This window comes from Alexandromys fortis, unplaced genomic scaffold (genome assembly GCF_014885135.2).
Source record: "Alexandromys fortis isolate MF-2015 unplaced genomic scaffold, M_Fortis_MF-2015_v1.1 scaffold_13, whole genome shotgun sequence".
Classification (NCBI taxonomy): Eukaryota; Metazoa; Chordata; class Mammalia; order Rodentia; family Cricetidae; genus Alexandromys; species Alexandromys fortis.
Genome location: NW_026067908.1, coordinates 16,612,109 through 16,747,402, shown reverse-complemented (window position 1 = coordinate 16,747,402; position 135,294 = coordinate 16,612,109). Strand labels below are relative to the sequence as shown.

At 42.2% G+C, this 135,294-nt stretch overlaps 1 protein-coding gene across 2 annotated transcripts; it reads left to right on the top strand.

Moving 5' to 3' along the window:
• The first annotated feature begins 26,292 nt into the window (after positions 1–26,292).
• Positions 26,293–124,427, top strand: Tek (TEK receptor tyrosine kinase). Of its 2 annotated transcripts, none has more exons than XM_050136271.1 (23): positions 26,293–26,824; positions 62,369–62,680; positions 71,610–71,720; positions 72,116–72,268; positions 76,295–76,426; positions 76,853–76,993; positions 79,204–79,332; positions 80,770–80,921; positions 92,380–92,524; positions 92,840–93,001; positions 95,210–95,344; positions 99,875–100,162; positions 103,784–104,083; positions 105,949–106,100; positions 107,400–107,610; positions 109,406–109,516; positions 111,824–112,014; positions 112,558–112,671; positions 117,882–117,952; positions 118,750–118,790; positions 119,649–119,745; positions 122,609–122,708; positions 123,448–124,427. In XM_050136271.1, the coding sequence occupies exons 1-23, from the start codon at positions 26,773–26,775 to the stop codon at positions 123,520–123,522; spliced, it is 3,375 nt and encodes a 1,124-aa protein (XP_049992228.1). In that variant the 5' UTR covers positions 26,293–26,772; the 3' UTR covers positions 123,523–124,427. The 2 variants fall into 2 exon arrangements, with proteins under 2 accessions (XP_049992228.1, XP_049992226.1); XM_050136269.1 differs by having other exon boundaries at positions 105,949–106,103.
• The last annotated feature ends 10,867 nt before the right edge of the window (positions 124,428–135,294 follow it).

Below are 135,294 nucleotides of genomic sequence, written 5' to 3'. Positions count from 1 at the left end.
GGCCTCTTTTTTTTTTTTTTTTTTTTTTTGGTTTTTCGAGAAAGGGTTTCTCTGTGGCTTTGGAGCCTGTCCTGGAACTAGCTCTATAGACCAGGCTGGTCTCGAACTCACAGAGATCCGCCTGCCTCTGCCTCCCGAGTGCTGGGATTAAAGGCGTGCGCCACCATCGCCCGGCTCATTTTCCAAACTTTTAAATGACTGTTTCTTCTCTAAGAGGGACTCAGGAGGTAGCTCACATGACAAACTGTAAAATGTACGGTGTTGCTGCTTAGTCTGGGTGTAGATTCTAAGCATCGTCACAGTTTGCGATAATTGTCATTAATATTTTTATTGGGAAAATGGAAACATAACTGATTCAGAGAGTAGTGATTGATGTTTTGAAGTGCTTTAGTCAAATGTATTTTCATGCATACATATATCAGCTCATTCCAGCATATTTGTTCAGAGGCTGAGCCATCTGGTCCTCTAGGAAGAAATTCTTCCCTGATGACTTTACACAGCGGCACCACCATCCAGCAGAAGAATAACCTGAGCAAAGACAGGAGCCAAATGCACAGATGCAAACCTCTCAGGATGTATGCTTACAGAGCAGAAGGAAGCGTGAGATTAGTTTTCAAAATTTATTTAACTCATCCCACCTGAATATTTCAACATGTGGCTGACAGGAAATTACTGATGAAATAATTTGGGGGTGTTTTAGTCTAAGTTTTGGAGATGTTATGCATATAATACTTGAAGCATATTTAATCCAGATTTGGAATATTTAAATGATCAGTGGCCACATGGGAGTGACTAATACTGGAAGTCTGGCCGTAGAATTTAGTTTTTATTTGGACAGCAAGAGGATGAGCCACTGGAGGAAGCTGAACGCAGTTGTATTTAGAAGAGGAAGTCTGTCCTATAAGGAGGAAAACACTTTTCCTATGTGACATTGCATTCTAAAGAGGACATTTTGTGTTTCCTTTCGTTACTCTCCATATATGGACATATTTTATTGAGGAGAAACCTTAATTAGTCCAAGAACACACACACACGCCCCCCCACACACACACTGTGGTGTAAGAAACATATTATTCTGAATGAGACCTCTAAGAGGTTATGACAAATATTATCTAAATCAATAACTAAAAGTATTAGATGACTTATGATCATGTTTGCATTTAGCAACTCCAATATTAATCATCATAATCTGCCTGTATTATACTCATATTTCATAGAATTCCATTATCAATATTGTATTCATTTATCTGTGTATACAATCAATAAACTTTCTCAACATACTTATTTCATGACATAAATTTATTGAACAAAGCAGTAGGTTTCATGAAGACATTTTCAAACAGGTATATGATAGACTTTCTTCACATTACCCGTTTCCTGTTTGCCTACCTCCTTTTCCTCCTATCTCCCCCTCTACTTTCATGACATGCATAAACTTAACATAAATATGTAAATATAAGTGTAGATTCCACATATGAGAGAAAACACGCCACTTTTGTCTTCCTGAGTTTGGCTTATCTTGATTATCATGGTGGCCCCCAGTTTCATGCTTTTCCCTGTAATTAACATATTCCACCAAATAAAATTTCATTGTGCATATATGCCAGATTTTTACCTGCTGACAGGCTAATTCTGTAACTTGCATTTGTAAATAGCAAGGTGTTAGCTCTTGACAGTCACAACTGATGGAATGTCCTCTTGCAGTATATGACATGAGCTGGCACACACAGATAAACCGACGCTAGAGTTGGCTGCCTGGGGCTGTGGAACTGTGTGCAGCTCTCCCTGCCCCCTTCTCAGCCAAGTGCTAGCTCTCCAGGTCTTCCTCTGAACCTCCCAGATCTCTGGCACTCATCTCAGCAGAGGAAGGAGTGGGGATGAAGCTAAGTGTATTAAAACAATAGAGAGGGGAAGAAGACAGAGTAGGCAGAGTACCTTGTGACCTTAAAATAATGAGCTGGGTTTTCCTGTGTGTCTGGTGAGCTGTCTTTAAAGACAGTTCTAAAAAAGAGGCTTTAAAATGTTGAGAATAAAGGCAGTGTTCTTGGCCATGGTTGTGCGCCTGCCTTACCAGGTAGGCTACTTTGATGTACCACACACATTTGGATGTAGCTGCAAAAAAAAAAAAAAAAAAAAAAGAGTTCAGTATGCTTGGAAGTTAAGTCTGGGAATGAGGCCCATTCTTAACTTGAAAATCATAGCTTAAATTTTGACTCTTTAAAACAGTTGGTAAAAGACAAATATCAAGAGATATTGAGCATTTCTAGGCTAAGTCGGAAATTTCCAAATTTTGATTTGTGGTTAACCATACTTTATGCCTGTACTTAAAGAAACAACAATAACAACCAAAGGCAAAAAAAAAAAAATTACACCAAAGGAACAAAAGTATAAAGCTCAGTGCAAGGAACAGTCTTTAAAATCTGTGAGCAGAACAATGTTCCCAAAGCTGGCCACTGAAGGCTGCAAACATGTTACCCTTTTAAAATAAGATTGCTCAAAATTAGTGAAAGATCTTGAGATGGCCAGATTGTTTTGTAATATCCAGATAGATTGAATGAGTCACAGACATCCTGTGTTTTTCAACAAAGCAGGAACCTATTAACCATTACTTGGCATTAGAGAACCCCTCTATAACATAAGACAATATGCGGTTTTCTTTGTGTCTGGGGTGATTGGTAAGTTGTTCTACGTAACTGTTCTAAAGGGGTGTTTGGTGGAATGATACAGGAAGCTTTATATTCGCCATGGTTTTAGCCAAATGAAGAAGTGTTAGTAAGCTCGAACTTCAAGCAAGAAATGAGCCGAAGCCAGGAGTGGTGCCAATTACGAACTAAACTTCCGAGTTGTCCCCATCTGTTTCTTACTCTTTATGTCCAGTTTATGAGCAGCTTGAAAGTCTTATCTCCAAAACATCTTTGGAAACCATTTCCATCATGACACTCGGTGCAGCACAGCATGCTGCTGTGTTTTGAATGGTCTTTTAATGGACCTCTTCCTACCCACCATTGTTCCAGAGCTCTTACAGTAATACCTTACTGTCTTGGAAAATAGTCAAAGTTCGGTAAACACAAAGAACGTGACAACAAACACCAGTCTGCTTGTAACCTGGGGTTATGGCAAGTTGTGGCTATTTTGTCTTTATGGATATAAATGACAATGAAAATATGACCACAGAAAGGCATATTGGTGCATACTTGTAACTCAGCACTTGGGAGGCAAAGACAGGAGAATCAGAAGTTCCAGGCTAGTCTGGAACACATGGGGAGAGTATCTTTTAAAAAAAAAATGTAAAAAGCAGACATTACAGATAAGATAGGTTTCCCTCCCCAATCCCCAAGTCAGCAGTTAATAATTTCCTTAAATTTGGTGTTTGTTTCTCAAGTTTTTTTGCAATCATATGCATCATATTAACAAAATACAAAATTGTTTTATATCCTTGTTTCTCCTCCCCCACTGGATACTATTTCATGGAAAGCTAGCCTGTTGTTTTATGTTTCTGTTTGAAGTGGTGTTCTGTATCTCACCGTACAAATGATGCGCGGACAATTTCTTTGCACGGTCCTAGTAATTGGAATTTAAGTTGCTTCCTAGCTTCCCCATTCAAGTGCTCTGGCGCTTCCAATGCATTCATATACACCTTTTAGAACATGGCTGGAGATGGGCGAGCTCACAGAGAACATGGATTTTCAGTCAGTTTTCCCTAAAGAGTCCGTGATGAACTTGGCATTTTCATACTTTAATATTTAAAAAAAGTGTTGCTTTAACCTGGTTCTTGGATGACTGTTGAAGTCCACCACTGTCTTGTGTCAGGGTTGGACATTAATTCTCCTTCTGAAATCATCGGTTCCTCTATATGTTGCCTATTTTCTGCTACATTTCTTTTTGAGTTTTTTTAAATCACAGTTTTATATCCTGATCATATATGTTATTAGTTGTAAGTACCTTTTCTCAGGATGTTCCATTATTTTTGGATAAGGTAGTGGTTGTCATTTCATTTTCTTAATCAGAAAAGTATTTTTCATATTTATTGAGTTTTAAGGTTTTTTTTTCATACAATAATATATTTTGTTACTATTCTTTCTTTTCCTGTATCCTCTCCTAGGTTCTTACCAATTCCCTATCCATTCAACTCCTGTTCAGACTGGGTTTCTTTGTAGCTTTGGAGCCTGTCCATCCTGGAACTTGCTCTGTAGTCCAGGCTGGCCTTGAACTCACAGAGATCCACCCATCTCTGCCTCCCAAGTGCTGGGATTAAAGGCATGTGCCTTCATTGCCCAGCTTCAACTCTTGTTTCTAAAGGGGTGCCTTAAGAATGCAAACGGGGGACTGCAAAGACAGCTCAATGAGTAAAAGCACTTGCCAGAGCACCTGAGTTAGGATGCCAAGAATCTATGTAAAAACCAGATGCAGTACTGTAAACATCTGTGAGCCAGGCTTTCAGCTACAGCATGAGGGGAAGTGGAGACAGAAGAATTGGCCCAAAGCTCACAGGCCAGGAAGTCTGGAGTATGCAGTGGGCCAGAAGCAATAAGAGAAACCTTGTCTCAAAAATATGGAAAGAAAGAACCAAAAGTTGTCCTATTACCTATGCATACCACATGCTCACCATTGTATCTGCACACCTGCACACACACACATGCACACACATATACAGTAATAATAATTTAAATTTGAAATTTAAATAGTAACCATATCAAAATTCAATGTAACTGGTATATATTGGTATACAAATCTGGTATTGGCACACAAGTCTCACCATTCCTGTACTACTAAGCACATGGTAACAAACAAGAACAATTAGTTGATGGATAAGTGAATGGCCTTTATTTCAGTGCTGTAGATTAAACCCACGACCCCAGGGCATGTTAAACATGCACTCTACCAATGAACTACGCTACCATTCCAGTAACGATTATTTGTCTTAATAGCATAACATTTAGAAATAATCAGCTTAAATCCTAGGTTGACTTAATCAAAATTTGCATTTTAAGAGTGATCAAAACTAGATGAGCAAGAGTTCCCATAGACTCTTCCTGATGGAATGTCCCACTTTTCAGGTAAACCATACATCATAGGAGCCCCACAACTCTGCTTACGTTAGTAAGGAAGACCGTGGTGACACTGCAGTGCTCTTTTGGGTTCCAAAACAATGTGGACATAGAGCAGAAAGGTGAAGAGCTATAACTGGGTGTGATGTCCTTGCCTGGAAAGCCTAGTGTCAGGAAGATCACAGCAAAAGGACGAGCCAGCTATGTAGCAAGTTTAAGGCCAGCCTGGGTGAGCTACAAGAGACCTCATGTCAAAAAAAAAAAAAAAAAAGGAAAAAAGAAAAAAGAAAAGCCTAGATTCTGGGGGTCCGTAAAGTCTGTTGTTCGGCCCTGCACTGCTACCTGGGCGCTGTGTATCATGTTACCAACAGTCTTCACTGATTCTCAAGTTTCAGCAACTATAGAATAGGATAATGATATCTCCCTCAGTCTGAGCTGACATACTGAGGCCGTAACATAGTTTTCAATGAATGTTCCAGTTCACATTTTGAGATGAAGGTTATTATATAGCACCAGGTATTATATAATGGAAACATGTATATTTAATATTAATTTAAGATTTAAAAAATTTTCTATGTGCTGTGTGTCTGTGTGTGGGAATGTGCATGTGTTTGCCTGGTGACCTAAGAGGTGAGAAGAGGACATCAGATCCCTTAGAACTGGAGTCCCAGGCAGTCGTGAGGCACTTGCCATGGGGGCTGAGAGCTGGACTTGGGTCCTCCAGAAGAGCAGCAAGCACTCTCAACACTGAGCCATCTCCACAGCCCCCTAGATTTAAGTTTTGATTGACATTTAGGTTAGTATCATTACAGCAAGCAATACCTTTCCACACGAGAGCGGATGTCCTCAGATGATGTATTCCCTGCTGGGTTGGGGTGCTGCTGGTTACCCAGTCAGGGCTCTGCAGAGGCAGGTGCTGTTGTTGAGCTATAGCTCCAGCCCCACTTCCATCATTATTTCTGGCAAGTTTCAAGTATTATTGCCTAACCCTTTTATTTTAAAAAAAATTGTTAAATCCCCTTTAGCCCCATCCCCATGGCAATGCATGGAAAAAGCCCAGTATTTCTCCATCTGCTTTCCCCCTAAAGTCATTAAATTTTATGTAGGTATATTTTTATATGTACTTATATATAAACAAAGGCTTTTTAAACGTTATTAGTTAAAAAATAGCCCATATTTTCTCCCTGAAATTACTTGAGAGAAAGAACTAGTTCTTTGCATGAAACTTGAGTTTATCATTTTGTTTATTTTGTTTTTTATTTGTTTTTTTGTTTGTTTTTGGTTTTTCGAGACAGGGTTTCTCTGTGGCTTTGGAGCCTGTCCTGGAACTAGATCTGTAGACCAGGCTGGTCTTGAACTCACAGAGATCCACCGGTGGTGGCGCACACCTTTAATCCCAGCACTTGGGAGGCAGAGGCAGGCGGATCTCTGGGAGTTCAAGACCAGCCTGGTCTACAAGAGCTAGTTCCAGGACAGGCTCCAAAAGCACAGAGAAACCTGTCTTGAAAAACCAAAAAAAAAAAGAAAAGAAAAGAAAGGGTCTGTTTGTTTGTTTTTTGAGACAGGGTTTCTCTGTAGCTTTGGGGCCTGTCCTAGAACTAGCTCTTGTAGACCAGGGTGGCCTCTGACTCACAGAGATACAACTGCCTCCGCCTCCGGAGTGCTGGGATTAAAGGCATGCGCCACCACTGCCCAGCTTGAGTTTATCTTTTTAATGGCCACAGAATGTTCTGGGATTAGATAGGGCATTATCCAGTCATTGCTTCCCTGAGTACTGGGCATCATTTTCATTTCATTTTGGCACTGTAGATTATACTATAATACACACCCGTATATGTCCTTTTCTGCTGATGCATTTATTGCTGTGGGATAGATCCTTGGGAGTGGGTTGCCCGCTAGGAATACATTTGCATTTAATTTTAAATTTTTTTTCATTTTTAATTTAATAACTAGTTTTAATAGCAAGGTCGATCACTAGCAGCAAGCACTAGAGAGAATTCGTCTTCTGTAGAGAATGCTGCTCACACACGACCATTGCTTGCATGGCAGTGGTGACAATAAACGGTGGTAAGGAAGTTCCAAACAAAGGAGCACTCCACTGGGATACATCCTCCTTTTTATTACTGTAACTAGGAAGTGGAGTGAGGCAGGGGGATGGGGCAGGGGCAGGGGACTTGAGGAAGAAAGATTACAGAAATAGAAAAGTTCTCAAGTTCACTTTCATCCAGAGCTGACTTTCCCCTCCACAGCAGGCAGCACTGTCCTGAAACAGGATGTCAGAGCAGTTTGGTAAGAGTCACGTGGCACTGCGCACTTTTCCTTTCAGACTCCTGGGCTTCTTTCAGCTAAGCGTTTTGTAGGTGCAGCACACCAGCGCATCCCACCAAAGCATCTTCACCTTTTCTGCAGTGGTGAAGCAAGGAGGCAGAGCGCCAAGGATGATGCTGAGCCCTGATCCAAACCCATAGGATGCTTAGATGCTCCAGGGTTAACTGCTCAGTTTACACGGTTATAGTGCATCTTTGAAAGAAGCAAAATAAAATATTTTGATTTTTGAGTACATGGTTGTCACTCCAATACTAGGGAGGCTGAGATATGAAATCACAGGTCAAAGCTAACTTGGTCTACATAGAAGACTCTGTCTCAAAATAAATAAATAAAAGTACTAAGATGCCATAGGGTAGAATAAAAAAGTCTTCTAAAATATATTTATCAGACATTTGTGTCAAAAGGAACATTAACAGAGGCTAATTATATTTAAAATGTCTCCTAATTTGTATTAGGAGATATGAGTTTTCTATATAGTGTATAATATATAATAAAGATTAACCTAATCTGCGCATTTATTTTTATTTTCCAAATCTGATAGACAGCTTAGCACAGTGGTGCAGCTGAAGGTCCATTTGAAACCAGTCTGGTTGCTCAGTAGGACTGTCTTTAAAGAGGCAATTGTTAAAAATTGGCTAACAGGAAGTTGTTTAAGATGCCGTAAACAAAACTCTTAGAAATCTCTCTTTCATCCACTAGGGAAGCACCCTGATTAATCCATGGCACTAAACTAGGATTAAAAACACCACTAGGTGGATAGTGGCGCACGCCTTTAATCCCAGCACTCGGGAGGCAGAGGCAGGAGGATCTCTGGGAGTTCGAGGCCAGCCTGGTCTACAAGACGTAGATCCAGGACAGGCTCCAAAGCCACAGAGAAACCCTGTCTCGAAAAACCAAAACACAAAACAAAACAAAACTGTAAGATAAAATCTGAAACAAAGCACATACAGACTAACAAACAACTTAAGACTAGCTCAAACTGTTCTACAAATATGTTCTCTGAATAGAAAAAGAAGCTTTTATTAGGCTACTGTTTCAGGTGTTGGGGAAATTTAGGCAGCGAGAAGGGTACTTTAGTTTCCTTTTACCTTTATTTTCTTTTGCATCACAACTATTGTCCTGAGACAAGGGCATCTTTGAGAACATTTATTTATATGTACTTTAGAAAGGAATTTGATACCCTTTGAAAGAGCTAAACAGACTCTGTTTAGTTAGTTATTTTAAATAGCATCAATCCCATTTAGGTGAGCAGAGCATTTATAAGAAGGTAAAGAAACCCTTCCTCAAACCCTATCGAAAACAAAATGTTTTTTTTTTTTTTTTCCATTAGCACTAAGTTGGCTCTTGTCGTCAGTTTTCAGTTTGTTCACACCCTGGGCCTGGTTTTCCTCAGGCCCCCAGTGCACTGACGAGAAGAGGAGAAGGCAGGCACCAGCATCCTTTCCATCATGGGACCAAAAAGGGCCTGACTCTTCTTTTAAGTCCAAATCTTCAAAGAGAGTAATGGCTAGAAGAATTTAAGCTGTCAATCAAGGAAGACATGGAGGATACCTGGCTAACATAACATTGCTCCACAACTGGAAGAAGAAAGAAATCTTTAGAATTACTACTAATAAAATGCACATGTGGATAGCTTACGAGATCTGCTCAAGTTCCAAGTGGGTTCTCCATTACTGAGTTTTCTGGGAGGGTGCTCAGGAAACCCAAAGATTCTCTAGCACAAGATTCACAAATCCAACACAAACCAGGCTTGCTTCTCTACCTATGATACTTGTTCTGGCCAAGTAGAAGCTGGTAGCTGTGTGCTATTTGTACTTTGTACTTATGGAGAAACCGAAACAGAGAACCCGCTAAAGTAACTCTTTAACCAAGAACCTGTAATCACACTTCTACAGAGGAGCTTATCACTTGTAAGTGAATCCATCATTGTGCCGTGTGGTATCTGGAAATATTAATGGTCTTCTTGCTCTTGATTATGTTTCCATTTTTTTTACCATTTACACTAATAAAACTATAGAATTACTAGGCATAGATTGTAGAACCTGTGTACTTTAGGGAGAGAGAGAGAGAGAGAGAGAGAGAGAGAGAGAGAGAGAGAGAGAGAGAGAGAGAGAGAGAGAGAGAGAGAGATCAAGACCAGGGTATAATGGTTCACACCTGTAGCCCCAGCACTTGTGTGACTGGAGCAAACGGATTGCCATGAATACAAGGCTAGTCTACACTACACAGTTCCAACATAATGTGGGCTATAGTGTGAAACTTTATCTCAATGCACAAATACACAGACACAAATGTGCACACACGTATGCATGCACATGGCAGGAAAATGTTTTAAATTTCTTTCGTTTTCTGCCTAACCACGTCTTGCCTGCTCCCGTAGTCTCACCTCTTGCAGGCTTCATCCGTTTGTCCTGTATCCTCTCCACACCTCAAAGCCCTCAGCAGCTCTCAGAGTTTTGGTGGACAGTAAACAGTAGCTGATCTTTTTGTTATGAGTAGTGTTCAATCAATGGGGTGTTCCCTGCTTAGTAACTAATAAGAAGCCCTCTGTTTGGTATACACAACCTGTAGAGCTTAAATTATCCATTCTCTAACTTATTTTCAGTAAGTACTCATTGAAAATAGGCCACACTTTCTGTGATCTCAGATGTTATTTATGGAATGTTTCATTGTAAAACAGGAATGGAACTTGCTGTCTTTCGTGGTTGTGGGAGATTAGGATAACACGGCAGTCAGTGCCTGTCCTGGGTTCTGAGAAAAATCATTGCTTACTGTCTCTTTTATAAACAGGTTTCTGAAAACCAGGGGCGAATGAAATGCTTGACTTGTTCTAAAGAACTAGGGTTATCCTAGCATGAAGATTTCCTGGTGCCAATAAATGTCTCCTAACTATCAACTTTAGGTATTCATATCTAGGAAATATGAACCTTTTCTGTTCATTTATTTTAAGAGACTCCCATGGGCAGATGTTTGAAATGGACATGAGAGATTCTTCGATTCTTCTATTTCTCTCTACCACAGTAAGGCTTTTAGACATTTGTACTACAGTTAGATTCTTTATCATATTTGGTTCCATCCTCAGGCATTAATTTCTAAAATTTTGCATGCCGTACGATTTTATTATTTGTAAACTTCTTTGGCTTGGCGAATGTGTAATGCCATTTACCTATCATTTCGGTGCCAGGTAGAATTGCATTATTGCCTTGAAAGTCTGCTGTGTTCTGTTGGTGTAATACTTACTCCCCCCAAGCCCTGGCGACCACAGTTCTATTTACTGTCATTATAATAGTTTTTGTGTCATTATAGTCTTGTCCTTCCCAGAATGCTGTATACCAGAATCATCAGGCTAGTTTTTTTTTTCATATGCCCTTGTGTTTTTAAGAGTCATCTACATCTATGTTCAAATTGATGCTGCATCCTCTGGATCATTGACTAGTATTTCATTGGGTGGGTGCATTTGAATGCTTCTCTTGTTTGCTTTCTATTGCTGTAATAGAAACCATGACCAAAAACAAGGGAGGAAAGGGTTTATTTCAGCTTACAGGTTCAGAGTCCATCATTGAGGCAGACTAGGGCTCAAAGCAGGTGCTTGAAGCAAAATCAAAACAGCACGGACATCGGGGAGTGCTGCTCACGGGCTAGCTCACTTACAGCTGGCTTTCTTATACAGACCGTGCCCACCTGCCTAGGAGTGGGCCTGCCCACAGTGGGCTGGACCCTTCCACAGCAATTAGTAATTAAGAAAATTCTCTTGAGTACATACCTAGGAGTAGAATTTCTAGATTATACAATAATTCTGTGCCTAATCATAGATGTACCCATAAGCCAAAACAATGGCGGCAGTTTCTTCCCAGATGTGTTAAGTTGGTTAGCCATCATGGGCATTCAAGACATGTTTTGGTTTCATGCACAGGGTATCTTACAAACTTCTGATACTAATATTAGTCTTTTTGCATGTCTTTGTCTTCTGTTTGTGTACCATTTCCTTCAGGCAATTTCTCTGGCTGTTTTTGTAAGCATCTGTTCTTGCCTTAGTAGAAACATCTGTGCTGGCTGCCTGCTGAGGAGTGTGATACCTGAAGGCCCCGTTGCTCTGCTGACAGGGACACCCACTGCAGCAGGACATTCCCTTGGGCTTGCTCAGTCTCTTCAGAGATGGTCCCTATCCAGAGGGGAATATTGCCAACTGTCGTGCCCATAAGCCAGAAAGGTGGGAGGCCCCATTTTAAATTCAATTCCAAACTTCAGCCTGATCCTACTGCTCGGTCTGTATGGACCAGAAAACCCAGCTTTGACACCATCCAGAGAAGGCCCACCCTCTTGTGAAAGCCTCTCTGAAGTATCTCCCACCCACAAACGCATTGTTGGTGTGCAAGTCTTTGGACGTCTGCAGTGTTACCTTGCTACTTTGTTCAGGTGGACATTTTCCTCACCCAGCAATGACCCAGGTGCTCTGAGCAGTCTCTCCGACACATTCCTCCACCTTTGCCCTAGCTGACCTCTAACCTACTTTCTCTTTCTATGAATTTGGCTTGTCTGAACATTTTATATAAACAGAGTGATACAATGTGGCCTTTAGTGACGGAATTATTTTCCTTAGCCTCGTGTTTTCCAGATCCATCTCTGTTGCTGCACACGCCAGCATTTCATTTTTAACTACCAAATCAAGTCCATTGTATAAATACAGCATTTTGTTCTTATTTGTCAGTTGGTGGTTTGGAGAGTTTTGCCCTTTGGGGTTTATTATGACAATGCTTCTCTATCCCATGAGCATGTTTTCATATTCCTTAAGTACATACTTAGGAGTAGAATTTCCAGATTATACAATAGTTCTGTGCTTAATCATCGGGAGAAGAATCCGTGCTTTTCATAGGGTTTATTTATTTATGTCCCCAGAACAGCACTTGAGGGCTCCAGTTCACCACGCCTGTGCGACACGATTTAACTTTCACAACAGCCGTTCTCGCACGTGTGATATTTTGTTTTGTCTCACTAGTCTTAACAGACTCCCAGACACTTTTAGTCCCACCTTACCCTGTCTCTCCCCTTCACTCATTAGTTTATGATGCTTGAGGCTCTGAGGCCTTTTTCTGAGGCGTCTACTGCTTCTGGCTGGTCTCAGGGTCCCAGCATTTCTACCTACAAGCTAACTGGTCTGGGAGTTTTTAGCTTCCCAAATTTTGCAATTTCCTTTCTCCTCCATTTCCTTTGTCTTGCTTTCATGCCCATCAATTCTCTTTCATTTATTTTTAACGAATTTTAGGAGGGGAAGGTAGATAATACATAAAATCACAACACTATCCCTCAAGCAGAAGTTTGCTTTTGTTCATATTTACATTGTAACTAGATTTTTATTTTTATTTGTAAGGGGACAGAGGCAAAGTGAGTGTTTCCTGTTGCTGAAGGAGGTAATGGTGCAAAAGGCACACTGACTGCACCGTTGCTCTTGGAAACAAACGAAAACAGACTTGACTCCTTGTCGGTACGTCTTTACTCTTGGGATCCCTGACATCTTCTATGGATGTGGCTGTTGTTGCGTTCGTCATTTCAACTGACTGGTCACTGAGACTGGGTCTCTTGTGCTATACGGATGGCCGCTGACTTCATTGTAGATGCTTTAACAAAATAGTGCTACTCTGGTTTTACAGAACCCAGGCAGTGTGCTAAACACTGCGCTTGCACCGCCTTGCTTGGTGCTTTAACAGCCTTGTAAGTTCATTCCTATCAGAGTAACATTACCCAAGGAGGCCAAGCCCCTAGTATCTTGTGGAACATGCTAGGGCAAGGTGGGAATAGGTGTTTACGTCTACCTTTTCTGATCCTAGGCTTCTCTGTCTTACTCGAGTTCTACACTGTAGTTCCTGTAGACCTTGGTTTGTTCAGTTTGTAACCTGGCCAGTTAGGCTAAATCTGTCAGGGCAGTATGCTTACAAGTTATTTACGGATCTGTCACCAACATATCGAATTAAACATAAATAAAGGATTCAATACATTTTCCTATATGTGGATTTTCTGGGTTGTTTGTATTCTTCTTGTTTTGTTGAGATGGTCTTTTTATGGAGCCCAGGCTGGCTAGGAGACTCTGAACCTTCTTCTTGGCCTCTGAGTGCTGGGGTTAGAGGTGTGCACCACACCCCAAGCCTTGGCCTTCTGTTCTTTGACACGGGTTCAAGGCTACAGAATTTATTACTTAACCCTATTAGCACGAAGCTGGAAGGCAGAGTCATAGATGGTGATTCACGTAGGACTTTGACAGCAGAAAATGACAAGCACAGGATCGATACTCCCAGCTTGTGAAGAAGTGTTCTGCAAAACACAAGAGAAAAAAAAAAAGACCTCTTTACTTTAGGAAAAGTTATTTCTAATTTGGGTGTCTATGTTAGATTCCGCATTCCAACTGCCCTTTGTCTCAGCATTCAAGGGGAAGAGCTGATGGCCATCTTGGGAGCACTGTGTGCTTGAGGAGACTCCACACAGCCTAAGGGTTCCAGGTTCAGGTTTTTTTTTCCTTCTCCACATTCTGCCCCTGTCAAAGCGATAAACAGAGAGAGAGTTGTTAAGACAAAGGGAGAAGTTACCATAACTCCAGGAGGGCGGGATGTCTTGTGGGAAATTAGCCTGAATGTGCCAGGAAAAGAGAAGAGGCTATTGTACCCACAGTGCAGAGGGCAAAGGGTGGTGGCCCCAGATAAAACTGGAGAGCTTGGCACGATGGCCTCTGGAGGGTTCCGCAGGCCAGGCCAGCGGTTCAGAACAGATCTGGTGAGGAGCCCTTGAGTCGTGAAAGGCAGGAGACTTGTATGGTCTTACACTGAGTCCCCTACTCTTGTATCCCTCAGAAATCAAAAGGCAGAGACTTAGGGCTAAGTCTCTAGTAGTTTGGGGTGGTACTTGGTCCTCAGAGGAATGCTGCTTACTTATTCCTACTGTGAGGAGCCTGTGTTCTTCCAGCAATGTATTCTTGTGGTGATGAGCCATTTATCATTTGTGGACACACACACATGGATATTATAAATCCTGTGGCAAAGATGGACTATCTTCTGAGAGCTTCCCAGGACATGTAAGCCATCAGGATAGCAACACGGAACTGAACAAACTCCTGCAGATTCAGTGACTTTAGCTGAGATGCCTTCCTTTGCTTTTCCAAGTATCAGAATAAACTCCAGTCCAAAACAGCTTCAAGTCTCTGCATTTTGTGCAGCAGCATTAGACATAGTTACAGAAGAATCTGCAGGAGACAGAGTTAAATGGAGCAGAGTTGTTACTATTGGGAAGAGAGAGTCTAATAATGAAGGTCTGGGAGGCAAGTGTTCTGCCTCACAAGGTCAGGTGCCACAGCGGACCCTGACTCAACTTTGCCTGTGAGGGCTACAGGAAATCGTGTTCAGTGACGATGATGGTGACAGCTATCATTCTTAGGCACGGCATTGGTGCTTTACAACAACTGACATGGTCGCAAGCTCAGACCAGCTCTAGCCTCCTCGTGCTCGCCCACCACCTCGCTGTCATTAAAATCCGCATTTTCACCTTAGCACGTCCAATTCTCTCCGACTTTAATTTTTTTAAAAAAGATTTCTTTATTTTGTACATATGAGTATTTTGCCTGCATGCATGTTTGTGTACCATGTGCATGGCTTGTCCCACTGAGGCCAGGAAAAGCTGTCAGTCCTCTGGAACTGAAGTAGCAGCTGGTTGTGAGCCACCATGTGGGTTCTAGAGAGGAACCCAGGCCTTCTGAGAGAACAAGTGCTCTAAACCTCCGAGCCATCATCTCTCCAGCTCCAATGCTCTCCAGCTTCGATGCTGCTTTAGGCTCTTAGTTTGTGTATTTAGATGCAACATTTCAATATTCATCTATCAATGAGTTTTCTGGGCTTCAGTTTTTAAAAATTTAGCATGCTATTGCTCCCAAAGTGATCTCAGGATGAAACGCTGATCATGACACTTCCTGACTCAAAACATTTTATTTCCAGTTGTTAGAACTTTTGTGGGGATACAAGTGGACCCAAGTTTTGTTCTTGTTGTTTTTTTTTTTTGTTGTTGTTGTTGTTTGTTCGTTTGTTTTTTAATGAAAACTGTCTCTGGAAACACCTTTTCCAATATATTTCATCCTCTGTCAAACACCTACATTTTGTTCTGTGTGATATATTATTTCATACTTAGGTATTTTGACTTAATTTATGACCCATTACTCGGAAATGCTAGCCTTTCCTCTCTCTAATACCATGGTTCCCCTGGTAAGCAAATACCTCGGTCTCAAGCTCCAGATTCTCTCTATGTACCCTTTGCAAGGTGAAGGTCTGAATGAAGATGTAACCATGAAGAATAGAAAGTCTGCTGCGTTAAACAACAATAACAAAAAACACCCCTCATAATTAATATTTTTTAAAATGCTTCCAAATAAGGAACTCTGAAGACAACAATATTTAATAAGGATAAATGGATAACTTTAACAACATTAGTAACAAAAGCAAATTTCTAAATTTGAAAAAACTTAAGAAATGGCTTCCATACATAAAAAATTGTCAGAACTAAAAAGGTAACAGTCAATCTGTAGTTAGAGGTGGAACCCTTAACTTTTTCCTCGTAGAAACTGGAAACATAAACCCTGACGATGAAGTCAGTAAGGTCTAGAAGCAATCAAGCCAATCTGAAGATTCCAGAATATTCCAGCAACAATGGAGCACTCAGGGTTTACCAAGAGTGACCACATTGTGGGCCATAAAATAAACCTTAACACATTTAACACGGCTAAAGCATACAATTTATGTTCCCTAATCACACTAGCGCTGATTGGAAGTCATTTACAGAAGAGACTGGGAAATTCCTAGCATTTTGGAAACAAAACAATTTTCTAAATTCATGGCATAAAGAGAAAATTTGAATTAAATGCAAAATAAAATCTAACACTTCAAAATTTGTGGACAAAACTAAAGGAATTCTCCCTTTCTCTGTTAGTAATTTTTTAAGAATTAAAGCATAGTTACATTATTTCCCCATTTCCCTTTCATTTTGTACATGAACATACACACATTCAAATCTTGCTAAGTCTGTATAATGTTACTTATAAATATATGACTTTAGGACTGCTGACTTGGTACTGAATAACTAATTGTGGAGCTTTTCCCAGGGAAAAAATGTCTCTCACTCTCAGCATCCCTATAACTCTTTTAAAGAGTTACCTATAACTCTTTGTCTATGGGTTGGGACCCCATGAGATTCTCCTTCCATGTTAGGATGTCAACTGGTGCCATCCTTGTTCAGGTCTTCGTTAGGCCACCATCTTGACGTATAGCATTATACGATTATGTTAAAGAAATGCTGCCAATTACCATCATGTTTCTCCTTAAATAGACTGGAAAACAACAGATTAACTTCAAAACAAACAGAAGGACACAGGAAAACACAAACAACTAAAACGTGTTGAGCAAGTCACAAATCCTGGCAAGGATATGGAGGAAAAAGGACTCAGTATACTGTTGGTAGGAAGGTGTTTTAGTAGAGCCACTGGGGAAGCTTATATGGAGGTCCCTCAAAAAAATACAATTAAGACTTCCATATGATCCAGGAAGCCCATCTTGTGTATATACCTGCCTTAGTTTGCTTTCTATCGCTGTGATCAAACACCATGACCATAAACAACTTGGGAAGGAAAGGGTTTATTTCATCTTATAGCTTGTCGTCCATCACCCAGGGAAGTCAGAACAGAAACTCAAGGCAGGAACCTGGAGGCAGGAACTGGTGCAGAGACCATGGAGGATGCTGCTTACTGATGCTGCTCATGGCTTGCCCAGCCTGCTTTCTTAAACAACACAGGATCCTCTGACCAGGGGTGGCACCAACCACAATAAGCTGGGCCCTCCTACATAAATCACTAATCAATGAAATGCCCGCTCCCCAGGAATCCTCTAGAAGCATTTTCTTAATTAATGTTTTCTCTTCCCAGATGACTCCTCAAAACTAGCCAGCACAATACCCAAATGAATGAAATCAGCACAGAGAAGAGAGTCCTTAATACTCAGGTTTACTGCAGCAGTATTCACAATGACTAAGAAGGGAAATCACCCCAGGTGCCTATCAAAAGGGTAATCGAATGAAGAATTTATAATACATAGACACATATAAATAATAATAATAACAAATAATAAAACCTTGCCATGTGCAGCATGGGATTAATGATCATCATGGTAAGAAGAATAGCCAATCACAGACATGTTGAAAAATTCTAAAATCTGTGGCCGAACAATTTAAGTATGATTAGCATCATGTACTTGGATAGTAGCAAAACAATTGCCTCGCTTTTGGTCTTCAACAGTGAGGGTTGAATATGGTGCGGAGGGTAAGTCCATTTTTCTACTTTGAATCTACTTTTAGCTGTGTGGTTCACTAAAAAGAATGTTTCAGAAGCAATGGTGTACCAATGTTTAGCCTATGCTTCAAGGAAACTTTCTTATTTCCACTCATTCTCAGATTTCTGGCCCTGCCACATAAAAAGGCAGGCTGACGTGCTAGCAGACGAGAGGTCTGGGGCTTCGTCCTTCTCGATCTTTGTGTCTGAAACTGGGTTAGCTAAACAACTCACATTTTAGTGTGGACACAGGAGGCCGGCTGAGACAGAATGACCCAGGGCAACTGGAGTTCACAACAGAGAAATGAGACCCATCAGTAAAGACATGCACTCAAAAGAAGCACATGTCAGCTGGCTACAAGGTGGATGAACTGGGCAGATGTAGCTCAGTACTGGAGTGGTTTGGTATACCGTCAGTTACTGCTGCAGGAATGGCTCACGGATAAGGGGACATCTGAGCTCAAAGATGAGTAGAAGTTCACCTTTTCCTTTTGTTTATATTTATTTTAAAGCTTTTTTTTTTAAAAAAAGAAAATATCGGGATTTGCTCCATCCCCATTGTGAGTATTTTTATTATATTTTCTCTTCTTATCCTAAAGATTGACCCCCCAGGGATAGTACATGTTAGGCTAGAGCTCTGCCACCAAACTACATCCTCTGCTTGAGTTTTCCTTCGTCCATTCGTTTGTTCCTTCCTTCCATTTTTCTTTACTAGGAATTGAACCAAAGGCCACTATGAACACGGGAAGGGTTCTACCACCGAGCTATATCCCATCCCATGCCATGGCTACCTCTGCAAACACTGTTGCCTCCTCACCTCCTTCCTTCCTCCTTTCCCCTCCTTAGCAGTGTTTATTTTCAAGTAGGATCTCACTAAGCCTCCTCTGAGCTCACTCTGCAGCCCAGGTATGCTTTGAAGTTGTGATCCTCCAGAGTAGCTGGGACCACAGGCTTGCTCAATGAAGGCTGGCTAGCTTTTGACGCTTTCTTTCTCCTAATAGTTGAGGGTATTCAGGTCCCTCTTTGCTTTAACAACACAGGTTCATCAGAAATAAAGTACGTAGCTCGGGCCTTAAGGGACTTAAGTGTATCTGAGAAGATGCCACCTATGCCTAGAAAATATCAGGAGGATTAAAAAAAAAAAACCGACATGCTAACGGGTGATTTATGGCCCAAAGGGTACTGAAGCAAAGAGCTACGGAACCTCTTGTTGCCGGTACCACTCAAGGCATTTAATCACACAATGCTTGGTTTTGTTCTTTAACCTTCCTGTTATGATGCATTGCCAGTGCTTGTGTAATTACGGACTTCAAAAGCAGACGGCATCAGCTACTGCGTGTCTCTTTTTCTAAGGACTTATTGTCCACTTACCAGTTAGATGCTTACGACAAAGAAAGGAATTAGTAAAACAGAAAGAGAAAGGAAAGGAAAAACGGCCCCTGACAGGGTTTCAGGAAAGCGGTGGGGAGAGGGTTAGGTATTTTCCACAGCCATCCCCCAGAGTGGGTGTTGCCGCTTCAGCTGTGCTGGCCTGGCTGAAGGCCAGGGCTCGATTGTTGAGGGCCCTTCCTCTGCTGCTAAGTGTTAAGAACAGCAGGTTCACAGAAAGCTTCACGGACGCCTGGAAGAAGTCAGAGGGGATGACGTGAAGGCTCAGTGCCACTGAGCAGCAGAAAGCAGAATGCCTGGGCTTTGCTACGAGTCATGGACACCTGATCTGACCACTCAAGTCCTGTAGGCGAGGGTCACTTGTATTCAACCTGTTTTGCCATCGAGGCTTTTAAATACATCTACTACCAAGGCTCAGCAGCTGCAAGGACACTCTTTTGGCTTCTTTCATGTATTTTCTCATTGCTTTAGCACAATGGTTCCCAACCTTCCTAATGCTGAGACCCTTTAATACAGGTCCTCATGTTGTGGGGACCCCCCCAACCATCAAATTATTTCATTGCTGCTTCATGACTGTAATCTTGCTACTGTTATGAATTGATATGCCGGATATCTAATATGCGACCCCTGGGAAAGGATTGTTCAACCCCAAAGGGGTCACGGACCACAGGTTGAGAACCACTGCTTTAGGAGGTACTGGGCTTGTAGAACGCATGAAGAGTAGAGTATTTTGTTTTGTTACGCCACAAAACCAATCAGCAGGCACTTGAAGGTTTTAGTAAGTTTGCTATATTCGTGTGAATGTATAAACATGTCACCTTATTCTCACCAGTTCTTTCTTAATCAACACACCCTAACACCTTTGTCCCTCTGCGTTCATCCGCTCCACCTTGTAGTCTAACACTTGGGCACTTTAGCCTGTACTAGGGTAGGTATACATTTTGTTGTTACTCACACTGTTTCCTGGTTTTGATTATTATCAATAATGCTCCTAGAACATAAATTTTAGAGCACAGTTTTTATTTTTGCTTGTAAGTATCGTAAAACAGTTCAGAGGTGGTAGTGGTTGTGAGTAGAGCAGGAAGCCGTAAAGTGCGTTTATTCAATATGTATTTGATACAAATGATTATTTTTTCCACTCCAAAGATGTGGAGTCTGAAGTGGAGACACTTGAATGGGAGCAGCCATATCACACAGAGAGTATATAGATATGACAAATAAAGCCTGGTCTTGCCTGGCTTCAAAGCCCTTTTCTTGACGTGCGCAACACGTCAAGTATTGATTGATATGAGTAACAATGGCAGCACCTTAATTTTTGTCAGTTCACTAAATATTTCTATAAGACTTACTGTGGAGGGAGATATAAGTGTACAAGGTAGCGTCATGGGAATAGGAAAAATGTGAGGAGAAGGAGAATTAACAAAAACTAATTCGGTTTGAATATGTCATAATGAAACCTAAGTTACAAAAGGCCTACTAAATGTTCCTCACTGTTCTCTGTCTTGGAAATTTAGTGGCAAAGAAATTAGGTATGTTCCCAGTTTCAATTAGGGGACAGAGGAAGACATAAAAAAGATAGACATAAGTGTATGGTTAGTACCATGAAAGAGATGAAGAGGAATAGAGCAAACTATTGTGGAGATGGGGTGGTCTTCAAAGGCCCAGTAGACACTAAAGTTTAGAGTTGACAAACCTCTCTCTCCAAAAATATTTACACTATGGTTCCTAACAGTAGAAGCATTACAGTTAGGAAGTAGCACTGACGTTAACTTTATGGTTGGGGACCATCACACCATGAGGACCTGTATGAAAGGGTCGCAGCATTAGGGAGGTTAAGAACTGATGGTTTAGAGGCTGAGAGCTAGAGGACAGTGGCAAGGTGAGGGCAACCATTCCAGGGATGGAGCGGCTGAGGGCACAGTTGATGCCATCTCCACGGTGGATGAAGCGGTTGAGGGCACAGTTGATGCCCATCTGAACAGTGAATGGAGCAGCTGAGGGCACAGTTGATGCCATCTCCATGGCAAGGCTCCTCGGGGATGAAGATGCACGAATGATGACCACATCCACTTTCTAAAGATGGTTTCTGAGAATGTCTAAGCACCCTTCGTTATGCATTGGGAAAAGCTTGTCTAGTGAAGGAAATGGCCTCTCTCTCTTATTGGCTATCTCAGCAATCCAACCCCTTTAAAAACTTCCCAAGCTACTGCCCATCAGCTCCCCAGAACTATTGGTCTCAGAGCATATTGGGACACCCCCATTCTTGTCCTTTGATAATTTCTTTATATTCTGAGATCCAAGGAGCAGATATTCCAAGTGGAGAAGCTCAGAAAGTCTGTTCGCTATTAGCTTCATTAGCTTCATTGTTATACCTGTACATTATAACACATCCTAAAGATTCTGATTCCCCAGAGAAAATTTGCCCAGACCATTGTCCAGCTGCAAACTGGAAACCCAGGAGCACTTAGGAAACTAAGTCACTATTCCGGATGATAGTGGAAAGAAACAAATGGGATTACTATCTTTTTAATTTTAAAAGTTGTTTATTTAATTTTTATCACATTTTATTTATTATCATTTTTATAATCTTTTATTTATTTTAAATACCAACCATAGTTCTCCCTTCATCCCCTTCTCCCTTCCCTCCCACCTTCCCCCAACCCACCCCTATCCATTCCCTAGAAAGGGTAAGGCCTCCCATGGGGAATCAACAAAGCCTGGCACTTTCAGTTGAGGCAGAACCAAGACCCTTCCCCTTGCTTCAAGGCTGAACACGGCATCCCACCATAGGGAATGGGCTCTAAAATGCCAGCACATGCACCAAGGGTAGATTCTGGTGCCAGTGCCAGGGGTCCCACAAACAGTCCAGGCTACACAACTGTTGCCCACATGCAGAGGGCCTTATTGGGTCCCATGCAGACTCCCCAGCTGTTGGTCTAGAGTCAATGAGCTCCCATGAGTTCAGGTCATTATTAAAGAGTCTGGAAAATTAAAATAAGCCACATCACTCTTCTGGATAATGGAGAATTAAACTTTGGCATCTTACCTGGACTACAGAAGGAAGACTGAGGTGGAATCAATCTTTCTGGGTAATGGAAGAAGGAAGAATTGAATTAATATTTTGGGGGTAACATTACATCTTACTGGATAGCAGGGCAAAGAAAACCGAGCTGCTTTTCAGAGTAGCAGAGAAAGCCACCCAAGTTGATGCAGCAAGATCGTCCTTTCAACTTATGAGAAAGTCAACAGGGCAGGTGTGGTGGCACATGCCCATAATGCCAGCACTGAGGCTGAGGCAGATGATCATGAATCCCAGTCCAGCCTAGTCTGCTTAACAAGGCCCTTTCTCAAACAAAAATTAACCAAAAAAGAAAATAGCTACCCGGGGAGGCTGTGAGCAACAGAGACCACCTGAGTGGTCACTGAGCATAAGGAAAGCTTGTCTGCGAATGTAGGTGCTTGGAAATTGTCTCAAAGGCCTTCCATTACTGCCTCATGTGACTTGAGCCTGGTAGACTTCAGAAAGCCTCAGCCGCCACGTTCTTATACAGAGCACATTAGCCGGGTGTGGTAACTTGTGCCTATAATCCTGGCGCTTGACAGATTGAGGTAAGAGAATTGCAGTGAGCCTCAGCCCTGTTTGAGCTACGGTGTGAGACTGTCTCACCCCCTTCCCAGTTCTACCAGAAATCAAATGGACAAAGAAAAAACCCAGACCACAGGCTTTCACTGTGTCATTGGCACGAAGAACGGCCCAGATGAAAGAGTCTGGTCCCAGCCTGGGAGTGCCGAAAGTGGGACCATTGACTTAATAATTTCATACTTATAAGATGATAGATTGAAGACACAGGATGACTCGGAAATGTCTACAGCAGAGCTGGGATTAGAACCCAGTAAGTCGGATTCCGAGTCTATTTTATATGGCCCAAACAGAACTTTCTTAGGAATTCTAGAGAATGCCTTTTTTGGCAGAGCTCTTTGGACTTAACTAAGAACAGATTGGAAAGATGAAAAGAAACATACTTGGATCTAACAAAATTCAGTCACAGTGCCAGACAATTCTGCATAGTAATATGATTATTCCCATTTTTGAGGCAGGGCATCTTGTAGCGTAGGATGAATTCACCAAGTAGTCAAAGATGACCTTGAACTCAATCCATTCCAGAGTGTTTGTGTCACTGATTTCACCGCCGTTTTCCCAAATGTTTGATCTTAAAACACCTGTGGAGAACGGGCGTGGCTCACACCTCTGGCCTCAGCATTTGGGAAACCCCCAAGATGGGTGGTTGTGAGCTAGCTATAACATACAAGTTTCAAGTCAGTCAGGGCTGCAGGGCTCCATGAAGGAGATATTATTGCCATTTAAAGGGTGCTAAAAAGTGATAACAGCACTCAGATTCTTATGTCCCAGCTGGCTGTGGCCATGTCAGAGGAGGGGCAGGTGGCAATTGACTTCAGGAGATTGGCATGCCAGAATGAGAGGCACTGTTGAGTGAATCTCGAGTTGGCAAGGCCCCTGAGGGCTTCAGCTCCAGAATGCCTCTTGCTTCTGCTGTGTCTGTACTTGTTTGCTGCTGCCATTTTTCTCTGGTATCTGGCATGGTGTGAATGGGTGATGCATTTAATATAGTGTGATTATCTCATGTAAATATCCCATTCTACTGGACATTTTAACCTGTGGATTATTATGAAGATGATTTCCTCTTCCAGTGTTCTGTTTAACTGAAGCAATGATTTTATACAATAATAGTGTCTGCTTAAATAGGATTTTGATGATTGAGGGTTTTAAATAATTATAGTAAGGGACTGTGATAGAAGTTAGTTTAGTGGAAACTTAATATAGGTAAAAAGCAGGACATAGCATTGCCCCCACCCCTGATAAAGCAGGGACAGCAGAGGATAGAAAATAAAAACAAGGAAGTGCCGTGCAGCTAGGACTTCAGAGTTTTCCTTGAGGAGCTGTGTAGACTGTGGTTTAGGTTAATGATTAAAAAAAACAATTGAGCCCCAGAAGCTAAGCTTGCTCGGGTTATTTTAACCTTAATGTTGAGAGATGTGTACAGGGTTTCCGTGTGCTTCATAGCTGAAACAGAGCCTTAAATAATGACTTAAGGTTAGGTTAAGATGTTTCTGTTAATGACTTTGAGGTAGAAAATCTTGGGGAACAATTTAAATTTTAGAAAGACACAGTTTTAATAGTTGCACAAGGGACTCTGGGAGCAGGAACAATGGTAGCCTGGCTATTTCTGGCTGATGTACGTTTCTTGCTGGGATGGGTTGGTGATCAAGGGTGATGATTAATTCCTTGTACCCATTTCTGCCCTCGGTTTCCTGATATAAAAAACTGTTGATGAGTGGATATGCACCCTGAGGATTTAAAGTAGAGCTGACTGGTTGTTTTTCATATATAAAAGTTTAGATTTGTGACTCCTGTAAGAATTTTTATAAGATTACCTTTTAAGATAAATAATAAAATGATCGATCCTATCCTTGTAACTGCAAAATGCAGCCTGCCAGTAAAAGAACTGGCTGAGAAAAATACCTTGCTTGCTTACACTCTGTTAATCAATAACAACTTACTTGGACACGAATGTATGTGGGTTCTTGAAAATAATTTTTCACTTGTAATACATAAAATCTCTAATCACGTAAGGGAAATGGGAAATATGTTGCCTTTTTACACGTATTCTTTGTAATCACTAATCACTGACTTGAAAAATTGGATATAACCACATTATAATCTTTATATTGCTTGAAAGATTTTTCTGGAGAAGTAAAATACCAGGAGAGATGTAGAAGGATAGTTAGAAGGGAGATATCAAGAGAGGCACAGAAGGGAAACATCTGGAGAGAGGTAAGAAAAGAAATAAAGAGATGAGAGAAGATGATAGACCCTAAAGTTGTCTGCGTGTGTTTCCCCTTTTTCGCTGGCCCCAGAGAGTTAAGTTTTGCCCCATCTCTGTACCTACAGAGTTAAGTTTTACTCCCTCAAATAGAAAAGTTGAGTGATTAGTTTAGCCAGTGTCTGCCTCAGATGTGCCCAAGGACTGAACTCAGTCATCCACCCCTCAGGCTGGAAGCATTCCTGGTCCTCAGGAACAGCTAGCAAACTGTTACGGTTGAATCAGTGTTTGAGGGGACTCAGAGGTGCTTGAGGACAGAGCTGAGCAATCTCCCCCCTCAGGTCGGAAGCACTGTGGACACTAAAGATCATTTCTGAAATGATCACACCTAGGGCAGAAATCAGTCAAGACCAGCAGCATGGTCTCTTCCTGTGGCTCTTGGGAAAGGGAGGGGCGAGTCTTTCTTCGTGCAAAGTCGGGTGAAGTGGGATGCTTGCTTTATCCTACAGGGAGAGATTTTGACCCATAGACTCTGCTCCTACAGACATAATCACTTCTGTTTGCTCTTTATAACAAACCTTAATACCTTAATTTTTGTTTATATTTTCTATGTATGTATGTATGTATGTATGTATGTATGTATGTATGTATAAGGTCACATATGAGGTACACATTTCCAGGTCTCTGTCTTTCCATCATATGGGCTTTGGATTAAACTCAGGTATGACTTTACCTGCTGAGCTATCTTATCTACCTGATATTTTTTTTAAAGATCTGGACTAATCCAGGAGTGGGGTTTACAGTTGCAATCTCAACACTCAAAAAGCTGAGGAAGGAGCATCATGCGTTCAAGGCTAGTTTGGGCTATAGAGTTTGTTTCCGGCTTACCAAGGCTATAGAGTAAGTGCGTCTCTCAGTCTGCTTCTGAAATACTGTCTGCCAATAACCATGAAATTATTCACATTGCTAAAATCTTCCCATGCCAAGTTCTGCAATAAATTAGATCACCCTCAAATGAAATGCTAATAAAAATTAAAGCTGTAGCCAGTAGCATGCGTATATTTGGGCTCGGGGCCAACAAACAAGCCGTCCGGGTGTAAGAAAATAGGCTAATGGTTGTGGAATCTAGTCTCCCGTGGCTACACTGAGAGCTGACCTCAGCCCTGCTCGCTCAAATTGATTGCTTTCCAGGTTATGATTCCTCATCACAGGAAGCTTCTTTGCCCAATTCACACTCCGTGAGTTAAACTCAAACACAGAGCAAAGGCGGATCCCCGGGGCCCCTTCTGTCAGGGATCCCGAGTGCACCCCAGAGAACTGCTCAGTCCGAGAAGGGCTGGTCTTCATCGCATACCATACATAGGTGGAGGGCTTGTTATTCAATTCCTGGCCTATGAGAGGATACCCCTATTGTTCCTGAAAACGCTGACCAGGACCTCACTTGTAACAAAGACCCCTCTGCTCCACAATCCAGGCAAGGCAGGAGCCGAAGCAGGAAAGATAAGTGTTTGGATGAAGGGCAAGATGGATAGGGCTCGCAGTGCCCCCAGGCCTGCTGATACCAAGTGCCTTTAAGATACAGCCTTTCCCATCCTAATCTACAAAGGAAACAGGAAAAAGGAACTTAAAACTCCCTGCGCTCAGACAGAAATGAGACTGTTACCGCCTGCTTCTGTGCGATTCCTTCTTGCCTCCGACTTGTAAACAAGAGCAAGCAGACCATGCGAGTGGGAAGTCACAAAGTTGTGGGTTTTTGAAAGGCTCCCAGGGAACTCATGCTCATCTCTGGACGCTGGATGGGGAAATCTGGGGAAGTATGGACTCTTTAGCCGGCTTAGTTCTCTGTGGGGTCAGCTTGCTCCTTTCTGGTAAGTTTTGGCTCAATGTTTATTTATTTATTTACTTGTATGTCATATTTTAAAACACAGTGACTGCTCAGCTTTCTCTCTCACCAAACGTTCATTTGGGTGATGCTGACACTGCTTTTCTGTGACTCTCCAGTTTACACACGTAAAGGCTGAAGTTCGGATTCCCCGCTGGCGGCTTGAGTTGGGTTTCCTAGCCATCTCTTGTGGATGCTGCCTCCTGGGTTGCCATGGCCCCTTCCAGGACGGAGTAGCCACCTTATTTGAAGGGCTCTGCTTATTTAGGTGTCTTCTTTCTTGCCTCTCATTCTGGTGTGTTTCCTTATCGATAACAGCAAAAATAAGGTTGTAATTACTTCAAAGAAAGTCTTTTTGTGTGTGTGTGTGTGGCAACAAAATTCTTACCTATCAGAGTACAGATTGTCATTATTAAATAAAAACAAAAAGTGTTTTTATGTTAAAATTTCATATCTCTGTTCATTTCAATCCCACTAATTCCAATTCGAGGCTTTTCTTTCTTTTAGGTAGGAGTCAGGGAAATTAGGGCTACGCCACTGACTTTAGTCTTTTTGATGTTTCACATTGAATAAATCATAAAGAACAGTGCGATCTAACTAAAACTTAGCAGTTACCAAGGTCGCTGGATTCAGGACTTTACCAAATCCTGCAGTGGCCACAGGGAAGAGCTGGTAAGGATAAGCTTGGGTTTTGTGTGTGTATCACAGATGCTACATAGTAGGCAGCCTTGTAACTCACCCAGCATACACAAAGCATACTGGAGAAACATCAGGACCCAAATTGCGGACCACAGCTGCATTATTGCCATGGGTTCCTCCCTAGTGGTTTGAAAATAGTCTAATTATTATAATGAAAATGGAATTAGCACAGGAAATGAGTTTGGGAAATTTTACCAAACTTACTGGTGAGGATTTTATATAGCAATAGAATTGGATAGAAATGCTTGTGATGTTATTTTTGTATTCCTCTATATGCTTAAATGTTTTGTTATTAACCCAGGAAAGTAGCATAATGATGCACAATTTGCCTTACAGCTAGCTCTTCAGTTTTATTTCAACAACCAATGTATCAGAAATGTAATATTTTAAGAATAACACAAATTGCCAAAAGGAATGAGTATCTACGATGGTGTCAACTACTTATATAGTAATTTATAACTAGTATAAGCTACTCCATATCTATATTACTATTAATATTAATGTATAAGTAGGTTGATTTCTCCATTATTATGTCTTTTAAATAATTATCAAGAATGTCTGTTTTTGTCTTGCTTTCCAAGTGTCAGATTTATTGGTGACATAATCTGGGACTGATTTACACCGGAGATTATAATAGTACAAAGCCCAGGTACCAGCTTTTGCTCTGATGTAGTTTTAAGTTAAATAAAATGGTAGTGTGCGTACATGCACACACGTGCATGCACACGCACACATAAATACACCTGATTTTAACTTACTATTTCCCCTTAAGTGACTTTGTTATGGCATTTTGAATAAAGTTTAGAAAAATTGTCATATAATCAAACAGAAAAATTCTGTGACCAAAATAGTTGTCTCATTGCTGCTTGACTTTAGTTCCTTGAAAGGCATTTCTGGCGGGAAGGTGACAAGCAGGAGGAGGCCATGCTCTTGGTAGAAGGTAGAATACAGAAAGGTTAGTTTCTGGGGAAGGTCTGTACTGATTCCTAATTTTCATTCCGATTCTAAGCCTCCATGAACGTGACTGCTGAGGCTCGGTGACCACAGCAATAGCCACAGGCGTCCCTTATTCAAGCCAGTCTCTAAGAGTAGACCTCATTAATGTGGCAAGGGATGTGGGGCTAATATATCTGTGGTCTGCTTGGTGACCTCATATTCCTTTTTGGGGGGAACAAACATAATTGAAAAATAAAGATTCTATATTTGCTTGAATAAAGGTTGCTCTGCATGGCAAAGCAGCCTGCTAACACATAACCTCAAAGAGGGCTGTAGCTCAACAACTCAAGATTCTGGGGTTTGCTCCTTCTACTTGAGAATTATTGCCAAATTCAGCTTGCAAATTAGTTCTTATAACTTAGTAATATTGCCCACTTCTTAATTCACTATCTCATCAAACCTAGCTGCTTGCTCTAAAGAGCTAGATACGCTTAAAAAAAATTACCTTTCTGTTTGATCATAAATGTCTCACATGATTTACACTGGTGGGAAATCTGAAGTCTTTAGGTCACACATCTTAAGCTATCTTTCCTGTTCTGTCTGACATTTTAAACAACTGGGTTCGGAGATAGCAACGATGTTGTCTGGGGTGGCAGAGGAAATGCAGTAGCCAGGTCAGGAAAGTGGACCCAGGTGGCGCCTCCTCCTTTGGGCTTGGGATCAGGACACCTCTTGGAGTTGTTTTCCAAAGGAAGAGCTGGCCTTCTTCAGAGGTGTTCCTTTCCAGCACTTCCCTCAGTCCTGCCCTGAGGGACTTCCGGGAAGAGTCCAAATCTTCTAAGATGTCTGTCCAGCAGGAAAAGAGTTGTTCAATTCCCTCTCAAAAGACTAAGCTGTGTCCTCTAGACCAGTGGTTCTCAACCTTCCTGCTGCTGCCCCCTTTAACACAGTTCTTCACTTGTCATGACCCTCCGGCCATAAAATCATTTCTGTTGCTGCTTCATAGCTGCACCTTTGCTACTGTTATAAATTATAATATAAATATTTTTGAAGATAGAGGTTTGCTAATGGGGTTGCAACCCACAGCTTGGAGAACCACTGCCCTAGATAAGATGGTTCTGAATTCTTCTGAAAATATCAGTTTGTTGCTTGTGGTTCCAACCCTGTCAGAAGATGGGTGTTATCACATTGCCTTTGATTCCTCGTGGGTGGCTCTCTAGTCACCATATAGAATCAGGATTCAAGAAATTTCTTTAATCTGGAAGGGTTGGCCCAAAGCAGAAGATACTGTTTCAAAAATGGTTAAATTTGTTGTTTGAGTTAAAAACGCATTATGAATGTTCATTGTTGGAGAGAAGTGGTTAGTTTAAAATTCTTGAGAACCATAAGTAGGTTTTGATAAGACACAAAATTAATAGGAGCTCTGCTTATGTGAAATATGATGCCTAAATTAGGTGCAAATGAGAAATGATATTGGCTCAATGTGCTGCATACAGTGTACCCATTAAACACCAAAGACACAGAGAAACTTGGCAACCAATTGACAGGGAAGATGTCACAGTTTAAAATATAGATGAGGAATCACATGTTTGAGTTATATAACATCAAAGCTCAAATAGATCATGACAGCACACTAATCATTCGTCTTTTTGGATGAGAATATCCATTTCTCCGGGTTGCTATAGTTACAAATATGACTCTGCATGTCAAGTGCTTAGTAAGGCCTACCTCAATGAAACCTGTTTAACCAAAGGAGAAGTCTGCCACCAGCATCGCTGCGTGAAGCAACAGTGATGTCATCTCTTCCAGCATCTAGGTGAAGCTCTGATCACTTATAGACTTTTCCCATATGACCCCTCAAGGTTCCATCCAGTTATCCCTGCTTATGGAACATAGCAAGACCTCCTTCAAAATCTACACATGCTGGGGCTGTAGAGCTGGCTCAGTGGTTCCAGAGGACCCAGGTTTGATTCCCAGCAGCCACAGAGCAGCTCATAACTGTCTGTAACTCCAGGGGATCTGACACACACACACACACACACACACACATAAAATGAAGCTAAATTATTAAAAACAACAATAGCAACAAAAACTACCCATCCTTTTGTCTTGGCTCTTGCCTGTGGAATCTTAACCATTTAGAAAGAACAATTTAAAATTAAAATATTAGATTTTGTATGGGTTGCTTGGCTGTATGCATGTCTGTGTACTATGTGTGTACCTAGTGCCAGTGGGCACAGAAGAGGGCACTGGATCCCCTGGAGCTTATGGATGGTTGTGACCCAGTATTTGGGTGCTGGGACTCTAACCTGGGTCCTTAGGACTAGATGCTTTAACTGCTAACCATCTCTCCAACCCCACAGAAATAGCATTTTTAACCCCTTGACCCTGCAAACACTGCAACTTTCCCTAGGTAGTTCTTTCTTTTCATGTTTTTCTCCTAATCCCATACAGACCATAGATGTCTCTTTGAGATTGGGGCAAGTAGATTTAACTCAATTCGAATATTAAAACCTTTTACAACTGATGCCTATTATTAGTGCATTCATTTGGTTTTTAGTGATTTTTTTTTAAGTAAATAGAGTTTAACAGTTGAGGTAAGGAACACTTGGTACTCTATAGTAGACCTGAAAAAAAAAAAAAGGAATGTTGTAGACAGGGTTGAAGCCACATTCAAACACTATTTATAGTAGAGCAAGTTCATAAACAATGAAAATAATAGTTATTGTTATCTTAAAAGGTTAATTTTTATGTAAAAAGAAAATGTATTTCTTTGGGCATCAAAAATAAAGGATAAAAGCAAAAGGATGTTTAGCTAGACTTTTACTTAGTATTAGGTATTTTATAATTGTTGAATACTTCCTATAGCATATGCACAGGCTTTATTTGATAGACATTTAACACATTTTTGCAAGCCTTTTGATATCCACTATTTGTATGTCTTTGGTCTCAGTCAGTGGTGGTTTACTGAAGACTTACTTTGGGCCATGTCAGCACTGGAAACTAGGAATATAAACAAGGTTGGCCCATCCCCCCCTCTTTACCTCACAAAACTCATATTTTAGTGGGAAAATAGGCAATGAATTGTAAGATTTTGTGATAAATGATGTAATTGTAATTTATACAAAATTTATAAAAAAATATTTACAAAAGTGATAGAAGTATTTGTTAGATTTGGTGATACAAAATGAGACCACAACATCTAAATTCTCTATAAATATTTCCTTTATAGAGAATTTAAATAATTCTATATAAAATATAAATAATTTTATAGAGAATATAAATAATTCTCTATAAATATTGGTTTTTGCTTTGCTGGGGATCAAATTCAAGGTCTCTTGCATGTTAGGTAATCACTCTATTAGTGAGCTAATTCCACAGCTCTTAAACATAACTCTTTAGCAACACGTAGACACATGCATCTTTAATACCATCATTTTAGATGGTGGGAGACAGAAGGATTATGAGTTCAAAACAGAACTGGGTTGCATAAAACATTTAAGTCTAGCCTGAGCTACACAAAGAAACCCTGTTACAAAAAACAAAAGATTGGGTATGTAATTTAGTAGCAGAGTCCTTGCTTAGAGTTTACATAGTCCAGGGGTTGGTCTTCAGCATAATAAGTAGTTAAAATTATAATAAAAAGTAAGTAAACATTTAATTAAAACTCGTTAACCATTATAATGACTTCACTGACTGCTTATTTAAAAAAAAAAAAGAAAACGACACTGGGAAACTTGCAGGTTAGGGTATTTTTTTCTCTTTAAGAACTTTTAAATAGTTACAAATATTTTTTATGAGTTATACAGAGGTAAAGGTTTTGGAGACCAGTCTCCTCTTGTGTAACTTGGCTCTTGGACTGACTCGTAACTCTGTGTAGCCAGGCAGCTAACTTGAGATCCTCCTGTCTCTGCCTCCACGATGCTGAGATGGCAGGAGGAAGCTATAATGTCTGGTTCAAATTATTTTAAACTCAGAAGAAAAACAAAGACTTTCTATTAGCAGAAGCAACCCAAAAGGTGGTTGGCGGTATGAAACTGCGGGTCAGGCTGCAGGACGTGGAGTGCAGTTGGAATATAAAGTATTAAGATTGGAGTCAGGCTGGGAAGGGCTTTGGGGTCTACTTTAAATAGCTTGGATTTTGTTCTCTATATGTTATAATTTAGCAGAGTGCTAGTCCCCTTATAACACATCCGATTTAAGCTCTGGAAAATTCACTGTCATAGTTGTGTGGAAGACGGATTAAAATGGTGGAGACTGTAGGTTGGGTCCAATATGGCTTCTCAGCCTCGTAGGCAAGAAGGCTGCAGGGATGAACAGGAAGTTCGAAAGAGGCTTAGGAGAAGAAAATGTGGGGTTGGTGACTGGTTGCATAGGGGAGAAGGGAGCAGCATTCTGGTTTGCGTAGAGGTGGTGCCATTCGGTTTGCTGGGAAATACGGGAAGTATGGCAGAAGTAACTGGTGGAAGAAGGGCTAGGTAGAGCCAATGACGATTTTGTACATATTGACGATGAGATTGCATTTGAAGGAAAACATTGAGCAAAACTTGTTTTTTTGAGATCTGAAAGTCAAAAGAAGAGAATTAGGCAAAGGAGACACAGAAATCTTGATAGTGAAGGGTTATATAAAGAGCTAGCAGAGACGGTAGAAAGAGCAACGCCAGTCAGATCTCTTTCGTGAAATTGCGGGCCACAGGAGGAGTTGTCAGGGGGAGGACAGCCAAGATGCAGGTACCAGGGTGACAGCTTCCAGGCCTGCGGCATTAGCCTACAGATGAGTTACTTTACAGAGAGCCAGGCAGCTGCCCTGGCCGAACCAGATCTGGGAGGGGGTCAGGAGATCAGCTGGCTTTACTCCCAGCCTCCAGGAAAGGCAACTTCTAAAGCTGCCTCCCGTGTTTCTGGTATTTTAAACTGATAACCCAGTTCCCACCAGTCTGACCAGGCTCTTCCTTAGCTTACATCACAAATACATGACGAGTTTTAGATGGAGTCGTGCTTGCTTCCTTCCATCTCCAAGATTTTATTTATTTAGTTAGTTAGTTAGTTATTTATTTAGTTATTTATTTATTTAGTGTGTGTGTGTGTGTGTGTGTGTGTGTGTGTGAGAGAGAGAGAGAGAGAGAGAGAGAGAGAGAGAGAGAGAGAGAGAGAGAGAGAGCGCGAGCTCGCGGCGCACGCGGTCCTGCGTCACGGCGCACACAAGGAGGTCAGAGTTTGGGTCTCCCCTTCCACAACGTGAGTCTTAGAGACAGAACTCAGGTCTTGTGAGCTTGGTCTTGTGAGCAAGCACCTGGCTGCCTCCCCTGTTTCTTCAGGAGTCTGACCATGTTCCCTCCCCCAGGCTGTGGGAGCAAGGATGAGGATCAAGGTCTGCCAGATGGGCAGAGTCTTTATTCTCTGGTGCATCTGCTGATGATGGGGAGTGAGTGAGCTTCTGTGGTTCTGGTTCTAGGACTGACTTGGTGTGTAAGCGACAGAGAAAGAGACATCCAAGGATCAGTCACAGGAGTCCGTAGGGCTGAGGGAGCTTGTGGGCGGCTGCTGTTTGCTCCCCGCCTGTCACGGCTTGACCAGGGAGGCGTGCGTGGTGGCCACACCCATCTCAACAGATCTGTCAGCTTTCCCGCTTTTGTTAGAGGGTGATATCATGCTTCCTGGGGGGAGCTCTGGAAGACAATGAGCAGCCACTTTCCTCTAGATACAATAGGCGGAGTCAGGAAGGTAGTGTTGACATTGCTGGGGCCCAGGAGCTACTCGCTGCTCTGCGGCCATCAGATGGTGAACCAGCGTAACCTTGGCACGCAGGCCTGGCTCGCACAAGGCGTCTGGCTGCGGAGCCAAAGAGGACTCCGCCCTAGGGACAGGAGTGCTTTAGACATCTGGGAATCTGGGATGGGCTTTAAATTCAGATCTCTATGTCAAAAGCAATCCAAAACAAAACCAAACCAAAAAAAAAACCCAACCCAATCCAACCAAAACAAAACAATAGTCTTACCAGGAATAACAAAAGTGAGTAGTGTAGCGTGAACACCTATGTGCCAAGGTCTTTAAAGTAACTTTTAACATCTTGTCTAGTAGGTGTTGTTACTCGTTTTTTAGCCCAGAGGTAACCAAGGCTCACATGGTTAAATTATTTGCCAAAATCTAAACTGCGTGGCAGATATCAAATATTTGGAACTTCCTAACATCTGCATTCAAAAGATGTCCCTTCCCACTGTGACTCGTATGGGGGCTGTCAGTCACTGGACACAGAGTGTCCTTTCCATCCAAGGACAGCTGTTGGCTCACTCGGAAGATGCACAACACAATAGGAGTTTAGAATTTGCCTGGGACTTTACAAGGACTTTGAATGTAAGAAGTTCATTCTTTTTCTTCACCAAGATCAGAGTCTGTGGTCACTCAGGGAAGCTGGTGATCTGGATGAGAACTAACCTGTGAGCAGAACAGAACCATGACAGGCACTGATAGTATTCAATGCCTGGGTCCAGCACTGTGGGACCAGAGACCCATCCCTGTCCCTTGTGATAATGTGGGGTTTCGTTATTTGCTACGACTACCTTGACCTGGTTTCTGTCTTCTGAAAGTGAAGCATCCCTAATGACCACATACGTGCCTGGGAATGATGGGAAACAAAACTAAGCAGAGCAATCCTTACAACATGCCTCTGGGCTGATTTCTGACAGGTCGCTTCAGGCTGCATCCCGGACAAGGCTAATGGCATTGATTCATGTGGTCTGGGGAAAGTTTTCAAAGGAAAGCTACTTAGCAGGACTTGCTACAGTGTCAGCGTGTGCTAAGCATCCAAATGATCAGATACTCTTAACTGCTTCACGTCCAAAGCAGGACCTTCTTCTGACGCCCGTTGTTGGTCTGTTCTGAGCAGGCCTTCATTCCTCAGCTAATCTGTTGATGTATGTATGGGGATGACTCTCTGGCTTCTTTGTCTGCCTTAAGACCACTCTTCTATCAGAAAAAAAAAAGGAGAGAGGGGCTTAGAGCTCTGGGTTCTTGGGCATCTGCGAAAAGTCTGGATTGTCAGGTAGGGAAATTCCTTGTTGGTGACTCATCCAGCCAGCAGGATAGAGCCTCTACTTTCCCCAACTTCTTCTGTCCTCTGGCTCTTGGCTTAGCAAAGACTCTTAGGGATGGCTTCTCACCTGTAAGTGTCCGCCTCCTTTCACTTACCCTCAGCCCGTTTCTATCTAGTTGATAGCTGGTGAACTCAAACAGAATTTGTCACTATTTTTTTTCTGCTTGTGGGGTTTTGAACCTAGGACTTTATGTGTGTAGGTCCAGAGTGTGACCACTGAGCGCCACACCCTGACAGTCGGCCTCACTTGTGATGAAGCTTGTGGCTGCCTCTGCTCTGCTCATGTTTCCCCACTTCCTCCTCCTAGTTGCCCCATTTTCTCTGTCTCCCCTCCTCTTAGTTGCCCCCTTTTTCTCTGTCTCCCCTTCTCCGTTCTTGTGTCCCGCCGCCTGCATCTGAGAACACAGTGCTCTTCTTGGGTGAATCTCATCCTCCTCCTAGTTTTCTATCTGAACCTCCAACTTCAGAATCAAGGAGGACGAAGGGGGTTGTAGTAGGTTGTTTGAAATCCTTTTGGTGCCAGTTTTGCCCACGGCAGCAGCCTGTTGTGGCTCTCAGTCCCTCACATGATGGAGCTGTGCTCATTCCTGCTGGGTTCCTTTCAGTTTCTAAACCTTTACCTTCAAACCTTTGTTGTGCATTTGCATTTTGTTGGGTTTTTTTTTTTTTTTTTTTTTTTTTTTTTTTTTTGTCAGCTTGACAGGAGTTAAAGCTATCTGGGAAAAGGAGCCTCAGTTGGGAAAATGCCTGTTTCCAATTGGCCTACAGGCCAGTCTGTGGAGCCTTTTCTTGATAAATGATGATGTAAGAGGGCCCAGCCCACCGTGGGAAGTTCTGCCCCTGGGCAGGTGGTCTTGGGCGCTATAAGAAAACACTTGGAGCAAGCCAGCAAACAGTGTTTCTCCATGGCCTCTGCTTCAGTTCCTGCTGTGAGTTTCTGTCCTGATTTTCCTCAGTGATGGACTGAAGTGTAAATATGAAACAAACCCTCTCCTCCCCAAGTTGCTCTTGGTCATGGTGTTTATCACAGCACAGAAACCTGACTGAGACATGTACATACCATTTCCTCTGCTTGGACTAACCTCTTCGCCTGTCAGACATATCCAAAATTAGTGGTTGAGCTCACCTATTATTCCTAGAAATCTGTCTTAATCTTCATGCATAAGTTAGGGGCCTGCCTTAGATTGAGGCAAAAAAAAAAGGGGGGGGGGCCCAAGGGCAAAGGCAGTCACTTAGGATATAATCACCTGGTCTGAGAGTGAAGGGCCAGAATCGTACAGAAGGAACGGTCAGTTCAGCCATACAAGACTGGTGCTGTCAATTGACTGAGGGGTCTTAGGAAACAATACTCCCTCTGGCTCACATGGGAATGAAAAGGAGGGGCATGGTTCCACTGTGGTCTTCCTCCATCATCAGTTAAGGGTTTCACAGGAAAAATACAGCTGGTGAGCAGTGGGGGCAGTGTGTATGGGCCCTGGAGGAGCTACTTTGTGCCTGAACTTGCTCAAAGTTCAGAAGTGGCCGCTGACCGGGGAACCTTTCAATCTGGTGCCTAGGAACTTTCAGATATAGGATGCTTGCCTCTGTTATTATATTTGGAGCTTTGGCTTTATTTTTTGCCTATTATCTTTATTTGTTATTTAAATATTCTTAGCACTAGGCATATGTTTCACACAAGTACTGGCAGAGCCATGCTTACTAAGCAGGTTTGCTTTAGATTTAATGTTCTGAGCATTTGTTCCTCTGAATACAGTAGAATCGCTCACATTAAAGTTGAGTTTATGATTAGGAGAATGTTTTAATTAGAGTACCCATACGTCTATGTATAGGCGAGTGTTCAATGGGCTATGTTGTATGAATATTAGGTATTCATAAGCAAAAAAGATCAGTGTAGGTCCAGGAGCCCCTGCATCAAGGGGCGATATGGGCAGATGAGGAAACACAGGGTCTCACGTAAGAGGATGAGCCCAGAAGGGAGGAACTTTGATGAAAAACGGTGGAGGCATTAACAGGGGAGGAGTAGACCTAGAGAATCTGGCTATTAGGTGTCATTGTTGCAAAATGTTTTTAGTGACTGGACAGGGGTTGGGCTGTGAACTAAGAAAATATATCGGGTAAACATAGATTGCTTTCTGAGAGGTGTCTCCTGTCTGGCAGCTCCCCAATTCCATAGGCTTTTCTGTGAGCTTGATTAGAGGGTGGACTGATCATGAAAAGGATCCAGGGTCTTCTCTCTACCATCATCGACTCAGGATGATGGAAGGCTGTGAAGGAGTTTGAAGGAGGTAGGGAGGGGCTGCCGCATAACAGATACTGTCCACTGCCTCTGAAGCAAGGAATTCTTTTAGGTTTGTGAATGCATCATAATAGGGATGGGTGGCTTTTTGAGGTGTGTGTGTGTGTGTGTGTGTGTGTGTGTGTGTGTGTGTGACACTCTGTCATCTAGTACAATAGTCAAATTGGCATTTTCATGCATGTATATGTATACTATATGTGACTCATGTCCACTCTCATTAGCCTCTCTTGCCCTACCTCCAATGATCTTTTTAATTTTTTTGGTAATTAATCCTCTTACTTTCACGTACTTTGGCAGGGGGTTGTGGCTCTATGAGTTTAATTAGGTTGCTTACTGGACCCTGGGCAAGGATATTTTTACAGGAGCATGAACAACTTACCAGTGATTACATGATTGGAGAAGATATCTCTCCCTCCTCCAGCAACCATGAGCTGTCTATAGTTCTTCAGGGTAGGTAGAGCCTTGTGAGTCTTCCTTCAGGCAACAATTGACTGCTGAAAATCTAGAATCCTCAGAAATACTTTATTAGTTACTGCCTTTACAAAACAGGGAGACAGAAAGAGCAGTGGGGGAGGGGAGGGAAGGAAGGGGAGAGAGAGAGAGAGAGAGGGAGAGAGGGAGAGAGAGAGAGAGAGAGAGAGAGAGAGAGAGAGAGAGAGAGAGAGAGAGACTCCCAATGTGTCCATGCTAGCCCCAAACTTCTGAACTTGTCCACTTCCTGCCTAAGCCGCCTGACTCTACAGGTGTGTGCTGCTGCACCTGGCCAACCTTTTAAAAGCTAGAGATCAGGTGGCATTAATGTTCTTCATTGTAAGAAATGCTGTTTCAGTTCAGCCTGCTCATTTGATAGATGTCGATACAGATGCAGAGAGCTCAGCATTTTGCTTGAATCCCTTAGAGAGAGAGAGAGTTTAAATGTCTTCATTTGAGAGAGTGTGGAGGACATTGCTGTGGGGTAATGTTCTTGTACACGATGCCATTGTGTAATGCTCTTGTACACGGTAAAGATTTGTTATTTGTATTGGTTTAATAAAATGCTGATTGGCCAGTAGCCAGGTAGGAAGTCTAGGCAGGGTGACCATACTAAGAAGAGGAAAGGCAGAGACACAGTCGCAAGCCAGACACAAAGGAAGCAAGATGAAAATGTTTTACTGAGAAAAGATAGCAGGACACATGGCTAAACATAGACAAGAATTGTGGATTAATTGAAGTTTTAAGAGCTAGTTAGTAATAAGCCAACCAGTTTATAATTAATGTAGGCCTCTGTGTGTTTCTTTGGGACTGAGCGGCTGCCGGACTGGGCAGGACAGAAACTTTAGTATATATAGTACATAATCACTTAAAACAAGTCCTGTGCGGTTGTCTGGCTTGAAATCGTAGTGCTGCTTAATGGTTCCATTGGTTAGCACTGTGTAAGAGGCTACGTCCCAAACTCAGTGGCTAAACTGATTTAGGATTTGGCTCCTCACCTGTGTCGTGGGCTGCACGTGCTTGTACATCAAGGGGGTTCTGCTGCAATTGGCAGCAGCTGGGGCACCTCAGCTTCTTGCTGCTAGTGTGGGGTGTGGGGTGTTCAGATGGTTCAGCTCATACACCGCCTCTGTGGGCCAGCAGGTTAGGTTGGGTATTTATTTTCCTGATGGTATTGGAAACTCATGAGGGCTAAGTGGAAACTGGTGTGATTTCCTTTAAGAACTCAATTTCAGATGGCCTTGTTAATAGCCATGCCAAGCCTAAACTCAAGGACTAGGAAATATATTAGACCCTGCAAAGGCTAAACCAAGTACATGGATGTAAAGAGTGTGGAAGAGTTGGGGCCGAAAGTTCAACCTAAAGCACCTGCTGTTAGCTTTGAGTACAAGAAACTTCATCTGTAAAGCTTCCACTGTAACAGCATCCACATTAAGGTGTTATGTGGGGAAGAATAGGAGTCACTCCTTACAGATATCGCATAGAGCAGGGCTTGACCATAGAAGACATTAAGGAAATGTTAGTATTGTCACTAATTTATCCACCTAACATGACTATGCATGCACAGACTGGAACAGAAATGTTTGACTTCACCATTTGTCTGGATTCTCAGTCCTTTTCCATCAGCAGGAAAGACCCCAAGGAGAAGCGTTCTAAAGAACCCTCAGAGAATTAATTGTAATTTCATTTTCTCGGTCTTGGAAGTACCTCAGAGCCACAGACTCCACTTCCCGCCCCTGCTTGGGCTTGCTCTGTTCTGCCCGGCTTCCCAGCCCCCTCCATCCTGTGTCTGTCACAGCCTGTGTCAGCACCGCAAGGCACACAAACCACCTGCCAAGAGGTGTGGAACCGGAGCCAGAAACAGCCGCCAGCTGCAGAAGCTCTGCTCGTCCAGAGGCCTGGAGTAATCTAACAGGCCTGACACAGCCTGACCACAGAGTGACTCCGGACTAATTCCAGCATGAGTAACATGTGAGTCCTCCCAGCTGCTCTGGAAGCAAACAAAGGCAGGGCCGCTGCCAGCCTGGGGGAAGGATCCCCTCTGACTGCATCATTGTTTTCCCAGGGATGGCTCTCTCTAGGGAGAGCCAGCGACTTGGGCTAGCTTCCATTAGACATCTCCAAAGTCTCCATTAGCTTAAGTTCTGACAAAACTCAGAAGTGTATAACCTTCACTTAGCCCATTTTTCCCCCTTATGGAAGGTGATTAAGAACACAGGTAACTGGGCAGACGGATCTGGGCCAGAGCCCTATTCCATTACATATGACCTTGGACAGGTCATGTCGCCTGTGTGGAACAAGGATAGCAATGTCATCCACCCTAACAAGTTGTGATATGAAGCATGGCCAATGCCTAGCAAAGTGCAAATTAATAATAAATATTCAAAACTATTAGCTGTCATTACTTCCCATCTCTCTGCGCAACGAGGCTAAATTTTCCTCAAAGCCCCTCTCTTTAAGATTCTATATCCACTACTCTTCCCTTATCTGTGGTTTTCTTTTACACATTTCTTTTTGGTTATCTGTTCATGTCAGGCCAAAAATATTGCATAGGCGACTCTAGAAGTAATCACACGTTTTCAGTTGCTCACCATTGTGATTCAAAATCTCTTCCCGTTCAGCTGCTCTGCCTCGCAAAGGCCTTTGTCCTGTGTGTCCATGTGGTACACACTGTCTGCTCCCTGGTCACAGGAGCCGCTCTCTGGGATGCCAGACTAACCATTGCAGCGTCACAGTGCTTATATTCAAATAGCCAGCATTTTAAAACAGTGGTTGAAAGGTGATAAAACAGTCATGGCGTCAATGTGCATGCACTAAGGAGACTTATACTGCCACAGGCAAGGCAGTATAAGATGTGAACTTGTTAGGGAAAGAGAAAGTATATGCTGAGGTTGCCAAGGTTTATAGTGTGAGTCTGTGGAACTGTGAAGAAACAAGAGGTCGTGTTAACTTCACCGTTGTTTGTCATCTGACAAATGCTTAGCTCATAAAGGCATTAAATGAGTGTATTCATTAGGTGAGTGTTCATGGATAGCAAAAACAGCACGCATGGAGTTTGGTACGTCCTGTGATTTCAGGCTTGCTGTGTAACATGGGCCGTTCCGCCATGGATAAAGGAGATTGCTGTACACAGTATTCTATTCCATACCATTCCCTCTCAGCACACTTCATGGGACCCCAGCCCTTTCTATTCTTGAGCTATTTTCCCCCAAGACTGCTGTTCACTTGTTTACTTACTTAGTAAATGAGTGTAGCGTAGATGACAACTTATATCCTCTTCGTTCCACCATGTGGGCCAGAGTCTTTGCAGATATAATAATGACCAAAACATCCACCTTGCTATAGAAAGGGTTGCTTTGCAGTGTGAGTTGTCGCTAGGCATTCAGTGGGTGGATGTTCATGGTTGCTGTGTTCTGTGAGCCCTGGGCACAGGACTAGCATCCTGCAAAGCTCTGGTCACAGCATTTTCATTAGCAGATCAATAAATAATTTCAACTGTTTACATCAAATCATATTTTTTTTTAAAGTGGAGAAAACCTTATCTAACACATCCCAGTCTTTTTGTGCTAGGAAACTAGATAGTGCTTGGAGACTCTTTCAAAGGTGAAATTGTAAGCCAAAAGCACAAAACTGTAAAAAAAAAAATGTTCCTAAATAAATTTAAGAGAGTAGATTGTAGTGTGAGAGCAGAGCGGGAGAACACCTGCTCCACCCGAGCTGGTGAATTAAGAATCTGTGGTCTCTACCTGCCTGGGAAATACTGCAGCATGGGTTTTGAGAACAAAAGTTAACCTCAGGTAGTAGGCGCATTCATAGAAACAGCCCCTGTAACTAATCAGCACCCCTCCCCTTTGCACAGACTGCTCTGTAGAACGGGAGTCAGGAAGGCACCCTGCTTTACCCAGCTCCTTCTAGAAGTCTTAGCATGATCCTGTATTTCCGCAGAAGCACGGCTTTCTCTTGTCACACTGTTCTCCATGTTTGCTCTGAGAGGTTTATCCAAATGTCCATCCAGTGCAGGATCTTCTGTGTTTTGGCCTTAGTGCTCAAGAAGAGTGAGGTCCTGGCGGGGAGGGAACTGCCACTCCATATTCCTGCCTCAGCCTGTTGCTGTACACAGAATATTCTCTCATCTGGGAAGCATGGTTCTGAACTTCTGCAGCTTCTAAGCAGCCCATCCAGTCCCAAGCTACATGAGACATGCGAAAGCGATTAGATTCCCACTAAATGGATGATCTTGGGGAAAGAGCTGACTTGTAATCTTACCTTTTACAAAACTACCCTGTAATTTCAATCACTTTTTTTCTTATACGTGATACAATAATGTTTTATAATTTTTGTGCCATGTGTTCTAAAAACTGCTTCCTAAGAGTTGGGCCATGGCGGCACACACCTTTAATCCTAGCACTTGGGAGGCAGAGGCGGGAGGATCTTTGTGAGTTCAAGGCCAGCCTGGTCTGTAGAGAGTTCCAGGAGAGCCAGACTACACAAAGAAACCTACACAAAATACCAAAAGACAAATCATATCCCCAAAGATACTAGCTTTGAAACTTAACAAAATAATTATGTATTTTTATATGAAAGAATATGGTCTTTAGCAAGATAAATAACAGAGAAAATTCTGAAAAAAGAATAGTGTTTTGGGACTAGTTCTATTAGGTTTTAATGTGGGCTACAATACCTTTTCTATTTTAAAATTATTGTTTCTATGTGTATAGATGTTTTGGCTGCATGAATATCTGTGTACCATGTGTATGTGCCAGATTCCCTGGAATTACAGATGGTTGAGAGCTGATATATGGGCACTGAGAATTGAACCTGGGTCCTCTGGAAGAACAGCTAATACACTTTCAACTGAGCTCTCTCCCCAGTCTCTATAGGAGCCTTATGACCATGGAAGGCAGTGTCAAGAGTGTGGACACACAGATTATCAGGAAGGGCAAACCAGATCTGAATTTTTATGAAATTCTGATACAGTATAAAGGATATAGAATTGTGAAGGAATAAATGGTAATTCCAGAGAACTGGTGTTTGTTTGCAAAAGGAGTTATTTAATAAACACATCTCTTATAAAGCAGAGCATAGTGGTGCATGCCTATAACCATAATTCTGGAGACCGAGGCAGGAGGATTGCCACAAGTTCAAGACAAGGCTTGGTTACATAGTAAGTCCCAGACCAGCCCAGGCTTCTGAATGAGATCCTTTCTTAAAAAAGAAACCCAAAAACAACCCTACAAGACAATATCAATAAATCAAGTCTTCACAAAAAGATGGAAGTAAATATATAATTCAGTTTTCACATGGAGAAAGATCTTTTAAGTTTAAAAAAGATGAAGGAAATAAGAAAAAGTGAAAGTCTTACCGGCAGTGGAGACACCATGGCCGTCAAAAGTAAAATTCAATTTACTTTGTCATGTAAATGCTAATTCAAAAATAAACAAAAGTTAGAGATAAAGAACAAAATGAGAAAAATATTGCAACAAATAAGATAGATAGACATTAAAATAACATTTATCTTAAAAAGTTATTGAAATCAGCAGAATAAAATAAAAATGGGAAAAAAAACCCAAAATACATGAAAAAAAAAAAACAAAATACGTAGGAAGTGGTCTCCTGTGCCCACATGTTGTAGAGTACTTCCCACTTTCTCTTCTATCAGGTTTAGTGTGTTTGGACTGATATTGAGGTCTTTAATCCACTTGGACTTGAGTTTTGTATATGGTGATAGATATGGATCTATTTTCATTCTTCTACAGATTGACATCCAGTTTTGCCAGCACAATTTGTTGAAGATGCTCTCTTTTTTCCATTGTATACTTTTAGCTCCTTTATCGAAAATCAGGTGCTCATAGGTTTGTGGGTTAAAGTCAGGGTCTTCTATTCGATTCCATTGGTCGACTTCTCTGTTTTTATGCCAATACCAAGCTGTTTTCAATACTGTAGCTCTGTAATAGAGTTTGAAGTCAGGGATGGTAATGCCTCCAGACGTTCCTTTATTGTATAAGATTGTTTTGGCTATCCTGGAATTCAAGAACACATTAGAAAAATTATCCATTATGATCAAGTAGGCTTCATCCCAGAGATGCAGGGCTGGTTCAACATACGCAAATCTATCAATGTAATCCACCATATAAATAAACTGAAAGAAAAAACCATATGATCATTTCATTAGATGCTGAAAAAGCATTCGACAAAATTCAACACCCCTTTATGATAAAGGTATTGGAGAGACTAGGGATACAAGGGTCATACCTAAATATAATAAAAGCTATTTACAGCAAGCCGACAGCTAACATTAAATTAAATGGAGAAAAACTCAAAGCCATCCCACTAAAATCAGGAACAAGACAAGGATGTCCACTCTCTCCATACCTCTTCAATATAGTGCTTGAAGTTCTAGCAATAGCAATAAGACAACATAAGGGGATCAAGGGGATTCGTATTGGAAAGGAAGAAGTTAAGCTTTCGTTATTTGCAGATGATATGATAGTATACATAAGCGACCCCAAAAACTCTACCAAAGAACTCCTACAGCTGATAAACACCTTTAGTAATGTGGCAGGATACTAGATCAACTCCAAAAAATCAGTTGCCTTCCTATACACTAAGGATAAAGAAACAGAGAGGGAAATCAGAGAAGCATCACCTTTCACGATAGCCACAAAGAGCATAAAATATCTTGGGGTAACCCTGACCAAGGAAGTGAAAGATCTATTTGACAAGAACTTTAAGTCTTTGAAGAAAGAAATAGAAGAGGATACCAGAAAATGGAAGGATCTCCCTTGCTCTTGGATTGGGAGGATCAACATAGTAAAAATGGCAATTCTACCAAAAACAATCTATAGATTCAATGCAATCCCCATCAAAATCCCATCAAAATTCTTCACAGATCTGGAGAAGACAATAATCAACTTTATATGTGATTTTTTTAAAATAACCATTTACTTACTTGTGTGTGGGGGCACCTATTTGTCTTCATGTGTGCCACAAGTGTGCAGTGCCCACGGAGGTCGGAAGAGGGTGGTTGATCCCTCAGAACTGGAAGGAATTACAGGTTCTGGGAGCTGAATGTGGTCCTCTACAATAGCAGCACGTGCTCTTAACAGCTGACCCCTCCCTTGGGCCTCTAGATACCCATTTTAGAGTATAGCACTTGTGTTAGTGTTGTTAAAGTAGATATCTTTTTCTTTTTAACTTTCTAACATAATTTTCTTTATTGAATCTTTGGGAACCTCACAGTATGCACCCAATCACACTGATTTCCCAGTCCCTCCAAATCCATCCTTCATCCTTGCAACCTTTCCCAACTCACTCCTCCATCTCTCCTGCCTCTCTATCACCTCTCCATTTGTCTTAGTGGCACTGTGGCTGTGGTGTGTCACATATGTGTGTGTGTGTGTGTGTGTGTGTGTGTGTGTGTGTGTGTAGCTATCTGCGTCCATGGTCCTACTGCATTTGGGGTCTGTGTTGATATCTGTGGCCCATGTTACCATGAGGTGGGGGAGGCATGCAAATCATATGTGTTGGAAGTTGAGGGCTATGCTGAGCAGGGGCCTGTTGGCCCTTTGCTGGCCCTGGCCCTCACTGGCCTCTGCAGTGATAGAGCTGGCCCTTCCACTCATCCCATAGGAGAGTTGGTCTCACCCTTCACCAGTGCTGGGAGAGTTGGTATCACCCCTCATGTGGTTCAACACTTGGAAGAGCAGGTTCCACCCCTCAGCATGGACACAGGAGAACTAAGCCCCAATAACATGGGCACAGCTGAGGCCCAGATTGACCAACTAATTCATCTACTACTCAGGCCCACATCCAGTGCTTTGAGTTGTCCACCCCAACATCTACCCCATCTATTACCTCCTGGAGTGAGTGAAGGGACAGGTCCTGTGGATCCATAGTCACGAGATCTCCATGGCATGGCCATAGCAGGATGTACAAGAAGAGTCTCAGTGAGGGTCCAGTATTGATGAACCTTGAACTTGACCAACAACTCATTACAATGACCATTTGCAAGTAAAGCTGTTTGGACAAAAGGTATGTATATATACACACATACAAACATTATATATATGTAGACACATGTGTACACACACATATGTGTGTGTATGTATGTATATGTGTGTGTGTGTATGTGTGAGTGTACCCCAGGCATCTGAACCTTCGGGCCTTTGATAGTAACATGAGCTACAGATATCAACACAGACTCTGGTTGCGGTAGGACCACGGACCTACACAAGGCCCTTGGCTGAGGCCTCAGACGCCACTATGGCTCTGGGTGGCAGCACAGGTCACCCACATCAGCCTATTCCTCAGCACCTTTGCCTTCTCAGTGGCCCCTCTCTCCATGGCACATGAACCTCTCTGCTCTTCTTTCTCTACCATTTCTCCACCATTCATTGTAATGGCTCTGGGTGGCCCTGAGAGTGTCTTTCATCCTTCCTGGGCCAAACGGTGCCTGGTGGGCCTGTGATATTTTTCTAATTACAAGATAATTTTCATTCACACAAAGAATTGGATACGCAGAATTTTGAATAATCTAGCCAGTAGCAATAACTAATATGTTTCCTTAAGAATGTCTATCTACACACAGATAGCAAAAGAAAGGCAAAGACAGGATTGGATGTTTGAACAGCAACCTTTGTTAAACATTGTCTTTAAACACAAGCACAGTTGTCCTACGCTGTGTTGTAAACCTAGCTGGGAGAGAGAATTATCAGGGTCTTAACCACAAGATTATTGACCATAAACTAGAAAGGGCTCCATAAAAGGTGAACTTACAGAGTAAGCTCTGGTTTCTGGTGCTACCATGTTACCACAGTGCAGTGCTTGAAACATACAGCCCCTCCTAACTCTAGACTCTCAGCATTTTATCTGTACCCCAAGGAAGGACGGTGGATGAGGAAAGTATTGAATTGAAGGTAAATCCCAGAAATGGGATTAGAATCTCAAATATACAATACTGTGGCTTTTTTTTTTTGTACTTAGCAGTTGGACAGGTCATGACTTATTTTAGGGTGATGAAATAACTGGATAACTGGGAATACCCCAGAATTCCTGGCTTAATGAGTAATATGTACCCCTGCCTCTGCTTATTCATCTTTGTTTCCTTCTTCCATATAAAGAAACTTCATCAACTGAGTGTAGGGCAGATGACCGCATCCCAGAGCTGATCTTCAATCTTCCACCATGGCTGTTTTGTCATGACAATGACTTGGTGATTCATTCAGCGTTGGAAGCCAGTGGTCTCACTTTATGCTTGCTGCCTGCTCATACTTGTATCAAATCAACTGCTAGACCATGCTCCCCTATGAGAGCTTTGATTGACTGGGTGGCTTTTATACTAGCTTGATAGAGATCTAGAATTTGCAATAAGGCACTCCAGGAGCTGCCATGCTGGTCAGGGCAAAGGGCATGTCTGGGAGTCTCTGGGTGCTTGCCTCTTTGGTGACACCCTGCCTGCAAGCCTGCACTTAGGAAGACCCCTCTTCTGATAAATGCTATAGGATATGCTCTGGCAAACGAAGTCCAGAACCTGAAGTAGGCTATGCATGTTCTTCTTGAAGAATTGTTGGCCAAGGCAAGGGTGGAAATATGTATTAGCAACTAGATGATGAGGTATGGAAAGTTGATTCACATCTTTCTTTTTCTCTAGGCTCAAAGCAGATAACATGCAAAGCAATAATTTGATGGGTTGACTATTCTAATAGGACTTGTTTTGATGAATGAGTTAATGAGACTGAGTTTTTCTTTATTGAAAAAATTTGCCTAATATATTTTGATCATGCTTTTTCCTCCCCCAGTTCCTCCTAGATTTCCTTTACCCCTCTACCTATTCAACTTTGTTTTTTTCTGTCTTTGAAACAATCAAAAAACAAAACAAAACAAAAAAACCCAAGACCCCCCTCCAAAGCAAAGAAACCAAAATAAATAGCAAAGGGCTACTAAGACAAAAACTGTATAAACAAAGAAAAAATCTAGCATTAAAGTACCATTGAGTTAGTTTTGCATTGGCCAACTACTCCTGGGTATGAGTGTGATTAATATATCCAGGAAAACTCCATTGGAGACAACTGATTTTTCCTTTGCCAGTGGGTACCAATTATAGACAGCCTCTTGATTAGGTATGGGACCCCATTTAGTCTGAACCCGTGTAGGTTTTGCACATGATGTCACAATCTCTGTGAGCTCATTTGTGTACCAGTCTGCTGTGTATGTAGACACTATTTTCTGGGAGCCATTCATCACTTTTGGCTTTTGCAGTCTTCCTCCCCCTTCTTCTATATACATTCCTGAATCTTGAGGAGAGATGAAGACATCCCATTTAGTGCTCCAGTGTCACTCTCTGCACATATGACATCAACTTCTTGATAGTGATATGGTGAGGTATGCTTGTTCTTGGTACCGACATTGTACTGATAATTAGCCTGCAACAATCTTGGAGTAGACAGATATCCTGTGACTTGCTTAGGAATCTGAGGAGCATGAGGAATGTGAGGTTACTTCCTTCTTTGCTGACATTTTGGTATTGCTCATTCTTAAATGTTACAGTTTTGAAATTAGTCACACACACCTCAGTAGCCAAGTTTAAATTTCAATCATACAAAATAAAGGAAAACTATGGCTTTCTTAGAACATATTCAATATTACACAATTTAAGCACTAAAATCAATTTAATCTAATTTGAGTCTCCCAGTACTCTGGGTAGTGAGTCATACTACAATTCTGAATCAAAGGATTGTAGATTTCTGTTCTCAGAGCACAAGGGTTGTAACCACCCTTGTTACATGTGTCATCTTTAGAAAGAATTAGATTTAATCAGTGTATATCCTGCTAAGTAAAACTTATTTTCAAGATCTACTGCTAGAAGGAAGATGCATTAAAAAATGAATATAATAGGTGTGGGAGTCTGTGACACAGCTCTACATGCCAGCAGTGGGCACAGTTGCCAGTTTCCAGAAGAACATGGAAACCAAGCCTCATGTCTAACCAGGATTGATGTTTATTCACTAGGCTGTTGCTTCATGAAATAAGGGATGAGCTAGGAATAAAGGGAAAAAGGTTTTTTGTTTCAGTCTAGTGTGATTGAGTTGGAAGATATTTATTAGCTCATTTTCTAGAACTCTGGTCCCTGGACATAAGATTAAACAAATCATATCTACAAACATTTATTTCTCCTTGTGATGGGCTCTGAAGGCAGGGTGTCACTTAGGAGGGTCTGGTCGTCACAGCTTTGGAGGGAAGCAAAACCCACTTTCTTTGCATTGGCGTCACAAAATTAGGAAATCATAAATCAATATATCCAGAATCATAAATCACTGTCACCTCTTTCACAATAATCATTATTATAATCACTAAGTGCTTTACTGTGTGTCACATAGTCTTCTTCTTATTTTGGAGACAGAGTCCTGTAGTATTTTTCTATGTAGCGCAGGCTAGTCTTAGACGTGCCTCAGTCTCTTGGGTGCTAGAATTACAGGTGTATATTACTATTGCTGGTACATATGAATTCATTTATCCATCCTTAGGGTAATGCTTAGAGATAGGTACCTTGACCTCCTCTTATAGATGACCAGTCTGAAGTCTAGAGGCTAAATTAAATAGCTTGTTAATGGTTCAGAATCACACATGGCTTAGTATGCAGAACACTACTCCCTTTCTTCACAAGAATTCAATTTTGACTGTATTTATCTTTTTATTCTTTGTGTACAATACTGCCATGCAGACATAGCTACTGTTAGAATTTTCTAGATAAGGTTGAATTTATAGCCCTCTCTTTGGAAGTCAGTTGCCCTCTGTAAGCATTCCTTGTGTGTTCCTGGAGTGCTTACATTCTCACTGTTCCTCTGACACTGAGCTTGGGCTCTGGGTCTGGTCTAGTTTACTTTAAACAACCTCCTCGTTCATTCCTGCCTGTGCCTCCTTGCTGGTCAACTTGCTATCAATCTCTAGATTTTGAGTTGTGCAAAGTAATAAACGTAAATCCTTTTGAACCCTGGTATTTTAGCTAGACTTCAATGGATAAATGTGTGCCGGGAAGAACCTTTCTGGTAGAAAGGGCAGCAGTAGCCAGAGAGGAAGGGCGCAGGAAGTTCGATCATCAGTACTGGAACTTTACAGGAGTTCTCGTGAGGCAGAACGGAGGATGAGAAGTGGCCTAGGGAAGATATAAGACATGGAGGCTCTGAAGTTAGCGTGGAAGCTATTGACAATGGCACATCATCTTCAACCACCTGAACTTAGAAAAGTGGGCTTTACCAAATGAGGATGAAGAGCTGGAGAGACAGCTCAGTGGTTAAGAACACTTGTTCAAATTGCAGAGAACCCAAGTTTAATTTCCAACACCCACATGGTAGCTCACAACTGTCTATATCTCCAATTCCAGGCATTTGATGCCTTCTTCTGGCCTCCATGGGCACCTGTATGCACATGGTGCACATGTATATACCCAGGCACATATCTGCACACATAAATAAATGAATAAATAAGGAAGGAGAGAAGGTTAAGGGAAGAAAAGAGCTGGGCAGTGGTGGCACACACCTTTAATCCCAGCGCTTGGGAGGCAGAGGCAGGCGGATCTCTGTGAGTTTGAGACCAGCCTGGTCTACAGAGTGAGTCTAAGGACAGTCAGGACTGTTTCACAGAGAAACCCTGTCTTGAAAAACCAATAAAAAAAAAGGAAAAAGGAGAGAGAGAGAGAGAGAGAGAGAGAGAGAGAGAGAGAGAGAAGAGAAGAGAAGAGAAGAGAAGAGAAGAGAAGAGAAGAGAAGAGAAGAGAAGAGAAGAGAAGAGAAGAGAAGAGAAGAAGCTGAGTTCAGCCTGGCCATTCTACATCTCTGACACATACTGGGATTTAGCAGGCACTTTTCTCTGGGGTGAGGGCAATGCCACTTGCTGCATGTTAAAAGGTCCAAGGGAAACCTGCTATTTATGATCCATGGTCTTTTGCATGGAGCATAGAGTCACATGTGCTCCTACTAGAATAGGTAAAGAACTCAGGCAAACGAGCGGTGTCACACAATGTGTAAGGAGAGACTGTCAGAAGAGGAAGGGCTAGGGATTCCAGGATGTGTCCCACTGGAGGTCTCATGCAGCCACCTCTAGTCCTTCCTTTGTCTGAGCCCGTTTTCTTGTCTGTAGTATGGAGATACACTATCCAAATCATGTGGTGCTAGCAAGAATTACAATGCACTTAGTTATCTGAGATAGGTACTTAATAATGTACAGCTATTGCATTGTTAAAATCATTTTAATAAGATGTATAATTGAAAAATAGAACTAGCAGATACTCGATAGCAATGATCTGAAAACTGTTTTCTGTAAGGAAACGAGAACTCTAGGGAGGTGCCCAGGCCTCCCAGCATCCTCGACTCCACTACCAATCCACAGAAAGTATGGTTTGTTTGTTCATAGGTATTGCTTATTGTCAGGATAGACCCACAGGCACAGGGTAGCAGTTAGAGAGAGCAGTGGCAAGAGAGGCTCAGGGACAAGGGGGTTACAAGAACAACTACCCTGACAAGCTTCTTCTGCCATCTTTCTCTCTTGCTGGTGCTATCATCGGTAGCTGAGACCTGGAAAGTCGCAGATATCCTCCGTGGTTCTAGAGCTGGGTGGAGAAGGATGGGAAGTAGCTGGAGAAGGACGAGTACTTGGTATACTGGCTAGGTGTGGTTGTACATGCCCGTAGTCCCAGCCTCCTGGGATACTGAGGTGGGAAGAAGGCTTAGGCACAGGAATCCAGGGCAACATGGTGAGAGCCTATCTCACACATTGATAATGGGTAAAAATTGGCATAATACATTTGGCTTAAAGTAGAAATAGCCTATGCTAGAGTATCTGATTGGAATGCATAATGAAGCTCTCTGATTTTCTTTTTTTTAGATGGCTTTCCCTCAAGAGACTTGCCAGTCCACTTTCTCTCCATCTTTACAAATCCATGACTTGGGTTCACCTTGTTACTTAGTTTCTCTAGGGTCATGAACTATCTTTTGCTTTACAACTAGTATCCACTTATGAGCGAGTACATACCATGTTCATCTTTCTGGGTCTTGGTTACTTAGATTTTTTTTCTATTTCCATCCATTTGCATGCAAATTTCAAGATGTCATTGTCTTTTACTGCTGAGTAAATATACCACATTATAGTCCATGACCCAAGAGAAGCTAAGTAACAAGGTGAAATCTAAGAAAAAAAATATAGATAGATCTACTTGGAAAAGAGAAATAGACAAGATTACCTGACCAAAAAAAAAAAAAAAAACAAAAACAAAAACAAAAAAAGATTACCTGACAAAACTGGGAGCATGGGGGTGGGGGGAAGGGAGGGTGGAAGGGGAAGAAGAGGAGAGAAAGGGAAGTGGGAGGAGAACTTGAGGGAATGGGATAGTTAAGAAGGGACAGGACAGAGATGAGAGCAAGGAAAGAGATATCTTGATTGAGGGAGCCATTATGGAGCTAGCAAGAAACCTGACTCTAGAGAAATTCCCAGAAATCCACAAGGATGACCCCAGCTAAGACCCTAAGCAATAGAGAAGAGGGTGCTGGAACTGGACTTGCTCTGTAGTCAGACTGAAGAATATCTTAAATGTCACCACAGAACCTTCATCCAGCTACTGATGGAAACAGAGGCAGAGACCAGCAGTGGAGCATTGGGCTGAGCTCCCAAAGTCCTGTTGAAGAGTAGGAGTGAGAATATGAGCAAAGAGGTCAAGACCATGATGGGGATACCCACTGAAACAGTTTACCTGAGCTAATGGGAGCTCACCAACTCCAGCTGGAGAAGGAAGGAACCAGCATAGGACCAAACTAGACCCTCTGAATGTGGGTGACCATTGTATGGCTGGGGCAGATTGCGGAGCCACTGGCAGTGACACCAGGATTTATCCCCACTGCATGTACTAATTTTTTTTGGGAACCCGTCCTCTTTGGATGGATAAGTTGCTCAGCCAAGATAGTAGGGCGGGCCTTGGACCTTTCCAAAGCAATGTGCCTCACCCTCTCTGAGGAGTGGATGGGGTGGCTGAAGGGGAAGGTAGAGGGAATGGGTGGTGGGGAGGGAGTGGGAACTGGTATTGGAATGTAAAATGAATATAGGTAGTTTTTTTTTCAAAAAATAAAATAAAATAAATTTAAAAAGTCTGACTAGTTAATAAGAGCTGCCAACAGTTTTGTGGATTTAAAAATCAAACTGATATCCATCCTCCACCCCTGCTTTAGTATTAAAATGCTAGTCAAGCATGCCTTTGTAATAAGAACATTGTGAGGACCCAGGAGATCTACATGAAAGTGCCTGATACCTTTTTCTTAGGAAAATGCTAAGTACTTTTGTTCCTGGATTTTAAAACAACAAAATCTGTAATTCTTGCCCCAAGGACTCAGCAGAAAAAGACACTTGCCATCAGAGTCTGCCATGAGTTTGATCAACCTGAGTTTGATCACATATGGAAGTCCAGAGCCAACTTTAAAATCTTCATATCCCATGGCATGCAGGTATGCATGCATGTGAGTGCATGCGTGTATATCTGTACACACACACACAACATCACAAAGAAAGGAATGCAATTTAAAAAAAAATAATCAAAAAGAAATGTCAGGGAGGGCTATGAGGCCCCCAGACACACCGGGTTTTGGTTTAGCCCCATGCAGATATCGATGGCAACGTCTCAGGTGCATTCCGCAGTAACCTTCATCCTGTCCTGCCCAGGAGTGTGTCAAACGTCTTTTCGGTGTGCAGAGAGTTGGCTTCCTAGTAAGGTCAACCCTACAAGAAGAGGGCAAGAATCAAAGGGCTTCAGAAAGAAACACACCATCCTCCTTAGCTCTCCGTTGGCCTGGGCCTGCTTCCTGTGCATGAGTGTTTGAAGTTTAAGGGAGCACAGGCGCACAGCAGGACACAAAGCATTGGCAGTTCTCTTTTCTGAGCCACCTTAGCTCCCAGACCTCGTAGAGAAACAGTTACCTGTATCTGCGGGGTCAACAGAGACTGTGGTTTCGTGCAGCCATACCTATAACCTTTTGCCATGCTAATACATATATCCCTTAATGCAAAAATCAGTTCTTTTAGAAGTTAGTTTCTGATTTTAAAGTGAGGACGACGTGACAAAGGTTCGATATGGGCTTTTTCACTGTCCCCCGAGTGGCTGCCTGTTTGAGGCAACTAGCAAATCACAAAACCACTCCCAGGGTTTAAGGTGAATTACCTTCGGTTGCTGCTGAAGTTCTTCCAGCTCAACCCAATTATATTAGACATATCGGTAGTCTGCAGACACGGGGCTTGGACACTGGGGAGGCGAAGGCGAGCCAAGCAGAGTCCTTTTTTGTCATCTCTTCACTCTCTAAGGAAGGGGATAGACAAGTCGCTGACAAATTGGAACCCTTCATTAATTCGGTTCGTTGTGTGTTCTTTTCTATTTAAATACTTTTTTTAAAATTTAAAACGATAAAGGCAACGGAGTAGTAAGTGCGCATGTGCAAGTCCTAAGAGCGCATGTGCAAGTCATAAGCGAGCACCCACATGGTTTCTGCCCTACTCCTGGTCCCTGTGCCTCGCAGTTTATCAGCCACAGGTAGCCATTGCTTTGTTGATTTCTATAATTTTTAATTCGTTATAGACGTTATCCTTAAGTGTTATGTGTAGTGATGTTTACACCCAGTGAAAAACTTTATTCATATAGCACTCTTTAGCTGTGGAGAGGTTATTGGCATTTTCCATAGTCCAATTTGTCAGTGTTTCCCTTCAGGATTTGATTATGCCTTTGAATGAACAGACAGTGAGTCTGTTGAAGGCAGAGACTATATTTTATTCTTCTCTTCACCACAGAATGTAGCACCAAACACAATACTTACATGTTTATTGACTATACATATTACAGTCTCATTTTTGTGTATATATGTGCATGTTAGTGTACCCATGAGTGAGTAGGTGCTCATTCATGTTTGTGGGGATGCATGTGGCGGCCCCCCCAAAAAAAACCCTTGGGTGCCATTTCTCAGTCATTTCTCAGTCATTATGCATCTTGTTATTTTGGAAACAGGGTCTCTTGTTGGTCCAGGGCTCACCAATTAGACGTGGCTGGCTGGCCATTGAGACCCAAGGAACCACCTGTCTCTGCCTTTCCAGTTCTGGGATTTCAAGTGAATACCAGTGTGCCAGGCTTGAGCATCAAATCCTAGGCTGACCGAGCTATCTCCCCCAGCATCTAGTCTTGTTCATTTAGGAATGTGGGGTCTATATCGATTAGGTCTCAAGCATTCTGTTAATTGTTAGAGGTAGAATGATGGGAAAAGTAGATTTCTTCATGGTATTTGCAACAAAACATGGTAAATCATAGTAGATATATTATCAGTAAGATATGAGTTTAAATTTCATATTTATATCAATGGATCTTGGATATATTGAGCTTTTGTATAGTGAGGTTTTTTTTCTTTTTGAGACAGAATCCTTTCTATGCAGCCTAGGCTGGCTGTAAACTCCTGATCCTTCTCTTCTTAATTCTAAAATTATAGGCTATGCGCTGCCTTGTCTGGCTTGGGATTTTAATTTTTTAACCTACAAAATGGACTACAGATGCCTTTTATTCAACATTTTGAGACTTGAAATACACAGTGTTTGTAAAGGCCGTAACAGTGTTTTCTGCTCAGTGTATAATACAAATAGTAGTTTTCTTACCTGAAAGGCATAATAGTAAACTCTTGGTGGTCTTTTTTTTTTTTTTTTTTTTTTTTTTTTTTTTTTTTTTTTTTTTTTTTTTTTTTTTNTTTTTTTTTTTTTTTTTTTTTTTTTTTTTTTTTTTTTTTTTTTTTTTTTTTTTTTTTTTTTGTCAATCTCAGAAGGTGTCATGATTCTGGATTGCTTTCATGGTAACCATATTTCCTTGGTTTTCAGTGGACGATTCCTAGACACTCTTTCTGAGTGTGCTCAGGACAACCCATCAAACTGTTCTCTTTATTAGGAGCTAAAGAACAGGGCATTGAAGAGATAAGGAGTCTTGTTTATTGCTGTCATGGAGAAGAGAGGTGTCCTTTTGTGGGTGATGATATATACCTTTTGGGGCAGCATAGAAGAATAGGGAATTTGGAAGTCTACTTAGGTAGCAGAAGAGAGCAGAAAGAAAAGGCGGCTTTAAGGACAGGGTCATGCCATATCAGACACATTTCCCAGTAATGAATAAACAAGGTTTCAGTTAGAGAATTCGCCTCTGTGTTAGTCAGTCCTATCATTGTGACCAAATCAGTAAGAAAACGACATAAAGAGGAAGGGTTTCAACTGGCTCGTGACTTTCGAGGTCTTCGTCTATGATTCACATAGTTGTTGACTCCGTGCTTGCCGTGAAGTGGCACATCACACAATGGGAGTCGGTGGCAGAGGTTACTCACACATTAGCCACAGGAAGCGGAAGCGAGGAGGAGGAGACTAGGTCGCCTTCTGAAGGAAGCGCCCAGTGACTGGCTGCTTCCAGCAAGACTCTACCTTCTCTTAATACCTCCCCAAATAGCATGGCGAGTGGAGGTCTAAACAGTGAGCACAAGAGGATGTGGCATGCAGTTCATACTCAAACTGTAAAAGCCTCTTCCGGTAGAGTTGGGTAGGAGAGTTCTCAACCCTCAACCCTGGGTATCGCTATTCTCTTTGCCTCCTTTTTTTTTTTTTTTTTTTTTTTTTGCCTCTCTTCAATGTCTTTTCTCCATTGTTCTAGTTTCTCTTGATGCTACCCAGACAGAGTCATAAATGCTCTAATCCCCCACATCCAGTATCCATTAGGTCACTTATATTATTACCCTGGAGTGAGAGAAAGGGTTCCAGAGAAAAGTGAGAACTTCAGGACTGGCATTACCTTTTATATGACGATGATTACTGATCTCTTTTTTTGTTGTAAAATGTGCGGTTTCTATCAGACAAGCTTCAGTTTTTGAAAGTCCTCAGCTTGATGGTACCGCACTCCTTCCATTTCTGACAACCCCCAGGGTAGAGTTTGCATGTCATTGCATACATGTGCCAAACGTCTAACAAAAGCTAACTGGCTGGATGCTCAGCTTCATCATTGGAAATAAAAAGATTGCCACCAGTTGTCTGGGCCTAATTATAACTAACCCGTATTCTTTATTCTCTATGGAAATTTCTGGCATTTAAAGATGGGGAAAAAATGTCTTTCCCTTCATCAGACAGACAAGGACCTCATTTGGCTGGAAAGTGGGGAAGGGAAGTGGGAATGCCCCAGGAAGAAACCAGCTTTGGCAAAACACCTGCATGAAAAGAGTTTGTGGGAGGAACATAACCTACTCATATCCAGGATGCTCTTGCCAGATTCTCAACGCCTCGCTATTCAATAAAACAGTAACTTCCTTCGTTGTTTCCAGCCTTGTGCATTTTGGTATCATCTTGTTAGCTGCCTAACCTCTTAGAAGGAACCTCGAGCATGAAGCCCTTGCTCAGACACTTGCTGTGTACATGAAAGGATCATGGGGAACAAAAGGAAAAGGGGTGACCCTGTTGCAAACAGTGTCAGGAAACTGGATTCCTTCTCTGGTGATGAGAAGGCAGAAACTCCTGAAGGTAATTTAACATAGGTTTTACGATGCAACAAGTAGATTTTAATACCAACTTTAGAACGAATTTAAGAAGATACCAGAAGGTAATCCTACTAAGTATTTAGTCATTTATTTTTAGAAACCTGACCAGTAGTTACCCTTCTGGGAAAATTCTTCTGTCTTTTCACGACTTTCATAGCCTCGGTAACTCCAATCCTCTTTTGTTTTATTTTAGAAATGTGTTTATTTATATTGTTCGTGTGTGTATCTACATCCGTGTCTGTGTCCTTGTGCACGTGTGTGTGTGTGTGCATGTATGTGTTCCACAGTACACGCATCAAAGTCAGAGGACAAGTTTATGGAGTTAGTTCTCCCTTCCCACATTTACATAAACCCCAGGAATCAAACACAGGCCACCATGCCACCTCACTGACCCCAGTACTCTTTTATGCCAAATATTTACAAACTTTCCGTTCCTGTGCCAGTCAAATCTTGTTAAGTTGACTATTAAACAACGCCATAGAGTTGTGCAATCCCCATCATGGTACTAATGTTATTTTCTTCAGCGTGATTAATTTTCTATATCTGTCTTTCTTCTTTGTTGTAAGCCATGGGAGATTTGAGATCTCCAGGGCTTACAATAAAATAAACAAACAATGAACAAATAAACAATCTTTAGTTAATGGACATAAAATAACAGTTTTTAGAGGATAATTTTCCTCTTATAACTGTACTCCAACTCCCACAATTGCCAACTATTCTGCTTAGCTTTTGCATTATTTTTGCTTCCTTGGCTCATCACAAGGGTCTAAATTCCAGAACTGCTTTTGGCTAAGGCCTCTTGGGGTTCACTGCCTTTCACCTGGGTTTTGAAGTGCTTTGGGCCAAGAAAGAACCGATAGTCATTGCAAAAGCACATGACTTTAAGATATTCCTTTCTGTTACAAAAGCGAGGGGATAGTTTAACCCTGTTTTCCTCTCAACGTGCTAGTCCTTCAAGGCCAAGGACCCAGGTTAACCGGCAGTTGCTCATTGGAGCCATGTGGCACTTGGCTCTGGGGTATGCCATTTGGAGCATACTATTGCTGTCTGACAGTGGGCGAGGTCTCATGGACGTTCATGATCAAATCTTTCATTCATCCATTAAAAAATGAGTTAAAAATTGATGACCTTTGAATACATTTAATTAAAAATCATTTTTTTCTTGTCAAATGAAATCAAATGTAGGGTCTAAATGTAAAAACAGTCCAAACTCGAGTGGCTCAGAAAGACTGAATATGTGGGTGGGACGAGGAGAGAGGGGTTAAATCCATTCTATTGATTTTTTTCCCGTTTGTTCTCAGAAACCAAGAATACATTGAAGAAAGTAAAAAATAATGATTCCTTGAAATCACATTTAAAAGCATAATTCTTCCTCTAGTTTTGAATTCAATTTAATTTTTTAAAACAGGTGTCAATTCAGGTCTAAAGTCATCCTGTGATGACTACTAAAGAAAAGTGTTTTCATTTCTTCAATGTTGTTAATATACTACTATCCACAGCAATGTCAGCTGGAGGAAAATCTAAGTGTGAAAACCAACATTAAGGGCTGGAGACATAGCTCAGTGGTAGAGCGCTTGTCTGGCACACTCAAGGTCAAGCACACTCAAGGTCCTGAGTTCAACCCTAGCCTCATTAAAAACAACAACGAAGAAAAGGAGTTGGGAAGGTAGTTCGGTTGGCAAAGTGCTTGCCATGTAAGCATGGAGATCTGAGTTCAGATCTCAGAACCCACGTGAAAGTCAAGTGCACTGAACCATTCTTGTAATCCCAGACTTGGGAAGGCAGAGACCCTGGGTCTTGCTGGCTGGTGAGCCTAACCTAATCAATACCCCCAAGTACCAGTCAGAGACCCTGTTTCAAACAACAAGGGGGGGGATGGCTCCCGGGAATGACACCTGAGGTTAATCTACATTCCCGACATCCATATGCGTTTACATGTTTACACACGCATACACCTGTACACCCAAACATTGCTGTGGTTTCCCAAGGATTCCTAAAGACATGGCAGCAACAGCCGTGGGGTTGGCCTCCTGCAGAAGGGCCCACTGTGGCTCTTGACCCACTTTTTTTCCAACGGAAGGGCAATGGCATGTACGTTTTTTGCACTTACATTCACAATCACATTTACATTTTAGCTTGGCACACCTACGTAGAGGGTGAAAGACTTCCTGCCAGCATTTCTTCCTGATCACCCAGTACTCCCCTGCTGGGTCACCTCTGAGCTTAGTCTCATGTATCACCTTCTAAAAGTTATTGAGACACATACAGATATAGACTCTATCTTAAGAAAACTAAAGAGATGGTTTTAAATATATATTCTAAGAATCTAGTAGGTATTTTGTTACCTAGAGCTCATATATACAATCCTGTTTCTGTCATAAATGGTCTATCTCTGTTGCAAATGGTTCCGGTTAAAACTGAAAGCAGAGCTCACTGATTGAGGAGGGCTGATATAATTGATATAATGAAAAAGGTGGCAAACGCGACCAAGTTCAGACTCTCAAGCATACAGTTCCATTTTTCATCATTGAAAGTAAGAAGTAGCTAAAAGGGACTGGATCATAAAGAAACCTGAGTCCTGACTCATTAGTCTTTTCAAACCAACTGTGTTGTCCTGTATTTCCTAAAGTTGTAAAATGAGCCATAGCCCAGTGCTAAGGTTGAGATGGGATCAGACGTCATGGTTTTGGCAAGTCAGTTGACTGGGCCCAGAAAACGGGCTGGATGGAACTTCAGTTGGAGGAATACGTGTGCTTCCTTCCTGAGGAAGGCCTTTTGTGGAACGCGCCTGGAATGAGGACATCAGGAGGTGCGGTGATGTTCAGTCAGGGGCTTGGCTGGGTTTGTGTATGGAATGGGAGGTGTGAGCTATTTTTGGAGGCTGTCATTTCCCTTTGAGGTTTTTCTGGCTCATCCTATCTGCAACAATTTTATGATCTGTCTATGTTGGCCTCAGCTGTCAACTTGATATAGCCCAGAGTTACCTGAAAAGAGAAATTTCAATAGAGGAACTGCGTGGATCGGCTTGACCTGTGGCTCTGTCTGTGGAGGGCTGTCTTGCTTATTAATTGATGTAAAGGGGTCCAGTACTGTGGGCACCACTCCTGAGGCGAGTGGTCCTGGCTATATAGGAAAGCTAACTAAGTACAAGCAGGGGCTGAGCAAGGGAACAAGCTAGCAAGCAGCATTCCTTCACAGGCTCTGCTTAGAGTTCTTGCTTAAGTGTCTGCCCTGACTTCCCTTAATAATCAACCTTGACCTGGAAGCGGGAACTAAATAAACTTTCTAAGTTGCTTTTGGTCAGAGTATTATAGCATGGCGACAAAACGAAGTTAAGGCATTAACGCCAACTTCACATTTTCCTGAGATATTACCATTGAGGTTAGAAGCAAGAGGGATACTTTGAGATCAAGCTTGGAAAACTATGCTACACCCATACCCCTCTCATTCTTATAGATAAGATGCAACCAACTATAATTCCTACTTACATTGACTTAACCTTGACATTCTTCTTCCCAATGAATCAGATAAGGATGTAGCTCTCAGTAAGACCATCCTTACAACACCACGGCATATAGCAAACACTGGAGCTTGCATAGACAACAAAGTGTGCTAGCAATACTGTGCTAAGTGCTCAGCTGAGATCTGGTAAATAAACTCCAGTTAGCCTCAGATCCTTAGCCACCTTTCCCTGAAATTCTGTCAAAGTGAAGACATTTGGTTTTGTCCCCTTGTAATTCAAGTATTGAAGGAAGAGAGAAGCTGGAGGAGGGACTGGAAGAGAGGGAGGTAGATGTACGACATATGGATGGGTAAAGGAAAACAATGAAAGCAAACAAAATAAGATTTCATTTTCTTCTATACCTGTCAGTCTGTCTATCTACACCAGCACCCCTCCCCACCATGCTTGGGTTTGAACCCAGGGCCTCACGTATGCCAGGTGAGCACTCCACCACTGAGTTATTCTCCTAATTTCATTTTCATTTTTAAAATGATATATACATTTAGTATGCTTAGTGGGCAGTACAATGGCATAAATTTATTAATTAAATGCTAGTTATGATAATATTATATGATTTTAATTACTTATCTCAATTGAGCAAATATTTAATGAATGTCTAATTATGTCTCAGGCATTATATTAGAGAGGTATGGTAGCATATACATGCATACATACATATATACAGGTACACACACACAAATAGTGTTGGAAGGAATAATAGTTCAAGTATATTGTAGTTAGGATATGCAGTGGGAAATTGGAGATAATAGGTCCTAGAAGGTGAAGAAACTTGATTTCTTAGTAAAGAGTTTTGATTTTGTTCCGTGGAATATGGCCACATTTTAATATCAGAGCATTTTAAAATGGCTGTTCATATTCCTATTTTTAAATGAAGCCTTAGGCAAGAGGAGCTTGATCTGCGAAGCCATGTTAAAGTCATCATCATGAGTCATGTTCTCTCGTTTTAGGAATGGCAGAAGGAGCCATGGACCTGATCTTGATCAATTCCCTACCTCTTGTGTCTGATGCCGAAACATCCCTCACCTGCATTGCCTCGGGATGGCACCCCCATGAGCCCATCACCATAGGAAGGGACTTCGAAGCCTTAATGAACCAGCACCAAGATCCACTGGAAGTTACTCAAGATGTGACCAGAGAATGGGCAAAAAAAGTGGTTTGGAAGAGAGAAAAGGCTAGTAAGATTAATGGTGCTTATTTCTGTGAGGGCCGCGTTCGAGGACAGGCAATAAGGATACGAACCATGAAGATGCGTCAACAAGGTAACATGCCTCTCAGTGATGGACAGGTTGTGTCCACGGGGGACACACGTATTTTACCAGCTGCTCTCTTTGAGGTTGCACTAGCTGGACACCATGTTCCTCAGCATTGCTTAGCTCTTCTACCCACACATTAGAGATGAAAGGTATAACCCAGGCGACTGCCCTCCCTAGACTGGGACCAGTCAGGCCAATGCTATACATCATGTCTACTTCATAATTTGAAATGAAATATGTTGTACATTCTAATTGTCTCATGATATTATGAGCATGTAATTATGTTGCTTGCAAATATGAAAATATCCCTGCCAAAATTGTTGCCTACATATTTTCTTTATTTGATATCTTGTTTGGCCTGTTGATCATTGCTCCTAAAAGCAACTAAATGTTTTAAAAAATAAATATGCTCTAAAAAATTACAAAACGGTAACTGGAGAGGTGGCTCAGGACTTTAGAGCACTCACTTTTCTGGTAGAGGAGCTGGGTGTGGTTCCCAAGACCCATGTCAGGAGGCTCCCAGTGCCTGAAACTCAAGCTCTAGAAAACAGATCCATTCTTCTGGCCTTTGAGGACACCTGCTCACATGTGCACATACCTATAGACACACGTACACACTCATACTCCAAATAAAGTAAGTCTCATGGCTGGGGAGGTAGCTCACAGGCTAAGAGCCCTTGTTTGCTCTCTCAGAGTACCTGGCTTCAGTTCCGAACATCCACCTCCTGTCTCACACCCTTCACAATACAGTTCCAGGGAATCTGATGCGCTTTCCTGACCTCCAAGGGAACCAGGCACCAGACACACAGACAAACATGCAAACACTCATGTACATAAGTAATCTAAAAAAATCTTAGAAATTAAGAAATTAATTAAGAACAGACAAAAATCACTGGGAACTATATATCTGTAACCAAATTAAGTTGGTTTCTTCTATTTTTATTTTTTGAACAATGATATTGTATAACATAACCACAAATAGGTATACCGCTGTATACATTTATAGCTTGAAAAACTAGACTTGAAAAATATGTAGTGTTTGTTGGCTCTAGCTATATTGGACTGACCTTGGCTGAACTTGGCTCAGTTCAGTGTGTCTATTGTCTGCAGCAGGCTAACCTAGGTATGTTCTCATGGGGATGGAAGAGGAAGAAAAGAACACATGCAAACTTGAGACTTTTTGAACTTCAAGCCTGGACCTGCATGTTATTAGTTATGCCTCATTTTATTGCTCCAGAGAAGTCAAATTAGCTGAGCTTAGGGTTAGAGCAGGGTTGCTACAAACATACATGGCAAAGAGAAAGATTTTAAAGAATGAGGAACTGTGACCCTCTTTGTAAGCTACCATTTTGAGAAGGAGAACACACTTTACTTTTAGTGGTTGAGGACTCGGGCTCCATTTAGAAAAATATTAGAACACGGATGGAAAATTTTGAGAACCTCCTTTAACCAAAAAAAAAAAAAATCCAAAACAAAACAAAACAAAAAAACCCCACAACAACAACAACAAACCCAAAAGACTCTGCGACTCTGCTCCTGTCTCTTTCTCCGTGGGGTGGATATGATTCTGTCAAAATTGAAGTTCTAGTGCAATGGCATTTGGAATGGATGGTGTGCAACATTCTTCAGTGATGTGCTCGGAGGCCTCTGGACCTGGACAGGCAGGCAGATAGATGTCTGGTAGCTTTGATTTGTCTGACGAATTTGGAGCTGTGTTCTATGAAGAAAGCACAGATCTCATAATGTGGTAACCTTGCCTTGATCTCAAGGAGTGATCTGGCCCCTCACCCGTCAGCCACCTTCTCTGAATGGCTGACCCGACAAATAAAGACTTGCTTTTAAAGTTTTTGCTGCCTAAGCCTAGGGCTCAAGAGTTGCCATTTCATGAAAGGATGACAGGGTGAACACTTAACTTCTGAGCCACATTTCCACACCCCTCAGGGGTTTCATTTTAGAAGCTAAAGCTGATCTAGGTAAACTGAGTCCCTCTGCACATTTTGAGGTAAGAACCTGCAGGACTTTTGTGTTTTTATTTCTACTACTTTTCTTTTAGTTTGGATTATTTTTCGTGTGTGTGTGTGTGTGTGTGTGTGACCACAGCAAGGGTGTAAAGGTCAGAGGGCAACTTTGTGAAGTTGCCGGTCTCTTTCCACATTCATCTGGCATTTAAGGATCAAACTCAGGTGGCCAGATTGAGAGCAAGTGCCTTCACCTGCTGTGCCACTTTGCTGGCTCTCACCGGGCTTTTTAGATCCTTAAAGGTATTGACAAACCACCTGTGGCTCTTTTTCCTTGGAGACTTTGACTCAGAATTTTGCTGAGCGAGCCCTGAGATTTTGCGTTTGTATCAATGGGCCCAGAGACAAGTGCCTACTCTACCACTGACTGTACCCTGGGTAGTGAGTTTAGAATCAGCCCCTCTCTGACATCCACCTGAAATCATTTCTTTGAATTTGCAGTAAGTAAAATATTTGGAGGGAGCAAGCTCAATTAGAGGTCAAAAGTGATAAATATCTGTATTCCTCACAAACAAAGGACTTTCTTAGAAAAACTATACTGTTCACATCGGGGTAAGTGGGAAAGGCACGGGGCAGACATTCCCAGGAATGCAGCTCTCCACCGAGGGAGCAGAGGTTGAGCAAAGGGATATGAGGTGTGCCAAAGCTATCATGGCCGGTGGTCAGCTCTGTTATTTTTCACATGTCAGTGGCATTTGATTTGTGTAAAGCGGTGTGTCGTTTTGCTGAGTCTCCGCATTCCTAGAGAAGATGATCTGAGATTTGTGCCCCATTTGTTTAGAGTATGGAGGGTCAACATTCCCTCGTGGGGTTGTCTTAAGGTCACCCTTTATGAATATAAATGATAATATGTAGAGAATACTAAACGGAGTGTTTGGACTTAAAAACTAAAACTAATGAGCTACCCAGACGAAGAGCCTGGGTCACAGAAGTAACGGGTATTTTAAATGAGGCAAGGCAGGTAGACGGTGAGCCACAGTAAGATGGGGTAGCTTTTGCACTTTTACCCTCAAATCTGAATTCTTTCTCTACCATTCACCAGCTCTTCAGCTTGAAACAAGCTAGCTGACTTCCATTTGTCTCATTTGTCACTATGCGAAATGGGTATTACACCCACACTAAACAGTTATGTTCAACTTTGAGTAAGGTTATGTATACGTACACGCACACACACACACACACACACACACACACATTGAGGCTCCATCCCAGAAGCGCACTGATTTACACAGCTGTGCTCTCAAATGCTTGTATAAAACAACACAATTCAACATAAGGTACCCATGAACAATAGGAATGGAATTTTTATGATTCCAATTGCAGAGATTGCGTTCATGGCTCTACACAGACTTTTGTATAGCAGCCGCAATATTAACAGTTCTTTCTTCAGCTCTGAGCACTAGCTTTGGAAGTACAAGGTCTCTATTTAAAGCCCCAGGCAGGAACCAGAGCAAAGGAGGGAGGCATGAGAGTGGAAGGCAACAGTGGTCTGAGCATGGGAGCCCTGGCTCAGGACAAGTTACTCTTAATTGAAATCATAGGTTTTTCTTATTTGAAAATTAAGGAAGATAAAGAATTTTTTATTAATTTTTTTTTGAAAATCAAATGAGGCGCTCACAGGTTAATAACCCTATCTGGTTCACAGCAAAGGTTCAATCACTATCATAGGACACCAGAGTAGTAATTTAGTGGGATTTTTTTTGCGGGGTGTGTGTGTGTGTGTGTGTGTGTGTGTTTTGCTTGCTTGTTTTGAGTCAATGCCCTCCTCTGTAGTCCTGGCTGACTACAAACTCTTGGTAATCTTCCTGTTTCAGCCCCCAAATGCTGAGATTAGAAGTGAGAACCACCATTCCCAGCTCTAGGGGGATTAGTTCTCCTACTCAGAATTGTAAAATGTACACTCATTGTGGAAACACATACAAAGAGGTGACACATTTTCTCTAGGATTCTGACAGTAAGAGCATCTAACACTGGTGACTGGGTCTGCCTTTCCTGTTGGTCCTTCAGTGGAGGAAGGACGTTCTACAGAGAGTAATATGGATTGTGCTATCAGGAAGACTTTCAAAGCTATTTCCTTATGCTTCCGCTACTATGAACTCCATAGTAATCCATCTCGGGAGGGCTAGGGTGATGGTGCAATCAGAAAAATTATGCACTGCTTTCCTGTAACTACAAGGACCTGGATTGGATCCCTGGAACTCTTGTGGGAAGTACAAGCTTGCAATCCCAGAGCTGGGGACGCAGAGCCAGGTGGAACCCTGAGGATGGCTAGCCAGCTAACTTACCCTAGTGAGAAAGCTTCAGGTGAACCAAAGACCATCTCTTAATAAAGAGAGCACATGGAACTCCTAAGGAACAGTTCCAGAAATTATCTTCTGGCCTCCACAGTAGCCCACACATACTCATGCATACCAGAACATCATGGGAACTCACATGCCTGTCCAGGAACTCAGCATGACAGGGACAAGCAGCAATATATTCCCCCTTGCTGCTGAATCATACACCTGGGGAAGAAGTAGAAAGTTCGTTTGAGATGTGCCAAACACAGCTTAAATTGGCTTACACACCCCAACAATTCAACTTCTTCTTCTTTTTATTTAATCAATGAAATCTGAAGCTATCAAGAGCAGTTTGCTCAAATCTCAGTGGAGATTTCAGTTTGGGGTCATGAGTTACAGATCAAAGTTTGTAGCAGTCTTAGGTCCGAAGATCTGTTCCAGAAGAAACCAGGAGAAGAGATGGAAGTCTTTCCTTTTTTACTTTTTTTTTCACCTGAGAACTAATTTTACAGTAGAACATCAAACTGCCTAATCATGATGATAATACTGAGAGGAAAAGCCCTCTGAATCGAATTAACATAAATATGTTATGGATATTAAAAACAAAGCAAAACAAAAAACAGGAAATCAAATGCCCCCAATTCATTCTTCTCATTGAGACAGGGGCTTAGGTAACCCAGGCTGGCCTGCACCTTGGTATGCGTACAGCAGAGTATGCACCTTTGAACTTGGGCTCCACTTCCCGAGTATCGAGATTGCAAGCACACACTACCATGTCTGAGCTATGCAATGCTGGGGGTGGAACCCAGAACTATGTGCATGCAAGGCAAGCAAGCACTCCACTGACGGGGTCTCAGCCTCAGCCCACATTCATTCTTTTTCCTACAATTATTTTTGAGTATGTCATATATTGGAGATTATTTCCAGGAGACATCCCTGTAGGACATTCCTCTGGCAACTTTACAAATGTTTCTATCTAAATTAATCTTTTCCAAATGCTAATGAGGGCTACTAAGACCCCATTAATATGTGCAGCTCTTCGTTCTTGTACTCAGCTGCCTTCACTAGCTAGTGAGTGTTGGACCCACGAGGGTGAAATTCAGCCTGATGCAAGCAAGGCCTGGCTGCAGCTCCCATCCAATGGTATCTTTTGAGACAGATGTGGTCTTGCCCTCTGGAGACTCGAGGGAGCAGCAGGGGACATATACTATAAGCAAGGCTGTGGCAAGGAAAGCGTCACCGTGAGGTCCCCTAGCCTGAGTTCTAGGGTTGTGTAAGGCCCCTGCAGTTATCTAGCTACAGAATGGATGCATGGGTGGGAGAGGTGCAGGTGAGGCATAAGGGAATGAGAGCGGGGATAGCATCTGTGTCTTAGACCAGAGCCATCAGAGTAGGGATGCGGCCGTGTGAATCGTAAGCTGAGTAGGATGAGAGTGGTCCTGAGTCTGTATCTCTGACGACCCAAACTGAGCTCAGCAGTGTGTATCCAGGAGAAACAACTTTGCTTGAAACTTCACCCTCATCGGCCTTCTCTTCTTGCCCCAGAGTGAGCAAATGAAGTGTGCTCACAGTTTTCCCATCCAAGGGATATTATGCATGTCATCTTCCAGTATAGGGCTCGGCAATCTCATTTATAAAATAAAACAGTTGGCCTTTGAAGTCTTATGAACACAGACTATAACCCGTGAGCTCCCTAATTTAAAAAATCCTGCTTTCCTGGAATTGCTGTGTGACCTTGAGCTAGTTACTTAAACTCTCTGTACCTCAGTCTTCTCATTTGTAAAATGGGGATAATGACAGTGCTTATATCATATGAATATTATGGAAAAGTAAACTCTTGTGTTTAGAATAGTATTTGGTCCACAGCTCTATCCAATGGTGCTTGTTGCTATGATCCAGGCTTTGGTAAATGCACACTGAATATATGACAAGCACCCATGCCGTAAGAAGCCTGAAGTCGAGCATGCAACTTGACTCTATTGCTAGTACTTGGCAAAGAATGACCAGCTGAGAGACATTCCTGCCGGTGGCAGCCACAGACCTTCAGTGTGAAGGTGCCCCTAAGAAAACAGCCAGCTGAGAGACCGAGTCTGAAATAATAAAAAGCCACAGCATAGAGGGAAAAAGCTACATTGGAGTCGAGCCTGCGGAGGAATCTGAGTTCCTTTCCGAATACAATGCCCAGGGAGAAGTCCCACGCTCAGCTAAACAATCTCCACACAAAGGGGAGAAAATATAAACAAACTGCAGGGAAAGTCACCAAGATGAAATGATCAGAAAAGTTCTCACAGGAGCCTCTCCCAGTCAGGAAGAGCATTGTGTGTTAGGGTGGCCAAATTGTCAACATGAGAAAGAGCGAGTGCTCTCAAGCCTGCCCTCTATTCCTGTGTCCTCTGTCCCTGCCTACCTTCTCCGCACGGTGATCCATTTCAGTTCCTGCCACTCACACCTGTATTACAAATTCATCAGCGATGTCATCTACTGATATTTGGCAAGGACACCGTGAGCGCCTTGAGGCTTGGCTTCTACTGCTTCAAATTCATGGAAGATTTTCTTGCTGAACTCTAGATGAGAATGCTGCAGAGGTGAAATGACTTGGTGACAGCCAGAGGCTGGATTCAGGCCCAAGGCCATCTGTTTCCAATGCTCATTCCTCCTCCAAATCTATACCTTGTTGCCTTCACATTTGCCCTGGACATCAAGTACATTGAAGACATTCACTTTCCTGGCCGTCCAGGGGAGACCTGGCAGGGAACTCTTCTTCCATTAACAGCCTCTGCACATTGCCCCAAAGTAAGCACATCACCAAAGTCTTCTCAGCATGGTTCAGAGGCCTCTCCTCCCTCCCCAAGGTGCCTGTCTGAGCTAGCGGGTCTCTCAAGCTAGCCCCCATGCAAAAGACACAGGCAAAACAACAATGAAAGATACTAACCAGGTCACGAGGGCCTTAACAGAGCTCTGATTTCAATACTTGGTCCTGGGTTAAAATTCTATAGGAATTTTGTGATTTTGGCAGCAAGGGTAGAATATTCTGCTGCTGATTTCTGATTTGGGTGTATTCTGACCAGAAAACTCTATTTATGGAGCTGTGCTTTGTAACATTCAGATAATTGGGGCTAGGGTTCCACACGAATATCTGAAGACCTTTAATAGTATTCTTCAAGCCTTCTGTATTTTTGCTTGGTAGTGTATGGGGCTTGATGACTTGTCAGTTTCTTCCTTTTACTGTTAGTGTCTTGTTTTATGGGTTTCACAGGACTGATGTTATTCTGTGGGCAAGCCGTGTGAGTGAGATTTCCTGATACGATTTCACTAGATGGCTCCTAATCACCATAAAAAGACTATCTTGATCCGTAAATATTTTTGGCATTAAAAATACTTTTCCAGTCTAAGTACTGCAAAATTAGTTTCTTTTAGTTAGCTTAGTATATATTTTTTGATTGCTTTTGTCTCAAGATGATGTATCCATTTAGAGTTTCATATATAGTGTATGAAAAGAGTGCCAGTTAAGTGTATGTATTTTAATGCATTCTGGGATCCCTTATCTTTTTTATTGTATTTGGTATGTCTTTCTATTACTTTTTTTCTGTGTTTTTGTGTCATGATTTTCTCTGTCTTCACCTGTTCTCTGTTTCGTCTTTCTTTGACGTCCATTATCTCTTTAAGAAGGTTGTATATGTAACTTGTCTCCTCTTAGCGTGAATATTTCTATTTTACATTGATTTAACACTACCTAAAGATCATCCCTATCTTATCCCAAGGAATGTTGTTCTCTGCCGAGTAAGGCGTATGTTAAAGGAATTCAGACACTTGCTTCTGGAAGAACGTTAGACAATTTCGCATCTTCTCAGTAAGCTGAGCAACTGAGGCAATGTTGTATTCCCAGATTGACAGAGAGGCAAGCGTTTTCAGCAACTGGTGGCACTATAAGGTCAAATACAGAAGCCCACTAATCCCCCTTAGTGTCGGCCAGTTCCACGGCTGAGTCAGCTCATCCGTGCTAACTGAGGGGTACAGGGTGAGGCATTAGTGTCTCTCCCTGTCTTCCCTCTTCAGTGTTTCAGCCTTTATGTCTTAACCAAGTGAAGCCTTCTCCTCATTCGCCTTGTTGGGATACTCTAGAGCAGTTACACTTGCTATGTTTTAAAGCAGCAACCACCCCATGTAAAAAGAGCAAAGGAAAGTGAGTAGGCAAACGTTACCGTCTAATGGGACACTCATATCCCATTAGAACCCTTTGTACTTTGAGTTAACATGGTAGTGACTGAGGGAAAGGAACAGATTAATAGTTAAAATAGTTAATAGTTATAGTTACTATCAGGATATAGTATAATAGCAGATGTCAATCATCAAATCCCTACTTCCCCAGTAATTTTCATGATAAAATTGTCATATGTATATTGTGTGTATGTATTTATATTTTATAAAGGAAATGGCCCTTCCTTTCATTCGATTCTTTAAAAGGCTCATACAGTCTATTATCCACTCTTGTTCTTCATATTGGAAAAGCCAGGTAATGCTTGCCATGTGCTAGGTCTCATCCTCCGGACTTCAGTGTTTAGTAGCTCCAGAGGAAAATGTAGGAACTCATTTTTGTGTGTATGTGTTTATTTACTCATTGTCTTTCTCTTTCCAAAGCTTCCTTCCTACCTGCCACCTTAACTATGACTGTGGACAGGGGAGACAACGTGAACATATCTTTCCGAAAGGTGTTAATTAAAGAAGAAGATGCAGTGATCTATAAAAATGGTGAGTCTGTTTCATCCCCTTCCATCCCCATGGTACGAGACCCTGGGTAACCCCGAATCCATTAGACATTGTCATAGTGCAATTTCAATGGGAGTTGCCTAAAAAGCTGCTATGATTCAACCGTGTCAAATTTTGTCTATGACAGAAGTCCTCTTAGACAGTGTGTTTGGTTCTTTAGTTGAGCAAATGGAGACAGGGATTCAAATGTCCATGTGCATGCATGCATGCACATGTAGGCTGTGGGTGCATACACTAAAAACTGTGATCGAACAAGGGAAGTCTCAAATCCACCCAGGTGAGACGTGAGGCTGTCGCACTGAGCGGCTGTTTGATTGTAAAGACGAACAGGAATGTTTAAACACAGCTTGTTTTCCTCCACTTCTCTCCCTTGCCAGGCTCCTTCATCCATTCAGTGCCTCGGCATGAAGTACCTGAGATTTTAGAAGTGAACCTGCCTCACGCTCAACCCCAGGATGCTGGCGTGTACTCGGCCAGGTACATAGGAGGAAACCTGTTCACCTCGGCCTTCACCAGGCTGATAGTCCGGAGTAAGTGATGGAGAGGCCTCCGCTCTGTACTGGTGTAGCTGTTGGGATTTGTGGTTGTGAGTTGTGGAAACTGACAGTTGCTATAGAAGCAAAAGGGAGGCAGCATACCATGGACTCTGCGGAATTTGGCGCAGAGGCTAACAACCAAGTTGCAGAAAAGATAGACTCTAGCGAAGATGTGGGGTTCAGAGATAGTGGGGTTGGACTAAGCTTTTCATCTAGGAGTTTGATGTTACCACAGCTTGGGTCTACATTGCTTTACCTCTGGGTTTTATATTCCCAATAGAAAGAATTAGCATGGTCTAAATACATAGATGTCTACCAGCCTGAACCAGGGAGCCACAGGTAAGCGTAGAGGCATAAAACAGAAGTCAGGACAGTATTGCAGGACCATTCCCACTAGAATGGGCCGTTGCACTGAGGAGGATGGTCTCACTGCGTCCTATGATGTGACTGTTGAGCCATCTGGGCTCCTAGGCAAACATTTCCTCCAAGTCCCATGGGTGTTAGATCATTTAACCCTCTAAAGTGATCTTTATTTTCACATTTGAAAACTGCGAGAGTTAGAACTAGGGGACTTTCCTATTCACCGTGATATAGTTATCATCAAGGTAGAGGGGGCCAGAAACAGTAATTTTTTTATGGAGAAATTGATTTATAGAAAGCAAGAGACTTGCCCTAAATTCCCCTCAGTCCTGCCAAGAGATCTGTGCTTTTAATCACTCAGGTCTTTGGGTCTAAGTCACTGTCTTTTCTCTGATGATGGAACTCTCTAATTCATGAAGATGATTTATTTTGCTTTGCCTCGTGTTCGTTCATCATTCATTCATTCAATAAAGTGCAACGATAACTGGATAACTGTATTGAAAAGCATTGTGTTGGTGTTAAAGACAGAGTATAACACAATAAACCCCTATCCCTTGGGTAATTCCCAGTCAGAGCAGTTATGTAAATAATTAGATAAGTCAGCATTACAGTATAATAGAAGAAATATGGAAAGTGTGGTTCACCTCATTTATGCCCCATGCCATGACACCTCAAGAGATATAAAGTATTCGTAGTCGGGATAATTTGAACTTGACTCAAGAGAAACCTGCCCATGTTCCCCGAACTGGTTTCTTGTGCGGTGCTCATGTAAAGTCAGTCTTTAAAGCCATAAGACAGGATGGTAGTAAACCTGCAGGAGTCAGCTTTTGATGTCTAGCTTTTCCACTACTTCTTCTTGACCTCTCCCCCTGTTCCCTTTATTTTACTACACAGGAGAGCTCAGATGGTAAAGGAGCAATTTGCACTCATTTTTAAAGATAGTTCTTTTTTGATAAAATGCTATCTACTCGAGGCCTCAGAATCTGGGACAAATGGGTGTGTTGCCATGGACCAGACATTAGACTGGTGAATGTCTGCCTGAGAACAGGGAAATCAAAAGGGCTTCCTACTCGTAACTCTCACACGGACACATGATTTCTGGCACTAGTGAGTGGGTACCACCAACACCTAGAAAGTTTTCAGAAGATGTCGCCTGGGACTCTGTTCTGACTCTGCCTTGAGAGAGTGTCAGATCCCACAGATACGGGTACAGCTGCAAGCTGAAAACCACAGGTCGCACCGTGCTCCTGACTAAATAGCTGTAAATCATGGTTTATCTAGCTTCTTTCTGTTTTAGTGAATTGCTAGACCATCTCTCAGAACTCAGGGAAATAATTCAGGTTTATTATAGAGAACACTACAGGGGATTCAGATTAGTGGCCACGGGGCAGAGATGCACAGGTCAAGGTGCAGGGATGGGAGAGGTAGCCCCTCCAGACACTCTGTAAGAAACTTCTAATCCAGAAGCTCTCTCAGTTTTGTGCAAATCATTGGCCAAACTTCAGCCCTTGCTCTTCCTAGAGATTGCAGGTGGGACTAATGTCCCAACTCCCTAGTCATGCCTTGGTGTTTCTGGTGACCCTTGTCATAATGTTGGTTAAGGGCCCCTTCACCACCATAGTTAGCATACAAAAGATATTCATCCCTTTGAAGGTTCTAGAAACAGGGTACCAGGAACTAAGTAGAGGAACAAAATTTTTACTTCTTAATATACTACACTGTCATCTGTAAAAATGTTTTAAATCTTTGTGTGTGTGTGTGTTTCTTTTTTGGTAAGGCGGTCTACTAAGAGTCTCCTAGTTCAGACTCCCAAGTGCTAGGCTTACAGACCTGAGTCACCATGTCTCATTTTCAGCTTTTTGTAAATTGTCAAAACATGAGCAGAAATTAGAAATTGGAGCTTAGCTGGTCTTTTCTCACAAAGCAGAAGATCCCACTTTAATCTCCATCCTGTTTTCTGGTTGGCGTATATGTCATGTCTCTGTGCTAGCACATTTAATAAAGCTACTTGAGAAGTACTGCTAGTGTCTAGAAACACTCAAAGGAAGCTGTAATCACCCATTTAACAATAACCCACAAAGTGGCTAGTTTGGTGTTTAGGAGGGAAGCTGGAGGCATTGTTTTTTTTTTTTTTTCCCCCATAACTACAAGCATCTCGTCTGTGTGAACTCAAGCATACAAACAGATTGGACTTTAACATTTTGTCTTAGGAATCCCACTGGTGGTATTTATAGATGTCAGCATAAATTTTCTCCTTGACAAAAGATTTTTTACAACATTGTTTTTTTTTCCTTTGCGTGCCATGAATACATGATTTCTGAAATATAGAATCACAAAGCTTGAAATAAAAACCAAGTCACGTAAGTAGCTCTTAGTTTCTTCAACCTAAGAGATCACCCTGTTATCCCCTAGAGTTAGTCTTTTCTCTGTCCTGGGATTGGGAATGAAGCTGGGCTACAGCTACAGGTAGACACGCGGCTGGGGAACACAGTCTCCTGTGGGAGGAGCCTGTTCCACTTACATCATCTGCCGTTCTGGCTAGCGTGTGTAAGCGCCTGGTGGCCCGGCTCTCACTATTTGTCTAGGTTCCTTTCTCCTATTGTACGCCAGGGAACCTAACTGTTAGCATTCAGCCATCTGTAATTTTATCTATTAAGTGGAAAGCTGTAAGAAATGGTGGGTGTTGATAGTCTTCCTGATTGTTTTAGAGAAAATACTGATAGCCAGGAGTTCTTGCCAAAGAGGTTTGGAGCTTACATCAGCTGCAGGCATGAATCCAAGCTGTGAGACTAGTGCTTGGAAACAAGGGGACAATGATACTAGTTCCCTACATGAACTACTGAGCTATTGATGAAAACTGAAACTAAGTTTTCAACCACAGAGGGCTGCACCAGCACTCCCAAGTTTTCTGTATATTTGAAGTTATTCTTGAGTCTAATCCACAATCTAAAATTACCAAGCATTGGAAGAAATCACGGAAAATTAATCTAAGAGCAGTTTTACCCCCTTGAGTCGAGTTTGTCTGTCTTGGTGTTTTTTTTTTTTTTTCTTCACTTGTTCCTTATATAGCTTCCCCGCTGAAAGAGTGTGTGGACCTGGCTATTTCTTTTTCTTGGCCTTAGCCCTCCTTCATCTACTCCATGTAGAGTCAATGTGCAGGCTTTCTGGGTATAACTTCCTGGCACAAGAGTTTTTCTTTCCAGTGTTGTGAGTCTGAGGTTTGGATTGCTGCCAGGTTCCTTGGTGGTTGAGATGCCATTGATCTGTATTGGAAATGCTTCAGTCTTGGACCATCCCATGGACATGCCAGAGTTCCTTCCCTCACAGCGCCTCTGCCTGGAACACATCCTCTGGCCTCCTCTTCCTTGCCGTTCTTGTGGTCCTGCACACCCGATGCACATCCCACTCCCACAGAAAGTCTTCCCTGACGCCCCTTTCTATCAGCAGGGCAGGATTTGGTACTCCTTGTCTCTGCTTCTGTCGCTATTTACTGTTTAACTCTTTCTCCCATGTTTCAGTATGAGCTTTCTGCGTGGAGAGAGTGTATTTCCTCTCCGTTCCCCATTGCCCACGGACATGACTGTTATGTGTCAGCTGTCCAGTAACAGTGTGCTCAGTGAACATGTTAACATCCCACCCCCATGTCTTTCTTAACCACAGGATGCGAAGCTCAGAAGTGGGGGCCCAACTGCAACCGCCCCTGTACTAAATGCATGAACAATGGTGTCTGCCATGAGGATACTGGGGAATGCATCTGCCCTCCCGGCTTTATGGGGAGGACGTGTGAGAAAGGTAAGGGAATGTACATGGGGACTAAACCGTAGCTTGAAAGAACCGTCATTACCGAGTGGAGTTTTAAGTCTGGACAGAGATGAGAAGGGGCTAAGTGGCTTTTCTTAGATCTGTGGTGCCATCTTTGTGGATTCGATACTTTTTCTAAAAGTTATTTACGGCAGGCCACTGGAAACTCATAACAGAAAACACCAGCCTGTGGTGCTACAGTCAAAGCGAAGGTCCCTGACCTGGGAAACAGTGCTGGCTCTGAGCCCCTCTCTGTGAGGCAGTTTTCTTTTTTGTGAAGTAGACCATGATGGCAGGCTCGTCTTGGCCCCCACCAGCACACAGATTGGAATCTCCCTCTCCAGGATAGTAGAGTCCAGCAATTCAAGGGGTTGCAGTTTGACTTTGAATCAGTCTTTGTGTCTTCTCCTCCCACAGCTTGTGAGCCACACACATTTGGCAGGACCTGTAAAGAGAGGTGTAGTGGACCAGAGGGATGCAAGTCTTACGTGTTCTGTCTCCCAGACCCCTATGGGTGTTCCTGTGCCACAGGCTGGAGGGGACTGCAGTGCAATGAAGGTAGGCCCCACTTACCCTGGGGACAGGGCAAGCTGCAGCTGGTGCAGGGAGGGCATGCAGTTAGCGGACATTACCAAATAGGAACATTACTTGGTTATTTACTTATTCCTGGGTGCAGGGATTGCAATCCCAGGAGTTTTCAAGAAAAATACATTATTTGGACAGTGAGACTCTGGACCTGGGAGTAGGTGTTTCTCATGCATGTCACCTAGGGATCTTGTTAAAAGACAGATTCTGACCTGCATGGTTCTGGACTGGGGCCCAAGGGTTGGCATTAGTATCGGATGTCTAGGCAGTTATGTTGCTGTTGGGTTTTAGACCATGCTTTGAATAGAAAGATTAAGGAATATTTTATTTTATTTTATTTACACTATAAAATCAGGCTTTAGGAAAGATCCAGATGAGATTTTTTTTTTTTTGAGATAGGATTTCTCTGTAGCTTTGGAGCCTGTCCTGGAACTAGCATTTTAAAACCATACTGGCCTTGAACTCACAGAGATTCAACTGCCTCTGTCTCCTGAGTGCTGGCATTAAAAGTGTGTGCCACCACCACTGGGCCAGATAAAATTTAAGGTTCAGAGGCAGATGGTGGCCCAGCCCGAGAGGAGCGTCAGCGCCACCACTGCCACCACTGCCCATCGCTGTGGAGCTGGTGTGAAATGTGGATTTGTGATATGAATTCATTTGAAAAGCCTCTTTTGGGGTATGACTGTGATTTCTGATGAAACCAGATTGAAATAATTTTCATATTAAAAATTTTTCCACTTGACTTAAAATGCCATGAGAAAACTTGCATGTTGCAAGGTGGTTCTAGCCACCTCCTTGGTTTGGGTACTTTTGGATGTGGTCCTGCTGCTTTACTTCAGTGAGTGCAACAAGAGTGGTGGGAAAAAGGAGGGAGGACTTCCTGATGGGGATGGTCTAGAGCCAGCGCAGAAGGAAGAGGACTTCCTGCTGGGGATATTCTAGAGCCAATGCAGAAGCCTCAAGAAGGTCCTGGAGAAATGGGGAAACCAGTCAGAAGGCGGAGAGTCGTGATGCCTTTGCTCAGCACGCTTGATCCTTCTTCTGTCCTAGGATCCCAGCTCCTAGGATGGGGCCTCCCACGACTGGCTGGTCCTCCACCTGCAGTCCACCTTAGCAACCCATTCCCTCACAGGCCCGCCCCGAGCGGCTCACTCCCCAGGTGTTCTAGGTCTCATCAAATTGATAGTTGAGATAAATAATCAATTACTAATCACTGTTCTCTCATTGTAGTTTTTTAAGGGGTATTTTTACATTTCTCTGCTGAAATTTTTCCTTGTCATGGGTGTACTTTCTCGGACCTCACTGAGCATAATATTTATACTTAATTTAAAAATCGTGTCTTCTCTTTCTAATATTATATCCTTGCAGTTAGTTGCTATTAAGTTTTCCTTTTTTTAAAAAAAAACTGAACACAGTTCTCCATTGCTTCTTATGTTGAGCAATTTGAAATTTTACCATGAACACCCAATGTTACACTGTAGGGATTCTGGAGTATGCTACATCCTTTAGGGGGAATGCTCATTTTGCTTTGTTCTATTTTAGTAGGCAACTACCGAGGTAGGACTCAAGCTACAGGCTGTGACTCCTGGTCATCAGGTCAAACTCTTCTGTTTGTTCACTTTGTCTGGGTTTCTCTCGCTAGGCTGAGCATGCGTGGTTCAAGGGTTAGCCAAAGAGCTGAGTTTTCTTTCTAACTCACTATTTCTGATTTCCCTTTTCTCTCCAGCTACTGATTTCTCCAACTCTCTCCCCCAGTTTGTCAGGTCAGTGAGATGACAGATATTTTTGTGTTTTATTCTCTCACACGGTGTCAGTATGTCTCACGTAGGGTTATACCCAACACTTAGGCAAAAAGCTGAAAAATGAGAAACACACCATTCCTGTCTTCCAAATTTCAATCCCCCTTTGGAAGTTCTATAGTTGCCTACATACCTTCTCCAGTGATCTAGAGTAATTATTTTCTGAATATTGTACTTAGAAGAATGTCCTGGTAGGAAATTACTGAGTTCTCTAGAAGCAAAACAGCGTAGCCTTTAAACCTCAGTAAATCTCACAAAAGACACACTGCTGTTTATAAGTCAGAGAAATTGATAGTGTGGAAGGAAACCAAAACTAGCCATTGAGAGCCTTAGTTTTCTTCCTTCCTCTATGCTAACATTGGTTTATGACATCTCTGTTTCCAGCATGCCCACCTGGTTACTATGGACCAGACTGTAAGCTCAGGTGCCGTTGTACCAACGCAGAGAGGTGTGATCGGTTCCAAGGATGTCTCTGCTCTCAAGGATGGCAAGGGCTGCAGTGTGAGAAAGAAGGTAAAGCAAGGTAACCTGTGGTCAGGGCGGTGCTCAGCGTATCTGAGGAGACCCCCTCTGGTGCAATTCCTGCATTGGCATCCTAACATCTTCTAGCTATTTCTTATACGCTGTGCGCATGTATACACACACACACACACACACACACACAAACACACATGCACGCACATGCACATACACCAAAATAAGACAACAACAAGAAACACCATTCTAATTCTTCCTAAGAATCTTTATTAGTTCCTTTCCTATTGCTGTGATAAGACACCATGGCCAAGACAACTTATAAAAGGAGTTTAATTTAGCCTATGGTTAAATTAAAAGAGACTCCAGGGGGCTAGAGTCTCTTTCTGATGGCAGAGTAAAGGCATAGCCATAGGTGGTTAGAACTTCAGGAAAGAGCTCACAACTTGATCCACAAGCAAGAGGCAGTACAGAGAGTAGGCTCATGGGGTCTTCTGTTCTCATTATAGGCAGTGCCATTTTTATTTGACTAGCTAGATATTGCTTTGGGGAGTTTGTCCCTGTCGCTTTTGTGATGCAATTGTGTATAATTTCAATCACTCCTTTCTTTTTATTTGTATGTCACTTACAGACTTCCCAACCAATGAAAGAGCCCTCATACTTCCACACTGAGGCTCATGTTGTTGACCGCAAGGTTATGAGGCTGTCTCCTGAGGCTCATCCACTCATTCATTCATTCATTCATTCACTCATTCACTATCTGTCTATTTCTTCTTTTTTTTTTTGGTAATGGTACACTTTGAAAAGCAAGATGGGGACTGAAAGCTAGCTCTGGGGGGAGTGTGTGGCTATGATGACCATTTTAATATTGGGCGTTTCCCTTCCTTCCAAGTCCACTGAGGGAGCACAGCCCTGTGAAAGAAGAATGTGCACCATGGCTTCAGGAAGCCCTGAGCTTGAGGCTGAGTTTTGAGGTTCAGTCCCTTCTTCTCTAAAGTGGAGATGACAGAAGGGCCCTCAAGTGTACTACGCAATGATAAAACAAAATAGCTGTAAGGTTCTCAAACAGAGTAGGTTTCTTTCTTTTCCTCCTGCTGTAGTAAACTACTCTGACAAAGCAATTTAAGAGAAACAGGTTTTATTTTGGCTCAGAGTTCAAGGTAGGTCCCTATGATGGCAGCGTGGTGGAGGCATCAGGATCTGAAGAGGATGGTTGCACCGAACCCGAGTCAAGATGCAGAGATCAGCCAATGGTAGCGCTAGGGATAGTACCACTCACAGTGAGCGCACCTTTCAGCCTCAGCCTATTCATCTCTTGCAGCGTCTCTTGCAGACAAGCGCATAGACCCATCTCCTGGTGATTGTACATCTTGTCAAGATTAACTCAGCTACAATGAGTGCTTGCTGGAGCAGCCATCGCTGTTACGTTGAAGATTAGACTACATGGATCTAACATCTGTATTTTTTTTTATTTAGGCAGGCCAAGGCTGACTCCACAAATAGAGGATTTGCCAGATCACATAGAAGTAAACAGTGGAAAATTTAACCCCATCTGCAAAGCCTCTGGTTGGCCACTGCCTACCAGTGAAGAAATGACGCTGGTGAAGCCGGATGGGACAGTGCTCCAGGTAAGCGCCATCCATTCCCCAGTATGCCCGCTTAGCATCCTAAACTGGCTTCAATGCAGTCATCTGTCTCCAGAAGCTAGATTTTACTCAGGCTTAACCCGTCCCTGACTCACCGGTGTGTTGACAGCTGTGATAAGGTGGCATGTTCCTGGGGTGCAGAGTCCACTTGCTGCAATCACTCAGACTTCCTCTGTGTGGGCAGCGCTGTGGTGCCATGTTTAGAATTTGCCATCACTTTGGGGCTGTTAGCACTAACTGTCAAGGAGAGCCCCTGTCCTATAAATGTCCAGCTGTGTGTGGTAAACTATGGACCATGTCAGGCCATGCGAGGCCCTGCCCTCACGTTATCTCCATGTGTCTAAATCAAAAAGAGCAGCGTGGCCTAGGGGCCACACAGAGATATTTAAACCCATGAATCAGCAGCATTCTGGTGCTATTAAGGCCTGAGCCTAGGGAAGGTCTCTCCCGATGCTATATGCCCATCCTGGACATGAACAGCAAACAAACCAGAATAAAACAAAGCAAACAGAGGGATAAAAACAAACAAAAAACATGATAAACACATATGCATTCAGAGACAGACACATGTGCCCACATAAAACCCAGAAAAACACAAAATCAGGCCAGGGGATGGTGGTGCACACCTTTAATTCCAGTACTCAGGGAGGCAGAGGCAGACAGATTTCTGTGAGTTTGAGGCCAGGCCTGGTCTACAGAGTGTATTCCAGGACAGTCAGAGATACACAGAGAAACCCTATCTTGAAAAACCAAAATAAAAAAAAAAATCCAAAAAAACAAAATCAGAAACCATAATAAAGTAAAAGACAAAAGACAAGTAAAGTGAAAAACAAAACAAAAAGCATTATGAGCAAAGCTTTTCCAAGAAATACCATTGAGTTCAACTTGTCTTGTCCTTGTATCATTGGGTACAGGGCCTCCCTTAAGTGTGGTTTGTATACCCAGTGAGACTCCAATGGCGAAAATGACTTTTTCCTTTGAAAGTGGCTGTCAGTTGGTGATAACTTCTAGTTTGGGCATGGGAGATTGTGTCTTCTCCCCCTCCCAGCACTGGGACCCCAGTGGTTTGGACCCGTGCAAGCCCTGCACATGCTGCCCCAGCGTCTGTGAGTTCATATGTGCATTGGTTCCGTTGTGTCTGGAAGACACTGTTTCCCTGGTGTCTTCCATCCCCACTGGATCTTTTTTGTCTCCTTTTCCACATAGATTCCTGGGTCCTATGGGGAGGGTTTTGATGAAGGCATTGCATTTAGAACTGAGTGTTCCAAGGTCTCCCACTCTGCACATTGTCCAATTATGAGTCTCTGTATTTGTTCCCATCTGTTACAGAGGATCTGATGTTGGCTGAGTGAGACACTGATGTATGGGTATAGCAGAATGCAGTTAGGACTCATTTTATTGCTAGCAGAACTGTGGTTTTGGTTTTCCCCTAGGTCTGTCTAGTCCCAATGTCGTCGTCGTCGTCGTCTTCTTCTTCTTCTTCTTCTTCTTCTTCTTCTTCTTCTTCTTCTTCTTCTTCTTCTTCTTCTTCTTCTTCTTCTTCTTCTTCTTCTTTCTCCTCCTCCTCCTCCTCATTTTTCCTCTCTCTCTCTCTCTTCTCTCTCTCTCCTCTCTCACTGTCTCTCTGTGAATGGACATTCATCTCAAGCATATCTAGTCTTAGGTTCATGGCCATCTGAGCAGTGTTAGGTGTAAGTTTCTTCTCAAGGAGTGAGCCTGAAATCCAATCAGGTAGTGACTTGTTACTCTCCCAACTTCTGTACCACTATTGCACCAGCAATACGCCGTCATTGTAGGCTGCAGGGCTGGGTTAGTGGTTACTTTCTCCTCTGGTAGTGTACAGACTATCTTCCAGTACCAACAGCACTCTTCGATAGGGGTGAAGGCTCTAGGTAGGAACCAGCTTGACTTCTTGGTGTTCAGTGAGTGATGTCAGTGTTGTCTTCAACAATAGGATCTCACTGTCAGTCTGTGGAGAGCTAAAACCAGCCATGGTAATAGCCTGGGTTGTTTGGGGGTTTCCGTGAGGCCTCTTTGACCAAGAACTGATTAGATGTAACCTGACGTTGGAGGTATCACTTGGTGACAAGAGATAACTATCTAGTTGGGCCTTTGTCTCCTCTGCCATTTGGTGATTCCATTCAAAATTTGCTTTTTGGGGTCTGGGTTATCTCACTCAGGATGGTTGGTTTTCTGTCTCCATCCATTCACCTGTGAAATTCACTTTCTCTTTTTATCAGCTGAGTATTATTCATTGTATAAATGTCCCATGTTTTCATTATATGATCTTCTGTTGAGGGACATCTAGGAGGTTTCCAGTTTCTGGCTATTGTGAATACAGCAGCAATAAACATGGGTGAGCAAGTGTCTCTGGGGGAAGATAATGCATTCTTTGGGTCTGTATCCAAGAGTGGTATAACTGGATCCTGATGTATATTTATTCCCAGCTTCTTGAACCACCACACTGATTTCCAGAGCGATTGTACATGTTTTCACTCTACCAGCGATGGATGAGTGTTCCCCTTACTCCTCATCTTCAGCATCACGAGCTGTCATTTGTTTGATGTGAGAAGACACACCTTAACTGTGGATGATGGTCCTAATCTAAGAAGTTCTTGTCCATGCCAATGTCCTGAGTGTTTTCACATCCTGTTTGGGGTGTGGTGAGACTGTGGTCCAGTCCTATAGACTGTGAACATGCAGCTTCTTCAGTGTCAGTTACTGAGAAGACTATGCGTGCTTGTTCGAGTGTCTATTTTTTAGCACTTTGGGCATATTAGTTTGCTTTATACATAGGTCTACTTCTCAGCTTGCTGTTCTCTTCCACTGGTCTGTGCTTATTTCATGTCAATGACGTGCTGGTTTGATCACTATCATTTTGCAGTGTAGATGGAAATTGTTAGGACTCCTGCATTTTGTTTTTGCTTGATTTTTCTTTGCTGCCAATTAATACATGTGTGAGTCCGTGTGAGTACACGAGAATATGTGCACTGTATAGGTTCAGGAGTATTATTTTCTGTCAGCACAGAGGCTGCACTTTAATCTACTGCTGTTTTAGCAGTAATTGCATCTCTGAAGCTACTGTCTGCTTTGCTGGCAGTGGCCCAACGGCTCAGGCCATGTCTGGCAGGAATTCTCTCCCTGTAGGCACCAGCTCTGTCACTGCCACCAAATATGGCTTTTAATTAACGGTCTATTGTTCTATTTATCAATTAGACCCAGGAGTTAGAGGCTAGGGTGAAAACCTGGTAGCTCAGAGAGGCTGACTGGCAACCAGCCGAAAGAGATCATCCTACATTTGGTCAAAGCAAAAAAAAAAAAAAAAAAAAAAAAAAAAAAAAACAAACAAACAAACAAAAAAAAAACAACCAAGACCCAGCAACAACAACAATAACAAAAAACAAAACAAAACAAAAAAATAATAAAGCCCCACCCCACTCAAAGACCCTCCCTACCACTTCCTATGCACTCTGTCGTCTTCCAGGTACCCTCTGACTCTACATGATTATTTTCTGTCAATTAGTTGCTAACTCAGCCCCCTGACCCAAAGTTGACTTTATTTCATTAGCACAAACACAGTGTTCACAGTGTGACCGAACATCCCGCAACACAGGATCTCGTGGAGGCCAAAGAGGGCATCAGCTCCCCTAGGACTGGAGCTATAATTTGTTGTGAACTGCTGTGTGAGCGCTGTGTACTGAACTCATACAATTTGAAGGAACAATAATGCTCTTAACCTCTCCAGGTCTCTCCATCCCCTTTTGCTGTCTTGTTATTTGTGGGTTTTTCAAATATAAATTTGGGGGTTTTTCTTTTTCTTTTTTTAGCTCTATTAAGAATTTTGTTGGTATTTTTATAGAGATGGCATTGTTTGCTTTAGATCGTATGAACCTTTTAACAGTGCTTGTTCTTAATCGTGAGCACAAGCTGTCCTTCCACATCTTCACCAATATTTGGCTCTTTCCATTATAACAGTCTTTCACCCCTAAGACTCCTAGTTCTATACTGAATAAGAAGGGAAATAATTGAATGCCCTTGTCTTTTCCCTAATTCTAATGGAAATGATTTACATATTTCCCCACTTAATATAATACCAAATATAGATTTCTTATGTATAACTTTTCTTATTTTGGTATATATTTCTTCTATTTTGAATTTCTTCAGGACTTTTAAAATAAGAGATGTTGGATTTTGGTAATTCTTTTCTGCATCTGGAGATGACTGTTCTTGAGTGTCCATGATGTATAATTTTCTTACTTTGTTGTGATGTTGTATGGATTAGGTATTAGATAATTCTAGCTTGGCAAAAGACTCTGGTAATGTTCCTCCCTTGTCTATTTTATGGGACTGTTTGAAAAAATACTGGTGTTAGTTATTCTTTGAAGGTTTGGTGAAATTCATCAGTGAATCCATCTAGACTTGGACTTCCTTAGGGGGGAGATTTTTTGATTACTACTGTAGTAGAATTGCCTGTTATAGATCTGTTTAAACTACTAATCTCATCATGGTTTAATTTTCATAGATCATATGCATCTAAACATTCATATATTTCTCTTCGATTTGCTAGGTGAGTGGAACATCTTTGCCAGTGTTCTATTGCTGTAAAGAGACAGCATGCCCACAGCAACTCTTATAAAGAAAAGCATTTAACTGAACCATTCTTATAGTTTCAGAGGTCCATTCTCTCATCACGGTAGGAAGCAAGGAGGCACTTGGACAGACATGGAACAGTTCTAAATCCCATCTGGATCCATAGGCAGCAGGAAGAGAGAGATTCTGGGCTTGTCTTAAGCTCTTAAAAACATCAAAGCCCACCCCCAGTGATACACTTCCTTCAAGGCCACACCACCTATCCAACAAGACCACACATCTTAATTCTTCTCAAGTAGTGCCACTCTCTGATGACTAAGCATTTAAATGTATGAGCCTATGGGGGCTGTTCTTATTCAACCACACAGTAGAATATATAAAGTAAGATAATAATTTTCTTCATTTAGGTATCTACTGTAATATTTCTTTTTATCTCTAATTTTATTAATTTGGGTTCTCTTGCTTAATTTGGCTGTCTATTTTGTTAACATTTTTAAAGAACCAATTCTTGGTGGTTTTGCTTTCATTCTCTATATTGTTGTTGTTGTTCTTGGTTTCTATTCATTAGAATGTCCTGATCTTAATGATGTCTTATCATTTACTGACTTGGGGGTCCGGTTTGTTCTTGTTTTTCCATAACTTCAGGGTGTATCATTAAGCTAGTGTTTCTCTTTTGTGGTAATGTGCATTTCTTCTTCATACTAAATACGTGTTTCCTGCTTTTGTTTGTTTGTTTTTTGAGACAGGGTTTCTCTGTGTAACAGCCCCAAATGTCCTAGAACTTCCTTTGTAGACCAGGCTGGCCTCAAACTCCAGAAATCCACTTGCCTCTCCCTCCCAAGTGCTGGGATTAAAAGTGTATGCCACCACACCTGATGTAGTTCCTTTTTAAAATAGTACCTACTAGTTCATGTCCTTTAAATGGGAAATTAAGACCATTAATATTCAGAATTAATATTTAAATGTGTGTATATATTGATGCCATTTTATTTCATTGATTTTGTAATGTTTGGTATTTTTCTTCTTTCTTGATTAGCTATTCTATTATTCTAGTATGGTTTAAAGTCTTTCCTATGACTCTGTAGGTACGTTTTTTTTTTCCAGTATTTCTTCAGTATTCAGGGTTAATTCAAGTATTTTCCATAAAATTTTCTTAGTGGTCATAAATTCCTTTAGTCTTCTTTCTATTGTTGAAAATAAATTTTCTTTGATGACAGATAACTTTGTTGAGTATAGTTTTCTGGGTTGGTAGTTGTCTTTCAGGACTTGAAATATTTCAAGTTCTCTGGACTTTTAAAGTTTCAGTAGAATATCTGCTGTTATTATTAAATTAGCCTTGCTTTTATATAAGACATGGTGTTTCACTCTTGCTACTTTCAATGATCTCTCTTTGTCCTAAGTATTTAGTGTTCTTAATTATAACAGAACAAGGAGGTTCTTTTATGATCTGTTTGTGTGGTGCCTAAATGACCTCTGTATCTGAATTGGCATCTCTTTCCCTAGCTCTAGGAATTATTCCGTTATAATTCTTTTGAAAATGTTTTATATGCCTTTAGAATGAGATTCTTGCTCCGTGACTATAAACCACAGATTCGTCTTATCAGGGTGTATTGGAATTCCTAGTTTTACCTTCTTACTAATTTATCTTTGTCTTTGTTTGATGTTGATTATTACAGTTTTTCATCCTTCAGTTTTAGATATTCTGTCCACTCCTTGTCCCAGGTCATTGCTAAGACTTTCCACATTTTTTTTATTTGACCCTGATTTCATTTCCAACATTTCAAACTGTTTTCCTATCTCTTTGTTTAAATTCCTCTTTCACACCAGTCATCAACAATTCATTCAATCACCTGTTTCAAAATCTATTGGTTTGTGTCTTTGAACATACTTGTAATCATGTTTTTGAGTTTTTTTTTTTAATCTGGAATTTTGTAGCTCACTCTCACTTGATGGCCATTATTGGAAGATTAGTGATGTTGTATTTTGGAGAAGGTACATTGTCTTAATTTTCACGTTTCTTATGTTACTGTGTTATAATTTACAAATTTGTCTTATTTTATTTTCTGCCTTTTTTTAAAAGTAGCTGTGTTCTTCAGTTTAAGTATTTATAATATTCAAGTAGTACTTGGATGTTATAGAATTGAGATGTAGAAAATAGCTCTTTGGGGTGTCTGGTTTAAAATCTAAATTATTTCTGAGCAGGTTACTAACTGTGAGAACAACCGCAGCACCTGAATATCTCCACTGTGCAAATGTTATACTAGTCAATGCACAATACCTGCCCCTTTTTACTTCAATAGCTGTTGGGGATACGTAACCAAGATTAACACGGGTGTATTTGAATTTAATTTAATAATATTAGGAGTGGAATGGTGAGGGAAGATAAGGAGAAGTCAACTAGATCGACTTTGAAAAGAAAAAAAATCAAGTTGATAAAGAAGCTAAGAGAGGAAAGTTAGATATTGTCAGGACCCACACAGAGACTTCAGAGATTGTTAAAGCTATGGAAATCGGTGTTTAAGAAGGAAAAAGAATAGAGGATAAGAATGAGAGAAGCAGGAAAAATCATAGAAATAAGGAGGGCATGGCCATGAGGTCTTGCTGAAGGGAATAATGAAGAATGTCAAAAAGGATACTATGTGGGAAGACAAAAACAGGTGTTAGAGGAGGCCACTTGTTTCGTTCCCGGCCGCTTAGCCCTGAAATAATCACACAGAAACTGTATTAATTAAATCACTGTTTGGCCCATTAGCTCTAGCCTCTTATTAGCTAACTCTTACATATTAATTTAACCCATTTCTATTCATTTGTGTATCGCCACATGGCTGTGGCTTACTGGCTAAAGTTCCGGCGTCTGTCTCCAGCGGGGCTACGTGGCTCCTCTCTTGATCCATCTCCTTTCTCCCCACATTCAGCTTAGTTTTCCCCACCCACCTCTATTCCCTGCACAGGCCCAAGACAGTTTCTCTATTAATCAATGGTAATCACAGCATACAGAGGGAAATCCCACAACAAACAGGCCTGAAACCTAAATGAGCAATATACAGTCAGAAGCATGACCGTTATGTGACATATGTACGAGAGTGGAAACTAAATGAAGGAAAAGAAGAAATAGAAAGAATATGTCTGGAGTAAATCGTTGGCAGAGCTGCCCTGAGGTGAAAGATGAAGTTCTCACACTCTTCTGACTCTAGCAGGTTCCAGACAGCACCGCAAGTGGGAGGAGCAAGGGGAATAGGAAGGAGGTTGTAGGTCCCTTCCTGCTAGTTCTTCCAGCCCTCTGCAGGTCTCTGCTGGTCCTGCAGGTCAGTGTGTGAGACACGGCTTCTGCAGCTCTCTCCTGGGCAGTAGGCAGGGCCTGTAGCTGGACTCTGATGTGTGCTTTCCTACAGGGATGTCCCTGGCTTTAGAAAGTTCATGAGAAAAACTTCACCTCTTGCAGACTAAGAACGTACTGTGTACTTTTTTTTTTATTTAGAATATTTTTTAAAAAACTAATTATTTTTTAAATTTTTATTTTACATTCTAACCACAGTTTTTACTCCTACCCCTCCTCCTGTCCTCCCTCGCCTCCCCTGCAGGCCAACCCCCATTTACTCTTCCCAAAGGGTAAAGGTACTCATGGGGAGTCAATAAAGTCTGGCACATTAAGTTGGGTTAGGACCAAGTTTCTCCCCATTGCTTTAAGGCTGAGCATAGCATCCCACCCTGGGCTCAACAAGCTAGCTCATGCACCAGGGATATATCCTGGTCCTACTGCCAGGGGCCCCTCAGATAGTCCAAGCTTCACTACTGTCTCTCATATGGAAAGCCTAGTTCAGTCCCATGGAGGCTCCACAGCTGTCGGTCTAGAGTTCATGAGTTTCCATGAGCTTGGTTCAGCTGTCTCTGTAGATTTCTCCATCCTGACCTTGACCTCCCTTGCACATATATTCCCTCCTCCTTCTCTTCAGCTGGGTTCCTGGAACTCGGCCTGCTGCTTGGTTGTGGACCTCTGCATTTGGTTCCATCTTCCTGTGTATTCTTTACACTGTTTTCTTTCCCAGAGTTTTAATGATGACTCTTCTACCTCACCATAGTCTCCAGAAGTCCTAAACACAGAGCGGTTTCAGTGACTATTTTGCTACTTGTTTTCCATCTTTGTTACACATCTCTCTCTTTCTCCTTTCTTGTGTGTGTGTTTTTTTTTTTGTTTTGTTTTGTTTGTAGCAAAGTGGTTTTCTTCAGTGACATGTTATAGTTCCTAATTATTTTTTGTTTATCTATTATAGAGTTTTGCTTTGTGGTTACAATGAGTCTTGGTGATATTTTTGTATAAGTGTCTGTTTTCAATGTTGCCAACTTAACATTGTTTATAAATATAAGAAAAGAAATAGGGAGAGAAAAACACAGACACAGAGAAGCCACGTCTGTACAGATGTGCCTGTCTTGGCTGAAAGGTTAGACCTTGTTTCACAGGGCTCACATCTGGGCAAGGTCAATGATGCCTTACCCCATCCATACCTCCAGCTGCCATTCAGCACCTACCGTGGCTTGAATGCAAGCCAGCATGGAGGAGATTTTTAGTTCAGCGCCAGCCTGTCTACTCTGTGTCTTATAACCAAGCTGTGAGATGTTTTCTCTAGTTCTAGTAGGACTAGAACTGTGTTGTCTGGGAGTTTTGGGGGCCTCCCAGGCTCACTCCTGTGGAGGTGTTTCATACTGGGAATTGGGATCCAAGTTAATATTCCACTATTTCCAAGGGCAGCGGTGTCCAGTCATGCAGGGCAACTTCTTTCAATTGCGTTTTGATTTTTTTCATGTGTGTTACAATAAAACAGCATCTCATATATGACTTTTTTTATACTCTCTTTATTCCCAGCTAACCTTGTCTCTCCTTGTAGCTCATTTCCCTAATCCTCCCACTTCCCTTCTTGCTTTAATCTTACCATTCAGTAGTTTCTCTCTTCCTTTTCCTTTTTCCTGTGTCCGACTACCTCCCTCCTCTTCTTAGTTTCCTGGCTTCTGTAAGTTCTCCATGCAAAGCAAACAGAACTAAAGAGTTGAAGCTGAGACTCACATATGAGAGAGAACATGAGGAGTTTGTCTTTCTGGGCCTAGGTTACCAAAGGGTTCTCTTTGGTTCTGGGCCTCACTGTGGGGGTCCCCTTATTTTGTATAATGCCTTGGCACCTATCTCTCTCTTTCTTCTCAGCACACGGTCTATGTTGTGATGTTGTGATGCTTTGGCTGAGAGAATAGCAGGGTAGGCTGCAGCCATCAGCACTGCGATGCTGGGTCACCCTGGGAGCCCACAGCCATCTAAGACCAGGATATCATAGGGGCGGGGCCAAGGCACACTTTGCTGTGAGCTAGCTACTGCTGGGGTGCACTCAGCTCACTGCAACCCCTCAGAGTTGATACTGGCCCAAAGTGAACTCCAAATAACTGGAGCCATGGATCCCCACCTGGCAAACAGGGTAAGCCTGGAGGCTTTGTTTGCAGCCAGTAGCCTGAGGACAGGCCCCATGTTTGATTCCAAGCCACAATTCCATCTCCAATGGGAGGACTCTTACTGTCTAATGTGCTCAGCAAAGTCAAGGGAGGGGTGGTGGAAGAAATCCCTGGGCTGCTCGGGCAGACAGATGTTCAATTGGACCAGCATCTGGTTGGTATAACTTCAAGGATCTGCACAGTCTTGAGGATTTGTTTGAGGCACATACTCTGGTTATAAATGATGCAACTGAAACATAAGTCTGTTTCACCAGGGGACATGCAGTCCTACTGGGTGCCAAGTCCGGAGGCCCTGTTCTTAAGCACTGATCTCTGGGTATGGGAATTTGGGATCCACCTAGTGCCTGGTCACACTGTTTAGCACTGAGCTCCAAGGCAAGGTCCTATGCCCACGCTTCTTCCCTGCTCATCAGTAGATGGAATCTTGCTCTTTGCTATGGCCCAAAGGTTGGGTGATGGAGGCAATTCCTGAAGAACACGGTCCAGCAATTTAGTTTACAGAGAACATACTGGCAGAGGCCATGAGGCTCTTCCTGACACTGAGTTTCACTGTGATGTGCCTGGTGCTTGCTCAAGTCTAAGGCTTGACTTGATTCCCCCACCCAAGTGGGAGGAATCTCTTTCCACAGTGTGCTGCTTGGAGTTGAGGGAACTCAAAGTAGATTCACCTTCCATCTTCAACAGTATACCTTTTCATATTTTCATGATAAAGCCAGACACTGGTTTCCCTCAGCTCCCATGAAGGCGGAGAAGGAATAGGTCTTTGGGTTTATTGCTCTGTGAAGAGACCAGGGCTAGAAGAGACCAGGGCTAGAGCATCTGATTCAGCTGTTTTCCTGGTCTTCTACCCATAACATTTTATCATTGTCTGCCTCATGTCTACACAGTAGGGAACTGGATGGGTAATTGAGGAAGTAGACAAAAGGAAGAGAGACACATGTGTCTTTATATTCATGTGTCTTTTCCCATTGCACCATACGCAACAGCCCCTCAAATACGCAGGAGACTACTTGGTCCTTCCGTCCTGCCATCTCTGTATTAGACTAGAAGAGAAAAAAAATGCTATGCAGAGCAGTTTTTTAAAAGAATTAAACTCCTTGCTGGTAAGTGTTTATTCCACACTTCCAAACACAAATACAACAGCAGGATCTGGGAGGGCAGCAGTCCAGTATAAACTTTTGGGGCTGCTACAATAGCTTTGGAAATAAGCCAGTGATTATATTAGCATTGTACTTGGCTCCTCAGTCTCTCCTAGAAAACTTCCTGCTAAACAATGAGCTGGGGAGTGTGCTATGGACCTTTGTGTTTAAGTAGCCCAAGAAATGTTAATATGTTTTTCTGTGTTCGACTCTTCTAGCCAAATGACTTCAACCATACAGATCTTTTCTCAGTGGCCATATTCACCATCGACCGAATCTTCCCTCCGGACTCAGGAGTTTGGGTCTGCAGTGTGAACACGGTGGCTGGGATGGTGGAAAAGCCTTTCAACATTTCTGTGAAAGGTACATTTCACTGGCTATGGTAAGGGTATGCTCTTGAAGCAGTGATAGGGTCTGGCGGGTCATGGCATGAATTTTAGATTTTAAGCCTTCCCATAATCAGAACCCACTGAAGGGTTGTGGCAGTGGCTATTTTAAAGAAGTACTTTTAGTGTAGATAACAGTAAGGAGGCAGAACCAAATCAGAGCTCTTAGAGAGGTAACTATGAGATTAAATTCAGCAGGGAACTTCAAGGGGCAGATCCTCCTTCCCCACTTGACAACAATAGAAAACCCCTAAAACACAAGGATGAATCTGACTGCTAACCTTTTATTCAGTTCTTCCAAAGCCCCTGCATGCCCCAAATGTGATTGACACTGGACACAACTTTGCCATCATCAACATCAGTTCCGAGCCTTACTTCGGGGATGGACCCATCAAATCCAAGAAACTTCTATACAAATCTGTTCATCAGTATGAGGCCTGGAGACATATTCAAGGTAAGGTCTGCATACAAGAGGCACCAGCAGGAGGGGTAGTGCCGGGAAAAAGATTTCCCCCACATATCAAAATCTCCTTCTACCCTCATTAGCCCACGCTGCATTTAGGACTATTTTAGTACATGAAGAGGCCATGAAAATTTCAGAAATGACTTTCCAAATGCTGCTGAGCACTTTGGGACACAGACGTAGCCATTTCGTGGGTTACTATCTGTATCCGCGCTCTTTTCCAGGCCTCTGAGCCTCCAGTTGTAGTTTAAGAACTGTATCATGCCTGGCCATGGTGGAAAGTGTGTGTTTCTACCATGGGAACAAGAAAGTCCAGGGCCACGCTGGAAAAGTTGAGGTGCTTAGTCTGCCCGAATCTTGAGCACAGTTGTTTCTGCTCTGCTAGATTTTCTTCCTTCTCATTTCCTACCTTGTTTTATCCTGAAGACTCCTAACACAAAGGGTTTTATAAAAATTTGAACCTGGAGCCGGGCGGTGGTGGCGCTCGCCTTTAATCCCAGCACTCGGGAGGCAGAGGCAGGCGGATCTCTGTGAGTTCGAGGCCAGCCTGGTCTACAAGAGCTAGTTCCAGGACAGGCTCCAAAAACCACAGAGAAACCCTGTCTCGAAAAACCAAAAAAAAAAAAAAAAAAATTTTGAACCTGGAAGAGTTTAGTCTGTGGCGAACAGGATTGCACTCGAGGTAGGAAAAAGAGAGGCAGTGGCCGGTGAGAGCTGCCTGCCCCTTCCTGTTTCTGGGGGGAAAAAAAGAATGCAGCAAACAGACAAAAGATGATGAATGTCATGAAAAAGATAAATGTATCTTAAAACATGCAATTTTTATTTGCTGTGTAATAATGTAAAACAATATTTTTTTTAAAAAGTAAGTAAAAAATAAATAAAGTGTTACCATTTGCTCATGCTGTCCTAACTGGCAGCATGCATCTTGCAGGCAGCCAATCATCAGTGCCCTGCTGGTGGGCAATGTGGATCCGGCCACTCCCAATTTCAGCAGGTTATGCCCTACACTTCTCTTAAATTTCCTTTGTTTTATTGATATAGACACTTGAGAAAGTTATAAAAATAAGACAAAGAGGACCAGATAGCTGGCTCAGTGGTTAAGAACAGTCTTGCTGATGCAGAGAGAAGACTTAGGCTCAATCTCCAGGACCCACATGGTGGCTCACATCTGTGTGTAACTCCAGTCCCAGGGGATTAGAGTCACTATTCTGACCTCCAAGGGCACCAGGAGCCCACATGGTGCCCTTATATATGCAGACAACAAACCCATACACACACACACACACACACACACACACACAAACAAACACATCTAAAAATATAAGAAAAACAGGGATTTGGCTCAATAACGCAGCTGAGCTTGACACAGCGAATAGACAGACAGCATTGTTTATTACTGAACTCCTTGGACTCCATTGTAGACCTGGCCCAAACTTGGAATCTCAAGGATCTAAGGTTGCTTTGTAGCTCTTCTGTTTTCAACATCAATAGTTGGTGTGTGTGTGTGTGTATGTGTCTGTGTGTGTAATATGGTTTTAATAATAAAAATGATCTTCTAAGAACTGATAAAGATAGTTCACGTTTTTCTAACCAATAAGCAGTTTATCATAAGGTAAACCAGAAATTAAACTTTGCAACATCCACAGATATGAAGACAAAGATGAACTGACTAATGGTTAAGAGCAAAGTGCATGCCGGCAGTTTGTGGAAACTGTTTCTAAGAGGCTCTGGAACCCTCATTGTGAGGATACGGCTATTAGAGATCCATTGTCTGCTAACATTAAACAAAAACCTTCTGAGCCTTTTTTTTTTCTCTTGACAGCTTGATTGCAATCAGTGTGTGTCCTTGAAAAGAATGAAAATAGCTTTATTTCATATTATGTTAATCGACCCTCCCAAGTCTGGCATCCTGTGTGGTAGATTTGTGAGGCTTAATTTTGCAATTGAAAATGTAACAATATAGACATGGCCTAGAAATATACGTGCTAATGTACACATTGAAACCTGACATACCTGTTCAAAGGCCTAAATTCCCTTCCATTGGAAACAGTACGTCCTTGAAGATGGAATTACCTCTTTATTTCACCAAGACACTGCTTTTTAAAAACCTGGTTTAGTTCCCCTTGCAGGAGCAGTCACTCCAGTTTAAGGAACATAACAGGGCCCAAACTGAAGGTTTTTGCACTCTCTCTCTGCCAGTGATGAACGAGATTGTCACACTCAACTACTTGGAGCCTCAGACTGACTACGAGCTGTGTGTGCAGCTGGTCCGTCCTGGAGAGGGTGGAGAAGGGCATCCCGGACCTGTGAGACGATTCACAACAACGTCTGTCGGTCAGTGAAGCCAACAGCCATTTATTCCTGAGCTGGGTGGGAGCGGGTAGGAAGGGTAAAGAGGAAGGAAGACCAGGAAGGGTGGTGTCGGCTGAGTGGGTGGGTGGGGACGGAGGTGGAAGGAGCTCGCGGGGGAACGGGTAGGAAAGTGACAGGAAGGCTCGAAACTTCAAGCCAAGCAGATCCTTTATTTGGGCTGGACTGCTGGTCTGTCTCCCTGGGGGAGGGGGACTGTGACCATCCCGGGGACAGAGGAGGAAGCAGATGAGCCTGCAGGAAGGCAAGGCCATCCCTGAGGACTTGAGATTTACTTAGCAGCCACTGTGTTGAGCCTTGACTTCTGTATATCACCCCCAGCTTCCTGTTTCCATCCCAAGGGACCATACCAGGCTTCTGCCACAAACACACTTCAGAAATACAAGTTTATTTATTTAAAAAAAATAACTTCTATTTTCAAAGTCATCCATGCCCATAGTTCAAACATCAAATAGAAGGAAAGGCTTTTGTCTGAAGAACAGTCCTCCTTGGCTCCACCTGCCCCCTCCTTTGGCCCTGCTTCCTGTCAATCAGCCTCCATTTCCATGTTAAGCTGTTTCTTTCAGTGTTTACCTGCATGTTGCTAAGTCAGTGGTTCTAACGTTAGTATCCATCAGAATCACCCAAATTCCTTTTTTTTTTATAAGTTTGTTAAAAAAAAATGTCGGACCCTACTCCAAGAATCTTTAAATTTTTTGTTTATTATTTTGTGTGTTTGAGTGTTTTGCCTGCATACATGTCTTTGCAAGGCATTCATGCAGCGCCAGTGGTGGGACTGGAGTTATAGCTGGTTGTGAACCATCATGTGGGTTCTGGAGATCAAATCTGGTCCTTTGGGAAAAAAGTCAGTGCTCTTAAGCCCTGAACTATCTCCCCAGCCCTCATCCACCCTAAATTTTTAATACAATAGGTTTGAAACAGGGTTATGGTTCAACAGTTAGGGGTCTATCTCACTCACTCACGCTTTTTTTTCTTTCTCTCTTTTCTCTCTCTTGCTTTCCTCTCCTCTCCTGTCATCTCCTCTCTTCTCCTCTCTTTTCTTTCTTCTTTGTTTCCAGAGAGGGCTTCACTCTACAGTCTAGGCCTGGCATTCACAACTTAGCCCGTGTTGACCTCTAGCCGTGGTCATTCTCACGTCTCAGCCTCTCCAGTGCTGGTCACAGTGAGTCACACCTTCGGAGCTTTTCTTGATTTATTAGTGTTTTTCATCATTTCCTAGCCTTGGACTGTGTGGATGGAGGAGGAGCTCTCGATGTGTACACACTCTTTGATGCTAACCTGCATTCCAGTTTCCTGCTACTTGATGCTCCTCTGAAACCCTGGAGTGACATGTGTAATATTCTCTTCCTGTCCTTTGACTTGTTCCGCGTGTTCCAGCATTCTTTCCCTATCTCCCGATGAGCGTCTTATAGTAGCATGTTCTTCTGTGTTTTCTTTGCAGTACCCTGTGTTGTATAGCAGGGCATAGTTGTTTAGCTCTGCCTTATCTTCCTTGTCACTCAGAACAAGTTCCCAAGACACAGGAAGGAAAGGTGTGTTTTGACTCGTGGTTTCAGAGGGTTTGCTCCACGGTCACTTATTCTATCTGTATAGACAAAATATACTGGTGGAGGAAGCCCATGGCAAAGGGATCTTCTTCCTCTTATGGTAGACATGAAAAGCAGAGTAGAAGACAGAGCCAGGCACCAGACAACTCCACATCCAGTAAGTTAATCATCTACGTATGTTTTATGTCTCAGTATTCTAGAATGTTCAAAAGCAGCCCCAGCCTCTGAGAGCCAAGTCTCTTGTACATGAGCTTTTCAGGGGACAATTGGCATCCAAACTACAATAGCTTCCAGACACAGAAGCTTTTAGTTGGAAGCCCAAAGCTCGGAATCAGAGGTTTATTGCTCTAGACCCTTAAAGGCTTATGGCCCAGGGCTTAATGAACACCTAGCACCTAAGTTACAGCTCTAGAACTTTGGCTCTTTGGTTCCTAGAGCCTTCATCTTAATAGTTATCTACTGGGACTTGTAATCCTTGCAAGCACAGCTCCCATCCCCAGCTCCTTAAAACTTGTCTCATAGTCCTCTATAGTCCCAGAGTCCCCGCCATCTCTCTCATCTTCTTAATACTCCCACTGTCCTCCCTTCTTATAGACTCTGACATTCATTTCTCTGTAAACTCTCTAGTCACTTCTAAGGGGACAATAAAAAACGGCAACCCACCCCTACAGAGTTTGTGCTATATTTTTGATTACATTGAATCCCTACTACATATATGTATATGAACCTGCTACATATATATGCTATATATACAAACCCTGCTATATATATGAAAGGTTCACACACACACACGCCACACACACACACACACACACACACACACACACACACCTACTATGTCATTACACTGCACTTAGAGGCAAGTGGCAGTTAATTCTCCCTTAGTTTGGTATTGAATCCAAGGAGGAAGGCCACAATCTGACTCAAATGGAAAGTATTCATGGGGCAGAACATGAAAAAAATCTCCCCAGACCTGCAGCTCTGCCCTCCCGTCCTCAGAATGCATTCCAGCCAGGATGCATTTAGAGGCCTCTTGGAATATTTCAAAGCACTTGTGGGGTCAGTGGAAAGGGAACCCTTGAAGGTGCCTCTTTCCCACCAAGTGAATTCTGCTGATGCTTGCTTTTCAGTTTGTCTGGCAGTAGTACTGTTTGTTCTAACTGAGGTGGGGAAGGCGAGGGATGCTTGGCNGGGGGAGTGAACGTGTTCTGAGCTCATTGCAGAGAAAAAAACCAGCCAAATCTGGGTGAAGGTAACTATGTTGCCAAAGGGAAGCTAACATAGAGATGGCTGCCTTTAAAGATCCTCCCACTACCCGAAGCGAAGGTGGAGGAATTTTACAAGTGTTTTCCGACACTCGCCTGTGTTGTGTCTTTATAAGCTGACTGAGGATGGCTTCCGTAGGGATTCAACCTCAGGTTAGCAGAAGGAGTAGACGTCACCTCTCTTCATTTTCCTAGATCCTGGTGATAGAATCAGTAAGACTTTCAGAAAGATGCCAAGGAGATGTGGGCCCAACCTCTCGTCTCATTAGTCTATAAACAGCTCTCGGGACTCTTCTTGCTTCCTTTGAAGGAGAGTTTGAAGTGTTTTTCAAATTTCTTTTTTAAATCACACCATAAAGAGTTGGGGGCTTTTTTCCTTAAGTCTGAGTCCTATTACACTATATTGCACGCAAGAGTTTAACACCACAGGGACACTGTCTGTGTATTCTTGCGCTGTGACCACCATTTGTAAAGCATTGTCATGATCTAAAATGTTCTCACGCTGTGCAAATCAGCCCCCCCCCCCAGGGTGATGATGCCACTGTCCTGAAATCAGGAAGGAAGGTTCTTTTCACACTTTAAAGGGGACTTTTTATTTGGAACCTATAAATCAATTACTGTTATTAATTAAAAGTAGACATATTCTTCCTTTATTCATTGATGTGAGACGGGAAAGGAAAGGAGGGAGGGAGCAAATATTGACAGGATTCCTAAGACTTCCCAAACCCTCACCTAACCATTGTCTCATCCTTGCTCCCGTGTCTGGAAGACGAGACCAGCTGTGCCATTTTACAGGTGAACTTAGGTCATGCATTTGCCCAGATTACAAGATAGAAGTGGGATGCTCCTGTTGCTCTATTTTTAAAAACTCACATTATTTCTTTTGGCAACTTCTCTGGTACCCCAGGTTCCTGGGTAAGTGTGGCCAGGCAAGAGGTGTTTGTAGTTGGTACCATAATGGGGTCAGGATGGGGCTAGGGCCAACCCCTCACCATAGTGATATGATACCTGAAATTCCCCTGCTAGGAGGAAGTGACCAGACATTTATAGCTTGGAAATGTCTTTCTCAAAATGGTAACAAATCAAAACCCTGAGTTCATTTCTATCAGTTTCTCTGCTTCCCTTACTAGTTGTGGACTTGGCTTCTAGGGGGGTTCCATTACCCGTAACACTATAAGTTTTTTTTTTGTTGAGCTCCTGCTCTTTTTCATTTCTAGTAACCCTTGGGATGGCTCTGTAATTTCATTAAAGAGTTTTGATGCTTTGTTCCCCCCAGGTCATTTACTATTTTAAGTAATACTGTAATGAACATCTGCATGCACAGATACTTTCATCTTCCTTTGGAATATTTATTTCTCCAGGATAAGTTTCTGACAGTCAGGAGCTAAAGCCAAAAGGATATGGACGTTTGTAAGGTTCTTGGAAAAGTTACCCATGCTGCAAGCTGTTCTCAAGAAGGCTGTAGTTCTGTGTTAAAACTACCCAAAGTATTTATAAAAATTACTGCAAAAATTTACTCTTGTGTTAGGAGGGGAAGGGTCATGGTTGCTTGCTTGTGGTTTTTGGTAGCTTGTGGGTATTTTATGTAATTCTAGAAGCCAATATTGTCTTTGCAGATGTCCTCTGGAACTGCCATTGCTTCTCTCCAAAATGAAAATAACCATCTTCTGGTGATTTTCTAGGACTCCCTCCTCCAAGAGGTCTCAGTCTCCTGCCAAAGAGCCAGACAACTCTGAATTTGACCTGGCAACCAATATTTCCGATCTCAAAAGACGAAATCTATGTCGAAGTTGAGAGGAGGTCCATGCAGAAAATAAGTGATCAGCAGAACATCAAGGTGCCAGGGAACCTGACCTCGGTGCTGCTGAACAACCTAAGCCCCAGGGAGCAGTACATTGTCCGAGCCAGAGTCAACACCAAGGCCCAGGGGGAGTGGAGTGAAGATCTCATCGCCTGGACCCTCAGCGACAGTAAGTAACGGGGGCTGCCCCTGCCCATCCAGCAACGTTTGCCCGCTGTCACTTGAACTCAACTTCTAGCATGAGTCCCTAGAGGTCATAAGGACATTCATTATGTGGATGAAGGCTAATTAGCATTTGTAGAATCATCTTAATGTCCTTTAGTATTTATTATACTGGAAGGTCCACTGGGATTTGGGCAAGACCCTGCTGCAATTTCTCTGTCCCTGCTATGGACTTGTTGATTAGTAACAAGATCAGCAGCAGCAATAATAAAGTTCTCTAGGGCTTTAATAGCTACAGGATAATTTTTAAGGATATTTATTATTATAAATCTTTATATACATGAATGCTGAGCCACGATGAAGGAATCTTCCCCAATTTTATAAACAAAATAATTTTCTTTGGAAATTTTTATAACATACTGTTATCAGAGTTAAAAAATATTTATGAGAGGAGTAAAAAAATCTCTTTTCTTTAAAAATGTTTTGTAGTCCAAGCTCTTCTGTATTTATATTGGTTATTTGAAACCTCAGGTTCTTTGTAATATTGAAACTTCTTTGACTTTGGAAAGTGAGTCTAACTTGATTCATGGAATGAGGACTCTGTCTTTGCAATCTGAAGCCTTGGAAAGATAGCCAAGAGATCCTTTTTGGCTATCCCACCTGCCACGTGATCCTCACTAACCCCAAAGTCAAGGCTGTCTGCTTCAGCTGGTTCTCTTTGCTCAGGAACATGTAGGAGAAACAGCTCCGTATTTCCTCAGTAATACCTTCTTATACCAGCGACTCATGGAAGTCTGCACGGTTTTGCCAGTGTTTAGGGATTATTCGTCATTGCCATAGTTAGAGTTTCTACTGTAGTGATAAAACACCACAACCAAAAGCAGCTTTGGTGAAAAGGGTTTATTTGACTCACACACCCCATGTTGCAGTCTACCAAGGGAAACCAAAGCAGGAATTTGAGGCAGGAACGAAAGCAGAGGCCATGGAGGAACAGTACTTATTTCCAGGCTTCCTCAGCCTCTTTCTTAGACACCTCAGGGGCTCAGGGGTGTGGCCCCACCCACAATGGGCTGGGACTTCACAAAGCAGCAGCTAATTATAGGTCAACCTTTGGGAAGCGTTTCCTCAACTGTGGTTCCCTCTTCTCAGATAGATCTAGCTTGTGTCACTTGAAAAAACAAACAACCAGAACAAGCATTCACAATATATACATACAATCACATACATTAAATATAAAAGTATATATACACATTTATATTTATATATGTAGATACATTCTATATATTTAATTGTGTGAAAGTTAGAAATCATAGAACAGTATAAGTATGTCGTGTAACACGACATAGAGAATGAACAACTATCATGCTTTGTCAGATGTACTTATTTATTTATTTATTATTTTTCTCAGCTCCCCTTCCTTCCTCTGCTCTCCCCTCTACCCTCTCCCACGATCCCCATGCTCCCAATTTACTCAGGAGATTTTGTCTTTTTCTACCATCATCCTGACTTCCACAGTAGCTGCATAGGTGCCCCCAGTAGATAAGAGTTGCTCTTTCTCTCCATCCCCACCAGAACTTATCATTTATTTTCTTGATGGCAGCCATTCTGCTAACTGGCTAAGGCAGGATCTCAACACAGGTTTAAACTGCATTTCCCTGATGGCTAAGGATGCTGAACATGTTTTTAAATGTTCACTGGCCATTTGAGTTTACTCTTTTGAGAAGTGTCTGCTCATCTCATTAGCCTCTTTGCCAACTGTGTATCTGAGATTTCCTGCTCATTTTGTTAGCCAACCTGACAAGTAGGTATCTGAGGTTTTCTTAATGTTTAATGTTCTGAATTCTTTATAAATTATGAAAATTGGTTAATTGTCAGATTGTGATTGGCAAAGGTTTTCTCCCATTTCTTAACCTGTCTCTGTGTCCCACAGATTGCTTCCTTTGCTCCACAGAAGGTTTTTTTTTTTTTAATTAACTTTTAGGCTAATTTTCTATGCTATTAGGATCCTCTTAAGAAAGCCCTTACCTGTGTCTATATCTTGAAGTTTCCCCCTGTTTTGCTGTAGCAGTTTGAGAGTTTCAGGCCTCAGATAGTCTTTAGTAACCATTTTGAAATGATTTTTTTTGCACAGGGTGAGACATAGGAATTTAGCTTCATATTTCTATATCTGGATATCTACCTTTTGTAGCATCATTTGCTGAAGAGGCTGTCTTGTCTCCAGCGTGTCTTCTATGACTTTGCCAAAAGTTAGGTAGTTGTAGGTATGTGGCTTTATTTGTGAGTTCTCTGTTCAAGTTAATTCATCCATGTGTCTACTTTTGGTGGCAGTACTGCGTGACTGTGGCTCTGTGACTATTTGGGGATTTTGTGCTTTTACATAAATGTAGGGATTTTCCATAGTTCTGTGATAAATGTCATCCGAAAGGATGACAAAGGATTGTGTGGCATCTGTAGACTGCTTTGGGTGATGTAGCCATTTTCACAGCGCCAATCTGTGAGCATGGGAAGTCTTTTGATTTTGTAGTCTCGTCAACTTCTTTGGTGTTTGAAAGTTTGCGTTGTAGAGGTCTTTCACCTCTTGGTTAGGTTTATTCCTAGATTATTTATTTGAAGTTACCATGAGTGGGATTTTTTTTTCTTGGCAAGTTGATTATTGGTGAGAAGGAAATAATGAGTTTTGTTGTTCTTTTGAGAGAGAATTTTATGTATTACAGGTTGGCCTTGCACTTGCTATAAAGCTGAAGATGTCTTTGTTTTACTGATCCTTCTGCCTCTTCCTCCTGGGCTGAGTTATGGAATTCAGGCATTCACCATCACACCCAGCTTGTGCGGCGCTGGGGATGGGATGCAGGGCTTCATGTGTGCTAGGTGAGCTCTTTGTCAACTGAGCTACATCCCCGGTTCCTGGCTTGTTTAGTTTGTGTGTTTATTTTGTATCTTGCTACTTGTTAGAAAGTGGTTGTCATATCTGCTTCTGTTTGGGACCTTTAGGCCACTTTAAGTAGAAGCGCATGCTGTTTACAAATGGGGATAGTTTAAATTTTAGATTCCTATTTATAACCTCCATTCTTTCATTATATTGGGGTATATCGGGGTAAAGAGAAACATGCAACACTATTGGTAAGACAATGGAATCTGGAGCAAAACTACCAGAGATGGATCTCACATCTTTTCTTTAACAGTGGTGTGACCCTGACTGAGTCCCAAATCTCTCTGTGTCTCAGTTCTTACAGTAAAGAAGAGAAAATGAGTCAAAACCTGGAGCAATTAGAGGAATATATGGCATATTTTAAGCACCATATAAATGTTAGCCCTCCTAGTCTTTTCATTTCCTCCAGAATCAAGAACACTGTGGATAGGTAAGGGAAGCGACAGAATTCCCCAGGCCTTCATTTCCTGGAAGGAGACAAACACGTGATATATGTATTGTATCGTCATCTCTGGGCCAGTCTCTCACATCTACAGAAGCCACACTCCAGCCAGTGGACCGGAGTCAGCACTTAGGGAGAGCTGCTTCTGTCCATGGCGGTGGATGGTAGTGAACAGGCGGACATAAGTCCTCTCTCAAAAGCATGCTAATCTATAATGTGGCAGGAGATCTTAAGTAAATTCTTTTTTAAATTTCCAGTTCTTCCTCCTCAACCAGAAAACATCAGGATATCCAACATCACTGACTCCACAGCTCTGATTTCGTGGACCATAGTGGATGGCTATTCTATCTCCTCCGTTATCATCCGCTATAAGGTTCAGGGCAAAAATGAAGACCAGCACATTGATGTGAAGATCAAGAATGTCACCATCACTCAGTACCAGCTCAAGGGCCTGGAGCCAGAGACTGCATACCAGGTGGATATTTTTGCTGAGAATAACATAGGATCAAGCAACCCAACCTTTCCTCATGAACTGATGACGCTTCCACCATCCCAAGGTTGGTAGAAGACTGATATCCCCGGAGGGCACGTTTGGACAGCATCAGAGAATCCTGTCTTGAGATACTTGCTCCATATATCTGCCATGGGTTGTCATTCATTTGTCCTAGTAAACTTTATCATCACTATATAAATCCTGAGAAAAATTTCTTGAGAAGGTTCTTTACTGATCCATTTTCTATTATTAAACTTAGAATTAATTGGCCTCAAAGTACATCCCATTAAACAGTCTAAGAAAAATGTAAGTAATATAAATTTCAATTTTACGGACAGAGAGGTACATAGAAACTGATTATGGGACGCAGCTGTGTAGATACTTCAGTGGGAAGGGCGTTCCCTGCCTTTCATTTTTTTCTTGAGATGAATTCTTCTTTTTTAATGACAATATGCTATTCTGATTTTTTTCTCCCTTTCCTGTGTAATCTTATCTAAATGGTTGTAGGTACTAAATACTTGCTAACTAAGCTTCACTATTTGGACTGTAGCTCTCTGAGAGGGCCTGAGATCCTTCCATAATGCCAGGTGCACTATGCCCATTGCTTGCCATTAGTAAAACATGTTGGATATAATTGCATGTACCAGGGCCCAACGTCGATATAGCCACAGCATGAAGACAGATTTCTCATCTGTGCAAATGGTACCACGTGGCACTCTTCGGGGACATATATGTACAAAAAATGTAGTCAGAGATTTCAGAGGAAAAGGCAATGGTGCACATGTAGAATTTGGACCACACTTTACTTTTACAGAAGATATGATAGCTCTTGGTTCTGTGATCAGGGTCATATGTGGTTTTAAAATGCAATAAAAGAAGCTACATATTCATTGATGATTCTGGAATATTTTTTGAAAAGTCCAAGGAATGATGTATCTGCTAAATTATACATGGAAATTGTAATTCTTGAATTGCATTTTTTATCAGTTCTTCATTTTTATAAGTATTGTAGTTTGGTAAAAACACACATGGATTCTATGTATAAAAATGTGAAAATTTTAAACCAAGACACATCAATCAACCCCCCTCACCACTGTTGATGCTTCTAAGATCAATACATAGAAGGAAAGTTAAATACATATATAACACTTTTTAAGAAGTGGGATCATGGATGGTGGTGGTACACACCTTTAATCCCCATACTTGGAAGGCAGAGACAGACATGTGTCCATGAGTTCTAGGCCAACCTGGTCTACAAAGCAAGTTTCAGGACATCCAGGGCAACATAGAAAAACCCTGTCTCAAAAAAAATGGTATCTTAATCTGTGTATTGATTAGTTAAAACCTACTGAGTTTAATATCATTGGGATATAATGGAAAGATGCAGAAGATTTTAAAGCAGTCTTAAATGGATTATCTGGACATAAACCCTAAATGTAAAACTTTATTTTTTTCCCTTCTTGTTCTTTCCTAACTCCTGCCCTCAATAATCACCAGGTTCTCTCCACCCACTCTTTAAAACAGGGGGAAATACATAAAAAAAGAGCTCATATCTTGAGCGCTCTATGCTGTTGGCATCAGGACGTTAAAGAGTTTCTAGAGAAACTGAGCTACAAATCACTAAAAAGTAAACAACTAGTTAAACAACTAAATAATGTTCATCTATGTGGGTCCCTACTTGGAAGCAAAGTTTAACAAATGACATCAATTGGAAGGCATTTTCAAAGCATATTCGTCAATTCTAGAGATCTCGCCACAACCCTGTGGGTTGGACCCATTTCGACTGAGTTTAGGAATAACTGAGTGTCCCATAGGAAGCAGGCAGGCTGGGTGGTTATGTTCCCGTTGCACTGTGTTTCCCATCAGATGGTCTTGGCCCATCCATCACCTAAGCTAACTCAGCTGCTTCCCCTCTGCTCTCCTGCACAGCATCCACAGACTTTGGAGGGGGGAAGATGCTGCTCATAGCCATCCTTGGGTCGGCTGGAATGACCTGCCTCACGGTGCTCTTGGCCTTTCTGATCATGCTCCAGCTGAAGAGAGCAAACGTCCAAAGGAGAATGGCTCAGGCCTTCCAGAACGTGGTACTATCTCATCCTCTTCCTAACTAATCACAGGCTTACCCAGAGGGAGACCTTTGCTTTACAAGTTTTTCTTCCATTATACAATGGGAGGCAAATGACTGGAATTTCTTATTCATACCAGATGAGTTTGCAAGTGAAAAAGATAAACTTGATAATTTCACAGAGGACTAAAACTAAAACAGTATTCCTCCTCAAAGTGTGATAAGTCAGTTGCCTGAGAGAATATTTCGGTAGAATGGACTGCTCATTTTTTTTTTTTTTTGATAAAGGACCTGAGGATAACCAAACCACAACATAATAGTTCATTTTCTAATTATGTGTGGCAGTAAATGATTTTCCACACACTTTCCCATCCTTAGTTCCTATTTCCTATTTCTCAGATCCCCTTGATGCCATCAAGCCCTCCTATATGTAAGAGCTGTGTGTGAATATTCTTTTCCTATGAACAATCTGTGGTTGGAATTTGTGGCACATGACATTGCACTTGACCAGCAGTAATTTTGGAATACCAAAGCCTGGGCATTTCTGAAGCTTATAGCTTCAAGGTCTGGAGAATACATTTGTGCCCAATGTTGCCAATTTTTTATATGAAACGCCGAGCGCATTGCTGTGCTCCTGGTGAAACCTAACTCATGTGCCTGAGTCCTCAAGATTCTCTTCCATGGAGGACAGAGGGACTTCAGTGTCTGATTCCATGCCAGAGCTGGTTCGACTCTGGCTATTACTGGAGAGAAAGGATGGGGGTGGGGGTAGGAGGGATACTCTGAAGGTTGTCATGGTGCCAGTGGTTGGTCAAGAGACTGTTAGTTGCCATTTAAATTCAGGAGAACAAGAGATGTGCTGGATTTTGCCATAAGCACCAGCCATTCAGGGCTATGGTAGGCTCTAGAATTCAGACTTGAATGAAAGAGCATGGGATAGTAGCAAGGAGAGACCAGGCGCAAGATGGTGTTAGGAAGGGCCTCAGTGAAACATGCCCTAGGACCGTTATGAGTTACTTTTCCACTAGAACTACAAACTGATCTCTGCATAGCAGGGTGGGATGCAAACATGTCATTCGGGCTGTCCTCTCTCCTTCTTCAGCCTTCAGACACTGCTAATGGGCAACAGTGCACATGCAGCACTATAGGCCGCAGTTCCATTGGCATGGGCTTGCAAGGTGAAAACTATCTGCATTCCCGTTGTAGAATTAGACATGCGATTTATTTTCCACCTGTGTAGATACAAAGCAGACGATCTTGTGCACAAATGGCCTGACACAGAAATGATAAGAAAATATATATATATTTTTTCCAGAGAGAAGAACCAGCTGTGCAGTTCAACTCAGGAACTCTGGCCCTAAACAGGAAGGCCAAAAACAATCCGGATCCCACAATTTATCCTGTGCTTGACTGGAATGACATCAAGTTTCAAGATGTCATCGGAGAGGGCAACTTTGGCCAGGTTCTGAAGGCACGCATCAAGAAGGATGGCTTACGGATGGACGCTGCCATCAAGAGGATGAAAGGTGGGTGGGTTGGAAGACAGTCTTTCCCTGGGGTGGGAGACAGCCATTTCCTGTTGAGATCTTCCCTTTGTGGCCATATATTATTCAGCCCAGAGGTTGCCCTGGTAGCAGATGTGGTTGTTGTGTGTGCAGATGAAGGTAGTGTTTCCTTTACGGTGAAGCCTGTGACAGATAACATCAGGATGTGGATATGAAGGACAGAGATAGGAGCCACTCAAATACCAATAAGGTGGCTCGTGGGGATTTCGGAATGTGGGTGTTCTGCCACTTTCTGCTCCTTTGGGGGACGTGTCATCATTTCTCACAAGGCTCATTCCTGAACTTGCGTGTGCATCAGAATTACCTAGATAACTTGCTCAAAGACAGGCTCATGCCCTGCCCCCACCCCATCTCCCTTGTATAGTCTCAGTTTTTGATATTTAAGTCTGGACAAGGTTAGAGAATTGCATCCGTGTTTCTGTGTGAGGCTGATTCTATGGGTTTTCATGTTTTTTGAGCATACTACAGGACAGTGAGGAGTCACTTTAAATCTGCTATGTGCCGTGGTAGGACTAAGGCACCAGGAACTAAATCAAAGTATTATCTAAACTTAGAGATTGTTTCTCTCTGTCCATTGGTCTCCCTCTCCCTCTCCCTCTCCCTCTCCCTCTCCCTCTCCCTCTCCCTCTCCCTCTCCCTCTCCCTCTCCCTCTCTCTCTCTCTCTCTCTCTCTCTCTCTCTCTCTCGCTTTGAGATTGGGTCTGTGTATCCCAGACTGACCTGGAACTCACTCTGTAACTAACCTAAAATTCAGGGCAATCCTCCTAGCTCTGATGTATAGGCATGAACAGTGATACTTTTAAAATAAACACACACAACACTTAATAGCTATAAATCTTTTTTCTGTTCTGCTTTTATCACAGAACGTTTAGGGAACACTGAAAACAGCAAGGAGGGAGGGGACTTGGAATACAGACTTAGGAAATTAGCTTTTATTAGGATCCTTCCTGAGCCTGTTTTTTTTTTTTCTTATTTCATGTACTGTGAAAAATTAAAACAGCTTACCTGTGTGCCACTGCAGAAAATTTTCACAGGTGGAGCAATACATTCTAGATCAGCCACTGACAATACGCTGATTTTTAAGAGGCATTGGCTCTCGGGACCAAAGCTACACTGTGAGGGTCCTGTGATAGGAGCAGGGCAGTGGGCCTGGGATGTCCGGTCCATCCCTATTACAGATGCTTCTGACCCACCTGACGAGTTGGCACACTCTCTAAGCCTGTTCTGCTCTACACACATCCACCAACACCCCTACCCTAATCGTGCTCCTGTTCAAAAACCACTGACCAGTCAGCTCGAGCATCAACCAACAGTCTTTCCTCTGGTCCAAACCTGATAGTTCTTCTCACCAAGTGTTACAGAAAAGACAGGACAGGAAGAGTAGAAAAGCTGCAGCTCAATTTCCTGACTCTTCAGCAATCTTGGACTATGTCCCCATGAGAGCGGTAGCGCTCATCTGGGCTAGTTTTGCTTGGGAGGGGGCATGGGTTAGTTTATGGATACATCTTCCATTGGATTGCTGGTATCTAGCAAGTGAAGGCCAGGGATGCCACTGAACATCCTCCCATGCTCAAAGTAGCTCCCAGTAACTCATACTGGTCCAGTCATCTGCAGTGAGTCTGGGAAACTCTGCTTTAGACAGAGTTTACCAAACCCCTGATGGTGACTGGTCCAGCAGTCCCGGGGTCCAAGACAAGACGGTTCCCTTTGGAAAGGTGCCATGTAGCGACATTACAACCCTTGTCTTCCTTTCCAGAATATGCCTCCAAAGATGATCACAGGGACTTCGCAGGAGAACTGGAGGTTCTCTGTAAACTCGGACACCATCCAAACATCATCAATCTCTTGGGAGCGTGCGAACACCGAGGTAAGATGCTCCCACCCTGGCAGATTTGAAAAGATAAGATAGGAACATTCCGTAACAAAAGGAGGAAAGATAATAATCTTGAGAGCGTTGCTTATTTTAAAGCTACAGCTTCAAGCTGAGTATCTGTCTAGTCCCATGGTTAGGGGGTGCAGCTGAGGCTAAGTCATTAGGTAGCTGAGGTGGCTTAGCTATGAATAGACAAGACATCCATGGCTTCTTCTCACCCTTATCCTTACTAACCAAGGGAGTATTTAAAAATTGAAATTATTACTAGACAAATGCCGGAAGTCTTCCTTTAGGATTAGAAACAACGGAGTGCATTGGTTCCTGTAAACTGAATTTTTTATTTTTATTTATTTTTTGCTTTGAGTTTGGGTCTCACCATAGACCAGGTTGACACGGAACTCACTCTGTAGCCCAGGATAACTCTTCCAACACCAAGAAATTAGTGTTCTGAATTTTGAAGGACCAATATCAGTAATGCACCATGATGTGAAGTGCTGATAATGCTTAGGTTAAATATAATATCAAGTTCATATGTGACAGTTCAGGCTTTAGCCAAAGTGTTTTTATTTCAGTTATATTGTAGCTTTACAGCTGCTTGATGTTCCCATAGTTTTAAACCTAGGAGTTAGGATGATTCCAGCGTTTGCTGCTGTAATGTATGTAATCAGCTGCGAAGGGGATCACAGCAAAAGTCTTTTAGGAGTTTGCGTCTCCCGCCATGCTTCATGGGTTTGTGGTTCCCAGTCTGCGTCTCAACAAAACTCCTCATGGAAAAGTTTGCTCCTACAAAATAGAAAAGCTCCATGCTGTACTTATTTATAAACCTGACAACCTTTTGCTGACTTTCTCGGCAAAAACATCCACAATACAAAAGAGATGACTTCTATTTCCTAGATTTCTCAAGCTAAAAATATGGGTGTTTTAAGCAATATATCATCCTATGATCCAATAAGGGTGTAATTCTGAAAGCCAGATCACGTCCGTTAGATTAAATAACAAAGTAGTGACATTTGTTTTTGAGTTATTTCCTGGAAACAATAGTTGGTGTGGGACAGCAGTACATAAAAAAAAAAAAAAAAAAAGTCCAGGGCTTAATGATTAAGAGCACTTGCTGATCTTGCAGAAGACTTGGGTTTGTTGTTTGTTTCCCACACCCACGTGGTAGCTCTTAGAACCATCTGTAGCTCCAGTTCCAGAGGGATTCTGATGCCCTCTGCTGGTCTCCATGGATACCTACTCCAGTGTGGTGTACATACATGATCCCAATCAGGCACACATAAGCATAAGATTAAAATAAAAATCAGACAGTAACTGAAATGTGTCTTAAAAAATTGTTTTTATCACATTATCACATAATTGCTTGTATCTTGAGAAAGTAAAGAAAGCACACTCATGATTTTCCTTTCTTCATGGTATAATGGGGTTCACGTGGGAATACTTTTCTTTCACTTTCTGGCAGGAAGGGTGGGAAGAATTTCAATTTCTTAAAAATATCTTTAAGTTCAAATCCACTTGATGTTTTAAAATGATGGCTTGGGCTCTAGTGTGTGACACACATGTGCACGTGTACACAAATATCCTTCAAAGCAAGAAAGTGACTTCGTTTTTACTGTTTTTTAGCAACAAGGAACGATTAGGAAAAACAACAAGACAGGCTTTCTCTAGGAACTCTGTTGTTTTGCTTTATTCTCCTAAATTCAAGCTTTCTGATGTATGTAAGCAAAATATAATTTAAAGACTAGTTCCCAAAATATAATTTAAAAACTAGAACCCTGTCAGGCAGTTGCCTACGGAGCACTTAGTCACTTAGTGCAGTTTTCATGGGAAGAGAAGGCAGAGGAGACAGTTATGTGCTGTGGCTCCGTCCTCTCTGGGCATTTAGCCGTTGGTCCACTGTTGCTGGAGATACAGACCAGAATGATGTTCCTGGCCGATGCTAGCTTCTTGATGAATACTGAATGAAGTTAATGGCACTCTGATGAATGTACCCTAGGGAGGAGAATGCCTTGGGTTCCCTGCCCCAGTGTTAAGAAGTTGGTGGAAGCATTTCAGGAACAGCACATGAGTTCACATTTGTAGCAACAGAGGAGTGGGGGAAAAAGACTGAGTTCAGGGCTGGTTTCTTAGACAGCAGTGGGGCAGTCTCCCCCATCTTCCTCCCATCCCTAACATCATTACTAGATATGTCTCTGTTGATCAGAATGGAGTTTGCTAGCCAGTCCCCAATAGCGTAACACACCTTGAAGATTGCTCGGCTGCTCAGTCAGTGTAAGATGACTGTCGCTCAACCCTTGCCTGCAGGCTACTTGTACCTAGCTATTGAGTACGCCCCGCACGGCAACCTCCTGGACTTCCTGCGGAAGAGCCGGGTACTAGAGACAGACCCCGCCTTTGCCATCGCCAACAGCACGGCTTCCACACTGTCCTCCCAGCAGCTTCTACATTTTGCTGCCGATGTGGCCCGCGGGATGGACTACTTGAGCCAAAAACAGGTTTGTCCTAAGAACCTTGCTTTGGACACCTTTCTGTGGCGTTCTCTCTGGAGGGCTCCCATGTGTTTAGATAGTTTTCCATTACCTTTCTTCTCTGGTTCCTTCTCGGTCTCTCTGAGTTAAGAAACTGATACTTTCCACATGCGTAGAAAGAATCCAGTTCCCAATACTGACAGCATATTTCCCTAAGGGCTTTAAAACCTTGTGTTTAGTGAGGTGCCCTCACCTTATCATGCTAAGGTTTGCCTCTAAATAATGCCCAACCGCAGAGACTCTAATTGCTGTGCAAAGCCCTGTACTTCCTCCCACCTATAAAATGATTCTTACACGATGTGAGGAGTCTCTCGGCAGAATCTACTGTTTTGGAGTTGTGGAGGGACCTGGATACTTTAAGGGACTTGGATTCTGAAGACCTTTTAAAGGCCTTTTCGTGCTGCCGCTTCTTGTGCATCTCTCTAAGTCCTTGACCCAGAACATTCTGCTAACAAAGTGAAGACTACACCAAGCATCATACTGAAGATACATTATCTTTTGAAATTTTAGTTTATCCACAGGGACCTGGCTGCCAGAAACATTTTAGTTGGTGAGAACTACATAGCCAAGATAGCAGATTTTGGATTGTCACGAGGTCAAGAGGTCTATGTGAAGAAGACAATGGTGAGTTCTGAACACAGACGACCTCTGTGTCCCTCTCGAATGTCATTGCTGTGGTGTCTGACGCATCTGGCAGTGTCCCCATGGGTATTGTGTGGTTCCGTCAGCATTCTTTCACATTTGGGTTCCTAACATGACACTGTTGTCACTGAGGACATACACAATTAGTCCCCTTACAAGGTTCTTGGTCTTGTTGATAAAGTAATTTTAAAGTGGATCCAGAAGGTAACTCCAGGACAACTCATTAAATTAAAGAGATGGGTGGGGCCCTGTGTGTTAGGGGGAAGAGGTTGGAGGAAGGAAATGGAAGATGAGGGAAAAGGATACGTATTTAATATGTTCAAGTGAAAGATACCCCTAGAGGGCAGGGTGGGCATCCCAAGAGAGAGAGTCAGGTACCTAGGACTTTGCTTCCTGTCAGTTTTACTGGACAGGGCAGAAAATTGCCCTTCTCTAAGGTGGCATGGCTTTTAGAAATGAAAGTAATAAATACACTTAGTAAATACGCTGTCAGGAAATATGTAAGCCTTTGTTTCTTTGGTTGAGTCTTGTGGTCATCTCAGAGCGGCTCTGGGTGACCTGGCACTGAGGACACGGCTGAGCTGGGGACTAACAGCTGTATTCACTGTCGTCACTTACGCTAAGCTGTGTGGCCTGGGTAAAGCCCTGCCATTGGCTTGCTTTTATCTGGCAGTTTGTTGCAAGCCGTGGATGGGTGTTCATTACTCACTGGAGTTACAAGGAGCCTAGAGATTTCCTACTACAGTGCTGGATAGCTACCTTTTGGTTTTTAAAAAATCTCTCATCTATCACGATAATTTATTGATCACCGGCCATGTCACGTGTCTCAAAGGCTACTCGTATATCTCCAGGGTACTTGGGAAGCAGGTGACTGAAGAAGCCTTTACCCCCTCCTTCATGCCCATTCCTCTATCATGGCCTCTTTTCTCAAATAAAGAGGCTTCATCACGTGTAGCCACGCAATGGAATGTTCAAGCCTAGTGGTTAAGGTGTTCTGTCTGTATCCAATCTAGACCTGATGAGATGCCAGTCCCCAAGCCTGAACAGCTACCACGGCAGGGAAACGAAAACCTTAGGAACCCATAAGAGAAGTACGCTGTCACAAGAAGACCCTCTAGAGAAGGTGTAACTTATGAAGGCCTGCCTATGACTGTCTTCTCAGTAAAAGAAACATCCAGTCAGCCCAAATCAAAGCTAATTAATTAAAGCACTCTTTCCTTGTGATATTCGCTCGGCCAAACAAGATTTTACATTCGAATACAAGATCCGAGCAGAATGGAACATGTAGTATTTGAAGCAGAGAGAAATCAGATTGATCAGTCTTCGTTGCCCACTAGGGAATAAAAAAAGCCCTGAATGCCATGTCCCTAAACACCCATCACACTGATGACACATTCCCTAGGTGGGCAGAACATGGGTGGTGAGTGCAGGGGCAAGCCCTGCCGTGGCCACCATTCTGGCAGTCGTCTCCAGTGGCTTGGCTCTGCCTCTCCTGTTCTGATGACCATCTCTAGGACTCAGTTTTCCTGGGACATGCCCACTGGTCATGAGAAGGTCTTTGAGTCCGTGCCTCTGGCTTCTTAACAAGGCTCAGGACTCTGCATCATCCTAAACATGCTTCCCTTCCCTCACAAAACACTTGTTCCAGTTACTGACAGAGCAGAAAATACTGAGTCCTTTCTAAAAAGGAAAGTGTCCCTAAGTAGTCACTTTGACATATCACTGATACATTTTCTTATAAATGACCCCTTTGCTATTTATTCCTATGTCTTTATAGTTATAAGCTTAGATGTCGTCATCATTTCTAATCCTCCACTCCTGATTTTGAGGAGCGTGGAAAGCAGAGCCTTACGTGTCCCCACATGGCCCTTTAGTCTTGCATCAGCATCCTCAGGAGATGCAGGTGGCTCCCTGAGAATAGGCTTCTGGACAAGACCTTCTTTCCTGGTCCCAGTAGATGGTGCCCCATTCAGTACAGTGTTTTCCTTAAAGAAGGGGGAACTGTCACTTGGCCACATAGGCCAGCTCCCCAGCTCTTCACCCTAGTCCACAGAATCCCCCTCCTGGCCTCACTCTGGCATTTGGTGGTTTGTAGTCCCAGCTGAGGGCTTGAGAGGGTATGTGTTGGGTGACATTTAGTTTCATGGCCTGAAATGCCATTTGGATGCCTTTCTCAGATCCTCAGTAAAGGTACTTCTTGGCTTGACATCTCATAAGGTCAAAGGTTTCTCTCAGAACTCAGGAGGAATGGATGCTTCTGGGGCAGAGCAGTCAGGACTAAATTCAGTCTCTCAGAGGCAGGATAAAGTGTTTAGCAGCAACAGACTAAGAACAGAGGGCAAGATGGTGGCAGGGAAGGAAGGGTTGGAAAGGAAAAAAACCAGATGCTGGACATCAAGATGCCACCCCATGGCAGAATGGTTGCTTTCTTGGGTCCAATTTCGAAATCAGTGGTTTGAACCTTACAATCATCAGCAAAACTTTCAGAAATAGATTCTGAGTCCTACCTTCCAGACATCGGCTAGGTTTACAGTATCGAATATTAATTCCCTCCTTTGTCCCAAGACTCAAATCCAGTTAGAAAGTCACCCCACAGTCCCGTTATTATCGCGCTGATTAGTATCTTATTGAAAGGTCAGGGTTATAGCAATGCAGGTTCTACACCAGGGTAAGTCCCCTGACGCCCCCCCCCCCCAGCAGCCTTTGTGTTCCCTTTCAGCACTATGAAAACTAGGGAAATTCTCTGCTCAGCTCTAGCTTTCTCTAAGTCGTACAGCCAGTGTGCTACATCTTCCGCAATAGGGTCTTTCAGTTTAGGTATATGGGAACAACTAGGAACAATGGCAATAGCCAATGTTGTCTTAGGAGTATCCAGGACCTCACTGACAAATAACTCATAAGAAGGTATCCCATGCTTGGTACTAAGATTCTCATTTAATAACCCAAGTCCTCTGGGGAAGAGCATTGTCTACCCATGCAGGTGGCTCTGTTCAAAGTCCTTTTAATTACACTTTTAATTAGCTTACAATACAGTGTATTTCCATAGCTATTTTTTATTTTGGTTAGCCTGATCCCATGCCCTCCACCCCCATCCTTGCTTACACCTTACCCTCTCTATTTTTCCTCCCTTCTATTGCCATAATCACATGGGTTCTACTCCCTCCTCCACATTTGAAGGCCCTTTCCTGTCCCCACTTGCATGTACCGGTTTTAGTCTCCCGTGCTGCACAGACACTCCAGATAAAACGCACAAACCTAAGAATTGAAAGCTAGGATCCAGGTGTTTATCTTTCTGGGCCTACTATTTTTTTTTTCTCAATCCTCATAGCAATTATACTGTTGAAAGCATTTCTATGAACTGCACTAAGCAATTCTGTGTTGCCCTATCATTAACAGACAACAGCCATCACCTTGCTGATTCATTATGAGATCATTTATAATAATTAGAGTCAGCTCGAGTAAGTAACAGTACTTTCAGGAAAAGTACTTACTCAGTACTTTCAGGCAAAGGTCCTCAGATAGACACAGAATTAGCAATAACAACAGTTGAATTGCCCTTGGTACAGGAACACATGTGTGGAAACCCAGAGAAGTCTCCCTGAACCAACCCCAGGGGCAGTCATGGAGGGTTTCCTGGAGGAGGTCAGCTCCTGAGTGACATAGTGAATGTTGAGCGGATACTGGATATGAAGACGAACGGCATGAGCTAGAAGATAGGGCTGATACAGAGGTCTAGAGTCAAAGGAGAGTATTGACTTTGGGGGATTAGATAATACAACCAGGATGGGAATTCAAGTTCAAGGTTGGAGGAGACAGCAGGGATAATGTCTTGAGGATGCTTGAATTCTAGTCAAAGCTTGTAAAACTCAGGGAAGGACTTATAATCTTAGGACATGGATGCTAAAGAATGTATTTTAAGGTTAAAAAGACACACATGCTTAAAAGAGTCATTTAGAACAATCATTCTGAATAGAGAACAGGTCATTAAAGGGTGAGGTCTATCAGGTGGAGAGTTCACTGAAGAGGATGCTAACACTAGGCAGGGGCCGAATCAAAGGGATGGGGACAGCAAAAGAGGACAGAGCCCAAAGAAACCAAATACAGAAAACCTGAAAGCCCATGTGGAGCCTTGGCAGTAAGGAAGTCAAAGCCTGTGGGGTTGGGGGTGGGGGGAAGAGCGAGCAGTTGGTGTGACAGTACTTTACGTTCCATGGCTGCAATGCAAGAGTGAGTTAGAGGAGCCCGTGGGAGGTGGGCTCAGGGTGGGGCAGAAAGAAGGGAGGTGAGAGTGCAAGGGAGACTACTGAGTGAGCGGGGAGATGGAAGGATGCTTTCAAACCTGAGCTGAAAATACAGAATTCTCCCTTGGGGCTCACAGCCATTCCACAAAGGACTGGGAGAAGACTGTATAGCTAGAACCACCCTGGAGATGAGAGGAGGTGGTCTCTAGAAGGCACCTTGGGAGAATGCCTGCAGAGGCAGGTTGTGGAAGATCCCCTGAGCCTTCTGATTTTATAGGCTGATGTTCACTATCGAAAGTTTGGGCATATCTCTGGACAGGGGAGAGGGAAGAAGAAGTAGATTTCTTAATAGTGAGCCATATGATTATTGGGTTGCGTTAGAAGCCCCCACACCACAGAGAATTTGATGGAAGTAGCAACAAGCCTCCAAAGGTCTCCAGTATCCGGGCTCTATCTCATTTCACCCAGCCTGGACACAGTAAGACACTGAATGATCTATTACCTGTGGCCTAAAACATTTCCCTTCCCTGTCATCTGATGCTTAAGGGAGCCCAGACATGTCCATCTCTGGAAAAAAAAAAATCCATGGCCTGTCCTAAGGTGGTTTCTTCAGCTCATCCCTTACCCCTTGTTCCCGTTATCCCCTTTCATATTACAGTTATATATTCTGGTTCTGTGCCTGTCCCTATGTAAAAACCCGTGGGTGCCCCTGAAAGCCACGAGGTAATCGGTGAATAGCTGAATGGCTATCAAACGTGCACATTCACATAGATTGGCCCACGTCAGACTCCCCAGGGTAAGGCTTACACTATCTGCATTCCTTCGAAATTGAAAACATGCCTGTGGATAGAAATTCACACCAACTCTTCATGGGTTTGCTGTGCCTTACGTCTGGAATTCTAAACACAAAGCCCTTCCTGCGTAAGTGATCTCTCACTTGGTTCTCTCTAGGGAAGGCTCCCAGTGCGCTGGATGGCAATTGAGTCACTGAACTACAGTGTCTATACAACCAACAGTGATGTGTAAGTACATGCCTTACCGCTAAGGAGTTTTTTTCTAGAAAAGTACATATTGAAGTTCTACAGAGAAGCAGGGGCAGCCTGTACCCCGAGGAGGAAAGAGAATCAAAGGAAATAAAGAGCCAGAGTGGAATTTTCTAGTGTAAAATCACAGGTGTCCGGTCTGAGGGTATCTTCACCCACCACATACAGACTTCAGATGATGAATTCATGACCTCTAAAGAGAGAAAGGGCACAGGGGCCTCCCCACCATTCCACTCCCTGGCCCTATAATAGTAGGGCCATGTCTTCCTGCAGCCTGCATGACAAGCCGCCTTGCCTTGGACACTCTTTGCAGGAGGAGAAAGTGAAGCCAGGAGGGTGGGGATGTTTGTCCCAGAAGCCTTACTGAGGTCTGAGGGAGGAAGGAACCTATCATTCACTGCGTCCTCACTACAGGCAAACACATAACTAGGGTCTCCCCACTTTTCGAAGACCATTCTTAGGGTTCCACATGTTCAGTAGTTCATAATGACCATTTGAACATCAGACAGGAGAGAAGGGACACAACTCCCTGCTGTCTGGTGTGGAATCCATGGTCTTCTTGCATTCTCTGCTTCCTGGGCTAAGGGATGGGAGATGTGAGTCACTTTCTCATTGCAGTCCACTGTTGACCCAGAGGAACTCACGCTGTGTGCCAGACTTCACCCTAGACAGCATACTATTAGCATTTCTTTTCTTGCCAGGGCTGGGGGGGGAGGGGCACAGACCTGAGGTCACCCTCTTAGCTGATCACTTGTCTTATGCTGTGCCTCCCGCAGATGGTCCTACGGTGTATTGCTCTGGGAGATTGTCAGCTTAGGTGAGTATTTAATTTACCCAGTCGTCGAAACACCGTGCAAAGGGCGTGGACCCTCCAGAACTTCCTCGTAGCCTAATTCCACCGAACACTACTTAGTTTTTCTAACGCCGCCAGGTGGAACCTGCTAATAGAAGTGTTTCCGAAGATGAGTGCAACTGTGCACACTTCTCTTTCTAAAAGCTGTGTATTGACATCATACTTAACATGAAGGACCTCATGGCTGTGAGCTTCACTATAAATTGTTTCTGTCTGTGCATACATGTCAGAGAGCTGTAGTAAGTTTTTCACAACTTGAGATGGGTGCTATGCAGTCAGTAGAAACCCCATCTTAAAGGCTATTCAGTAGCACAGGGAAAAGCGCATGCCCCAAACCAAACACTTCATGTATAACATGAAACTGGTTTTACAAATCATTATTTTTAAACCGCAAGGTGCTATATTGAAAAGTAATGAGTGGTGTTATAGGATTTCTCTTCATTGGGTTTTATATTCCAAGTTTTTCTATGATAAGTACATAGCTTTTCTAATTTACACTGTACGGTAACTATTGCTGACAAACTAGGATTTGCTTAAATACACACTTTCAAGATGAAAACGTAAATGTCATTGGCACCTGAGATGTGCTCTGCATAGACTCAGGGAAAAGAAGTGGCACTGTCTGGAATGAAGCCTTGGTGGGTCCACCGATGGAGTGAAGTATTGTGGGGTGTTTACCGATGTAAGCCTAACCCTGTTGCACAGTGGGGTTGTGGAGGGAGGCAATGGCGTGATCTCCTTCTCTATATCTTCCTCCTCCTCCCTGCTAAGCACACCTTTCTGTGTCCGTGGGACTCACATGTCTTACTTCCTGTGTTCCAGGAGGCACCCCCTACTGTGGCATGACGTGTGCAGAGCTGTATGAGAAGCTGCCCCAGGGCTACAGGCTGGAGAAGCCCCTGAACTGCGATGATGAGGTGTAAGTCAGGCCTCGCTGCGGCTCTCTCTCCCTTCTCCATGTGACTCTAATGGAGAAGTCATTAGATACATTAACACACCCGTACTGAGATCTCAGATAGGTGCTGGGAAGACCACTATGCGATGGACAATAAGTAGCAATTGGCCCTGCTACTTACCTCTAGGAGAGTTGTGAAGGAACTGCTCTCGACAAGGTTGAGATACGGAAGGACAAGGATGGAAGAATATGAAATGCACAAAATCATTCATGAACAAAGTCATGCAGACTTTTTATTCAGGTTGGAGTAGAGATTTCAGAGTCACTCCATTAAGCAACAGCTTGATCACACTCCTGCTTCTTTTGAGATTGATTTCCACAAGGAAGAACGATTCATGTTAGTGATGCTTCCCTTCTAGAACTAGTCAGCAGACATCCCTGAGTGACATGATTTCAAGAGTACTAGGTCATAGGTTGAACAAGCAGGACATTGTGCACACTTTAAGAGAGAAGGAGATGCTACTACTTCCTCTGGTCCAAGAGGAATACACGTAGGTCACCCTGCACAGACATGAGTGATCAAGGGACTCCAAGAGGATGTGAATAAATTCTGGAATGAAAGTTGTAAAAACACAGTTGAATGAAAGTTTCAGGAATTCAAATGAAAGTACAGAGAAAAGTCTAGTCAATAGATTGGATCAAGTGGAAAGCAGAATAGCATGCCTTGAAGACAGGGTAGGGGAATCAAATAACTCAATCAAAAAACATGTTAAATCTTAAACAAACAAAAATAATAACTGAGGACTGAACACACAAACAATACTGTAAAAAGACCGAGCCGACTAAATGATTGGAAGTAGAAGAGACCCAAGTCAAAAGCACAGAGAATATTTTCAACAAAATCAAAGAAGAAAACTTCCCAAATCTAAGAAAGAGATGCCTATGAGATACAAAAGGCATTTAGAACATCAAATAGAACATGGACTCCCCCATGTCATATAATAGTCAAAACATTAAATGCATAGGGAAAAGGGGATATTCAAAGGTATAAGAGAGAAAGATCAATCCGTGTATATAGAAAGGCCCATCAGAATAACAGCCGATGTTTTCCATAGAGACTATGAAAGCCAGAAGGGCTTGGATGGATGTTCTACAAGTTATGAAAGAACAGAGTTACTACCAGAGACTACAGCAAGCAAAACTGTCAGTGAAAATGGGAGGATAGAGGAAAGCTTTATATGATAAAAATATTTTAAAAATTTATGACTAAGCTTTCTCTACAGAAGATCTTAGAAGACAAGATTTAAACATATCTAAGACACAGAGAATAACAAATTCCAGAATGTTGAATCAAAATAGGTATAACAAAACACTGCAAAGCAATAAAATAAGGGGAATTAATAAACACTGCTTAATAATAATTAGTAATTCAGTATCAATTCCCTTAATAAAAAAGACAGATTAACAGACCATATTTAAAAACAGCATCTAGGGTTAAAGTGATGGCCCAGACATTAAAGAAAAATACTCAAAACCTTTATTTTCTTAAATAGATGCCATCATTTTGCTGTTTTCTTAAAAAAATACTCAATATCAACAATAAATACTACTTTAGGTTAAAGTGATGAAAAAGCATTTCAAGCAAATGTAACTAAGAACCATGAAGGAATAACTATTCTAATATCCAACAAAATATTCTTAAAATCAAAATAGTTCTAAGAAAAGGACACCTTATTCTCATTAGAGCAGTGGTTCTCACTCCTTCTACTGCTGCGACCCTTTAATACAGTTCCTCATGTTGTGGTGACCCCCCAACCATAAACCTATTTTGTTGCTACTTCATAACTCTAATTCTGCCACTATTATGAATCTTAATATTTATCTGTGTTTTCTGATGGTCTTAGACAACCTCTGTGAAAGGGTCATTTGGCCACTAAAGGGGTCGCAAGCTACAGGTTGAGAACTGACACATTAAAGAAAACCTACAGAAGAATGTTACAGTCTTAAACATTTATACATCAAACATAAGAGCACCTGATCTCATAAAAGGAATACTATTAGATCTTAAGACCACTAACGGACCACAACACAGTGACAGTGGGTGATTTCAATACCTCTCTGTCATCAGTAGACAGGTCATTCAGAAATTCTGAAGATAAAAGACATCTTAAGTCACATAGACCCAATAGATACCTGCGGAACATTCCACACAAACTAAGGAATATACATGCTTCTCAGCAGCTTATGCAACTTTCTGGAAAACCTGCCACATACTAGCACACAAAGAAAGTCTCACAAATATAGGAAAATTGAAATCACGTCCTGCATTCTATCTGACCACAACGGAATAAAGCTGGATATTAACAGCAATTGAAACAACACAGATTACAGAAATTAAACAACACAATTCTGAATGGTAATTGGGCCAAGGAAGAAATCAAGAATGAAATTTTAAAATTTTTTTAATTGAGTGAAAATAAAAACACAATATATAAAAATCTATGGGACACAATGTAGGTGGGCAGCAGAGGAAGATTTATAACAGTAAATGCCAGTATCAAAAAAGCTTTAGAAATATAAGATTAATAACAATTCATCTGAAGTCCTTGTAAAAATAAGAGCAATCACATCTAGAAACATATACTAAAAATAAAGGCTGAAATCAATAAAATATAAATGAAAGCACGCACAAATAATCAATGCAAATAAAAATATGAAGATGCAATGTAATAAAGGGGTGGTTCTTTGAAAAGATTATACCTGTCAGTATCATGACCATACATCCCTCAGTGACTAACTTTCCTTTCCCTCCTGCCCCACGCTAAGGCAGAGCCGTGTCTGAAGCACAGTCAGAGTTGATCTTATCTTTCATTCCTTATGTTCAAAGGTATGACCTAATGAGACAATGCTGGCGGGAGAAGCCTTATGAGAGACCATCCTTTGCCCAGATCCTGGTGTCCTTAAACAGGATGTTAGAAGAGCGAAAGGTGAGCACAGTTTGATGCAGATGCCCTTGCCCTGGAATTTTTGATATATCCAAGGTGATCTGTTATTAAAAAGTCATTGGAACAACTCAACAAGCTATTCTGAGAAGAGCCTTAGGCATTACAGCATGACAGATATGCTCACTAATTTTGAGGAGATAGAATTTAGGGGGAAATAAGATTTCTCTGTAAGATACAGTCATTCACACATACACTAAAATACAACCTGTAAACAGTCTATTAGAACTGGAAGAAATCTCATTCATGTAGCCTGCCCTTTAGTTGTATCAGTGAAGAAACAAAGAGGTAAAGTGATCTGGCCGAGAATACAGAGACAGCAAAGTCAGCCTATAGTACTGTTTGGAGGGTAAGAAAGTCTATTGAAGCATTTTAAAAGGTGATTGATTGCCTGTACCATTTTAGGGGTCAACAGAAAAATCTAGGTTACCAGGAGAGATGAAGAGTAAGTGTAGTAGTCAGAGGAAGGAGACTACACCAGCTGACCTTTTCAGGAGAGGCCAATGAGATACTAAAGATACTCAGAAACTAAGGCTACGGGGTGCAGGGAATCTTATTTAGAAGCCATGGGATACACCCAGAAAAAACATTGTCAACAACACAGAGGGCTTGAGACCTGGTATCCCCCCAGCTATGAAAGATAAACCAAAGGGCATTGACCTAACTGCCCCTGGCAGAGGCAGAAGCGGTGCAGCGTGGGTCTGATCCTTTCTCATTCTTTCAGACGTATGTGAATACCACACTTTATGAGAAGTTTACCTACGCGGGAATCGACTGTTCTGCCGAAGAAGCAGCCTAGAGCGGAGCCCTTCATCTTCAGCTGCCGTTTGCCCTTCACTGGCGTGAGAGCATCCTGATAACCTGCGCTAAGCGAGCAGCCCACTGCCAAGAGATGTGATATAGAACTGTATATATTGTGCTATGTGTTTGGGACCCTCAACGTGAAGCCCGTGCGGACCTGACTCTAACGTGACTGTATATACTGCTTGGAGGAAGAATGTGCGGAGATCGGAATGCCTGTTTGTGGTTTCAGAGAATATATTTTTCTAAAAACACGGATTGCACAGGAAGGTGTGAGTGCAGATACTGTAACGCAGAATTTGTTCTTGCCCTAGATGTGTTTTTTTTATATTTACCTCTATAATTGAGTGCTATAAAAAGGCTCTGCTGTGTACACATACAATACTGTTAATAAGCCTAACAATTCCCTTGACGACACAGGAAGAAACGTGAGGGAAATGTACAGATTATATTAGAATGTGGGTTACTCCCCAGGAGGCTGAAAAGAGGGTCTCCAAATTTTGCCCCTCACCTACAGAGGCCAGTTCATTTGGTCGGGTGACAGTTTGTCCTGTGTTTCTATGGCACACAAGTTATTCCAAATTGTTATCACCTGAAAACTTCCTTAGGCGACTAAGAACATTTAGTGATATAAGCAAGGTCAATATGTAGATTGGTGGGACTTTCAATCTGTCTAATAATCTGTTGTATATTCTAAGGAGTAAAACTAGGAATTTAGGAACGATGTGTGACATTTGTGACATGGAGTTACTGTTCCCACATGTATCGCACACTGACGTATCCCTATGTGTATTGCACACTGTAAAAGTTTGTAGTTTTGATCATCTGTGAATTTACTGTTGGGGCAGTAGCCACCTGCTGCATTGGTTCTTCCTGTAGGTGAATAAATGTCTCATCTACCCACATCCTGTCCAGGAGTATATCTCATAGGTATTGGAAATATATTCCTAAGAAGATGTCTTAAGATTCATGGAGTAAGTGAGTGTATGACCCTGGACAGGAATGCAAAACACACAAGGCCAGAAAGTGCTACAACTCTACCTCTTAATTCATTGTCTTTTCTTAAGGGAGTATACCTCCAAATGCATTCTGTTTTAATGATTTTTTTATTGTTTTGATTGTACCATGTATTTTTCTCCGCTTCACCCATAGGAGAGAAAGAAGTCAAGCATTAGCAGGCATTACCACCGAAGACACCAGTAACCTTATCCCCTATTGGACAAGTCCACGTTAGCTGCTGAGAATCCTTGAGGCTCTCCTCAGTGCCAGAAGACAGTGGCACATTCACTGATGTTAGGAATGTGTCCCACTCACCACGAACCCCTCTAACCATTCGCAGGGAATGTCCTTCCACAGCAAAGCAGGTCTATAAAGTCTGCAAAAGGTATCTTTTCCGCTAAATGCTGACATCATAAGCAACAAGAAACGTGAAAGTTCAAAGAGACCAAACATTAACAAAGGAACACTACTGTGTCTTGTAGCTGATTCCAAAGAAATATGTGTATTCCTAGCAGAGAATTCAAACTGATATTTTAAGGAATATACAATCAGAAGCAAGTAGAATGAAAAGAAACTAAGGAAGCTTCAGGTCCCTCCCTCTCTGCCACAGATCCCAAAGGGCCACGACCTTCCTCTATCACCCTTCCAGTTGTAACAGGTATCAGTACCAAGAGGAACTAAACTTGAGGTCCAGCTAGTCACTCCAACCTGGGAATTGGAAGGCAATCTTCATTTCCCTTCCCTCTTTTTCCTATCCTCCAATTCCAGCTCCCCAGTCTGATCCCCAGGCCTGAAGCAGGCAGACCACCTGCAGGGGTTTGTCCCCTCTCTGCCTCTACTCCCTAGGGACTCCACCAAGCCCCCTGGCAGACCTAGCTTTCCTCCTTCCTGTGGTTCCATGCATCCTCATTTTTCCCTGTCAGCTCCCAATAACTAGCAGCACCTTCTACCCAGGACCCCCAGTGGCCAAACCTCAGAGGGACTCAGAAGTATTCGCTACCAGGCAATCCACAGCCACCAAACATTCCTGAGATCCAGAGACAGCAACAGAAACCAAGGAATGGAGCAGCCAGCAAACAAAGACGAGACATGACATCAACACCCAGAATCACAATCATCCCCCTCCAGGATGCCTAGACACTAGCATTAAAACAACCAGGAGACTATGTTTTCACCGGAACTCAGCAACCCTGCTACAGCAGGCCCAGAGAAATGCAGTGTAGCTGAAGCACAAGGCAAGGAGCTATTCAAAACAGCTATTATGAATGTGCTCAGGGATCTGAAAGAAGATATAAATAAATCCCTTAACAAAGCCTGTGAAACCCTAACAGTGAAAAGAATGATGAAAATTGTTCAAGACATCAAAGTTAGAAATAAAATCACTAAACAAAGCCCAAACTGAAGTAAAACTGGAAATGAAAAATTTAGGGGTTCAACGAAAATATCAGAGGCAAGCCTCACCGAGTACAAAAGATGGAAGAGAGAATTTCAGACATTGAAGACATAATAGAAGAAAAAAATACCTCGGTCAAAGAAAATGTTAAGTCTTAAAAGGCTAGTCCCAAAACATCTAGGAAATCTGGCACATTATGAAAAGATGAAATATAAGAATAATAGGCATATAGGAAAGAGAATAAACCCAGGTCAAAGGCACAAAAGATGCCATAGAGTAGAATTTCTCTAACCTAAAGAGGTTCCTATCAAGAAGCACACAGAACAACAAATATACTGGACCAGAAAAGAAATATTCTATGACAAAGAATACTATATGCTAAATATATAGAACAAAGAAAGACTATTAAAAGATGCAAGGGAAAAAAAGAAGAACTACCAAATAAAGGCTGACCTATGAGAAAAGGTCAAGACATCAAAATTAGAAATAAAATCACTACAGAAAGCCCAAACTGAAGTGAAACTGGAAATGAAAAATTCAGGAGTTCAACAAAAACATGGTCTCATTGTTCCAACTCTGCACATCCACCAAATGAAGCTCAGCACACAGGATGGTGGGTCCTAACTTGAAACCATCTTCTCTTTTCATGCTCACTCAACTTAAACTTAAACTAATAGAGTCCATTTCTTCTCCAAAATTTTATGCCAGCACATAACTTTCAGCACCACTGTCTTCCTAGATACTACCCAGAATAACAGTTATCTCTGTTTACATCATTCAATAGCTTTCCTATTCCAAAATTCCAAAGCTTTCAACATTCCTCCAAAAAAAAAACAAACAAACAAAAAAAAACCACAGGGTCGGGCTCATTATAACTATACCACACTCCTGTTACCATTTTTTAATTAGTTTTCTGTTACTAAGGTAAACTATCATGACCAAAGCAACTTAAGGAATGAAATGTTTATTTCATGTTCATGTTTCTAGAGGGATAGAGTCCACCAGACAGCAAAAGCACAGCATGGTTTAGGAGTAGGATGCTGGCTGGGTTTCCTTACTCACATATTAAATTAGTTATAATAAAAACATCTCAGTCTACGTTGACCAAGGTTTTCTGTCCCGCCCGGTCCCAAAGAAATCACACAGATGTCTACATTAATTATGAACTGATTGGCCTAGTATCTCAGGCTCTTCTTATTAACTAATTCTTATAACTTATATTAGCCCATATTTCTTGTCTATGTTAGCCACATGGCTTGGTAACTTTCAAAAAGACAGGAAAGGATACTTCATACTCAAAGGAAAAATCCACCAAGATGACACCTGAATTCTTAACATCTATACCCCAAATACCAGGGCACCCACTTTTGTAAAATAAACACTACTACAGCTTAAATCACATGCCGACACTCACACACGGATAGTGGGAGAGCTCACTACCCCACTCTCCCCAATGGACAGGTCATCCAGCCAAATACTGAGGTTAACAGGTGTTATAAACCAAATGGGCCTAACAGATATTTACAGACACAAATGAATATACCTTTTCTCAGAACCTCATGTGACTTTCTCCAGAACTGACCACAGATACAAAGCAAGTCTCAGCAAGTAGAGGAAATTAAAATAACTCCCTGCATTATCAGAGCACCACAGATTAAAGATAGACGTCAACATCAGAAAGCTTACAACCTCATGGAAACTGAACAGCTCCCTACTGAGTGGAAACTGGGTCGAAACAGAAATAAAGAAATCAACGACTCTCTAGAATTCAATGAAAGTGAATACACGGACGGCGTACCCAAACTTATGGGGCAGGGTGAAAGAGGGACCAAGAGGGACCTTCGCAGCATTAAGTGCCTATATAAAAAAAATTGGAGATATCTGTTGTAGAAAACTATTTTAAAGTGTGTTATTTTTGTTTATGCTCTGGAACATTTGTTTAATAATGCAAAGATGTGTTTGATTAAATAAAATTCACCTGGTCTGGAGGCTGAGCCAGCTACTAGCTGACAGGAAGTTGTAGGGAGGAGCCAGGTGGAGAAGGGTTTAGGAGGGCAGAGGAAAAGCACACTTCTTGGGGGATGTGGGATGGGCTAGGTGAGCAGCTTGCTATTCAGCCTCTCTGGGAAGCAGGATCCTGACTTCTTCAGCGGGGCAGAAATTTAGATAAATTCCTTTTGTATCTTTTCAGAGTCAGTGCCTGAGGCAACAGAATTTGCTGGTAGTGGAGGAGTTGGAGTTGCTGACTAGGACAGCCGTAAGTTCAGCAACAATTAAGAGAGAAAACAACAAGCCGGGCGGTGGTGGCGCACGCCTTTAATCCCAGGGAGGCAGAGGCAGGCGGATCTCTGTGAGTTTGAGACCAGCCTGGTCTACAGAGCTAGTTCCAGGACAGGCTCCAAAGCCACAGAGAAACCCTGTCTCGAAAAACCAAGGAAGAAGAGAGAGAGAGAGAACAACAGATATCTCATAATAGCATATTAAAGCACACCTGAAACAAAGAAAACACATATGATTAATAAAACAAAGAGTTGGTTCTTTTAGAAAAAAAAAAAAAACAACATAGACAAAACCTTACCCAAACTAACTCAAAGATTGAGAGAGCCTATCCAAATTTAAAAAAAAAAGGGTCACATAACAACAGACACCAAGGAAATCCAGAGAATCATGAGGACATATTTTAAAACCCTGTACTCCACCAAATTGGAAAATCTAAAAGAAATGGATAATTTTCTTGATAGGTCCACCTGACCAAAGTTAAATCAAGGTCATATAAACAATTTAAAGAGATCTATAACACCTAGTAAAATAAAAGCAGTCATTAAAAGCCTCCCAACCAAAAACAAACAAAAAACCTCAGGACCAGATTGTTTCAGGGCAGAATTCTACAAGACTTTTAAAAAATACTGAATGGCAATACCTTAAATTATTCCACAAAATAGAGACAGAAGGAGCATTTTTCCAATTCATTTTATGAGGTCACAGTTATGCTGGTATCTAAACCACATAAAGACTCAACATAGAAAGAGAGTTAGAAAGAGAATTAAACATTGATTTCTTAGGTAATATATGAGAGATGGCTCAGTGGTTAAGAGCATTGCCTGCTCTTCCAAAGGTCTGGAGTTCAATTCCCAGCAACCACATGGTGGCTCACAACCATTTGTAAAGAGGTCTGGCACCCTTTTCTGGCCTTCAGGCATACACACAGACAGAATATTGTATACATAATAAATAATAAATATTAAAAAAACAATGTCTCATGTTTAAAAAAAACATTGATTTTCTCCATGAACAGGTGTGAAAAATTACTTAATAAAATACTTGCAAACCAAACCCAAGAACACACCAAAAAGATCATTCATCCACATAGGCTTCATCCCAGAGATGCAAGGAAAACCAATAACTATAACACACCATATAGACAAACTGAAAGAAAAAGAAAAACATATCTCATTAGATGCAGAAAAGGCATTTAACAAAAATCCAACACCCATTTATGATAAAAGTTCTGACGAGATTAGGGATAAAGGGGACATTCCTAGAAATAAGAAAGGCAATTTACAGCAAACCTATAGCCAACATCAAGTTAAATGGAGAGAAACTCAAAGCATTTCCACTAAAATCCGGAACAAGACAAGGTTGTCCATTCTCCCCATATCTATTTAATCTAGTACTTGAACTTTTAACTAGAGCCATAAAACAACTAAAGACATTAAGGGGGTATAAATTGGAAAAGAAAAAGTCAAAGTATTACTTGCAGATAATATGATAGTGTATATAAGTGACCCTAAAAGTTCCACCAGGGAACTCCTTTAGCTGATAAACACTTTCAGTGAAATGGTCGGATACAAGTTTAACTAAAAACCTCAGTAGCCTTCCTATTTACAAATGGTAAAGGGGAGTCAGGGTAGCATGTTTCACAAGAGCCGGAAATAATATCAAATATCTTGGGGCAGCTATAACCAAGCAAGTGAAAGACATGTATGACAAGATCTTCAAGTCTTTGAAGAAAGAAATTAAAGACGATATCAGAAGATGAAAAGATCTCTCATGCTCATGAATTGGTAGGATTAACAAAGTAAGAATGTCCATCCTACCAAAAGCAATTTACAGACTCAATGTAATTCCTATCAAAGTTCCAAGACAATTCTTTATAGATCTGGAAAGGACAATTCTCAACTTCCATATGGAAAAGCAAAACACCCAGGATAGCTCAAATAACCCTGAACAATAAAACAACTGCTTGAGGTGTCACCATCTCTGATTTCAAGTTGTATTAAAGAGCTATAGTAATAAAAACCACAGGGCTTTGGCATAAAGACATACATGTTTATCAATAGAATGAAGACACAAATGGACACTTAATTTTTTATTAAAAAATTCACACTAATAAACGATAGTATCTTCAACAACTGGTGTTGGTATAACTGGATGCCGGCATGTAGAAAAATGCATATGGAATTATATCTATCACCTTGCCACAAACTCAAGTCCAAGTGGATCAAAGACATAAACCCAGTTACACTGAACCTTAGACAAAAAAAGTGGGGATAGCCTTGAATGCATTGGCATGGGAGACAATTTTCTGACCAAAACCAGTAGCATAAGCACTGAGATCAACAATTAGTAAATGGGACCTCATGAAACTGAAAAACTTGTATAAGGCAAGGGAGACCCATCAACTGGACAAAGTGGCAGCCTACAAAATAGGAAAAAATTTTCACCTATTCTGTATCTGACAGGGGCTAATATCAAAAATATAAAAAGGATGTCAAAAAACCAAGTAAATAAAAGTGGGGTATAGATCTAAACAGAGAATTCTCAATAGAGAAACCTTAAATGTCTGAGAAATACTTTGAAACATGTTCAACATCTTTAGCTATCAGGAAAATGCTAATTAAAACTATTTTGAGATTCCATCTTACACCTGTCAGAATGGCTAAGATAAAAATCAAAGGGGGACAGGTCATGCTGGAGAGGAACCCAGACCCAGCAAGACAAATTTGGTATCTATCCACTTTTAAGTGAATATTAGCCATTAAGTAAATGATAACCAAGCTATAGTCCATAGACCCAGAGAGGTTAGGTAAAGAAGAGAGATCTGGGGGACCGTAGGCTTCTCCCAGGGAAGGGGAAATAGAATAGATTTCGTAGGTGAAAATTCGTGGTACAGACATAGCATTCACAGGATGACAACTGAAAGGTGACTGTGTCTAACCTTAACTGGAAGTTAGAAGTGTTAAAATGTGTTGCCACTCTGAATATCCGTGAATGATCACGAAGAGCAGTAGTTCTTGATTTGGGGGTAATAAATGACTTTCAAAATCTCGAAAATAGGCATTATTAATTTGTGATGAAAAGCTTCAGCAATGTCGATGAAAAAAACATTTTAATGAAAATGGCAGATAAGGGAAAATGGACACAGAAAATGCTTGCAAACAGGAATCAATTTATTTACTTCCCACTTCCGCCCCCTGGTGGGTGGTAAGGTACTAAGCACTGGGGAAAGCTGGGAACATGTTTGCACACTTTATACATTTTAATAAAGTTTTGGGTCATATGGAGATAAGCTAAATGACACATGTCAGTTTTGGAAGCCTGTGAAAATATTTTTGTTTGTTTTTGGTAAAAAAAATTGCTTTTTAATATGATAAATCTTGTAAACCTGAATCTAAACAGGCAAAAAAAAATTATGATATTTCAGCCTCACACTTGCCTTAATACTACAGTGAGTACATATTAGAGCCTGAGCCCCATTTACAGACAAATGTGTTGAACATAACAGGTCTAGAGATAAGCTATTTACATATCTCCAGTCGGTGACAACTGGGACCCTTCAAATGTATGATCAGCAAACAAAAATGCAAAGCATATGGATGCATAGTCCTGAGAAAAACTGAATACTGACACAACCTAAGGATTGACACAGCAGCCGGGCCACAATCCCCGGCAGTACCTCCTCTGTTTTTTTACTAGAATAATCATGTGCTCCTCCCTCTTCAAAAGATCCATTTTTCCTTTCTTACTTGTGTTCTAACTCTTCTCTCAAACACATTTCAGATCTGAGATGTGGTTCAATTATACTCATAACTTTTAATTTATTTTAGATAATCTGCAGGTTTTGGCGACACGCGTTTTGTGGAGTATTATTTTAAGATGTGTTACATTTGTTTATGCTGTGGAATGTGTTTAATAATGGCAACATGTGTTACATTCTTATATGGTGCGTTTGTTTAACTCTATGAAGTTGTGTTACTTTGCCAATCTAAATACTTGATTAGTCTAATAAGGAGCTGAGCGGCCAATAGCAAGGCAGGAGAAAGGATAAGTTAGGCAGGTAGATAGAAAAAATAGGAGTAGAAACTAGAAGGAGTAAGAGAACAAGGAGAGGCAAACACTAGGGGCCAGCCACCCAGCCATCCAGACACCCACCCACCCACCCAGTCACCCAGTCACCCAGTCACCAGGCCACCCAACCATCCAGCCACCCAGCTACCCAGCCAAACAACCATACAGCTACCAAGCCACCCAGCTACACAGCCACACAGTCACACAGCCACACAACCACACAGCCAACTACATAGTCACACAGCCACACAGCCAGCTACACAGTCACACAGCCACACAGCTACACAGCCACACAGCCACATAGCCACATAGTCAGCCAGCCACATAGCCAGCCACATAGCCACACAGCTACCCAGCCATCCAGTCACACAGCCAGCCACAGAGTAAGAGCGAAAGTAAGAAAAGGAAAAAGCCGAGAGGCAAAATATAGGAGGAATAGTTTAAGGAAAGCTGGCCAGAAATAAGCCAGCTAAGGCTGGGCATTTATAAGCAATAATAAGCATCCACATATGATTTATTTGGAAACTGGGTGGTGGGCCCCCAAAAGAGCAAAGAATAAAGAGTAAAAACCAAACAAGTACAAACATGCATCATTTTTACACAATCAACAGCCTTCAACTGACCAATCATTTTCTATTAAGAAATGTATCAAAATTCGAAACAATATACTGGAAAAGAAACTGTTTGAAAAAGGAGAGAGGCGATAATGTTAGCAATTCTATGACCGAAACTTAACATCTGATTTTTACTTTCTCTTTAAATAAGCCTGGCTATTCAGCCAGACGTGCATGCTGTCATAAGCTCTGCTTATTGGCTGCTATCATTTGGAAAGCGTTGTTAAGCAATACCATGAGAAACAACAGGGGTCTACCCACGCCACAGTCTAAACTTTACCACCTCACCAGAAGCAGGCTTAGATAGTTTTGAAAGATGAAGCTGTGCCAAGATTTTGAGGAAGACAGCACTCTTCTCAGTCCCATTGTGCTCAGGACAGGGTCCTAAGGTTCTGGGCACTCAACAGTCACCAAAGCTCAACCTGAGACCGTGGCTATGGGTTTGCTGTCTTGTGCCTAAATAAATAAATAAATAAATAAATAAATAAATAAATAAACAGAATCTTTTGGGAGGTACAATGGTAGCAAGCTTTAATGAAGATTCATATAAAAGTGAGAAATTGAGAAAAATGAGAAATTAAGAAAAAAAATGAAACTTCAGAGAGAGGAAAGAACTTCCATGGGAGTGGCAGGGGAAGCTATGAAGTACCTTTGTTATAAGTTGTTATGGTTTCATAACAGAAATCTGACCAAGGCTGAGGTAAGCTCTATTGAGATTGGTTAATACTCTGGGGCTATGGAGCCAGAGCCAATAGAGCATGTCTTTCTGCCCCAACCAAGGAGACGACCATGATCTCTGTTCCCGGGGTGCTGACCCTGTTATGGATGGTTGAAGCCCTACGCTGTCCATTTATGACTCCATCTTTGTTGGGTTTTCAATCGGATGCTATTGGTCACTTGGTCATAATTAAGACCCTCTGACCTGTGCTGGTGTCTCAGGTGTTACTAGTCACTAATTACACTAAGTTCTCTTTGTTCCCACATTAACATGCTAAGCATGTAGCTTTCCTGGGGAAAAGAATTAACTTGATCACAGTCAACAAGATGGAGCTGCAGGTTTTCTTGATTACCCCACATCTAGCTCCTGTCTGAGGGGGGATCTGAGGTGGTCTCCTCGGCAGAAGCATCTTGTGAGGCCATCCTTACTGGCAATCTAAACTTACCATCAGCGGCATTAGAAGCGAGAATAGAAGAAAGGGCAATAGAACCTATGAATGTCTTTCACTTTCTCCTTCTCCTCTGTTAGGCTTGGTATCATACTCATATGCTTCAGTACCCCAAACATCTCCTTGTTAATCCTTAGTTCAGGAGTTTTCATCATGCCTTAGTTCCGGAGCCCGGCTGCCTTAGTTCTTTCTTCCGGACTAGGAAACAGCTGCTGCTGCTGCTGCTTCTTCTTCTTCTTCTTCTTCTTCTTCTTCTTCTTCTTCTTCTTCTTCTTCTTCTTCTTCTTCTTCTTCTTCTTCCTCCTCCTCCTCCTCCTCCTCCTCCTCCTCCTCCTCCTCCTCCTCCTCCTTCTTCTTCTTCTTTTTTTTTTTTTTGGTTTTTCGAGACAGGGAGTCTCTGTAGCTTTGGAGCCTGTCCTGGCACTTGCACTCTCTCTATAGACCAGGTTGGCTTTCTTGAACTCACAGAGATCCACCTGCCTCTGCCTCCCGAGTGCTGGGATTAAAGGCGTGAGCCACCACCGTCCAGCAACTTTTGATTGGTAGTCGTGAGACACAATAGAGTATTTGCAAGTCTCAGTTGCCAGGTCCAACTTGTCAACAAGGGCCCCCAGCCCACCTTTCCCCAGAGCACAGAAAATCCTTTCTGATGATTTCACATCCAACATAATGGTGGACATCACCTTCATACCGTCTCCGTGCTACTCCAAGCCTTCAGAGCACCTTTCTCCAACTTCACCAGGTGCCGCCACGTCCATTCCCCACAGCGCTTGCGCCCTACCTTGATGGAACTCTAGCGGCCACAAGGCAGAGGCTGAGCTTTTCCTCTCCCATCAGGCTGGCATCGCATACACATAAGCCAGCTTCCTAAACATCACTGGGTTAGCCCTGCCATACCAGGACTTTTGGAACTGCAAGACCACCCCAAAGACACGCAAAAATCCCCCTTCCCTGAAAGGTCCCCAGCACCTACCTCTCTGTCTGGCATACTTCGGTACTTGATGCAGGAGGAATAGGGACCAAGGCTGGCTTCTGGGGGAACTCGCAGAGTTTGGCTCCAAGGTCTCAGCCAAGTTCTCTCGTTCCCCCAGACAGTCTGTAAGAACCAGCCCACATGTGCACAGAGTGTATGAGCGGGAACTAGTCAGTATAACCCAAGGTATTTCAAGGGAGAACTTCAAGCAGGTCTTGAAGGCTGGGGGAACAGCAGAGTAGGAAGTACTGAGGAGACCTGGGTGTTTTAGAACAGG

Bases quoted from the DNA above. Each gene is read 5' to 3' on its own strand.
- Tek (XM_050136269.1), top strand. From the start codon at position 26,773: ATGGACTCTTTAGCCGGCTTAGTTCTCTGTGGGGTCAGCTTGCTCCTT. The intron at 93,002-95,209 runs GTAAGGTCTGCA...TCTCTCTGCCAG, and splicing joins GGCCTGGAGACATATTCAAG to TGATGAACGAGATTGTCACA. The intron at 104,084-105,948 runs GTTGGTAGAAGA...TCTCCTGCACAG, and splicing joins GACGCTTCCACCATCCCAAG to CATCCACAGACTTTGGAGGG.